Source organism: Ambystoma mexicanum, chromosome 9, assembly GCF_040938575.1.
Source record: "Ambystoma mexicanum isolate Mex_15411 chromosome 9, UKY_AmexF1_1, whole genome shotgun sequence".
In the NCBI taxonomy this organism is placed as follows: Eukaryota; Metazoa; Chordata; class Amphibia; order Caudata; family Ambystomatidae; genus Ambystoma; species Ambystoma mexicanum.
Window position 1 is genome coordinate 123,445,028 of NC_090931.1, and position 144,179 is coordinate 123,589,206.

Genomic DNA, 144,179 nt, shown 5'->3' on the forward strand with positions numbered 1-144,179 from the left:
CACCTGAATCGGTCGAAGGAGTGGGAGAGATGCCGGACTTTGATGCCCAGTCCAGTGAGTGTTGCTGTGTGTTTTTTGAGAACATGTGTGTTTTACTTGTGTGATGTGTTGTGCATGACTGCCACTACATGTCACGTGTACATGGTTCTAATGTGCAAGTAATGCAATGCTTCACTGATGCATGGCTGCTCTGCTGGATGGTGGACATGTGGAGCAGACGGGGACTGTCCGCATCACCACTATTGCACCCTACTCACATGCTGGTCACCAGGATGCCCTTCCAGTCCATGTTCCAGCTCACCGGTCCTTCTGCATGTAGCCTGGGGTGACCTTCCTCTCAGCCCAGGGACTATGTCATAGCATCACATGTGTCCTCTGAATGCATGCGGGTACTCCATGTAGGCATGCTCCCTTGCCCCTCCACCCCCCCTCTGCACCCCAATTCCACCTTTGCACTGGTCTGCTTCAATTTTGCCATTGAGTACTTGCCTGTTCATGCGTCCTGTGTACATGCTAACTTCCACCGGCCAATCTTCCAGACATATGCTGTGTGGTACATCGTTTGTAATTGATGCAAGGTGTCTCACTTGGACTGTGCAGAGGTCAGATGCCCCACAGGGACATCAGTGCCCATTCATGCTCCATGCGTATTCCACGCATGCCCCTATGTGTCCTTGACTGGATGATCATTGTAATACGAGTCTAGGGTGACCTACATTGCATGGCATTTCATCAGCCTTCCCATGGCCACTCTGGCTCAGTCCTGCGTCGCACACATGTTTACGGTGTGACAGTATGTGTGGGTCACAGGCCTCAGCCTGTTTAATGGCCAATGACTCTATCCAACTGGTGTAGAAACTAGAGATAAGTTTCTCCTTGACTTCCATTTGAGTAATTTGGTACTATGTGCATGATGAACAAGTTTGGTCTAATTGTGTATGTGTTAATGTGAGTAGTATAGTTTTGTGCATTCCCTACTTTCCCGTGTCAATCCTACTCCCCTCTCCTGCCCCTCATTCCGGTTATCCAGTATACCAATGCCTGTCCCGACTGCATATCCCTGACCCTCCTTCCCTACCAGGGTCTCAGAGGCCTGTGTGAGTTTGACCTTGCAGGCACCCAGACCACAGTGGGGGTGGTTGGTTCCTGCCACTCCTGTGCCTGTACACGTGAGCTGTGACAGTACACATCAGTTTGTGGTTCATCATTCTATGTTATGTATCACACATGGTACACATCCTGTTGTGACATTGTTTTACTGTGCTACCTTGGTTGTTACATCATTGTGGTAGTACTTGGGCTTTGTGATGTACTGCTACTTCAAGCCATCTACTGGAGGCTCTTCTGGTTTGTTTTGCTGCCTGCAGGCTTTTTGCTTGGTTTCTGTGTTGGCCTGCTTTGAGTTCTCTTCGATTTAGTGTTTTTGCAAGTCAAGGTGGCCTCTGAGGGTGCTAGACACTTTTCACACACAAGGTGGAAGATGGTGACGAAGGGGAAGGGTGATCCTTTGGCCAGGTGAACTTCAAGGATGAAGGCTACATAACCCAGGCGCAGTTGTTCAGTGGGTCATGGTGATTTGTGAGGGAGGGAAGTATTTTGTTGTTGACAGTTGCCTTGTCCTGGGTACCCTGACATTGTAATTGTGGTATACTATGTACATGATGTATTCTGCTGATCAATGCCTGTTCATGTGTTGTGTTTACCTTTCAGGTGTGAGGGGATAGTTGTGATTTGACATGCTGGGATGTACACATGGTCAATGTTCACATGTGATGTCTAGAGGACACTGATGGTCACTTTATTGCACATGCATGTATTGAGTGCATGTCCCTACTGACACACACCCTTGCACTATGATCCACAACATGTACAACCACCCTTCCATGTCCACATGTACTCTCAGTTTGCCATCTGGGGCCCACTGTGTCCCTGCAGCACATGATCTATGACCATTTGTGGATCCTGTACATGCGTAATTTGCTTTTTTATGTAGTTTGGCGTTTTGATGTGATGCTCAGGGTGTGCGTCACACACAATGGCTGGTCACTATGCTGTGTGCTGAGCAGTGTGTTGCAGGAGATGGACACAGCACACGGAATCTGCAGTGTTGATTTTACAATGCATAATGTGCATGTAAACAGGCATTCATTGTTATGTTACAACTACAGCTGTTGGAATGCATTTGGGTATGACTTATTTTGGGTGGGAGGTTGTTGGTCAGTCATTTCATCTGATTCCATGTCAGGCATCATTGTCAATGTGTACCTTATTGGTACTGTGTTGGTGTTTTGCTATTGCTTGCCATGTCATGTTGTGGTTTGGGAGGGTTTGGGTGACATACCAGTGATAGTCATGGCCTGTTTTGCAGGTCTGTGTGATTCACACCTTGCATGTGTGCCTTTTGGTAACACAGGATTGCTTATGTTTAAGTAGCTAGGGATGCACACAATGTGGCACTTCCATGGCAACATTCTCAGGGTGGTAAGGTTGTACCAGTTGACTGTCTCTTTGTCATCATTTATTGTCACCTGGTATGTGCCAGGCCTGTGTGCACTCTGCAGGGGTGGGAGTTTAGGTGAAAAATGCGGCCACAAGCTGTGTCCGGGCTGCCTTGCCACGTGCCCTATCCCCTTCCATGGGCCGAGCCTGTGATTAGGGATGTGGGGGCACCACCATGTCCACCGGTACGCCCTGCCGTGTTGCAACATTGTGCAGGACACATGCTTCCACAATGATCCTGCACACTACTGTGGGTGCATAGAGTAGCTGCCCGCCAGAGCGGTCAAGGGAGCGGAAGGGTGACTTGAGCACTCCGAATGTGCGCTCCACTATGGCCCTGGTTGCAATATGGGCCGAGGAGTATCTTACCTGGGGTGGTGTGGTGGGGTTCCGGATTGGCGTCATCATGTGGTTGCTCAGAGGGTAGGCACTGTCCCCTGGAGAGGTGATAATGGTTGTGATTATTGGGGTTTGTGTGTTTGTGTGTGTGTGACATGCATGCATGTGCACGGGCATTTGTACTCACCTAGGAGCCATGTGTAGCCATGCTGCCCAGCTTCCAGGACCCGGCTCAGGGCGGACATTCTGTATATGAAACTGTCATGGGTGAAGCCAAGGTAGTTTGCATAGACAGAGGTGATGATTCCCTTTGCATTGCATACCACCTCCACATTGATGGAATGCCAGTGCTTGTGGTTTCAGTAGATGTGCTCAGTGGCCCTAGGTGGACGTAGGGCCACATGGGTGAAATCTATGGCACTGAGCACTTTGGGAAAGTGTGCCACCCTGTAAAAGTCCTGGACAACGGCCTGCCTTTCTGCGGGTGTTCTGGGCATGTATATGTGCCTGCAGACTGAGGGGCGTGCTGTCATGATTGCCAAGACCTGGTGTAGGCAGCGTGACTGCGTGGCCTGTGAGACCCCCCCACTATGGCAGTAGTCTGCTGAAATGACCCAGTGGCCAAAAAATGCAGGACATTGAGCACCTTCTCCAAGGGGCTCAATGCTTGGGAGCAGAGGGTGGGTGATGTAAGGTCATCTTCATCTTCCCACTCCCTGACCAGGCCTAGGATGATACGAGGTGGAAACCTATTCCTGCCGTAGACCTGGTCGTCAGGCATCCCAAAAAGGCTTGTCCGGGTGAAAAAATGCTGGCCCAGGCTATTCTCCTCCAATGGGGCATTCATCGTAGCTGTATATACGTGTTTGTTGTTTGCGCTCACTTTTATACTGTGCGCAGCGACGCTTCCGCCTGCCTTCGTGTGGCAGACGCGTTGACGCCTATGCGCGTCTTTTGCCGTGCGCGGGATTCGAATACGGGTTGTTCACGTGCATGTGGGCGTTCCGTGTAGTTCCCTGCAGTACTTCCCCAGTCACGCCTTCTTTTTCACATGTTGTTCCCCATTCCACATGTTACGCCCCGTGTCCCGCCCCCTTTTTGGTATGTGTGCGGGCGTTGTGCGCTTTCCCTGTGTGCATCGCGCACAGCGTTCGGGATGTTGCAATGACGTTTGCGCCCGTGTGCGCCACGCACGTGTTTGGCGCACATTTCGGGAAAAACACGCGCAGGGACTTCCATGAATCGCACGTGTGCCCATGTGCTTCATTTTTCACGCCAGCGCCTGCTTGCGCCATCTTGCGCCACTTTCTTCGGCGCACGTTTGTTCCATGAATCGGCCCCCAAATTTCATCATACAGACAACCAAAATTCACATTCCACTTGGCCCTCTTTGCTTCTATACGCAAAATTGGTCCAGAGAATAAAATGGGACACATCAAAGATCAAATGAGCCAAAAACAGTGGAGAAGAGCCTCCCTAATTCAGCCGATAGATTTACTCCTTCTTCTCCAGGCCCTCAATAAGAACCAGCCTATGGCAAAAAATGCAGCAGAGTCCTTGGCTGATAAACATAAGAACAGGGCCACTGCGACTGCAGGCATGTCTCGAGCAATAAGGAGAGGTTTTAAAGATCTCAAGGTCTCCATAATATGGGCACAGGAAAAGAAAATCAGCCACATTTTCTAGTGCAGCCTTACACAATGGGAATATTGGAGTGACCTCATGGTTCCGTTTGTTCACCATCACCAACTTGTGGCCCATGCTGGGTTTAACTTTTGTGGACTTGATTGATTCACATTGTGTCACCCTTTCTCAACTCTCATGCTGGACTGCCGTTGCATCTGGTACTCATGATGGCCCTGAATCATGCTGTTCCCATCTTCATCTTGTATCCGGCTTGCAACATTATGTCTTACTACTGACTTCTGCAATTGTATTTACTCTCCCCTCTTGCTTCTCCCCTCTTTTTGACTGCTCACTCTCTGTTCTCTCCTCCTCTCCCTTTCTCCATTTTCTTATCTCCTCCCCTCCTCCCCTTACTTTCTTCTATGCACTTACTCTATCAGAATTGTCCCTGGACCTAGTATGATAGCAACCTCGTCTGCCTCCTCTCCCCTCCCCTTAATTGTGTTTTTTCCTCCCGCCTCCCCCTCGAGCACTATCTGAAATGTTGTCATGCCCAGTACGATAGTCGCTTGTTTTGTTCCTCTCCTCCCTTTCTACACCCCTCTCTCGACTTTTGCTTTTCTCTGGCTCTACCAGAAATGTCATCAGGCCTAGAACGTTAGTCACCTGTCTGTTTTCATTTCCTTCCCACATATCTATGTCTTAGCTCTTGCACTATCTGAAATGTCGTCAGGCCAAGTACTGTTCATGGCCTGTAAGAATGACATTGTATTTTGCCTTGTTCCCTCTCCTGACTTGATGTGCTTCGAAACACATTGTGTATAGGCGCTATATAAATAAACCTTGCATACCATATCATATCATCAAGGCAGCCAGGGGCAGAATGCCCATGTGGCCCTTCATGAACAATGTTTGCATCTGCTTTCGTTGCATCTGATCCAAATAGTCTTCGTTTCCAAAGGAGGCCTTCAATGACCAATATCTAGTAAACTGGACCGATACCACCAACCTGGCGCTAATTTAATCCTCCCTTGCTATTCTAAGGGCATTTTCAATAGGAGTTTTCAAAGGCACACCAGAAGTGTCTGCAAGTGTTGACTCTTGGACTGCGGATTGTTTGAACACTGCCGGCATTTGGTTGTGTTGCCGAAAATTATACACCTTTTTGGAACGCTGGATTTCATCAAGTGGAACTAGTAGGCAAGAGGAAGGACTGCATGCCTCTAAACAGGCGGGCTGCTGACTCACTTGGAGAAACCACTTCCCTGCACCGTCGATAGTTCCTCCCCTTATCTCGATTATTATTGGTTCCCAACTCAACATCTCCTCCGGTCACTCACACTAGAAGGGTCCACAAGTGTTGAATGTTGGACTGCGGACTGTTTGAACACTGCCGGCGTTTGGTCATGTTACCAGAAAATTATACATCTTTTTGGGACGCTGGATTTCATCAAGTGGAACTAGTAGGCAAGAGGAAGGACTACGTGCCTCTAAACACGCGGGCTCCTGACTCATTTGGAGAAAGTAATTGGTCTAAATCCACCAGTAGACGTTACTCGCGTGTACTCGCTGTACTTGCTTGTACTTGCCTCTCATTTGTATTTGCTGTTGAGTCAAACGTCTTTTCATGAAGGTAAACACACCCCATTTTTTTTTCTTTTCTCTCTTTCATCCTTTCTACAGCCACTCCCCTGCACCTTTGATAGTTCCTCCCCTTACCTCGATTCTGATTGGTTCCCAACTCAACATCTCCTCTGGTCACGCGCACCGCACGTGCACCGGAAGTGTCCGCAAGTGTTGACTATTCAACTGTTCGACTGTTCGACTGTTCGACTGTTCGACGGTGCGGCGGGCGGATTTCGAGACCTTATCGTCTGATTGTAAGTATGTCATTGTTCACTAATTAATAATCTATCTACACGTTGTTTTCTGCTGTACTTGTTCTTTTCAGTATTGTGAGCTCTAAGTGCGGGGACTTGGACTTTTATTTTACTTTCGTGCCTGAGTATGGTGGGGAGTTTGTGCAGTGGGAAAAGTATTTCCACTGCTAGATCGGAAACGGCACTAGATGGCTCAGCGCACAAACACACGATTCAAGCACGGTGGAAAAAAATCCAATGCTACTTGTATCTCTAATAAGAGAACGTGAAATGGACGGTAACACTGTCCCGTACAATCTCCAATCTCTAATAGTTGGACCTAATGATGATGCGGGCACCCATGTGGCGAAATATAGTCATGTTGATCCATCACATATGACTCCCTTTAACTCAAAAGAAATCTCATAATGAAATCTCAGATGTATCTATTATGGGACCAGCTCTAGGAAATGAGTGGGAAAAACGTTATCACATCTCCCTGGGGCCAGGATCACCTGCTGTAAGTCTTCCCTCTGAAATGGAAAGCATATGTTTACATAATTTTGATGATAGAACATATGGTGTTCCGATTTTAGGACACGACATTGTACCAGTTCCTTCACTTTTGAAATCCTCTACTAGCTCTCCCACAAACCAGCCAATGGGGGATCTATATGGGCCAGGGTCAGCCATGGATAAACACGATAATGCGATTGCTGAGGAAGAGGACAATCAATATCTTAGTAAAGATGGTACGAACAATAACCTTGAATCTGATGTAAGTATTGGTAATAATCCAATGGATGGAGGTGAAGGAAATGTGTCATTCCCAGTTATCACCTCCATCCTAAATTTATTGGATAAAGGTCACGATCTCACTGACACTTACCTGAATTCCATAAAGGACAACATGTCAGACCTGTCAGGGAAAATGTGTAAAATAGAGGGATTCATGTTGGCATATGTAACTTGTCAGTCTGAGATAATGAATTTATTAGACTCCCGTATTATAAAAATTACACAAGCGGAAGCAACGGTGAGGCTTGATTCAAGCACTCAAACTGAGGAAGTGTCATACGCAAAAGCATTAACTCTAGGAACAAAAATAGAGAATAAAGCGGTGGACGTATCTTCTCCTCCATTGTTAAGGGCTATTTAGGCACATTCACTAATAATCAATTATGTGCTTCGGCACTTAACGTCACAATATCATTCCATTAACAATGGCAACGAAAGTGGTTTTTGTGCAGTCGACTCCGGCACGACAATGCCTGGAGTAAAGGAAGAGCATCTTAATAATCCCTCGTATAACTGTTCGAGAATGCCGAATCCATTTCTGTTGAGCAGGAGAATGGGAGTCTGCCAACAGGACCAGTCGGGGCTATATGTAATGCTACATACAATGCCGAAATGGAGGGACATGATCACGATGATTCTGACACTGGTTTTTATTCTTGTAAAATGAAACAAGCACAGGCAAAGGCGCTAAAAAAGTTAACCAAAAAAAGAAAACAACAGCAACCAAAATACACATGAAACATCTAAAAGTTTAAAAAAAGGGACATCAAAGAACTGAAAATGAAGGCCAAAGGTTAAAGACAAGTGGTCAACAAATCGACTCAGCTAATGAGCTAGTCATAGGTCTGACTCAACTTAATGAGGAATCTAAAGCACTGCTTGATCTAGTGCTCCCTCTAGAACAAAAACTAAATTCCTCAAGAGGGAAGGCTATTCTAAAGCAGGGTGTTGATCAGATAATGGCGGCTCCTGAAGTATCAAACTATCAGAAACAAGGTCGATTGTCAACGTACTATCCAACAGTCAAAAACAAAACAAGCAGAAATGAAAGTATAAATGATGACAAAACCCACACCCATAACATAGATAAACCTATCAGCCCTTTGAATGCTAGGGTTAAAGATGAAAGTGTAGGATTTCCAGAGAAAAAACAAGTCACTCACCAGGGAAAGGGTCCTAGTGTTGATTGCAGGGGTTGGAATGATGACATTGCTATAGTAGAGGCAACTACAAACAACCAACTAGGAAAGAACAAAGATTCTGTGGCAATGCAAGACGAGACTGATAAAACACAGAAAAATATTAATACAAATCCCTTTCTTGACGAATGAGTCTCAAATACTCAAGTGCAAAAATCACGGAAAAAACTCTGAAACAGATATGGATGAAGTATCTTTCTCAAGGGGCTCTCGGTACATCTTGGGATGGCAAAGTGTCCCTAAAATGAATGGTCAGCAAAGACTGAACAGATCATTTTTATTTAATGTCCTTAAAGGTAGCCCCCAATTGAGGACATTACATTCGGATGATATAGAATGGATTAGACTAGCAAATCACAAAAACCTGCGTATGATCTGTGCTCCCCAATCCTTAATAGGAATGAGGCTGCTATGGGAACACAGGAAAGATTTTGAAATATGTGGGTTAGATCTTTGTCTATTCCAGTCTATAGAAGAGGCTGACGCCTTTCTGGACGAACCACTTGCCAATGAACAAACTCCTCCCAGTGACAAGAAAAACTCATCCAATTCAGAACAGGCAGCAGATGTATTACTCAGATTTCAACACTAGTAGAAGCGCTTCAAATCTGACCTGATTAGCACCATTGATGACTTCCATTATAGACATGACGGCAAAACAAAAGCAATCCTAGTGAAATTGAACTCATGTTCATCTCATGAAATTGTTGCGTGAGGAAAAACCTGGGCAACTGGCTAAACTCTCCTCAGAGCCCTACATCTCCCATGGTTTTACTCATAAAAGAAACCAAGTGTCTGAACTTGTTTGTGGTGGATGGTTACGCCACTTTCAATGCACTTGTATGTCAAGGATTGGCTGGCCGCCCGTCTGGTGGTGTAGCGATATTGATTAGTAATGACATTAATCACAAATCAAAAATCCTACATTCTGCAGATGCCATCTTTGGGCTTGAATTCAGTCTAATTGGATGTCCCAGATTTGTACCTATTATTATGTGTTTATTTTAATCCAGCAGCCTTCACTCTAGAAAAGTTCTTGGATGAACTTGACATGGTTTTTCAGATTGTATCAGAGCAAAACTTAAATTATATGATATTGATCGGAGGGGAATTCAACTCCATTTGTCGTAGTTTAGGCCAACATGAGGTAAATCTTAAAACATCCAAGCAAACAGATATCTTAGTGAATCGAGGGAAGCAATGGAATCAATATTTTGAAAATTGGGATATTGTGTGGGTGGATTTCGAATCAGGCTCACATGGGGGTACTTGGAGTAGAGGTGGAGTTGCTTCTTTTCTAGACTACTTTTACATCTCTGTGGGATTAATGGGGCGGGTAAACAGAGTAGCTATAATTGAAACCCCTCTTAGTGATCATGTGCCTATTCTTATGACTGTTAGACTCCAATCCATACCATTGGAAAAAAACTCTGTATGCAAATTAGTAAACATAAAACCTGCCCAAATTTCAATAGGGCGGCATCCCCATATTTGTAGACAATTGACTTACCTTGTACATAGAGACATATGGAAGGTCTCAGAGGGAGAAGACATGAAATATAACGCGTCTCTAAGAGAGGCATGGAATGCTCTGATAATCAAAAATCACCTACTTTCTGTATTGAAAAGCACTGGGTACAGAGTGCACGAATTAAGAAATGCATCACCAAACATTGGGCAATACTCACCAGTGATGAACGTATACGTCTTTATTCCAAACTAAACCAGTGTTTGCATACCAGCGCTCAAACAATTTACGTGATCTACTGGTCAACACAAGAGACACTGAAGGGAAGAAACTAAAATATAAACAACAAGGTACCTACCCATGTCTGAACTGCAACAATTGTAATAGTGTCATCAAGGGGAACATAGTATCACACCCCCACAAAGGAGAAAAAATCCAATTTAGAGATTTCGGGACATGTGACTCTGAGAATTGCATATACTGCATACGCTGTCCTTGTGGACTTTATTATGTAGGAGAAACTGGACGAAAGCTGAAAACCAGGATGAGTGAACATAAGTCCTGTATACGAAATAGGAATCCAAACTCAGCAGTGGCTAGACATTTTAACCAAAAAAAGCATACGGTAGCCCAGCTAAGATTCCAAATATTGGAAGTACTAAGCAAACAGCAACCAGGCATCGATCCGCGAAGAAGACGTCAACAAAGAGAGGCGTACTGGATAGATCGGCTGGACAGTTTATCACCCAGGGGAATGAACGAAGAATTGGATTTGAACTGTTTTCTATAAGTAGACACCATGGTATTAGTGATTGGCCAAGCAGGACCAGCACGTACTGCATGCAGAAGTGAGGTTGGGATCATTCCTTACGGACGATATTCCGACATCTGATCAGCACAAGCTGACTTACAAATTAGTTATATATGTTTTTCTGTAATGTTTTTTTATATAATGTGTTTTTTTACGTGTTTATATGACCATTTTATCATTTTGCAGCAATTTCATTATCATGTAAATTTTATTTGTTTCTTTCGTTATTTCTTGATTTTTAATATAATTAAGGGTACCAATATAGTACACATAATCATCATTTTTTACTTTTTGGCAGACATTATGTCTGCAGCATGTCACAATAGTCCGAGCGCATGCAGCATCCACTTGTTTACAGTTAGAATTAGCCCCAAGCAAGATGGCTTCTTTTACATAGACAGGACACCATCTTGGAGGAGGCATCACCATAGTAACCTGAGCCTCACTTTGAACACAGCTTAGTGTTTACTTAGGTAGTGATTTGACAGAGTATCATGACTCAGCGAGGCACGTCTCCCGCGCTGCTGCACTAAACACAAGGTAAGCGCTAAATGGTAGACTATCTTATCCACGTTGCAGAAAGGTTTAGAGTATAAATGCAAACGGGCTGACGGCACGCTCGATTTTATGCCATTTTTTGATACAGGCTGACTTGTGTACGTGATGTGAAGCGGCTGCGCAGCACATTGAACTAAAAGCTTTTTGAGTTTGGATAAGCCAACAAAGGTCAGCAATTTTGATTTGTTCACAATATAGGCACTTCTAGATCACGCATGCATTCTAAACACATTAGTTATGAGCATAAGCACTCCTTTTGAGCGGGTCAACGGGAATTTCTTAATCCGATTGGTTTAATCAATATTAGATACCACAGGACAGCCATTGCTTGTTAGTAGAACATTTAACACACAAGGTGTATCTGTATCTCTAACATTGAACGGACATTTGGGTACTGGCATAACAGAAAATTGCATGAAACATTGTAAAATGTGAAGATGCACAACATGATGTTTATGTGAAAATGTCTATGTACTATATTGCTGACTCTCTCTTCTGTTTTTCTGTTTTTCTTTATATGTTTCTGTGTATGTGGGACCCTGTTGATTTTTCATTTTTTTGTGTTATAACGTGGTTAATTTTGGACTATGCTGGTTTTTGTACGATTGATTTAACTAACACTTATGCCACATGTTTGGCCAAAAAATCTTGATTAGATAGGCCCTGATGAAGGACTGTTAAGTCCGAAATGCATTGGCCATTTTTGGGTAATGTTGCCCATCACAAAAATGATTGCTTACTGGCACTTTAAATAAACCACCAAACTCAAGAATCAACGACTCATTAATGTTGACTAACAGAGCACTGAACTCTTTTTGAAACCCAATTGGGATTTAAGGGTGTGCGGCCCACACCGCAGGCAAGTTTGCCTAGGTCTTTTTTCACACAACTTTCTAGATATGCCAAAATACTATCACCTCCAAGAGATTCACTCTTCCAAGATCTAAATGCAATATTAATGGATCGCTCAGTACTCTCATTGGAACTGTTTAAAAAGAATGGATTTTTTTTTAGAATCAATTGATGTATCCATTGAAGATTTAAAAATTGGGCTACTTAAAAACAAACATAAATTATACGATTCGGATTGGACTATGACCTTAGATACGTCTGCTCTGGAAATCCTAATGTATGGCACTGCTAGAGGACACGTGTCTGTCATAGTAAATCTGTTTTCGGAGACACCAGAGCTAAATTAATAAATTTGTTCAACAAAGATAATTCGGGGAAGTAAGAATACAGTATTCCTTATCTGCATCTTTGAGCAGACAAGCACTATCTTTTGGACGTTTCTCTCAAATTAGAATGTCTGATCCCATAACTGAAGTTAACAAGTGTTGGCAGGTCCAACCCTTTTGACTAAAGTAGAAGCATTGTATTCACATTGATTAATTGATTTTTTGATTGATATTGTATTTCTATTGCGCTCGTACACAAGTGTTTCAGAGCACGACAAGGCAAGGGTGGGGAACAGGGGAGAACAAAACAGCGATCTTACTAGGCCCAGTGACATTGAGAACGCGCAAGTGCATGGGAGAGGGGGAGTGGAAAAGTGCATGGAATGGGGGAGAGGTGGAAAGTGCGAAGCAGAGGAGAAACAGATAAATAACAATAAATAAATAATAAAGGCAACAAACAGTGGTAATGCAGCCAGCAATTTGCAAGTGCTAGGTTTAAGGCAGCAGACAGGGTAGGTCTGATAAGTGCAGGAAGAAAAAGGGGGGACTGTATGGGTACAGATACAGACCCCAGTGCAAGGGGTTGCCCGGAGGCAGTGCGGGAGGGTGGCAGGATGAGCAGGTACCTGGGCCCAAAAGACAGAGGGTGGCCAGGTGCACTGTGCCAGCAGAGAAAAGATCAGCAGGGGAGAGGGGGAGCGAAGGCAGAAGAAAAGAGGAAGGTCTTGAGGTGCTTGGAATCACATTTTCAGGTACTCCATTAACACCATTCACAAACTATTACCAGCGTAACAGGCTGTGCAGGGCCGTATTCCTTGCGATCCGTATGTCTGCTGTGCTGGGGGCAAGATGAATGTGTTGCTTGGTGCTGTGCATGTGTGGCGATGGGTACACTTTCTGTGCCATTACTGGGGCTATTTGTTTGCAGTGCAGGGATAATGGGTTTCCAAGACTAGGGCAATGCATGTGTACAGTGTGTGGGCAGTGCTGGGGAAGTGAGTGCAGGGCTATGGAGGGTGTATGTATGTGCAATGCAGTGCAGGTTGTGGTATTTGTGTTCAGTGCATAGCTGGTGCATATGTGTGCCAGTGTATGCAGTGCAGCGCATTGACTGACTGGTGTATTTGCATGCAGGGGTGGACTGCCTATAGGCAACTCTGGTGATTTCCTGCTAGGCCTCTGGACTATCACTATCAGGCTGGACTGGCCTATAGGGAACTCTGGAGATTTCCTGCTAGGCCTCTGGACTATCACTATCAGGCTGGACTGGCCTACAGGGAACTCTGGAGATTTCCTGCTAGGCCTCTGGACTATCACTATCAGGCTGGACTGGCCTACAGGGAACTGTGGAGATTTCCTGCTAGGCCTCTGGGCTATCACTATCAGGCTGGAATGGCCTATAGGGAACTCTGGAGATTTCCTGGTAGGCCTCTGCACCCTGGGTCTTTTTTGTGTGCTATTTCCAAATGTTCTCATAGGAAAAGGGTTGGGTTTGCTGAACATGTGTAATATGGTGCCACTTTGAAAATGATTTCCAGGGCCTCTTTTGGTTCCCATTCCACACCTGTTAATATGCAGTGCAGCTGTGGTCAATAACAAGGAAAAGGCTAGAGTCTTGATAGTGAACCAATCACCTTTATTTGGTATGATGGTCTCAATCCAGGAAACCATGGATAAGAATATCGTGCCTCCTGCTGCTGTCTCCCCCTCTCACGCATGCGTGCTTGTGCTGCTAGTGCTTTGCTTCTTCTCGCTGGAAAGGTGAAGTGAAGAGCCTCTCACGCATGCGTGTTTGGGCTGCTCGTGCTTGGCTTCTCCTCACGGGAAGGGTGAAGTGAAGCAAGATGTCCAAAAAACAAAGCAGGAAAGGAGTAGGAGGGAGCATGGTGGGCATGTCCAGGATGACGAAGAAATGAAGCAATGTTTTGAAGTAGTGCTACCAGTTGGGTGGATAAAAATGTAAATACTAATACCTCAATGAGGGGCAACAAGGCATCGTAGTTATACGTAGCAACAGAGGCAGATTTAAGGTAAAGGGCCCCGTGGGCAGCACCTGATACAGGGCCCTACGTGGGTGGGTCATGGAGGCGAAGCTTTGGGTGGGCGGAGTTAATTGTGGTCACTAGAGAAGGGTGATGAGAATCGAACAAGGGGTGAGGGAGACGGAGGGGCAAGGGAGAAGTGAGATGAAGGGATGAGAGTGAAGGAGAAAGAAATATAAGGAAAGACAGGGAGGCTGGGAGAGGGAGTGAGAAAGATGATATAAAGTGAGTAAAGAGAAAGAAAGAGGGAACATAGGATGGAAAAGGAAGTCGTGGGTAAAGGGGAAGGGCAATGGGGTGAAAGAAGAACCTAGGTGAGAGGATGGTAGAGAAACAGATGAAGAACTAGATAGGACGATGGAGAGGAAGGGAGAAGAAGGCGGGCAGGACGAGAAAGAAAAATAGAGAAACACACGCAGACAGAGAGACACAAAGGTAACGAGGTGGGCCCCTAATGGCGGCCCGTGTGCTGCCGGGGAGCCGGGCAGCTGCTATATGCACTGCTGCGGTCCATGAAATCCCCTCTGAGCTGGACCCTGAGCCTGTGAATCACCGGGCCTGGGACGTTCCCTGTCCTGGGGATGCCTCTGGGGCCGCCCCCACCTCCAGGGCACACGTCAGTGCAGGTGGCACTGCACGCGGCCACAGCCTGTGTTCACTCCATCCAGCCAAAGGCGGGAGTTTCCCTTCACCGGTGCAGCTCGTGATGGGGCAGTGGGATGCAGTGAGGTTTTCTCATTCATGACTGTCCCCAGCTCAGGGTGCTTTTCACAAGAAAAGCTCACCAAAAAAGAGAGTCTCTTTCACGGCTTCAGACTGTAGTGTAGCGCCTAGGGAATGAAACCGTGGCACTAGCGAATAAGAGAAGAAACTCAGCCCATACTTGGTGCCCTGCCTCCAACATGTAACTCATACCTGGTAGCCTGCCTCCCCATCCTTACAATAACAAACACACACCCTAAACAGTTCTGCACGTCTTTCACAATTTTAGGCTAAACATTTAACGCTGTGAAAGAAGGGCAGAACAAACGCACCCATGACTCAACTCGGACTGGAGTGACGTCACAACAGAAAGGGCGTTTGTCTGCCTGGCGACCGTTAGATCCGCCTCTGAGTAGCACCACGGTGGGGGGCGGGGGGGAATCGGGCAGCCTCCCAGCCAATCAGGAAGCTTGGAAGGTGTTTTTTTACCACATAGCTTCCTCAGCAGCCAGAGGAGAGGATGCCATCATCCCCACTGTGACAGAGGGTAAGTGCTCCCCCATGACCTCTTTACCCCACCCCCAAAGAATATGACATAATATTTTGGTGTTTTCCAAACACCATCTCTCTCTGTGCTGCGATACACCGTGTCTCAAATTCCCAGACTGCCCTAGATTCATGAATACATGCTAGACTGGGTATCATATCGTTCTCCTCTCATTGTATTTACACAAACAATATACAGTCTTGTGCAGTTTATGAAACAGCCAGAAGAGACAGTAACTGTTTTGTCTGAGAAATCAGAGGTTACATAGAAACTCCCACAAGAGCAATTAGAAGCTTTAACAGCGAACTGTTTTCCTTGATGCATGATGGAACATCTCGTTCTACATTTTCCAATTCAAATACGCCTTTTGTTGTGCATGATTTCAAGTTTTCGAAATAATGTGTGTCTAGCGTCATTTTTGGGCAATGTGGTTCACTTCTTGTCTGGGCTTCTGTGGAAACACTGCAGAAGATGCTCTGCCCACCACTTCATGACAACCCTAGGCCAACAGCCAACAGTCAAGTTATTCACGTTATTTCCAGTGAACCATTTCAAAAAGGGGACTGGGACTACACCAAGCAATGGACTTCCATCTCACCTTATTCAGTGCTCACAAGGTGAAGAAGGGTGTGGCACAGACCTGTTAGTGCCTCTTCCTCTTGAAAACCGCTCTCGTCCACTGCTCTTTGGCTCTTCCCCATTTTTTCTCTCTCTCTCTCTCTCTCTCTCTCTCTCTCTCTCTCTCTCTCTCTCTCTCTCTCTCTCTCTCTCTCTCTCTCTCTCTCTCTCACTGCCCCCCTCTCTCTTTACTGTCTGGGGTGACCACCTTGTGTAGTGTCCAATAAAGCCCTTATGAGCTACTGTGGTCCGGTACGATAGCTCAGCGGGTTGAGCGCTCGCTGCTGTGATCTGAGCATGATCTGCAGGGCGCAGGTTCGAATCCTGGCAAGGCCAACTCAGCCTTTCATCCTTCCAAGGTCGATAAATGAGTGCCAATTTAGGTTGGGTGATATTGTATGTAAATATGTTCTCTGTAAAGCGCTTTAGATTAAGGCGCTATATAAATAACACATCATTATCGTTATCATTATGTGAGGGTTTATTAGAATTCATTAGTCTATGGCAGGTGTATAATAGTAATGTTCCCTGTATAATAAAACATACGACAAGCTGTGTGCATAAGCAGGACTGGCATTATGCTTGAGCGGTTGCTTCAGTAGAAATTGCTGGGTATGCAGCTTGGGGATGTAGCATATGGAGGCTTTTCTGTATGGGGAGGGGCGCTGCCACTTTGCTAGAGTACTATTATTTTCAGGGGGAATCTGCTACCTGCCTCAGAGCAGGGGGGCACATCCTCTGCTGTTATTCAACGTGCTGATACGAGTAGAAGGGCAGGCCATCCAGCTCTCCGTGGTGGTGTGCAGACTACAGAGGGTGTTAGCAGGTAAGGGATGTCTGTTTCATGAGTGTGTAAGATATTTCTCTGTATGTGTGCTTGTTTGTCTGTTGTGTGTATGTATGTGTGCATGCAAAGAGTTGTCTGAATACTGAATGAATGTGCGGGTAAATGAGACAGTGTATGTTGTACAAATGCAAGTGAGAGAGAGTCTGTGTGAGACTGTAAGTGTAAAGTCTGAGCGGATCACTTCATTTAAGGTGGTAGGAGCTACTGGCGCCTGGCACATGGTCTGATTTACCCTTGATGCACAGTAAATAAGCCCATGTGGCATGTCATTCTTTACTGTGCATCATGGGTAAAGCAATCGTGATAAGTGTTATTTCGTAAGTAGACGAGCCTACTTTGGTAGCACCAGTTGCATATATTTTTCTTTTCCTGTGGCATGGCATTTGTTACTGAGCATTAATGGTAAACAATCATGATAAAGTATTAGTTACTATGTTGATAGAATCATCTACTTTGATGGCACCAGTTGTCTTATAGTTTCTTACTGTGGCGTGACATTTTTTTCTAACCGTGAAGGATAAAGCAAACGTGTTAGGTGTTATTACATGACTAGTCTGGTCTACATTGATACAGCCAGTCTGGATGTACCGTCTTATTATGGCAGGGCATGTTTTTCTGGCTGGCAAAGCCAATGGGAGTAAATTCTTATATGGCAGTATTGTCATATATCGGTGGAGTCTGCATGGACATGTATGGCAGAGCCTGCATGAACATGTTTTTATACTGGCATATATTGTGAGCAATGGTAACATGAACATGTGTTGGGAAATGCTCCTGTGCACTGTTGGGGACTTGATGTACTGGATTTTTGACATATTCTGATTGAAAACTGTGCAGGACTTTTTACCAAGTTTGTCACAGAAAGTGAGCTGTAAAATGCACAGTTGTAACACATAATTACATTTTCTTGGGGCGATAACCCCGAGAACTCACTGTGGTTAATTCTGGCTTCCTCGCTATTCTCAGTTGCTCCCACATATTTGGCACGACTATTTTTTTATTTACACCTCTCCAATTAAAACAATCATCACCCACAATGGAACTTTAGTGCATGTTTTGTGGATGCGCAGAATTGTGACTCCAGTTCATCGCACCTCCTGAGTGATGCCAGAGACTTGATTCTGACAGGTGTCAGCTCTTAGGGCCAGAAGGAGCGAATCAAAACTCGTCTTCTTTGCCAGCTCGTTCTAACTCTGATGCCCCCTCAGCTCACCTTGCATCCTGTTACTGAAACGTGGGTTGGATGGTTTCTGAAGTATATTAAGTGAAAGAGACAGAGCTTGTTTCCAGGAAGTCGGATGGCACACTGGCACCCGAAGCAGAGCCGAACAGAAGGGTGGGAGTCAGGGGCTGTACTGGGAAAAGTTTCCCTCCAACTGGCATGTGAGGGGTGATGCTGATGGCATCTGACGTGCCGCACTATGATTAGATCACGCCTCTGGAAGATGTGCTGGAAAGGTATTGCGTTGGCAGTCCTGCACCACCAAGAATTGGTCATATGTTGTTAGCTTGGGAACAGACTGTGGACTTTCGATACGAATTGCCTCATGGAATAATTGATGCTTTCAGGCGGGTGATTGGCTGAAAATTAGACAATTCTATGGCAAAGGACCAACCAAGGGCGGGATAGGGAAGATTTGTAGTGTAACATCGAGAATGAGTAGGGAGGGGAGGGGGCAGATGCGAGGGGGGGGCAGATGGGTGGGGCCGGCAGATGATTTGGAGCATTTGTTAGTTTTTCGCATAGGCGCTGATGTTTCTTCATTTTATTGACTAAATCTTTGAACGCTAAATATATATTTGATTGCTGCAAGACTCTGTGGACGCAAAGGCGTTTCACTGATGTCCAAACGTGAGTGTGACAGTATTGTAGGTTTGAGTGAAGCTCAAGCAAAAGACCCGGGACTATAGCCCCCTCAGCCCCCCTAACAAAGCCTCTGCCTCCTGCTAGGATGTACAGAAGCGGAACCCCCCTGATTTCTCCACCCTAAACACCTAGCATGTGGGTCTTAAGCCAAGTGACAGCTGTTCTGCTAAGTTGGAGAAAAGTCTCCTAACCGACTGGTTCAATATACCCAAACTTCACAATTGATTATATTGTATTTCATTTTAACATTTGTCAAGCGCCTAAACCCAGGGGCATTAAGGCGCTGTTGCAGACCAGTTACATGCAATGACTAGATACTTAGGATGTAGTGCTTTCCCTGGAGTGTTATTTTAGTTGAGAGCCAGGTTTTGAGGGCCTTGGCGGAATGGCCTGTATATGTTCTCAGCTCTTAAGGCAGGTGGAAGGTTGTTCCAGTGGTTCGCTGCCACTGCCGGGAAACTGGAGCCTCCTACTCTTGCTCTTTTAAATTTCAGAGGTACAAGGCGGTGAGCATGGAAGGACCTTACCGGTCTGGTCGAGTTGGACTTCAGGATTTTCTGCGATAGATATTCTGGGGAAGCAATAGATAGGCATTTGTGTGTAAGGGAGAGTGTCTTGAATATAATTCTTTCTCGAATTGGAAGCCAATGAACTTCCTTTCGGGCCGCTGAAATGTGCTCTCTTTTGGAAATGTTGAGCGCTGCTCTTAAGGCATTCTTTTGCATGACCGGCATCTTGTCAATGTTTTGGTTGGAGGTCCCTGTAAAGAGTGCGTTTCAGTAGTCTAGACTTGCTCCGGTGACTGCTCTCGCGATAGTGAGGCAGCTGGTACGTGAGAGGAACAGACAATCTAATTAGTCTGTTGGAAACCAAAACGTCTGATATTGAACTCCCTGAATTTCTCTGCTGCTTCAGTATTCTCCTTATTACTATTCTGAATTGATTCTAAAAGGTTCTGAAGCTTCCTTTTCCTCTTATTTAAAACTGCTCTTACTATTCATACTAATTGTATGATCTACTAAATACCTAATAAATCTTCTTCTAATCCTAATACAATTCTTGGTTCTTAACCCAGCACCCGGGAACCTAAATCAGGACCTTTTTGGTTTCTAGTTGGCAAGAGTGTTGCTTTCTTGTTTCTCCTACGCTCTCATGTTGCATGTGTCCTATTACGAACAGTTTGGCATTGTTTAATGTTCCAAAATAAACTTCCGTCCATGAATGCAGGCTTGTTTTGATATCCTAGTTCTCTTTAGATAACCTTGTCCTGGCTTTATTCCGAAATTCACTTTCTCTGGTTCCTGATCTGCAGTTTAATGTCGATGCATGTTCCCGTCATCGGCCTCTTATTGCATGGTGCATTCTTTTGGAAGTCCACACAAGAACAGTACTCAAAAACGAAATAGGGTCTCGGACAAACTCTGCCCTTCCCTGGAGCAAGGCAGCATGTTAACCACTCACCAGTTTCTTCCCCCTCGCCTCCTCATTGAGTCCAGAGCCCACCATGTGACCGCTTTGTCTGCCTCAGCACCAAGAAGCCCTGAGAAAATGCATTGAAGATGCATCTGACAAGATGGCCGCCGCGACAACCACTGAATCCCTTCACCAAGACCCTGCAAGCACACAGCACCCTGATTGGGCCAGCCTGCAGCAAATGGCCTCGACCCAACCAACCCGGAAGGCGGAGCAGGCCATTTCCCTAGGCCATTGCTCAAGGCCAGGGAAACTCTCTGCCGCCTCTGCCTCCCCATTGAGCTTCTCTGTCTGCCTCAGCACCAAGAAGCCCTGAGAAAATGCATTGAAGATGCATCTGACAAGATGGCCGCCGCGACAACCACTGAATCACTTCACCAAGACCCAACAAGCACACAGCACCCTTATACGGCCACCCTGCATCAAATGACATTGACCCAACCAAGCCCACAAGGCCAGGGATACTCTCTCCCACTCTCTGATGCATTATGCCGTTCAAGACCGTCTCATCTTCTTAAAGTAAGAAAGCACCTAAAATGCCTGCTATTGCCACTTCATCCCCATTTAATCTGCCTGTATGCTCACCCGATTGTGTGTCGTTATGCTCTGCCCTTTCATCATCCACTTCTGCTCCTTCCTTGTCTACCTCTTCCCCAGCTAATCACGTGCATGATATCTACTACAGCCCAATAGGGGAACCAGTCGATCCCTATCTTCCAACCACAACATGCCCAAGAGGGTGCATAGCACGTCGCACTAAAATAAAGGCAATGCAAGGTCCCCCGACCTCCCCGCTGCCTTCAAAATTCTCCCCAGTGCTCACACTCTCACTAGTTCAGCAACAGTAGCCCAGGAATACTCTGTGAGGTCCCCTGAACTCCCCCCCTGCATCCAAAACACTCCACAGTGCTCCTCGCTCACCAGTGCAGCAACGGTGGCCCAGGAAGACTCTGCGAGGTCCCTCAACCTCCCTAACACCCCACATATTTCACCCAACCACCCTACCAAGCTATGCGCTAAAATGAATCACAAGACAAATTGCACGACCCCATCAGAAATAAACGACAAAAAACATGCTTTCCACTGCCAAGGCAACAAGGATGCTCATCCTATGCCCACGGTGTACTTCAGCATTGGCCACAGAATAATAAAGCCCAATGTCCCCCCAGCCACAGAGACCAGAAACAACCATCTGTGCAGGAGAACCTACCCCACTTACTCTTCACACACCCACCTTGGCAATTTAGAAACTCAGGGTTAGCCACCCGCGCCTCCACAGAGATGCCTGCTGATCACAAACAGACTAGGCCTCCTTACTCACCTCTGACTAAAGAACTTACCACACTCATGGTAAGCTGCTTCCATGTTACCTACACAGTCTAAGTTAACACCTATGCTCCAGGAGGGTACCCAATCTTTTGCCGCCCATACCAAGGGTGCACTGATTATCACTAGGTCCATCCATCCCCACGCAACTGACATCCGTGACCTCATCACCTCACATGACCTAGACTTCCTAGCCATCACCGAATCATGGCTACACTCTGCTTCGGGCCCTGCCTCCTCCCTAGCCATCCCCCAAGGGTTCACCATCCTTAGGTCAGATAGACAGGACACCAGTGGGGGAGGCGTTGCCCTGATTTATAAAACCTCACTTAATATCAGACAATGCGCCTCAAAAATGGACAGAAACTGTGACCTGCTATCTGCTAAATTCACCACCTCCCACATCAGCTCGATCCTGCTCAATATCCTCTACAGACCCCCTGGACCAACAGGTACCTTTGAGGGTACATACCCTCAACACCAGTTTCAAGCACTCCTCAACAATAATCCTCATGGGTGACTTTGATTTGGAACTCAATGACCCGACTGATCATAATGCCACATCCATAGCCAATGGACACCGCCCTCAAAAACTTCACACTGTCCAGATGTAAAGAAGACACCAGCCCGGCCCAAACACGCAAGGTCTGCTCCGAAGTGCTCACTCTGTTTATCATCAGCTTCATTAATGGCTCCTTCTCTTCAGGCATAGTCCTGGCCTCCATGAAGAAAGCCTCGGTCTGCCCATTACTCAAAAAACCTACTCGACCCGGCTATCACCAGAAATTACCATCCCATCACCACAGTGCCTTTCCTGCTGAAAATCCTGTACAGGGCCACCTATTCCAAAATACAACACTACCTGGAAATCAACGATATCACAGGTCTGCAACAGTCTGGCTTCCGACCTGGAATGCAGAATCTGCATTGTTGGACCTAAAAAATCTACTTAACGTCATTGAGGATGAAGACAAGCCAGCCCTTCTCCTCTTCCTAAACCTATCTGCTTCCTTCAACCTGGTGGACCACAACATTCTCTGACACCATCTCGATTCGGCAGCCAACTTCTCACCCAAACCCACTTCGTTGATAGCTTCCTTTCTGGAAGACAGACCAATCAGAGTCTTTTCAGATATCGCCTGTGCCCCTCCCTATCCATGTGATTTGGTGTGCCCCAGGCTTCCTGTGTGTCATCCACACTTTACAACATTTTCCTCAAACCCCTCTGTGATCTCCTGTACTCCGTCGGCATATCTTACACAAACTACGCCGATGATACGCAAATTATTCAAGCCCTCTCCAGCAACTACACTGAAGACTCCCAAAAACTCACTGCAATCTACTTGGCAGGACAGGCTTGAATGGCTGCTAATGGTCTCTTTTTAAATGATGATAAGACGGAGATCCTGTTGGTTTGTCCTCCAGCTGTTATAAAAAAACGAGATCTCCAATATGCCAACATCAGCATTGACGGGTTTCAGATTCCTGTCTCTGCATCAGTAAAGACCCTAGGCAAACACCTTAACTCCACACTTTCGCTGACACGTCAGGTAAACGCAATCGCCACCTCAGCTGCATACACCATAAAGCTAATCAATGCCCCTAGACCATTCCTAGCTCCTAAAAACTGTTTGACCATTGCCAGGGCCATCATCGGAGCCAGGCTACACTATGGCAATGCCCTCTTCGCCGGTACCTCTAAGCATAACAACCACAAACTCCAAGTGATCCAGAACAATGCTATCCGTGGTGCACATAACTGAGGCGTGATGAAATATTCACTGGCTCTGGATCAAGGAAAGGATCATCTTTAAAACTTTATCCATCACTCACAAATGTCTGTCCAAGTCTGCACCGCCCTACCTCTCCCAAAGATACTCAAAGCCACAGTGCTCTAGACCTACTAGATGGGCTTACACACACAGACTTATCCAGCCCAAAATAAAACTGATAAAAAGTGGGGGTGCAAGCTTCCCATCGCTGACAGCTCACCTATGGAACTCTCTCCCCATTCCCCTAAGGGCAGAACAACCCTACTGGTCATTCAGGAAAACACTGAAAACCTGTCTCTTCACCTAAGCCACCTGACATTCCAATACCTAATCCACCTGACATTCACATACCTGTGTAACTGGCTCTTGAAACAGGCGCATCTATGCCCCTCTCTTGCTCATAATTGAGTGTAACTGGTTGTAACAGTGCTCCGAGCAGAGCCTAAAATGGGGTATGAGTGAGGAACAAGACATGATTGCACTTAGATAGGTGGAGCCCTGGAGACTTAAAACGAAAGGACTTGGAATTATAAATATGAAGCCGCACACTGTGATCGCCATGTCTTCATAATTGCTGTGCCTTTCGCTTCAAGTCTCGTGGGGGAGCTCAGGAGACTTAACATGAAAGTCCCGGCAATTATGAATGCTATGCCGTGATCGGCGGGAGGTGTTGCATTTATAATTGCAGTAACTCTTGCTTAAAGTTTCCTGCCCCCACCATGATGTCCCATCCTAGCCAATCAATGGGCCTCATTATGAGTTGGGCGCAAAGGGATTACAGGCACCGGTAAGGACACCAGTGCCAGTAATCCCTTTGCACCCTATTCGAAGTTCCCTTAGCGGGTCCCTTCCTTAACGCCTGGTCTGACCAGGCGTTAAGGACGGGACCCGTTAAGGGACTTTAGAGCTAATAATGGTACTGCAAATTGCAGTACCGTTGTTAGCTACTTCCCCATTCCCATTGAGCCCTAAGGGGGCTGAAATGGGAATGGGGAATGGTTTTTTCAATGGGGATTTACCAGTCCCTCCATGGTCGGAATGGACCACTAAGTCCCCATTGAACCAGGTCGGATTCGGTACCGGTATGGGAGGTAGTCATGGGGCAAATAGCACCATGATTACCTCCATGCTCGGAATGAGGCCCAATGAGTGGCTGGGGCGGGACAGGAAGTTAGTAGAGAATTTTCTCTAAGAAATTAGACTTATTGCCTATGTTTCAAACAGACTTCCCATAATATCTGAGCCTTAAATTACATAATGGCTGAAAAGATGTGCCACCCTGGTAGGAAACTCTAACTATGCTTCATAGATTATTCCTGTGCATTTGATAGGGTCTCCCGACCCTTGTTATAGGATAAACTCAGATCTTGGGGCGTAGACCTGAATCTTCTCTATTTCCTTAAGCTGTTATACACAGAGAACACAGTATCAGTCAGACTGGACTCCGAAGGCTCTTTTTTTGTACCTCCATTAAAAGGAATTTAGGGTTGAAACAAGAATGAGTTTTATCACCCTTGTTCTTCAACCTCTGTACCGCAGATTTAGACAGGGCCGTAAGAGCAGCCCGTAATTTTCTCCTTGTGTAGGCAATGCTTAGGTATCATGGATGGCATACGCAAACAATACTATTCTTCTGGACTAAACTCTGATAGGTCTTCAAAACTCGATCGATGCACTTGCCACCTATTCTGCCTCTAATATCATGAAGATTAACTCCACCAAAACCAAGGTTATGGTTTTTTGGTAAGAAAAATTGCTGTACAAAGCACAGATAGATGTTAGAAAATGTGAACCTTGAAGTAGTCAACAATTATATTTAACTTAGTATACCAATGTCATTTAAGCTTAATTCCTCTTGTATAGATAGCTATGTCTACCAGAGAGAACTGAAGAGATGTGGTGTAATTAAAAACTGTATCACACGAATGGGAGGCCAGAATGTAGAGGGTTTTGTGGAACTCTATAAAACCGGATTAGTGCCTTGTGTCCTCTATGCCCTGGGGACCTTCCTCTCGAGAATGATGACTTGGTTTGATAGACTTCAAGGTTGAGCGTCACGTTCTATCCTCTGAGTTCTCCAGTCGTTCGCGGTGGAGGCCCTCCAGTGCGAACTAGGTCTGGTATCCCTTTGTGCTTGCTGGTTGAGGCATAGAACTGAATTCTATGTTAATCTATGTAGAGTGGGAACCAACAACACTCCCATTCTGCACATTTTTTCTAGAAGCCATGCACATCAATCTATTGATTTGGCATTGCCCAACAAAAGCACTTACTCTTTATGCTCTAAAGAAATTAAAAAGAAAACGCTGATTTGGGACCGTGCCCAAAACCTAACTTAATTTGATACCAAAACAAATTTGGAAGCTACCCCGGTCTTATGAGTATGACTCTATGCCGCCGGCCTATTTCTATGCTGCTCCCCCTTCAAATCCAGATAATGTCATCAGTATGTCCAGTGCTCCTCTCTACACTTCCACCTTCAGCACTGCCAGTACGCAAGAGGGCTGTTTACGGCAGGTTTCTGGCACTACAGGGTCGGCCTCTACCACTCAGGCCATGAAAAATGTCCTGTCTAATCCATTGTTTTCCTCCAACGCCAACTATGAAATACCGACCAATATCCCCAGCTTCTATTAATGACTCCATCTGGTGCCAAGGAATCCATGAAGCTTTTGTTTCTAAAGTGGCCTCACATCAGCAGACTATTAGTGATCAAAGGGGACCTACACCTCTGTAGGGGATCCTCCAGGCAGGGATCTGCCTCCTAATCTCCCAGCTGTTCAAGACAGGCCCGTATTCCACTTCATCCAAAGTACCAAGATCGAAATCACACAGATCATAGCCCACATAAAACCTACCTCTTGTCGGGGTGACACTTACCCGTCTAGGCTCCTTATAGGTTGTCTGGATGTCCAAGGTCCGTGGGTGACGGAATTCATGAATCTTTCCTTTGCTGAAGGTCATGTCCTGCTTCCCCTTAAAGAGGTGTCGATTACTCCTTTGTTGAAGAAGAATAACCTTGATACCCTGCTTGCAAAACTCTACCACCCAATTATCAATGTGCCCTTTCTCCTTAGGATGGACCATATGGCCTACCTTCAGTTCCAAAAATGTATTGAAGGCAATAATGTCCTCGGTCCACGGCAATCTGGCTTTAGAGCCAGACAGGGCACTGAGACGGCATACTGGACTTAAAATCTAATCTCTCTAGCATTGTGGACCAAGGCCAGCCAGCCCTTCTGATGTTGTTGATCTGACCGCTGCCTTTGACCTGGTTGACCACTCATTGTTGGTGGCCAGGTTAGGGTCCCTGGTGGACTTTTCTGGGCTGGCAGCACAGTGGTGTCTTCGTTGGGTCCCCACAATGCCAGGGTAGCTACCAATGATGCCGGCTCTATGCAAGTGGCTATCTCGTGCTGGGTTCTACAGGGTTCTTCTATTTCACCCACCCTCTTCAACAATTATATCTTGCCACTCCTGATTCTCCTTGATGACCTGGATGTATTTTTTATTTATTTATTTATATTAATTTATTTGCATTTATAAAGCATACAGAGCTGCCCTGAGGCATTGTGGCGCTGTTACAGAAGGCTTGATTTTAACATAGGTAGGATGTAACATTTGGTAGCAGTAGTGCAATGATAGGTGGTAAGAACAGAGAGGATCTGAAAGGTTATACTTTGCTGTGGTTACAGTGCACGCATAACTGTGCATGTTGGTTTAGAAACATTAGCGGAACAGAAAGGTTTTTAGGTTTTTGCGATAGGTGGTGTAGGATTTTTCATTCCTTAGTGAGGTTGGCAGGGCATTCCAGTTTTTGGGTGCGAGGTGTTGGAAACTAGACCCTCCAGCTCTGGTTCTTTTGAACGTGGGGACATAAATCTGGTTGGCGCGGTGTGCTCTGGTAGGTCTGTTCGAGGGTGATTCTTTCAGAGAGATAGGGTGGGGCATCTGAAGTAAGGCACCTATGTGTGACGCCCATGGCTTTAAAGAGTATGCGTTCCTTTACCGGTAGCCAATGGCCATCTTTCCTTGCTTGAGAGATGTGTTCCTTTTTGGGAATGGTCAGCGCTGCCCGGAGCGCATTATTTTGCGTGATTTGGAGTTTTTTTATGTTGTTGACAGAGGTGCCTAGGAAAAGGCCATTACAGTAGTCCAATTTGGTACCTATTGTGGCTCTGGCGATGGATAGGCAGTTTTTAGTGGAGAGGAAAGTCTTGACTGCATTGATCACCTTGGTGGTGAGCGCTGAGGAGGAAGCTATGGCGTTGACCTGGCGGGACAAGGATAGTGAGGCATCTAGGTGAACACCTAGGGTTTTGACAGTCTTGGAGACTGTGATGATGGAGTTATCGATGTTAAAGAATTTATATTGTAGGGGGCGTTTTTTGAGAGTTTCGCTGGTCCCTACTATGAGGATCTCGGTATTATCCCCATTCAAGCAGAGGCCATTGGCAGCCATCCAGGTTTGTCATCCACGTAGTTGGTATACGCTATGTTGCGACAGTCGAGGTCATTGAAGAGTGGAAGGGTAAATATGTTGTAGAGTGTAGGGGCGGTGCAGGAGCCCTGAGGGACGCCGCAGTGGATGATAGTAGGGGTTTACCAAGGCAGTGTCTGAAAAGATCTTCATGAGTCTACCATTTAGAAACAAGGCCACCCAAGCGATAGCTTCTGGGGAGAAGTGTGCTTCATTTTTTAGGTGCATGCCTAGGATATCATTGTTGACAAGGTCAAAGGCAGCAGACAGATCCAGCAGAAGAAGGAGTGCCAGTTTGACTTTGTCCATGATGTCCCCAAGTTGTATTTTTAAGTGGAGTAGGGCTGACTCTGTCCCGTGACCTGGTCGGAATCCTGACTGTCTATTACCTAAGATATTATTGGTTTCAAGATATTCCTGGATTTGCGTGTAGGCAACTGTATCCAGCATCTTGAGCAGGAAAGGCACGGTGGTGATGGGCCTATAGTTATTAGCAACTTCTGGGTCAAGAGTAGTTTTTTTTAGAAGGGGGCGTACCCAGGCCACTTTTAGACTGTCTGGAACTGTGTTGGCATTGAAGGAGGCGTTAATGAATGATTTGAGAAAGGGGGCGAGTGTTTCGGTGCAGTCTTTGATGAGACTGGCAGGACAGGCGTCTCCTTTGCAGTTGGATGGTTTAATCTTGTTCTTTATCTCAATGACTTCCTGTTCTGTTACTTCCCTGAATTTGAAACGGGTTATGGGGGCTTTGGCGGGAGGGGGCACTGGGCTGGAGGTGGGAGGGTGGTCAGAAGTGGTGGTTGGAGTTAGGGATAATTCTCATTTATGGCTAGTTTCCCTCACCTAGTGAGTCCCCCAGCAGCTTCACTGGACTTCTGGAGTTTATTTCTTCCACCTGGTAAGAGTGAGAGCTTTTCCCTCACTCTTACCTGTGTTTTGCTATGTTTTCCCATCTGTTTTTGTGATTGTGGACTCTGAAGTACTCCACTTCAGTAGCCCTCTTCTTTGTGAGTGTCACACAGCACCTTCAGTGCCGTGGCACTGGGTTGTCTTTGAGACTTCCCTCAACTCCATTTCTGAGGCGACTACTGTCCCTGAGAAAAGGGTAAAGTTACCATTAACTTTACTTAGTCAATCTACCACAGATCCAGTACACCCCATCTTCCATGGAGTACTGGAAAGGGCTAACTTGTATCCCTTTTTATCGGTACCTCCTCGAGCATTGTTTCGCTCTTTTAACATTTAGACTTGGCTGGTGGCAGTGGTATATACCCTCTCTTTTCTACCGCGATTATATTAGATAAACGTGGTACTGTTCTTGGCCATTATATTAGCCTCGAACATAAACCCGCTTGACCAAATCGTCTTTCTTTTGGCTCTGGTTGGATTTATTCGCCATTTCTTTTTGTTAAAGTCCTTCTTGTGTTTTACTTTGAGCGGCAAACTAGGTTCGCCTTCTTTGTTCACTGTCTTTTGGTGGGCCTCTGCCCAGAAGCCCTCCTCAAGGCGCCTGGGTGTCTAGGTGGGCTGAATGTGAGGGAGGGGTGTAGTCACCCCCTGCACAGGGTATCCTAGGAAACCCAAGTCGCACTTTGTCATGATTAGCCAGCGTAGTTGTCCGGGCTGGACATCCCCCCTGCTGGGTGATTGACAGCCAGGCTGCGTGAATGGGTGTTTTTCGCATAAAAGGCAGGTCTCTTGGGCTAGAAGTCAGAGAGTCACCACTGGAACTACAAGGAACCGATGAGAAGCGGAGAGAATGCTGGCTGCTGCAACTACCCCATCCCGGTGAAGCCCTGCTGCAGTCCTGAGCCATCTGCCCTTCAACGACTCAGAGAAGATCCAGTCTGGAGTCTTCTTCCCTTGAGCTTGGTGGGGATAACCAGCTCATCTTCTACAGCCAGAGTATCCTCTTCCGTGGTCGAAATCGCTGCACACTGCTGTAGTGGTCCGGATAGCCACCTGAAGAGCCTCTCCTGTTTTTAAGGAGCACACCGTTTTATTCTGTGTCGCTGCTGCCGACTTCATCCCTGTGTGGTGCAGACCCCCTTCAGATGTCCTCCTTCACGATGAAGCTCCAGGAATCGTGGGCCTGCGGGGAAACCAACAGGAACAACTGCCAGGGCACCAGCTGCACCATTGGAACAAGGTACTGTGTTCTATTGAGGAAACTTGGTGAATCCCTTTTTCTTCATTTGCAAGGCTTGACCTTGTCTTCCCTCCTTCTTATAACTTTTGCTTCTGAACATTGACAAATCGAAGTACTTTTGGCTCCGTTGAATCGTGAACTGTTAGACCGTGTGATCTTCGGCAACTGGCCCCGGTGTCCTTCGACCCTGGCTCCGGCCCTTTGACTTTTGAACTCCTGTCTCTGAGCGTTTCTTGAATTTGCCTGCCTAACCAAAATATTGCCTGTGATTTTTGCCTCCAACTCCCTCTGGGTAGCTCAGGTGCTAAGTGTGTTTTTACCCCGGTAGCATTTCATGTCACGGATACGCGGTTGTTGAGTAGACCGAACTGTCAAAAAGTGATCGCAATCGTATTTGCGGTAGCGTACCCTGTGCCTAAAACTGGTTCATTCAAACACAGGGTACTTACCCTGAGACTTACTGTACAAAGTGAATTGGTTAATTGTTGTATAGTTAACGTGTGGTTTTTATTGAAGTTTAATAGAAGTGTTGTGTGCATAACGAATGGTTTAAAAATACATTTACTTATATTTTTCTACCTGAAACCTTGAGTCAGTGTTTGCTTGAGTCACAGTAATTGTGGTGCCTTTGTGTAATCTCTGCTACTGCTCATATACTCTTGAGATAAGCCTGGCTACTCCGCCACTGCTACCACTATAACATAGTAGTACATGCTTGTACCAAAGGTAAAACTTGTATCACCACCTGTAGTCTTAATTGTGTGTAGTGGTCCCTAAGGGCACAGCATTCTGACTAACACTGGTGTACAGCGGTGCGGATTTGGAAGTAGAGTGATTACACTTAGAGTACTGCTATTGCTTGGGTTCAACTAACCACAAGGCTAACACCACTAATTCTATTTAACTAAGAAATCATGTCAAATATGGAAAGCTACACTGAAGAGAGTCTTTTACTCTATACTTCTGAGATTCTGAGAACCATGTGTAGGGATAAGGATATCTCTGGTAAAGGAAAGAAATTTGAACTGGTTGCAAAATTAATGGGAAAAAGTCTAGAGAGTGGGTCAGAAGGACCTACCACTCCAGCAAATGTGGATTTTGATGTTTCTGATTCTGAGAGTGTTAATTGTGAAGAAGTAGATGAGTCCTTGCTAGGAAACCCTGGAACTCCCTTGCCTGCTCAGAATGCATAACCTCTGTCCACAGGGACCCCCACAAGTCCTACAGTTGCTCCTGAGTTTATTGCACTTGAGAAAATGAGGCTTGAATTAGAAGTGAAACGTATTGATGCACAAACTGCCATGAAACATCAAGAGTTAAGGCTCAGAGAAATGGAGCTGAACCATGAACTAGAAATGAAGAAACTGTCTCTAGAAAATGCTTCTCTCCCGAGTCCTCTACGTCTTCAAGCCCTAAGAGACCCGTATGCCAAAGGAAATGATTGGTATGTATGAGACTAAACTTGGTATTTTGGATTGGTTAGCAATGTTTGAGTACAATCATGGGATTCAAGGTATCTCAGGGAATCAGTTGATTCCTTGGCTTTTCTCTAGGCTCCCCCCTGTTGCAAGTGATGCTGTAATGGAGATGGGGGAGGAGGATAAGCAGGATTATAAGTGTGTGAAACTAGCATTAATAGCTAGGTTTGGGAAGACTCCTTTCCAGCATCTTAAGAGGTTTAGAACCCTCAAAAAGCATGATGGTACCCCTTGGGCTACCTGGGTGTGTGAATGTTTGAAAAACCTAGATGGTTGGGTTAAGGGTTACAAAGTGAACACTTATGAAGGTTTGAGGAATCTTGTAATGTTGGAGTCTATTTTTGATGTCTGCTCTCCTGAGCTAAGATAGCACTTGGCTAATTCAAAGGAGATATATCCTAAGAAACTAGCTTAGGCTGCTGACTTGTGGGTTGCCAACAGGGCTACTCACAAGGATTCTGGGGCTACTCAGAAGCAGGATGAGGGGAAGCAGCCAAAGAAAGACAACAAAGAGAATTCCAATAATTCCAATCCAAAAGAGGGCCCCAAACATAACCAGGGTAGGCCACAAGGTAAACCGAATCAGGCTAGTGTACCAACTGTTTCCACACCAGATGGAGGCCAGGGAAAACCCCCATTCCAGAGAGCATTTGATAAATGCTTTGTTTCTGGGTTGCCTGGCCATGTGAAAGGCGATCCCAAGTGTAAGGGTAAACCTTCAGGGATCAACACTGTCTCCTTAGCCTTCTCCCAGGTGGATGAAGTACCTATGACCAGTGGAAACTTTCAACTACTAGCTGATGAGCCCATGAGAGTCTCAGCTAGTGTTTCTTTAGTGTCCTTGGGTCTTTGGGAACAACAGAATTTAGATGTCTATAACTCAATCCCAGATAATACTAAAGAGTATTATAAAGATAGTGTTCTTGTGAATGGTCAGGAGACCCCTGCCATCAGAGACACTGGAGCCAGCATAACTGTGGTTGATGAATGTTTTTTCAAAGTGGAGGATGTTGCTAAGGCACCCAAACTCTTTACCAAGTTAGCTGGAGGCCCTGTGCAAATGGTTCCCCAGTTACTAGCTCTCGTCAAGTGTAATGACATGACTGTCAGAATACCTGTAAGTGTGCAAAATGACGTACCTGGGAGGGTCCTGTTGGGTAATGACCTTAAAACTCTTGGAGTTGTGTCCAGCACCCCCAGGTCCCCCAGCAGAAGGAAGCAGGAGCTCACAAGGTCTGCAAGGGAGAAAACCTTAAGAGGCTCTCCTGGGGACATGATAGAGGAAGCTATCACCCCAAGTCCACATGACTTACTTACTGCCAATGCAGGGCAAGAAAAGACAAAGGGGAACCCTAGGTCTGCCAGCAAGAAACCAGCAAGCACTCCTGTGCCCAGAAGGACATCTCAGAGACTGTCCAAAGTCACACCTGTGACACCCACACCAGCTGAGGCTGAGTGTGCGGTTCAACCCTATATGGGCATCAGATCTAGAAGAGTATCGTACCTTAGTTGGAGTTATTGACCCTGTTGACCATCCTGAGCTGCAGTCTTTACTGGCAGAAGGTGGACCCAACAGAGAAGATTTCAGTAAGGGACAAAGAGAATGTCCTACCTTGGAAGGTTTTCACCAACAGGCAGCTTTTCAGCTCAATGGGACTGAGCCTGGGAAGTATAGGTTGCACTGGGAAGATGGCCTCTTCTACAGTGAACCAACTGAGTCAACCCCTGGAGACTACAGAAAACTTGTAGTACCTTTAGTGAACCGACTCCAGTTTCTGCAGTTAGCCTATGAGGTACCTTTGGCTGGTCACTTAAGTTTTAAGAAGACCAAAGAAAGGCTATCTCTGCACTTCTACTGGCCTAAAATGGGTACAGAAGTAGACAAGTTCTGCAGGAGCTGGCACACTTGCCAAACCTCTGGCAAGAGTGGATCCAAGAAAGTGGCACCCTTAGTGCCTCTCCCAGTGGTGGGAATTCCTTTTGAGAGGGTTGGGATTGACATTGTTGGTCCTCTTGACCTTCCCACAACTTCAGGCAACAGGTTTATCCTGGTTGTAGTGGACCATGCCACTAGGTTTCCTGAAGCTATACCTATGATGACTGTTACAGCTCCGGCTGTAGCTAAGGCCCTACTTGGTATTTTTACCAGAGTAGGTTTTCCTAAGGAGGTAATATCTGACAGGGGATCACATTTTATGTCCCAAGTTCTCAACTGCCTACCACCCCAAACCAATGGACTGGTAGAGAGGTTTAACAGAACTATGAAGAGCATAATAGGTGTTTTAGAAGAACCCCTTAGAAGAAAGTGGGACCTTCTACTGCCATGCCTTCTCTTTGCATATAGAGAAGTCCCTCAGGAGGGAGTAGGATTTAGTCCCTTCGAACTTCTTTATGGCCATCCAGTCAGAGGTCCATTGGCCCTGATTAAGGAGGGGTTGGAGAGTGCTGGTCAAGCTCTGGTCAAACATTGGCATGACCAGAAGGCTAACATGGTTGAGTTTACTCAAGACCAGGTTGTTCTTGTTATGGTCCCCAAAAGGCAGAGGGCCTTGCAGGACAAATGGATAGGACCCTTCAGGGTTGTGGGTAAACTTGAAGAGGTGAATTATCTGGTGGATTTAGGCAATCCTAAGGAGGCTCCCAGAGTCTTTCACACCAACCGTTTAAAGGCTTATGTTTCCAGACCTGACATAGGAGCTTTGCTTCTAGCTTCAGCTCAGGAGGAGGAGAAGAGTGAACCTCTGCCTGACCTCCTCAGAGATTTACCTTTAGATGAGCAAGTGGAAGGAGTTAATCTCTCTTCCAGTCTCACATCTGACCAGCAGGATGAGTGCAAATTACTGTTAAATCAGTTTGACTCCCTGTTCTCACTTTCACTACGCTTGACCCCTTAGGGCCAGCATGACATACACACTGGTGACTGTTTGCCTGTCAAAAGCAGAGGGTACAGAATGTCAGACAATGTCAGATCCCACATAAGGAATGAGGTCAACAGGATGCTTGAACTCGGGGTAATAGAACCCTCTACTAGCCCATGGTCTAGCCCAGTTGTGCTTGTACCAAAGGCAGGATCCAAGGAGTTGAGATTCTGCGTGGACTATAGAGCTCTAAATGCAGTCACCACAACTGATGCCCATCCTTTGCCTAGGACAGATGAGCTGGTGGACAAACTTGGTGCAGCCAAGTACCTCAGCACATTTGACCTAACGTCAGGCTATTGGCAAATAGCCCTGACAGACCGTGCCAAGGAGAAAACTGCATTATCCACCCCAGCTGGCCTCTACCAATTCAAGGTAATGCCTTTTGGATTAAAGAATGCACCTGCTACATTTCAGAGGATGGTCAATCAAGTTCTGAATGGGGTGGAGGACTTCTGCATGGCATACTTGGATGACATTGCAGTGTTCAGCCCTACATGGAAAGAACATGCTGAACAACTAGGTGATGTATTGCAGGCTCTTGAACAGGCCCATCTGACCATAAAGGCAAGCAAATGTCAAATTGGTCAGAGTTCAGTGGTCTACCTCGGACATGAGGTAGGAGGAGGTGAAATAAGGCCACTGCCTAGCAAAGTACAAGCTGTACAAAACTGGGCCACCCCTACTACTCATACCCAAGTAAGAGCCTTCCTAGGTCTCACTGGGTATTATAGGAACTTCATAGAGAAGTATGGGATCATAGCTTCTCCCTTGAATGTCATCTCCTCTCCCACATTTCCTAAAAAGGTCAGATGGAATGAGGAGTGCAAACAAGCCCTTGAAGGCCTACAGAAAGTTCTTTGTCAAGCTCCAGTCCTAAGAGCTCCTGATTATCACCAACCCTTCATTGTACAAACTGATGCTTCTAATGTAGGTATAGGTGCAGTCCTTAGTCAACTGGATTGGAAAGGTAGGGAACACCCCATTTATTTCATCAGCGGGAAGTTAAAGAATCCTGGGACAAGGTGGGCAACAATAGAAAGAGAATGCTTTGCTATTGTGTGGGCACTGAAGAGGTTTAGACCATACTTGTATGGATCAACCTTCACTATTCAGATTGACCACCAACCCTTGAGATGGCTGATGCAAATGAAAGGGGAAAACCCAAAGTTACTCAGATGATCAATCTGCCTGCAAGGATTTGATTTTTCCATTGAGCACAGAGCAGGAAGTCACCACCAAAATGCTGATGGTCTCTCTAGGATATTTGTAACCGACTAGAGGTATGAGGTCCATCCAGGAGTGGATTAAATCCTCCTGTCCCTTAGTCGGGGGGGCGAGTGTTAGGGAGAATTCTAATTTATGGCTAGTTTCCCTCACCTAGTGAGTCCCCCAGCAGCTTTTCTGGACTTCTGGAGTTTATTTTTTCCACCTGGTAATAGTGAGAGCTTTTCCCCACTCGTACCTGTGTTTTGCTAAGTGTTTCCATCTGTTTTTGTGATTGTGGACTCTGAAATACTCCACTTCAGTAGCCCCCTTCTTTGTGAGTGTTACACAGCACCGTCAGTGCCGTGGCATCGGGTTGTCTTTGAGACTTCCCTCGACTCCATTTCTGAGGCGACTACTCTCCCCCAGAAAAGGGTAAAGTTACCATTAACTTTACTTAGTTAATCTACCACAGATCCTGTACACCCCATCTTCTATGGAGTACTGGAAAGGGTTAACTCGTATCTCTTTTTATCTGTACCTCCTACAGCATTGTTTCACTCTTTTAACATTTAGACTTGGTTGTTGGCAGTGGTATCTACCCTAACTATTCTACCGCGATTATATTAGATATACGTGTTACTGTTCTTGGCTATTATATTAGCCTCGAACATAAACCCGCTTGACCAAATCGTCTTTCTTTTGGCTCCGGTTGGGTTTATTCGCCATTTTTTTGTTAAAGTCCTTCTTGTGTTTTACTTTGCGCGGCAAACTAGGTTCGCCTTCTTTGTTCACTGTCTTTTGGTGGGCTTCTGACCAGAAGCCCTCCTCAAGGCGCCTGGGTGTGTAGGTGGGCTGAATGTGAGGGAGGGGTGTAGTCACCCCCTGCACAGGGTATCCTAGGAAACCCAAGTCGCACTTTGTCATGATTGGCCAGGGTAGTTGTCCGGGTTGGACAACCACTCTGCTACTGCTCATATACTCTTGAGATAAGCCTGGCTGCTCCACCATTGGTCGAGATGGTAAGTGTCAACTGTTGTACCCGGACAGCTGATTGTCCGACTAAGGCTTTCGTCAGGACACACAAAGGACACCTGTTGTTTGGATGTCGTATTTTCAAAAGAAGGATGCTTTATATTTGACAGTGTATCTAAACCAAAAACAGAAGAATACAAACTATTATCCATCGGCTAAAAAGCTGCTTATCAGTCTAGCATTACCTCATTATTCATGATATTTCCAACCTCAATAATGATTTTTAATGTGCAACCAAGTATAATGTTAATTCATAGTATGTATACCATTTACTCATGTTTCTCTGATATTTCTGCTTATATCATTCTTTTTGGACTCAATTATTGGTCTTTCAGTGCTGGTATAGCATACACATTCATGCATTCATGCATGCTTATATATCCTTAGTACAGATTGATTATTAGTAGAGAAAGTACACAAAAACCCCATATTGGTATTTTCTAATTGTGCCGGCTGGGGTATGTTACCCACTGTGTATATAACTACCTTGTCAGTATCTTTAGAAAAAGCCAAAACGAATTCAAGACATATGTATCATCAACAGATGTAACTCACTCACAGTGAGTCTGGGCATCGTGGTACTGCATTTTCATTTATGCATGAGTCACTCTACATAGGGATAAACCAGAAAGGTTAATCACCATTCGTTATCTATGTAAACCTCGGCACTCAAAAACAGGTTAGAAGGATGCATAATCATACCTTCAAAGTGCAGGGAGCTCCGCGCTACTGTGGTATCGCTGTGTGTAATTTACTACCGGCGAGGAGAGACTTGATATTATCGCGTGCCCAAGACGAAAAGATGCCGTTGTTTGGCGCTGATCGTTTACATGCACTCTATCAAAGATAAGAAACCTACCATTTGATTTAAGACCCACCCTAATGTGCCAAAATGCGCTTCCGAAAGGGTGTCCTGAGTAATAGCAATTTGTCAGGCACTTACTTGTGAGGAAGGAGTGCTCCAGCATATCGGCGTCTGTGTACGAATGTGGGCTGTTCCCGTTATGTCATATGACTACTTACAGGCGCCGACCCTGGGGCCCCATTATAATAATTTACCATTAGACTCCCTGTCTAAGAATATGGGTGTACATTTGCATCAGCGGCTGCCCAGCCATGTGATTACGTTTTTTACATTACACACGTGCCTCTTAAAATCGTATTATGTAATCTAACATCATATAGTCTTCTTTTATATGTGCCCCATTAATTTGTCCACTTCGGTGCGCTAATCGGGTTGCCCTAGATACACAGATATACACATCTATACGTCTAAAGAAGCGTCCTGACACTCCAAAATGGCTACCATGTAAACAGGATGAGTCCGTGTTGGACTCTAACTACGCGATGACACTGTTACGTCTTACGCCGGCCATATTAGCAACATCATACGACCTAACGGGAACAGCCCGCATTCGTACACAGAAGCCGATATGCCGGAGTACTCCTTCCTCACAAGTAAGTGCCTGACAAATTGCTATTACTCAGGACACCCTTTCGGAAGCGCATTTTGGCACATTAGGGTGGGTCTTAAATCTAATGGTAGGTTTCTTATCTTTGATAGAGTGCGTGTAAATGATCAGCGCCAAGCAACGGCATCTTTTCGTCTTGGGCACGCGATAATATCAAGTCTCTCCTCGCCGGTAGTAAATTACACACAGCGATACCACAGTAGCGCGGAGCTCCCTGAACTTTGAAGGTATGATTATACATCCTTCTAACCTTTTTTTGAGTGCCGAGGTTTACATAGATTACGAATGGTGATTAACCTTTCTGGTTTTTCCCTATGTAGAGTGACTCATGCATAAATGAAAATGCAGTACCACAATGCCCAGACTCACTGTGAGTGAGTTACATCTATTGATGATACATACGTCTTGAATTCGTTTTGGCTTTTTCTAAAGATACTGACAAGGTAGTTATATACACAGTGGGTAACATACCCCAGCCGGCACAATTAGAAAATACCAATATGGGGTTATTGTGTACTTGCTCTACTAATAATCAATCTGTACTAAGCATATATAAGCATGCATGAATGTGTATGCTATATCAGCACTGAAAGACCAATAATTGAGTCCAAAAAGAATGATATAAGCAGAAATATCAGAGAAACATGAGTAAATGGTATACATACTATGAATTAACATTATACTTGGTTGCACATTAAAAATCATTATCGAGGTTGGAAATATCATGAATAATGAGGTAATGCTACACTGATAAGCAGCTTTTTAGCCGATGGATAATAGTTTGTATTCTTCTGTTTTTGGTTTAGATACACTGTCAAATATAAAGCATCCTTCTTTTGAAAATACGACATCCAAACAACAGGTGTCCTTTGAGTGTCCTGACGAAAGCCTTAGTCGGACCAACAGCTGTCCGGGTACAACAGTTGACAATTATCATCTCGAGTGTTCAGACACCTAAGGCTGGAAACAGAGTCATCTCTGTCTCTCTTTTAAGCATCGGACCTAGATGTCCTTACTATTTTGTATCTGAATAATAAATTGAATATATTTTTCTAACACCGGCTTCTCACTCATAGCTTGTGATATATGTTCACACACAAGACTTGAATTTACAATTTCCTCATACTAGTTTGAATCTCCAACCCATATGATGACAACAATAGGTAGCTTGGTCTGGGAACCCCCCTTGTTTTGTCTATATACTTTAGGCCACATCCCACAAGCCCCTAACAAAAAAGTGGTCATATATTGCTCTTATAGTATAGCCTTGCTCCACCACTGCTACCACTATGACATAGTAGTACAGGCTTGTACCAGAGGTAAAACTTCTATCACCACCTGTGGTCTTAATTGTGTGTAGTGGTCCCTAAGGGCACTGCACAGGATTCTGTCTAACAGTTGGTTCGAGGGGCTGCGATAGGTTTTTGTGGTGCTCCTTGATTTTAGCTTGTAGGAGTTTGATTTTGTTCAATAGGGCAGATTGTATGGAGTTACACCAGGTTTGGTCTTTAACAATATCTTGTGATTTGGTAGCTGGTGTGGTGCGTTCTTTGGATTCTGAGCTTGCGTTAGCAATTATTTCATTGTAGGAAGCTGACTTGGCTATGATTATGGTTTTTTGTATTGAGAGGTGATTTTTTTGTAGGAGGATAGGGTGGCTGGGGAAGGTGATTTCTGCCAGGTGTTCAGTGCTTTTCTTTTCTGAGAGTGGAGTTCTTTAAGTTCAGAGGAGATCAAGGTGTTTGAGTTTTTCACTGTTTTGGCTTTTTTGTTCTGTAATGGGGCAATGGTGTCTATGGCAGTGCTTATGGTGCTCTTATAGATATCTGCTAACACTGACGGGTCAGAGGACTTAAGGTCAGTTGTGAGGGCGCTGAGGTGTGGTATGATCTTATCTTTGGTACGATTTTTGTTGCATCTTGCCAGGGCTGGGGGGATAGGGTTAAGCTTTTTGGTCTTAGTTGCGGCGGGGATGAGGAAGTGAATGATGTGGTGGTCTGACCAAGGAGTCGGGGTGATGGAGCTAATGTCGATGTGGCAGTTGTGTTCTACTATCCAGTCAAGGATGCAGCCTTTGTTATGTGTGGGTGAGGTTATCTTTTGGTCAAAGCCTCGTTCTTTTAGGGCTAATGAGAGAGATTTGGCTGGCTTATCCTTTTTGTCGTTGTAGCCTAGGTTAAGTTCACCTAAAAGGATGCTTTTGGAGGTGAGTTTTAGGTTTTCTGTTAGGCGATGTAGGAGATTCTCATGGAACTTCAATAGTGAGCCAGGTGGGTGATAGACAAGGTTGATGGTGATGGTGGAGTTGGGGGAGAGGGTGATTTTTATAGCAAGGGAATCTATGGTGTCACCCAAGATAGATGTAATTTGTCTGGCCTCTAGATGATCTATCAGGATGAGTGCTACCCCACCTCCTACTGAAGAGAGGCCGTCTTGCCTGATGATGGAGTAGACCTGTGGGATGGCAAGGGTGAGGGCTGGCCCGGCGGCGCTATGAAGCCAGGTCTCCGTGATGGCTAGGATGTCGAGGTCCAAGTTGATAAGAAGTTCGTGAATTTCAGTGGCATGAGCAGGGATGGATCAAGCATTGATAAGGGCACACTGTAGGGTCTGGGATGAGGAGGGGTGGTGTTGTGTGGTGCCGGTGAGCTGGTGTTGGGGTGCGCCAAGACTGTTGTGGGTAAGGATGGTTTGGCCGTGAGGGTGGACGTTTCTGTGGTTTTGGGTGAGTTGGGTGGTGCTTGGTGGGTGATGCTCAGGTGTCTGGAGCGGAGTCCCAGGAGTTGGTTCCTGATGTTAGTGGGTCTAGTGTATGATGTTATGGTGGGTGGAGGATATGTGGCTGTGATGTTGCTTTTAGTGAAGAAGGAGGGTAGAAAGTAAGTGGGGGGAATGTTGGAGGGGAAGGTGGGGGGCGGCTGGTGGGCTGGTTGCTTGCGGGTGACTCATGGTGAGCAGAGATAGAGGGCTGTGATTGGTTGGCAATGCAGCTGGATGTTGGGGGCTGCAGTCTGGAGGGGTGTAGCTAGGTGCAAAAATCAGCAATCGAAGGCAGTACAGGCAGTATAGTGCAACAAACAATGGCAGAATAGGCAGTCAAAGGGGGGTGCAGCTAGGTGCAATACTTAGAAATCAAAGGCCGTACAGGCAGGAGCAAAGTGCAACAAACACTGGCAATGGGGTGCTGGCAGGTGCAAAACTAGGTGCAAAACTCAGGAATCAAAGGCAGTGCAGGCAGGTTCGAAATGCAATTGTCACGAGGGGTTTGGGTGGCTACTGAAGGCATCGGGCCCATGCGCTATGGTGGTGCATATGGGTAGGCTAAAAATGCATGAAGCTAACAAAGCAATGAAAGTTCACCTACATTTGTGCATGAAGGCTAGTGGCAGAGTCAGCAATGCAGTCGTGATGGCCAGTGTCCACATATGTGCATTATCTGGAATGCAAGGGAGTTCATGCAGTGTAAACATCACCAAGATGAATGGCGAGGCTCAGAAAATGGGGTAAGTACAGTACCTTTGTTATATCTCAGTTGAAGGCTTGGTGGAATCGTGCAGGGGGTCTGGCAGTAGGCAGTTCAGGCAATAGACAGACATCGACAGGCCTTGTGAGGGCAGGCATTAGGAGTGGGAGGCTGGCTTCCGCCTGCCGGAGACTGTGGTTGGCTCTTCAGGGGCAGGCCAGCCAATCAGGCTTTGCGGCAACAGAGGCTCGAGCTGCTCAATGCAGTAATAAACATAGCGGCCATTTTGGAGGCGCTATTTTCAAATAAAGCAAACTGTGGGCAAAGGATTGCCGAACCTCGCCTGCACTTTCAGATTGTGCCGAGGCAATAGGGGTAAATGGATCCCTATTAATGCAGTATTCACACAATTAGGGCGGATGGTGTGCACATCGAGTGCACATATAGTTTAAACCAACTACCAAGATCGTCATGAAGCTTTCGTCATTCATTCACAGGACACTTTGGCTGTTAATATCATCTATTCACCACCCAAGCTAGGATGCCAGCCGACTCTCTTGTCCTGAACACTGACAAGATGGAGCATCTGATCATTGCCTCTGGGCCTAAGCTGAAAAAAACGTGCTCCCGACTATAAAAGCATTAACATTGCAGATAGCACCATCTCTGTGGCTGTGGGTATAAAGACTTTGGGCGTCATTCTGGACGCCAAGTTGACAATGAAGCAGCATGTTGCTCATATTCGGACCTCTTGCGGCATCATTAATAAATTACTAAACCACATTCGCCCATTTATCTCTCCCAGGATTAACTCTATTTTGGCCTCAGGCCTGGTGAATTCTCGACTGGATTATTGCATCACCCTGTTGATTGGTACTTCACAAACAAATATTTCAGCGCTGCAAGTAACCCAAAACGGGGCAGTGTGAGACACTTTTGGCCTCACTATGTGTGATCATATTACCACTGCCAGGAGGGAGCTGCACTGGCTGCCTGTGAAACACTGCATTACCCACAACATCTTGAGTTTGACACACAAGTGCTGGATCTGCGTGGCTCCAACATACCTCACTGACAAGCTAGAGGCTACCAGCCAACCCGCACTCTCAGGTCCCAGGATCAACACAGACTCCTCCAGCCCTGATTCAGGCTGGACGGATTTGGGGGTGCTAATTTCGATTTGTGTGTTCCTGCAACCTAAAACACTCTCCCACTCGACCTAAGAGAGATTAAAACCACAAATGACTTTAAAAAAAGGCTTAAGTCCTTTCTTTTCAAAGGCCCACTGGACTGAATTCCTCCCCCCTCATCTGCACTGACATCGTCCTGTCCAGTTCCATCCTTTTTCTGTTTGTCCGTTTCCTGTTTTTGTCTTGTGTGCGCCCTGAGGCCTACGTGCATGTGGTGCGTTATAAAAATGTAAATAAATAAATACATAAATAATACGCTACTCAGGGGTTCCAACCGGGAGTTCCTTGTTCATACCTATCTGAGCCCGGCACTAACGAGGAAAGGCGCTTTCTTAGCTATCTGCATCTTAATATACTCCCCACCCTAGATCACAGTGGAGGTTGGAAGGGCACAAAGAAAGATGAAAGACTCTGTCATTTGTGTGGATGTGCTATGGAAACCAGCAGAAATGCCCTCCCTCAGTGTAGTAGGCTGTTAGAGAGTTACAACTCGAGTTATGGTACATTTTTGTATAGTACCACGGAATTCCGCTTGGACCAGCTATGGAGCAGAATCTTTAGTTATCCGGATATCAGCCTTTTACATCTGAACGGAGTTTATAAAAAACATAGAGACCATTAAATGAGGGACAATAGATAAGTGCTGCTTGATAGGGCAACTTTGAAGGGTTCTACTGTCTGATGAATATCTACATGATATTCATTTTAGCAATTAATGCTGTATGCCAGTATACAATGCAGATATCAACATTTTAAACTTGGATAGAATGGATTATGATCAGGGATTGTTATTCATGAAATATGGTATTTGATAGATTATTTTAAAGGTATCTCCAAATGCATTTAAATCTATTTGTGGAAATGTAAGTATTTTAGGGACGTTCTTTTAATGTGTGCTCTTGCACATGATTAATATAGTGTTAAAGGTTGGAACATTCAAACCAATATAGCACTTTAACAAACAAAAAAACATTTTAAAAAAATGCAACTCAATAGAATTGCACAGTGCCAGAGAGATACCTGCAGTTTGGTGCGGGAAGAATTTAGCTAGGATTAAGATTTCCCACCACAAACAACGGATAATATTGGGGTACTTCAGAAATGCCTTATTCTCCTTGTACGAAACAAGGAGGTGTCCTGCCACTTATCATTTACAACATAACATAGTTCATGAATGTTGAAACTATTTGTAGAATTTAGTAGCTTGGAACAATCTGCTCTAGATACACAACCACAAGGCTGTTTTTAAGTTTGCAAGATTAGACTACAAACATATGCAAGTACCGTCTGTTTTGATCTAGACAGCTTCCTCTAATTGGCTGTTGTGTTACTTGTGTTCATACTCATTTCTTTTTCTCACATGCACAGTGCTTTAAATGCACAGAAATCGTATTGTTTCTTCATAAAATACATACATGCACAGACAATCAAAACAGATCCAAACACATCAACACAAAATGATCAGTGCAAAAAAGACAAAACCCTATAAAATGTGGAAACCGTCAGTTCAATCTGAAGACGGTAGATTTTGTGCACTATTATCACTTTGGAACATAGTGCAACAACCCTATTGTCTAAATGGCTAGGCATCTATTTGAAGCATGCTCTGAATCGTGATTCTGTGCCACGATGATTCTAGGACTACGTGTGTGTCCTTGTTTTAAACCTAACATAGCTTAAGTAACACACAAAAGTGACCAATCCTTGGGTCTGCGTCAGGGTGGTGAGCACTAGTTGTGTCGTGGCCTCTTCAGCAGCATAGGTGCTTAGTCGATTGACGTTTCGGCTCTTGGTGAGTGCGCCTTCTTCCTGCCCTCGGATTGTGTCGCTCTGAGGGAGGAACACATATATTTGTAGTGTTTAGAAATGGTTAAAAACATGTTCCTAGGTGGGGGATTCACTAGGTGATGGGTGCAACTTAAATGTAGACTCTAAAAAAGTCATCTCTTTTTCTCACGGGAGAGTAGCACTGACCTTGTGGGTCCTGAGAAACTTGTGGGTGCTTGGTCTCCTTGTACTGCACCAAAAATAACATATGTTATTTTTTTTCCAACTCATAGGTGTTTATTTTACCACCCCATGAGTGATGAAAGAGTGAGCCAGCCAGGACTCAAACCTGTGACCTGAAGGTTGTGCACAGCTTTCCGCAGTAGAGCTTTGTGAAATTGTTCAATTCCGTGAAATCTGAACGGTGTTGATCTGTTTCACTGCAATCCACCGTTCGGCCACCCCTGTGTATCGAAAAGAGTGCCACAAGGTTTCTTGTGCCACTGTGCGGTTCGAACCTAGCATGAATTGAAAAAAAGGATGTGCAAAGTTTCTTGTGCCACTGCGTGAAACTAGCATGAATAAAACAAAAAGCTGCACCAAGTTTCTTGTGCAGCTGCGCGTACCTAGCACGGTTCGAAAAATGCACGTTTCTCGTGCCATAATGCAAAACTAGTACGGATCTCAAATAAACCTGTGCAAAGTTTGCCTTGTCACACAACTAGCATGGATAATGAAAAACCACACAACGTTTCTTGTGCCGCTGCATGAAACTACCATGGATCACAAAAGACCAGAACAAAGTTTCTCGTGCCGCTGCACGTATCTAGTAAGCATTGAAATAAAAACGGCACAAAGTGCCTTGTGTAGTAAACCTAGTACGGATGGAATTAGCTGTGCCTGCCTATTGCGAATCGAAAAACCATGCACCGTGCAAAACTAGCACGGTTCGGAAAATCCTGCACAAAGTTTCTCGTGTCGCTGCACAAAAGTAGTATGGGTTAAAAAAAAAAGATCATTGCGAAGTTTCTTGCCGTGCTATACGAAACTACATGGGAACAAAACACCACACTCCATGCAAAAACGCACAAAACCGGGTGAAAGTTTAGTGGCGGCGGAACCATAATGCGGATTTCTCAGAACAGGCAGGAGACGATGTGAGTGCGGATTGCACACTTTTCGCTTTATGGATGAAGATTCTGCTCACCCCAACTCAGCAGCAAGTGCCTAGAATTCCGCTTTAGCTCCTTAGCACTTGCTTTAGCATTGATAATCAAATCTGAGTGGCACCAATGCTGAAGAGCAGCAATGATTTTTAAAAGCCAATAAATGTGAAAAGAAATGAAAACAGAACACTCACCCTTTATACAGGTCAAGATCATATTGAAATATGCCTTACATTGTTGACAGTGAAGGTGTCCAAGCAACGGCGAGAACATGTAAAATCTGATACGCTGTGAATAGGCCCATGTTCTTTTTTCCTGGGATTTGGTTGGTAGAGCAAGGCTGCATCTGTGCAGCCCAGCATCTCCTGTGTCACCCGGGTGCCACGGGTGGCATTTGTAAGGTGTTACCTGGAGGCGGAAGGCTCACATCACAATGGCACGCGCACCGTGCACATCCGCACTCCTGCTTGTGGTCGGTGCTCTGGTTACTCCGGCCTACTTTCTCCCGGATCCATGCGGCATGCCGGATATCAGCCCGGGCAACGGCTCCTTCTCGCTGAGGGCGGCGCGGCTAGGCTACGCCGCAAACACAACCTACAACGGTAAGGAGGTTCTGCTTCATTCCCAAAAATAAATTATCCCTAAAAAAGGCAAATCATTAGACTGCCTGCCTGCCTTATACAGGGGCAAGTGCAACTTAGCATCATTTTAACACCAGCGAAAGTTTGCCCATGTACCCATTTTTTTATATTGTGTTTTATCACTAGGACAAACAAACGTTGCCCTTGTGCAAAAATGCTTTCAAGGTATTTTTGCGGTAGCACCGTATTTGCTGTAGTGCTCATACATTTTTTTTAAATGCACCTACAGCCGTGGAAAGTTTCTGTAATGAGCCGTGTACAGTGCAGATATTTAAAGGCAGGTCCCTTACAGCTGACGTCACATCTAGCCAGTCATTGGCGTAGCCAGGCACTGGCTTGGAAGGACTTTCATTCTCCCGAATTGTGGAAGTTTCAGGTAGAAGGCCTCACTCGGGGAAAGGGGCGCAGGTACCTCACCTGTGATAACGTTTTGCCAATCGTTTGGCACATATGCAGCCTCCTGGTCTCAGGGGAAGGAGAGAAGATGGCAACACAATGGGTTAATGTACCTGCTGCAGCTATGTGGACGCAACCAATGTCCTGCTGAGATAGTGAAAGAGATCTGCTTGATATGCTGGGGACTGAAGTTACTGCACATCACCCCGAGAAGGTCCCCTGTTTGAGTCCCAGTCCCACTGACTTCGCCACACTCACCCCTAGTGCTTGCCCTTTTTTCTCGATATTTGGGAGCAGATGTACACAGCAGAAGAGTTACAGAGGCGAGAGTCCGGTAAACAAACTCGCACCTGATAATGCGAAGGGTTGTAAATAATGTGTGTGATCATTCCTGGCCTCACTCGTGAACCACCTTTTAAAAGTGTTCTGCAGCCACCCCCCAAAAAGAAAAAAGAAGCATGTTGAGGCTGAATCCAGGGTACAAAAGTGCCGAATAGTAAGCAGCCAAAATGACCAGTCACCTGGCACAGAAGGGCTCTGACGTTTCATTCTGAACAATAAACAGTGCTTTACAAAGAGTAAAGTACATTCCCGTTACTCTGTAGCATATGGGCAAACAATGAGGACATTACAGGTAACGTGCCATGAGCACTTGACTAAAAGCACAATTGGAAAGCGGCCTCGATGACTGGCCCTGACCACGTACCCTCGGCGTCTGCTGATGGAAACATGTCCATGCGTCCAATGCGTAGGTCCTTGCACTTAACATGTCTCTGGGATCTATTTGTTTGTTTGTTGATTTATTTATGTTTTTGCGAATGGAAGCAAGCACCGGCTTTCAAAGAGCTGTGAAATAGTTTCCAATTACGGTGTTCGAGAGTAACAATCGACCGTGGCAATTACAGTTAACACAAAGGCAGATTGTCACAGTTTACAGACTGATATATAAAGTGTAATAGTTTTCACCAGGACTAAAGCAGTTGGCCAGTGGGACAATGGGGATTTGGAGAAGGCGTAGATACTGGCTGCAAAGTGAACAGAAAGCAAGCTCTGAGGAGCCACAGTGGGCTGAGGGAATTGAGTATAAAGCGAGTAAGCCGTTCGACAGGGTGGAACCCTGGCTCGTCGTCTTCAAGAGTCGTTCTGTTGCGACTAAAGGAGGTTAGTGGAAAGGGGCTTCGTAGTAGAGTATAGGAGAGTTGATAATGGTCCTAGCCCAGGTTGCGAAGAGAGACCCATGCATAAGTAAGGGGGGGTTCTGGAAGTGTCTATCTACCAGCATATATCCCAGGTTAGAGTCTCAACCAGATTCATCAGCTCACCACCCCTTTCACAGAAGAGAAATGTCCACTACATATCAGTCTCTGTCCTGGCAGGCAATTCTCCTCTGAACAAGAGTACCAACAGCAACCCCAGACACGTTGTTCAGCCCGATTGGGCATCGTCAGTGAGGTGGAGCTGTGCTTCTCTAAGAACAGTGAGCAAGGGTTCCACGTCTGGATTACCCTAGTAACTCGGGTGAAAACCCAAAGCTACTTAATATGCATAAGTAAGGGGGGTTCTGGGAGTGTCTCTCTGCCAGCCTATATCCCGGGTTCAAGTCTCAACCAGATTCTTTAGCTCACCATCCCTTCACAGAAGAGAAATAACCACAACATATCAGTCTTTGTCCTGCCCAACGGCAGTCCAGCACCAAAATGCCAGGCAATTCTCTTCTGAACAAGAGTACCGACAGCAACCCCAGACACGTGTTTCAGCCTGGTTGTGCCTCGTCAGTGAGGTGCAGCTGTGCCTCTCTAAGAACAGTGAGCAAGGGTTCCACGTCTGGATTACACTAGTAACTCGGGTGAAAACCCAAAGCTACTTAATATGCATAAGTAAGGGGGGTTCTGGGAGTGTCTCTCTGCCAGCCTATATACCGGGTTCAAGTCTCAACCAGATTCTTTAGCTCACCATCCCTTCACAGAAGAGAAATAACCACAACATATCAGTCTTTGTCCTGCCCAACGGCAGTCCAGAACCAAAATGCCAGGCAATTCTCTTCTGAACAAGAGTACCAACAGCAACCCCAGACACGTGTTTCAGCCTGGTTGTGCCTCGTCAGTGAGGTGCAGCTGTGCCTTTCTAAGAACAGTGAGCAAGGAGTCCACGTCTGGATTACCCTAGTAACTTAGGGTGAAAACCCAAAGCTACTTAATATGCACAAGAAAGGGGGCTTCTGGGAGTGTCTCTCAACCGTCCTATATCCCGGGTTCAAGTTTCAACCAGATTTTTCACTCACCATCCCTTCACAGAAGAGAAATATCCACAACGTATCAGTCTTTTTTCTGCCCAAGGGCAGTCCAGCGCCGAAATGTCAGGCAATTCTCTTCTGAACAAGAGTACCAACAGCAACCCCAGACACGTGTTTCAGCATGGTTGGGCCTCGTCAGTGAGGTGCAGCTGTGTCTCTCTAAGAACAGTTATCAAGGGTTCCACATCTGAATTATTCTAGGAATTTACGGTGAAAACCCAAAGATAGTTAATATGTATAAGTAAGGGGGGTTCTGGGAGTGTCTCTCTGCTGGCCTATATCCTGGGTTCAAGTCTCAACCAGATTCTTCAGCTCACCATCCCTTCACAGAAGAAAAATATTCACACCATATCAGTCTTTGTCCTGCCCAAGGGCAGTCCAGCACTGAAATGCCAGGCAATTCTCTTCTGAACAGGAGCATTGCTAGGGAGGGCTAAGGGGGCTACAGCCCCTGATCTTTTTGTTGTAGCCCCGGATAGAATCCCAGGAGCTACAGCCAAAAGACTAGCTAGCCCCCAGTCCCAACAGTTCCGACATCAGCTTAGCCCCGGGTCGTTTCCAGACCTAGCAACTCCCCTACTTCTGAACAAGAGTGCCAGCAGCAACCCCAGACACGTGTTTCATCCTGGTTGGGCCCCGTCAATGAGGTGGAGCTGTGCCTCTCTCAGAACAGTGAGCAAGGGTTCCACGTCTGGAGTACCTTAGTAAAAGAGACCAACCAGGAAAGATATATCTTTGAGGAATGGTGATGAGAATGACTTGGAGTCACAATTCAGTGGAGCATTCAATTCTATGTAGTTTAACCAAAGTTCAAGTGCTCAACAATTTTGTTAAATATTTTTTTCCAAACTTTTTACCACAGAATTCATGTGGAGACCCTCGGCTATCACCCATGCCCACTCTTCACTCTCCACCCAAACAATATTGACTGACCCGCAACCCACCATCTACCTTTTTGGGTAAAAAGAAAAGACTCAAAAAATATTTGAGTAAAAGAAATGTGACCAGTTGGGGGGTCAAATGAAACACGTAAACCTGAGCATTCCATATCTAAGTGTTCATCCATTCAAATGCTGCCATCTTCCTGGAACATAGTGATAAAGTGGGTATGCACATGTGTGTCCAGCCATGCACAATGTGCTATTCCTCTAGAACACTGTGGCTAGGTGGGCATCAATCGACATGTGTATCTATGCACATATTGCCATTCTTCTAGGACACTATGGCTGAGTGGGCACTCATCTATGTGTTTATCCGTGCACGTGTTGCCATTCCACTAGAACAATGTGGCTAAGTGGGCATCAATCTGTGTGTTTATCCGTGCACGTGTTGCCATTCCTCTAGAACACTGTGGCTCAGTGGGCATCAATCGATATGTGTACCTATGCGCATATTGCCATTCTTCTAGGACACTATGGCTAAGTGGGCACGCATCTATGTGTTTATCCGTGCAGGTGTTGCCATTCCACTAGAACACTGTGGCTAAGTGGGCATCACTCAGTGTGTTTATCCATGCACGTGTTGCCATCAACACTGGGACACTGTGTCTATATGTGCATCACTCGACATGTTTATCTATGCGCATGTTGCCATTCTTCTAGGGCACTATGGCTTAGCGGGCACTCATCTATGTGTTTATCTATGCACATGTTTCCATTCCATTAGAACACTATGGCTAAGTGGACATCAATTAGTGTGTTTATCCATGCATGTGTTGCCATCACACTGGAACACTGTGGCTAAATGGGCATCACTTGTCGTGTTTATCTATGCGCATGTTGCCATTCCTCTAGGACACTATGGCTAAGTGGGCATCAATCAATGTGGTTATCCTTGTACGTGTTGCCATCAGACTGGAAAAGTGTGGGTAAATGGGCATCACTAGACATGTTTATCTATGAGCATGTTGCCATTCTTCTAGGATACTATGGCTAAGTGGACACTCTTCTATGTGTTTATCCATGCACATGTTGCCATTCCACTAGAACACTGTGGCTAAGTGGGCATCAACCTGTGTGTTTATCCATGCACGTGTTGCCATTCCTCTAGAACACTATGGCAAAGTGGGCATCAATCCGTGTGTTTATCCGTGCATGCGTTGGCATTCCTCTAGAACACTATGGCAAAGTGGGCATCAATATGTGTGTTAATACGTGCACGCGATGCCATTCCTCTAGAACACTATGGCAAAGTGGGCATCAATTGGTATGTTTATCCGTGCATGGGCTGCCATTCCTCTAGAAAACTATGGCAAAGTGGGCATCAATCGATGTGCTTATCCATGCACGCGCTGCCATTCCTCTAGACCACTATGGCAAAGTGGGAATCAATCGATGTGTTTATCCGTGCATGAGCAGCCATTCCTCTAGAACACTATGGCAAAGTGGGCATCAATCAATGTGTTTCCTGTGCACGCATTGCCATTCCTGTAGAACACTATGGCAAAGTGGGCATCAATCTGTGTGTTTATCCGTGCACGGGCTGCCATTCCTCTAGACCACTATGGCAAAATGGGCATCAATCGATGTGTTTATCCATGCACGTGCTGCCATTCCTCTAGACCACTATGGCAAAGTGGGCATCCGTCGGTGCACTGCCATTCCTCTAGAACACTATGGCAAACTGGGCATCAATCGATGTATTTATCCGTGCACGCATTGCCATTCCTCTAGAACACTATGGCCAAGAGGGTATCAATCAGTGTGGTTATCCATGCACGGGCAGCCATTCCTCTAGAACATTATGTCAAAATGGGTATCAATCGATGTGTTTATCCATGCACGCGCTGCCATTCCTCTAGACCACTATGGCAAAGTGGGCATCAATTGATGTGTTTATCCTTGCATGCGTTGCCATTCCTCTAGACCACTATGGCAAAGTGGGCATGAATCGATGTGTTTATCCATGCACACGCTGCCATTCCTCTAGAACACTTTGGCAAAGTGGGCATCAATTGATGTGTTTATCCGTGCATGTGCTGTCATTCCTCTAGAACACTATGGCAAAGTGGCCATAAATCGATGTGTTTATCCGTGCACGCGCTGCCATTCCTCTAGAACACTATGGCAAAGTGGGCATCAATCTGTGTGTTTATCCGTGCACGTGCTGCCATTCCTCTAGAACACTATGGCAAAATGGGCATCAATCGATGTGTTTACCCATGCTCGCGCTGCCATTCCTCTAGACCACTATGGCAAAGTGGGCATCAATCAGTGCACTGCCATTCGTCTAGAACACTATGCCAAAGTGGGCATCAATCGATGTGTTTTTCCATGCACGCATTGCCATTCCTCTAGAACACTATGGCAAAGTGGGCATCAATCCATGTGTTTGTCCGTCCACGGGCTGCCATTCCTCTAGAACACTATGGCAAAATGGGTATCAATCGATGTGTTTATCCATGCACGCGTTGCCATTCCTCCAGAACACTATGGCAAAGTGGGCATCAATCGATGTGTTTATATGTGCGCGCGTTGCCATTCCTCTAGAACACTATTGTAAAGTGGGCATCAATCGATGTGTTTATCCATGCACAGGTTGCCATTCCTCTAAGACACTATGGCAAAGTGGGAATCCAATGATGCGTTTATCAGTGCACATGTTGTGATTCTTCTAAAGCACCATGGTTAAGTGGGCACTCATCTATGTGTTTATCTCAGCACATCTTGCCATCACTCTAGAACACGATGGCAATGTGGGCATAAATCTAGGTGCATAGTAATGAGCATTTGGTTGTCCATCGGGCATAGAGGGGCTATGTGGGAATTCATGTGTCATTTCAATGTCAGGCTTCACATTTCAGAGGCACTGCAAAGCTAGAGCTATGCATTTCAAGGGGCATTTTTTCAGTAAATGTGGGCATGACTTGCAAGTTGGTTCGGGAGAATATTGGCAGGAGATGGGCAGGCTGGGGATTGCTGTGCAAGGGGTCGGGGTGATAGGCTGATGTGCGTCTCATGTATCTTCTATGTATTGGCCTTCAAGGACTGTGGGGTCCAGGCTTGGAGCTGGCTGCCCTCTATTGGATGTGCTGATTACGACCATAGCCTCAAGTCGTTGACCTGATGATAATGGCTCTTTGATAGAGTCCACTTCATAGATGGGCAACTGCAGCCATCCAGACTTTTCTTGGTCTATGACTCCAAGGATGCCTTATCATGGACCATACTGATTAGCATTGAATTCACACTCTGCCATGTCTTTCAAATACTACATCTCATTCATCTAAACATTCATCTTTTCCCTTCATTCTGTTCTTTCCATTTAAGTAACCAGATTTACTCAGATAATGGACCGAGGGCCTGATTCATGGAATATTTAGCGCTGTGCAAAGTGACTTTGCACTGCCAACCAACACCCTGACTCACAGACCGTGGCCCAGTGTATTGTTGCAGTACAAAATGAACGTTGCACTGACTTTGCACTGCAGAAATGCACTTTCCACAGTTCCATGAATCAGGGTTTGTGTCGGCAGTGCAAAGTCACTCCAGGGCAAAGTCACTTTGAATCGTGCAAACCATTCCATGACTCGGGGCCTTAACGTCTCACAAGAGTTGCATTCATGTATTTCTAAGCACTTCCCACAGAATACATGCAGGATAAACATGCGAATATGCGAGCTAATGTGAAAGTACAAATAACTTAAATTCACCAGAAGTATTTATGCAACCACTGCAAACTTAATAAATATGGTATTTGTTATTCACACACGGGGGGAGCTTGCCTAGCCAATCAGGTAGCCCAGAATGCAGGCGGAATCCAACACTTACTGCCCGTTTTCTCTTGGCCACCTGTGGACCTTCCCCAGGTGCCTGCATTTTATTTCCATGCCTCGCTGGAAACCTCTCAGCTTCCCCTCTCCCCCCTGCTCCCCACAGAATCTAGCACCCCCAGGTGGATCCTCTCCCCAGCTACCTGCCCGCGCCTGGGCCCTCATCTTGCTGGCCATGCCACCGTCCCTTTGCTAACTCCATGCCGGCCATCTTGCTTCCCCGTTTTTGATTTAGCGACATTGGGAACACGATACTCGATGAGTCTATTTGCATGAAAAAGAAAATAATACTTGCATGGGTTTCTGATCCCAGAGGAATATCGATCATGTGCAGGGCCGGTTACATTCGTGAGCCCTCGTCAAGGGCCTGGTAACCTTGGGCTCGGGCTGGCGAGCCATTACCTGTCCTCTATGACCCCCGAGGGTGGGGCTGATGGGTATAATGACGCACCTGCGCAATGCTTCTATTCACCCTGATCATTCGTGTTGTCGCATAACACGCATTAACAGGTACTGCTCCCTTGAGCAATCTTTATATTGGGGAATAGTTTATGGGGTTCTAATTTTCCCTCAAAGGGAGAGAGATGGGATTTCCGTCTTGCTATTAGTGCTATTTTCAGGAATTGCTTTCTTGGTTCCAGTCCCCACCCACCTCAGACATGTTGTCTGAGCATTGGCAGGTGAGTTAAATCTTGATAATTTGAAGGAACTGTAATTTGTCCGGCCTTGGGAACTCACTCGAGGGTGAACAGATCTGCATACATGTCCCCTCAAAAGTGAATGCTTCTTCCCTGCCGCTGACACACAGACACATGTCACACGATGGAGAACAGATATGCATACATGTCCCCTCAAAAGTGAATGCTTCTTCCCTGCCTCTGACACAAAGACACATGTCACACGAGGGAGAACAGATATGCATACATGCCCCCTCAAAGTGAATGCTTCTTCCCAGCCGCTGACACACAGACATATATGTCACACGAGGGAGAACAGATATGCATACATGTCCCCTCAAAGTGAATGCTTCTTCCGTGCCGCTGACACAGAGGGACATGTCACTCGAGGGTGAACAGATCTGCATACATGTCCCCTCAAAGTGAATGCTTCTTCCCAGCCGCTGACACACAGACATATGTCACACGAGGGAGAACAGATATGCATATATGTCCCCTCAAAGTGAATGCTTCTTCCCTGCCTCCTACACACAGACACATGTCACACGAGGGAGAACAGATATGCATACATGTCCCCTCAAAGTGAATGCTTCTTCCCTGCCGCTGACACAGAGGGACATGTCACTCGAGGGTGAACAGATCTGCATACATGTCCCCTCAAAGTGAATGCTTCTTCCCAGCCGCTGACACACAGACATATGTCACACGAGGGAGAACAAATATGCATATATGTCCCCTCAAAGTGAATGCTTCTTCCCTGCCTCCTACACACAGACACATGTCACACGAGGGAGAACAGATATGCATACATGTCCCCTTAAAGTGAATGCTTCTTCCCTGCCAGATCTGCATACATATCCCCTCAAAGTGAATGCTTCTTCCCTGCCTCTGACACACAGACACATGTCAGTGGGGAAGCTGGGGCCCCCGAGTCTCCAGAGTGTAGGGGTGCTAGGCCTGCATAGGTTCTTAGCATCGCTGATGTCTTCTCCAGCCCTACATGTGATCAGACCTTCACATGATTGGCAGGTGTGCGAGACCCCGCCTGCACCGCAGCCAGGCATAGACAAACTGTAGAGTTTCATCTGTTTTATATCATAGGAGGCGGATTGGTGAAAGACATGTTTCGTTTGATTGGCTGTGCGTTGCCATGGAATATCAAAAAGGCTGCATATTCAGGACAATGGTGGCATTGTAGGGGAACCCCGATATTTAGACAGGTCCAGTGCAGGCATTTACGTTGCCTTTGGTGCCCTCTTGTCCATGCAATATGGACAGAATCTATGTTTTAAGACTAAACATTGCATCCTCCGGAAGGCACCGATATTCTCTTCTGTGTAGCCAACCCTGTGTTTAGATAACAGAAACGCATAAGTCCCCGCTAGTGCGTGTCCTTCAACTGGAACGCTCTATGGGCGCGAGTCGTGGAATATTTGGTTGCAATTGAATTTGCGCTGACGAAAAGTGACGTTGCACAGCAAAAATACACTTTGCACGGTTCCATGAATCAGGGTTTGTGTCGGTAGTGCAAAGTCACTTTTCAGGAGTGCAAGTTCTATCGGGGGAGTCTGCTTGTCTATGCAGAATGAGCATAGTGCAGAGTTACCTAGTAAGTAAATGAAAAGCAACCTACTGGGAGGGAGAGGAGAAGAGTGTTAGTAGTGAGAAGAAGCCTGGTAGTAGTGGGAAGAAGAGTGGTAGTAGTGAGAGCAAGGGTGGTAGTAGTCAGAGGAAGGGTGGTAGTAGAGGGAAGAAGTCTTATAGTAGTGAGAGAAAGAGTGGTAGTAGTGGGAAGAACAGTGGTAGTAGTGAGAGGAAGGGTGGTAGTAGTGGGAAGAATGGTGGTGGTAGTGAGAGTAAGAGTGGTAATACTGGGAAGAACAGTGGTAGTAGTGAGAGGAAGAGTGGTAGTAGTGGGAGAAGAGTGGTCATAGTGAGAGGAAGGGTGGTAGTAGTGGGAAGTAGAGTGGTCGTAGTGAGAGGAAGGGTGGTAGTAGTGGGAAGAAGAATGGTAGTAGTGAGAGGAAGGGTGGTAGTAGTGGGAAGAAGAGTGGTAGTAGTGAGAGGAAGAGTGGTAGTAGTGGGAAGAAGAGTGGTAGTAGTGATAGGAAGGGTGGTAGTAGTGGAAAGAAGAGTTATAGTAGTGAGAGGAAGGGTGGTAGTGGGAAGAAGAGTGGTAGTAGTGAGAGGAAGGGTGGTAGTAGTGGGAAGAAGAGTGGTAGTAGTGAGAGGAAGGGTGGTAGAAGTGGGAAGAAGGGTGGTAATAGTGAGAGGAAGAGTGGTAGTAGTGGGAAGAAGAGTGGTTGTAGTGTTAGGAAGGGTGGTAGTAGTGGGAAGAAGAGTGGTAGTAGTGAGAGGAAGAGTGGTAGTAGTGGGAAGAAGAGTGGTAGTAGTGATAGGAAGGGTGGTAGTAGTGGAAAGAAGAGTTATAGTAGTGAGAGGAAGGGTGGTAGTGGAAAGAAGAGTGGTAGTAGTGAGAGGAAGGGTGGTAGTAGTAGGAAGAAGAGTGGTAGTAGTGAGAGGAAGGGTGGTAGTAGTGGGAAGAAGAGTGGTCTTAGTGAGAGGAAGGGTAGTAGTAGAGGGAAGAAGAGTGGTAGTAGTGAGAGGAAGAGTGGTAGTAGTGGGAATAAGAGTCATAGTAGTGAGGGTAAAGGTGGTAGTAGTGGGGAGAAGAGTGGTAGTAGTGAGAGGAAGGGTGGTAGTAGTGGGAAGAAGAGTGTTAGTAGTGAGATGAAGGTTAGTAGTGGGAAGAAGAGTGGTAGTAATGAGAGGAAGAGTGGTAATAATGGTAAGAAGAGTGGTAGTAGTGAGAGAAAGAGTGGTAGTATTGAGAGGAAGGGTGGTAGTAGTGGGAGGAAGGGTGGTAGTAGTCAGAGGAAGGGTGGTAGTAGAGGGAAGAAGTCTTATAGTAGTGAGAGAAAGAGTGGTAGTAGTGGGAAGAAGAGTGGTAGTAGTGAGAGGAAGAGTGGTAGTAGTGGGAAGAAGAGTGGTAGTAGTGAGAGTAAGAGTGGTAATAATGGGAAGAACAGTGGTAGTAGTGAAAGGAAGAGTGGTAGTAGTGGGAAGAAGAGTGGTCATAGTGAGAGGAAGGGTGGTAGTAGTGGGAAGTAGAGTGGTTGTAGTGAGAGGAAGGGTGGTAGTAGTGGGAAGAAGAGTGATAGTAATGAGAGGAAGAGTGGTAGTAGTGGGAAGAAGAGTGTTCATAGTGAGAGGAAGGGTGGTAGTAGTGGAAAGTAGAGAGCTCATAGTGAGAGGAAGGGTGGTAGTAGTGGGAAGAAGAGTGGTAGTAGTGAGAGGAAGGAGTGCCCGTCAACTGACCAAAGAAAGACTCCTACCCTTCTTACAGGGACCCGCCTTCACAGCCCCATTCTCCAACGACCCGGAAACTCTGGCAAAAAATTATGATACGGCCATCACAGCAGCAATCAATACCATCGCCCCACTTAAACTTCGGAAAACCAAACCCACTAGACACGCTAATGCGTGGTTCACCCAAGACCTTCTAAAACTACGCTCCGACAAACGGGCAGCATTAGCTCTTTGGCAAACATCACGGGATGAGAAAGACAAACTCAACTTCAAATCCCTTGCAATTAATTACAAGAAAGCCATCATTAAAGCCAAAGCTAAATCCTTCGAAGAGAGAATTGCTGAGGCCAAGTCGAACACCAAGGAAATGTTCGCCATTTTCAGGGAACTTGAGAACCCCACACCCACCCCCCAAAACTTCACTAAGGACAAAGAATGGTGTGACAACATCCAAACAGCCATGCGCAATAAAATCAGCTCTCTCCAAGCCAAAATCTTGAACACCAAACTAACACTCTCCACCCACACTACACCCTCCCCACCACCACTGCCCCCATCACCCACTGAGGCCCCACCCACCTTCTTGTTTAAAACCGTCCAAGAAAACGACATGATCAACATTATGAAAAACATAAAACCCTCCAATTGCAAAGGCGACCCCTGTCCTGCCTCCATCATCAAAGACTGCGCAGACACCTTGGCCCCTTTTCTAACAGCCTTCGTCAACGCCTCCTTCACCACGGGGAGAGTCCCCGCCTGCCTAAAGGAAGCATGGGTCCGACCCCTCATAAAGAAACCCACACTTGACCCCACCTCCCCTAATAACTACCGCCCCATCACCACTGTCCCTTTCCTCCTCAAGATTCTAGACAAAGCAGCCTACCTGCAGGTCCAGCACTTCCTCGAAGAACAGAACCTCCTTGGACTGAGACAATCCGGCTTTCGCCCTAGGCATGGGACAGAGACCGCCCTACTCGACCTAAAAAACCAAATGGACGACGCAAGGGACCAAGGCAAACCTGCCTTGCTCCTTCTCCTGGATCTGTCGGCAGCCTTTGATCTTGTAGACCACGACATCCTCTGCCACCACCTCTCCTCCACAGCCAACTTCTCTCAAGAAGCCATTACATGGATCGCCTCCTTCCTCCAAGGCAGGACCATGCAGGTCTTCTCCGACCTAGCCACTGCATCACCCTCTATCATGCTATGTGGGGTGCCCCAAGGCTCCTGCCTCTCCCCCACCCTCTACAACATCTTCACCCGCCCCCTCTTCCTCATCCTTGACGCCATGGGCATCTCTTACACCAACTACGCCGACGACACACAGATCCTTCTCACTCTGACAGGCAACTATGACACGGACTCTGCTACCCTCAACAACATCTACAACACAATTCAAATGTGGATGGCTATCAATGGCCTCTGCCTTAACTCCGACAAAACTGAGCTCCTACTCGTAGGCTCCCCTGACACCATCAAGAAACTTGATGCTCAGTTCAGCCATTTCACCATTGACTCAATCACGATCCCAGTACTTGACACGGTAAAAACACTAGGCGTCTACTTAGACTCCAATCTATCCATGACCAGACAAGTAAACGCCATTGCCTCCTCTGCCGCTTACCATGCAAAACTCCTTAACGCAATCAGACCTTATCTGTCAAAAGACACCTGCACTAACATAGCCAGGGCCATAACCGGCTCGCGACTTGATTACTGCAATATTCTTTTCCTTGGGACCTCCAACAAAAATCTTGAGAAGCTCCAAGTAATACAGAACAGTGCCCTACGCGCTGCACAAGGCATTGCCAAGAGAGAGCACATCACCGCTGCCAGAAAAGCTTCCCACTGGCTCCCCATAAAGGAGAGGATCCTATTCAAGGCTCTAAGCATCACCCACAAATGTGTCCATCTTGCCGCCCCAATGTACCTTTCGCAGAGGATCCACCTGGTCTCCTCCACAAGACCCACTATATCACCCTATGCCAGCATGCTCTCAGTACCCAGGGTAAAAAAGACCAGAGCAGGGGGCTCCAGTTTCCCGTACCTCGCTGCCGTACACTGGAACACCCTCCCTAGCTCCCTGCGCTCTGAACCCTCACTGACCGCCTTTCGGAAAACCCTGAAAACGACCCTGTTCATCTAACAATTACATGGCCTAGCCCTCATAATTGTATTGTATGATGTATTATGTGATATATCTGATCACAGGTCACTGCCTTACTGTAACCCAAGGCACAACCTGCTCACATTGTAACTAAGTCTTCCTGCAAGTAACAGTGCCACAATGCCCCTGGGCTGCCTGCGCGCTATATAAATTTAATAAATAAATAAATAAATAAGGGTTGTTGTAGTGGAAAGTAGAGAGCTCATAGTGAGAGGAAGGGTGGTAGTAGTGGGAAGTAGAGTGGTCGTAGTGAGAGGAAGGGTGGTAGTAGTGGGAAGAAGAGTGATAGTAATGAGAGGAAGAGTGGTAGTAGTGAGAAGAAGAGTGTTCATAGTGAGAGGAAGGGTGGTAGTAGTGGAAAATAGAGAGCTCATAGTGAGAGGAAGGGTGGTAGTAGTGGGCAGAAAAGTGGTAGTAGTGAGAGGAAAAGTGGAAGTAGTGGGAAGAAGAGTGGTAGTAGTAAGAGGAAGAGTGACAGTAGTGGGAAGGATAGTGGTAGTAGTGACAGGAAGAGTGGTGTTAGTGGGAAGAAGAGTTATAGTAGTGAGAGGGAGAGTGGTAGTAGTGGCAAGAATGGTAGTAGTGAGAGGAAGGGTGGTAGTAGTGGGAAGAAGAGTGGTAGTAGTGAGAGGAAGAGTGGTAGTAGTGGGAAGAAGAGTGGTAGTAGTGATAGGAAGGGTGGTAGTAGTGGAAAGAAGAGTTATAGTAGTGAGAGGAAGGGTGGTAGTGGGAAGAAGAGTGGTAGTAGTGAGAGGAAGGGTGGTAGTAGTGGGAAGAAGAGTGGTAGTAGTGAGAGGAAGGGTGGTAGTAGTGGGAAGAAGAGTGGTAGTAGTGAGAGGAAGAGTGGTAGTAGTGGGAAGAAGAGTGGTTGTAGTGTTAGGAAGGGTGGTAGTAGTGGGAGGAAGAGTGGTAGTAGTGAGAGGAAGAGTGGTAATAGTGGGAAGAAGAGTTATAGTAGTGAGAGGAAGGGCGGTAGTGGAAAGAAGAGTGGTAGTAGTGAGAGGAAGGGTGGTAGTAGTAGGAAGAAGAGTGGTAGTAGTGAGAGGAAGGGTGGTAGTAGTGGGAAGAAGAGTGGTCTTAGTGAGGGTAAGGGTGGTAGTAGTGGGGAGAAGAGTGGTAGTAGTGAGAGGAAGGGTGGTAGTAGTGGGAAGAAGAGTGTTAGTAGTGAGATGAAGGTTGGTAGTAGTGGGAAGAAGAGTGGTAGTAATGAGAGGAAGAGTGGTAATAATGGTAAGAAGAGTGGTAGTAGTGATAGAAAGAGTGGTAGTATTGAGAGGAAGGGTGGTAGTAGTGGGAGGAAGGGCGGTAGTAGTCAGCGGAAGGGTGGTAGTAGAGGGAAGAAGTCTTATAGTAGTGAGAGAATGAGTGGTAGTAGTGGGAAGAAGAGTGGTAGTAGTGAGAGAAAGTGACAGTAGTGGGGAGACGAGTTATAGTAGTGAGAGGAAGAGTGGTAGTAGTGGGAAGAAGAGTGATTGTAGGGAGAGGAAGGGTGGTAGTAGTGGGAAGAAGAGTGGAGGTAATGAGAGGAAGGGTGGTAGTAGTGGGAAGTAGAGTGGTCGTAGTGAGAGAAAGAGTGGTAGTAGTGGGAAGAAGAGTGGTAGTAGTGAGAGAAAGTGACAATAGTGGGGAGACGAGTTATAGTAGTGAGAAGAAGAGTGGTAGTAGTGGGAAGAAGAGTGGTAGTAGTGAGAGGAAGGGTGGTAGTAGTGGGAAGAAGAGTGGTAGTAGTGAGAGGAAGAGTGGTAGTAGACGGAAGAAGAGTGGTAGTAGTGAGAGAAAGGGTGGTAGTAGTGGGAGGAAGAGTGGTAATATTGAGAGGAAGGGTGGCAGTAGTCAGAGGAAGAGTGGTAGTAGAGGGAAGAAGAGTGGTAGTAGTGAGAGAAAGAGTGTTAATAGTGGGAAGAAGTGTTGTAGTAGTGAGAAGAAAAGTGGTAGTAGTGAGAGGAAGGGTGGTGGTAGTGGGAAGAAGAGTGGCAGTAGTGCGAGGGAGAGTGACAGTAGTGGGAAGATGCTTTACAGTAGTGAGAGGAAGAGTGGTAGTAGTGGGAAGAAGAGTGGTAGTAGTGAGAGGAAGGGTGGTAGTAGTGGGAAGAAGGGTGGTGGTAGTGAGAGGAAGAGTGGTAGTAGTGGGAAGAACGGTGGTGGTATGCGAGTAAGAGTGGTAATAATTGGAAGAACAGTGGTAGTAGTATGAGGAAGAGTGGTAGTAGTGGGAAGAAGAGTGGTCATTGTGAGAGGAAGGGTGGTAGTAGTGGGAAGTAGAGTGGTCATAGTGAGAGGAAGGGTGGTAGTAGTGGGAAGAAGAGTGGTAGTAATGAGAGGAAAAGTGGAAGTAGTAGGAAGAAGAGTGGTAGTACTAAGAGGAAGAGTGACAGTAGTGGGAAGGATAGTGGTAGTAGTGAGAAGAAGGGTGGTAGTAGTGGGAAGAAGGGTGGTGGTAGTGAGAGTAAGAGTGGTAATAATGGGAAGAACAGTGGGAGTAGTGAGAGGAAGAGTGGTAGTAGTGGGAACAAGAGTGGTCATAGTGAGAGGAAGGGTGGTAGTAGTGGGAAGTAGAGTGGTCGTAGTGAGAGGAAGGGTGGTAGTAGTGGGAAGAAGAGTGGTAGTAATGAGAGGAAAAGTGGAAGTAGTGGGAAGAAGAGTGGTAGTAGTAAGAGGAAGAGTGACAGTAGTGGGAAGAAGAATGGTCGTAGTGAGAGGAAGGGTGGTAGTAGTGGGAAGAAGAGTGGTAGTAGTGAGAGGAAGGGTGGTAGTAGTGGGAAGAAGAGTGTCTTAGTAAGAGGAAGATTGGTTGTAGTGGGAAGAAGAATGGTCGTAGTGAGAGGAAGGGTGGTAGAAGTGGGAAGAAGAGTGGTAGTAGTGAGAGGAAGAGTGGTAGTAGTGGGAAGAAGAGTGGTAGTAGTGATAGGAAGGGTGGTAGTAGTAGAAGGAAGAGTTATAGTAGTGATAGGAAGGGTGGTAGTAGTGGGAAGAAGAGTGGTCTTAGTGAGAGGAAGGGTAGTAGTGTTGGAATTGAAATAATATTATGCCTCCCATCGCAGTAATTGAATGTGTATTGGCCTACGCCAAGTTGTCTAAAATATCATGTAAATGGATTCCGCGGCAAGGTCTTGACCTTAACGAAAAGTAATGTAAGTCGCCATCTTGGATTTAGCCGCCATTTTGGGTTCTCTTGTAATGTGGAAGTCACCCTGAACATCAAAATGGAGGCTGAATGACATTCTGAGTGAGATTCTGGCCGATGTGACCTCCGCACACACGAATAATTAATATGCCTGCAGGCCACTTGTCGGGGTCGCGAACTGAGACCTTGTCCTATTACTGACCTATGTGTAAATGAACAACTGTATCAGCGAAACTGATCAAAACGCATAAATTATAGGATTGACCTGGCAAGGAACTCTAGGCCTGATCCCAAGAATGGTTAACCCGCGAGGGGGTTGGCTAAGGGCTGGATAAAGGACATAAAAGCCCAAGTATTCCAATGTACGGTCTCTCTACTAATGCATCGAACCCTCGTTGAAGTTCGTTACGTTACTCTGAGAGCCGAATAGCTATCCGTTTGTCAATTGACTTTGGTAACTGTTGTAGCTTTTAAATAAAGCACTTGTATGTCCTTTTTAACCTGTTTTGGTGTGTTTCTTTTGGGCTTCCCAGCCTCATATCAATTTTTATGTTTTCACAGTTGGTGCCCGAATAGGGACCCTCAAGATTGATGCCGGATCATTGAAGAATTGACGCAGACTATCGAACCGGGATCGGACGGTGTGATTCTGCGGGCCCGACCGAACGAGACGCGATACCTCGGCAGCGCTGCACGATCCGATCCTTGGACGATAGTCGTGTGGTCTGACACAGCATCTTGACGAGGGTCCATTTTTGAGGCGGGCAGATTTGTCGAAACCACCAAACACAAGGTAAAATTCGTTAGGTAAGTTCTTTGATAAACCGTACGGTCCTCCTTAGGTTTGGTCAGGTGTAGTCGAGACCCGGCTCTTAATTTAACCCTGACAATTTGAATTTGGCGTATTGTATCTGCAGACACAATTATTGACCAGGTAACACCAATTTTTTGTGAAATGCCTGGGAAATTGTCTAGCTGCTTTAGGGCTCTGTTCCGCAGCGATCGACAATCTTTGGAATTTAGCCGCCCGGCACCACACGAGGGGTCGCCGGCATGTACTATGTACTGTAAGTATGGCATTGGTAGTATAGTATTTAATGATATTTGGCACAGACAGACCAGACATGCCTCCGAATTTCAGTGGCCAATCAATGGCAGTTTTGAGATCTCCCGTATTGAATACCTAGAATCGGTTTTGCTAAAAAAGGATGGCTAGACCTGCAGCCTTTGATGTTTTACAGAATTGGAAAAAAGAAGCGTTACAGCAGCTTAAAAGTAGGGATAAACATGCATGCCGTCATAAAATAAATGCCAAAAAAGCGTTGTTATATGATAAAGAAAAACATTCAGAATCAGTTAAAAATATGGATAGGGCTTTTTCACTTGGAATCCAGAAAATTTACCCCTCTAAAGATTTTCATGTTTCCGAAGAATTTATTGAAAAATTGTTAAACGAACGCAGGCCTGGTGCCTCTGCGCCACCTCCGTATGATCCTTTCTTGGGCGCTCTGCCCATTCCTGCTGTTGTTCCTGCTGTTATTCCTGTTCCCCCTGTACAACCTATTGTTCCTATTCCTCTAGTTGTTGTTCCTCCACCTATCACACCGCCCCTTCCTTCTGCGCCGATAGTTGCACCTTTATTAAATTTACCTGCACCTCCGCTCCCGAGTGGTCCCGTATTGACTGAAGTTTATCAAGGTGCAGGATCAAAGATCTTCACTCGTAATACTGTTTCTGCAGATAAGAAACAGGAATTGTTTGCATGGGTTAAACACTGTATGGAGAAAGGTGATCAAGTTAACGTTTTTTCCACATTATCTAATTTGAACAGTTTTCCCGAGAAAAATGATTTTATCGAAGATTTGGGGACTCATTCATGAGTGATGTGGGGTAGAATACAAAATTCGGATCTTCAACAAGGGGTGAGAGATCTAAATGCTTTGGCACTTTCGAGGGACACAGAGCAGAAAGTATATGGTCATGTTGAAAAATTGTTTGAGTATAGGAAGGATTTTGAAAAGTCACGAGATGAGGATGACGAAGACGATAGTATGTATGTACAGAAACGGTTCCTTCCATGTCGTAGATCGGCACCTGAGGAAGTATGAATTTTTACCAAAGATGCGATTCGATGGATCTCGGATTCATCGATTCCACCAGATGAAGTATATGACACGTATAGTCAGTATACAGGAGAAATGCAAAGAAAGGTAATTCAGGTAATGGTACAGTACCTGCAAGAAGAATGTGTAAGAAAGAAGGTTAGTTGCCCCATAGAATTGTTGGGGATTTGTAAAAGGGCTTTTTCGCCCGACACTTCTTCGGCTGCCTTAGCGCTTGACCTGGCTCTGTTGCTTAGTAAGCGGCCGAAGGTACCTATATCTCAGTTGCCTATGAGAGAGGTTCCTCCGACCTTTGTCCCAAAGGTTGAGATTCCCGCCAACGCTGGGACTGGTGTCCCTCTTGTGGATATCCCTGCACATTATGTATCACAATTCGTTCACGTCCCGTTTTCACGACAGGAAGTGAACACTATTAGACAATCAGTTCCCGACGGGGTTTTACAAAGAGATAGAGTCCGTCTTGCAGTCCTCTGTGTTCACCTTAAGTGATATTGACTTGTTATTCCCTGTACTCCTACCCGTAGATGTATGGAAGCAGGTTCGGACAATAGACGATGTGCCAGGGTTGGGAGATACGTGGGTTAATATGATTAGGATTGTTGGGGAAAGACCAGCAGGTGAGAAACCACCAAAGGTAGTACTTACTTTGCCTGATAGAATTGTCGCAAAATTAAAAACTATAATTCCAGAGAAAAGAATTAGTTGGGACAAGTTTACGGCCTGTGTTCAAGGGAAAACTGAAGGCGCCACCGGATTCTTTAACAGATTCGAGCAGGTATTTTCTGACTTCAGTGGGCAGGATTTGGGTACAGAGTCTGGGAAAAGGTTGTTTGTGGACAAATTTGTACGTGGATTGTTGCCCGACATCCAGTCACAGATTATGTCCTCTGAGAGCGCTTGGCAGGCAAAATCTCAATCTGAGGTTTTGCACATGGCTCAGTATTATGAGAACCGTGTTAATAATGAGAAGGAGAAAATAGAAAAGAGGAAAGGAGATTTGAAAACCAAAGTATTACTACAACAAATTGTTAGAAACCCCAGAGGAGGCACGACACAGACCAGAGGTCAGTATGTCCCAAAAGGAAATGCTCCTTTGGGTCCTGTGAATATTAATCAATGTGCTTATTGCCGCCAGGAAGGTCATTGGCGAGCACAGTGCCCCGTCCTTTGACAAAGGTCAAACAGTGCGTTTGGGAGTATGGGTAGATGACCTAGGGGCCGCCCTGGAGCAGGGGGCCCTGATAGAGGTCAGTTTTTGCAAGATCCTCAGCAACCTTTTTCACGGGAAAATCAGACCTCGAGTGTGGACTCGAGGAACATATTTGATCACCCTTCTGCTGCCTACCTTTCTGAAGAGCTTCCTTCCGACGATACTCTATTTCATTAGGACTGCCCGAAGCAGGGTTTGGAACCTTCACCTATTCCCATTAATCAGAAAGGCCCCTACGTTGAATTATTAGTAGGGAATAGGAAACACCAGTTTTTGATAGACACTGGAGCACAGAAGTGCTCCATTGATCATTCTCGGGTTCCAAACATTCCACTGTCAGGGCAAACAAATGTTTCCGTAGGGTTTTCTGGTATACCAATTATCTGTCCGGTTTCTTCACCGGTGTCTGTTTCTTTGGGTCCCTTTACGGACCATTGCCCTTTTCTTCTCACTTCGAACTGTGGAGAGAATTTGCTGGGGTTGAATTTGTTAAAGAAATTGAATGCAGTAATTCATTGTTCCTCTGATGGAGTACGGCTGACGGTTTCACCACAGCAACTTCCTAATTCTCAGTTTTTGATTCGACTTTTACCTCCCGAGTTTAGCATTGTCCCGGAATGTTTATGGGCGGTTGACGACAATGATGTCGGGGTACTGCAGATTGAGCCTGTTAAGATAGTTTTGAAACATGGAGTTAAACTACCACGCATTCCGCAGTATAAAATATCAGTTGAGGGCGAGCGTGCTTTGAAATGCATTGTCTCCGATTTTGTGCATCGTGGGGTGATCGAGGAGATTACAGGTAGTTTGTGTAACAGTCCGATCTTGCCTGTATATAAGAAAGGCGACAATGCAATCCCATACCAGTCCATAATTGATCTTCGTGCTATTAACAGTGTTGTCGCCCCACAATTTCCAATCGTGCCTGATGTGACGACGATATTGACAATGATCCCTGCTACGGCTACGCACTTCAGCGTTGTGGATTTAAAAAATGCTTTCTTTAGCATTCCTATACATAAGGAAAGTAGATATTTGTTTGCGTTTACCTTGGGGGGACGCTCATTTACATTTACTAGGGCACCTCAAGAGTATACTGAAAGTCCAAGCATTTATAGTAGAGCTTTGAAAGAGCAGCTCGACACCCTTGAATTGCCACCTACTTGTACACTGCTTCAATATGTTGATGATTTGCTTTTGGCTGCATACTCTGAAAGTGCTTGTAAAGAAGGCACTATTCTGTTGCTTGTTCATCTAGCCAAAAATGGTCATAAAGCTTCGCTCAAAAAATTTCAATATTGTTGTCAGGAGGTCGCCTATTTAGGGTACCTCCTGTCAAAGGAGGGGAGAAGATTGACACCTGAAAGAATAAAACACATTTCTGGCATGTCTGTTCCAAATACACAGAAGGAAGTCAGAGCCTTAATAGGTATGGCTTCTTACTGTAGGTTGTGGATCCCGAACTTTTCGCTAGTGATAAAACCGATGTTGGCTTTGACGAAGAAGGGCATTTCTCTGCCACTGCCATGGAAATCGGAACATCAACGATCATTTGAGCTTCTCAAAACCGCGTTATGCTCTGCACCGGTTCTGGGTACTCCAAATTATGACAAGGCCTTTGTGTTGTTTGTGCATGAATGTGATGGATGTGCTTTGGCTGTGTTAACACAGGAACACGGAGGGAAGAATAGGCCGTGCGGCTACTACTCCTCCGCCCTTGATCCTGTCGCATGCGCTTTGCCAAGATGTTTGCGAGCTGTCGCTGCTGCTGCCGCGTCTGTAAAACAGAGTGAGGGAATGGTCCTAGGCCATGATTTGATTTTGATGGTACCTCACTCTGTAGATATCCTATTGAACAAAACCCAAACGCAACACCTCACCTCTGCACGGTTAACAAGGTATGAATTAATTCTGTTTGCCCCTCACATTCAAATTAAGAGGTGTTGTGTTCTTAATCCGGCTGAACTCTTACCTTTCCCGCAAAACACTGTTTGCGGTGACGAAGAATTACATGATTGCCTGTATACCACTGAACAAGAAACGAAGGGCAGGATAGATCTTATAGATACTCCTTTGGACAATGCAGAAGGGGAGCTGTTTTGTGATGGCTCCTGCTTCAAACTTTCAGATGGTACATCTACAGCTGCTTACGCAGTTACTACATTGAGTAAAGTTGTTGAAACTAAGAGAATTTCGCATAACTCCGCGCAGGCCGCAGAGATTATAGCATTGACCCGAGCTTGTGAACTCTCCGAAGGGCGTATAGTAAATATATATACTGATAGCCAGTACGCCTTTGGGGTGGCTCACAACTTTGGGAGGCTCTGGTCGGAAAGAGGGTTCCTGACCTCACATGGGACCAAGATTCAGCATGGCCCCTTGATAGTGCAATTACTCTCGGCACTCTCGCTCCCTAGGCAGTTAGCGATCATGAAATGTGCAGCACATCGTAAGGTCATAGATGATGTGGGAAAAGGGAACGCCTTTGTGGACCTGATAGCCAGGCAAACGGCCCCAGACCTTAGCACAGACATGTATGCGCTAAGGGAAACAAAAGATGCCTATGTAATGGATGAAGGTATTGGGTCTGTGCGTGATATTCAAACTGATGCTACAGTAGAAGAATCTAAAAGGTGGGCCGAAGGAATGGGGAGACTAGATGATGATGGGTGTTGGGTGGATACATCTGAAGGAAAATGGTTGCTCCCTGATTCATATGTACTGGCAATGGTTACGATGGCACACGGTCCTACACATGTGTGTGCTCAGCAGATCACGAAAATGTTGGAACAAGTTTGGGTGAATAACAAGATTCCGGAGACTGCAAAACATCATGTTCGGAATTGCATGATCTGCTTACAGCACAATGTGGGTAAGGGGACAGTAACTCCAAGGGGAAGCTTTGGGCCCCCTTCTGTTCCCTTCGAGGTCATTCACTTTGATTTTATTGAGATGGAACGGTGTAACAATCTGAAATATGTTCTTGTAATTATTTGTGCCTTCAGTAAATGGGTCGGGGCTTTCCCCGTTAAAGATGCTACCGCCATGACCACTGCAAAGATTATGATAAAAGAATTCTTTCCTCGATTTGGGCTCCCAAGGGTAATTTGGTCGGACAATGGTCCTCATTTTGTTGCAGCAGTAATTTTGCAGATATGCACAGCATTACACATTGAGAAATGATTTCACTCAGCTAGACATCCTCAAAGTGCTGGGTTGGTGGAAAGACATAATGGTATCTTAAAGAATAAGCTTGCAAAAACATGTGCCGATACCAAGCTGAAATGGCCAGATGCCTTACCTATTGTATTATTGGCTATGCGTACCACACCTCAAACTAAGACTGGGCTTTCTCCATTTGAGGTAGTGATGGGGAGACCTGCTAATATTTGGGGTCTCCCAAAACCTAAAGCCCTGAGAGAGGTGGAAAATGTATTGCTTGTAGACTACTGTAACCAGTTAACTAAAAACCTGTATTTCATTTATCACCAGGTGTTTTCAGCTTTACCTGTACGGTTCACGGGCCCAGGACACGATATACAGCCTGGAAGTTGGGTCCTAGTGAAGGCCTACGAAAGGTCTTCCTGTCTCGTTCCTCGTTGGAAGGGACCCTACTAGGTGCTGTTGGTCACCCGGACAGCAGTGCGGGTGGCTGGGAAGAAACACTGGATCCACGCGACGCATGTCAAGAAACTTCCTCACCCGACGCCACACGTTACAGAAGAAGCAGATCCCCTCGCTGATGCTACAGTCCCTGATCTTGGAGTAGCAAACATTGCTGTGAGTGCGTCGGAGAATTTCTCTGAGCCCATGGAGCTTGGGGAACAGTCCATTTCGTCTCTGCACTCTTTTGAAAAATCACTTCCGGAAAACATTGTTTCGAGTTCTGCGACTTCCGTCGCCTCCGATACGTCGCTTCCCTCAGGAAGTGACGACACCTTGTTTTCGGATCAAACAATCTTGGGTACCACCAGGTACAATCTTCGACGAAGAAAATAGAACTACGGCACAGGTCTTTCCGTGCATTTGGGAAAGATAAGTGATTGAAAGTTTTCTTTTGTATAAGAAAGTTTCTGTTGAACAACAGGAAGAAAAAGGGATTCTGCTGGCTAGGGTTGGGAAGGACTAAGAAATTGCGCGACCGTAGCATCGCCAGCAACCAACATTGGGGTCGTCGATTGAGGAACTACAATGCCTGCCACCTCCACTGCTGCTCCCCGCACTGGACTTGTGAATAAGGGGGTGACCAACTTGGACAATGAACAATGTGCCTGGGTCCCGAAAACGTATTGCTGTGTTTTGATAATGATAATTGTTATTTTTTCAGTTACTGCTGTAGGACTTTGGTACTTTGAAGAAATCTATCCTCTAAAACCTCTACTACCGACCGAAATTGTACCAACTGCTTTGACTCCCTCTGTACACCTTCACACTCTGTCCCCTAGAGACTCCCAACATAGACAAAAGTATCATAATAACACCTTAATGATAGTAATGAATGCAACGCATGCCATTTTTAATAAGAGTAATCGTTGGATTTGCACTCATTTACCGCAACATGGGAACAAGGGACTAGGATGGTATATTCACCCTTTACCTTTAACGACTGCTTGCTATGCCTCTCTTAGAGCACTATTCTTTGGCCGTTGGAATGATAGCATCTCAGGGAACTTTGATGGAACTAATTTGAATGATTTCGAGAAACGTGAATTAACTCCCCTGGGATGCTCGCTTTTTGCAAATAGAAGTAAACCTAATGTCGCTTCTATTAGGCCGTCTCTGCACTCTTTTGAAAAATCACTTCCGGAAAACATTGTTTCGAGTTCTGCGACTTCCGTCGCCTCCGATACGTCGCTTCCCTCAGGAAGTGACGACACCTTGTTTTCGGATCAAACAATCTTGGGTACCACCAGGTACAATCTTCGACGAAGAAAATAGAACTACGGCACAGGTCTTTCCGTGCATTTGGGAAAGATAAGTGATTGAAAGTTTTCTTTTGTATAAGAAAGTTTCTGTTGAACAACAGGAAGAAAAAGGGATTCTGCTGGCTAGGGTTGGGAAGGACTAAGAAATTGCGCGACCGTAGCATCGCCAGCAACCAACATTGGGGTCGTCGATTGAGGAACTACAATGCCTGCCACCTCCACTGCTGCTCCCCGCACTGGACTTGTGAATAAGGGGGTGACCAACTTGGACAATGAACAATGTGCCTGGGCCCCGAAAACGTATTGCTGTGTTTTGATAATGATAATTGTTATTTTTTCAGTTACTGCTGTAGGACTTTGGTACTTTGAAGAAATCTATCCTCTAAAACCTCTACTACCGACCGAAATTGTACCAACTGCTTTGACTCCCTCTGTACACCTTCACACTCTGTCCCCTAGAGACTCCCAACATAGACAAAAGTATCATAATAACACCTTAATGATAGTAATGAATGCAACGCATGCCATTTTTAATAAGAGTAATCGTTGGATTTGCACTCATTTACCGCAACATGGGAACAAGGGACTAGGATGGTATATTCACCCTTTACCTTTAACGACTGCTTGCTATGCCTCTCTTAGAGCACTATTCTTTGGCCGTTGGAATGATAGCATCTCAGGGAACTTTGATGGAACTAATTTGAATGATTTCGAGAAACGTGAATTAACTCCCCTGGGATGCTCGCTTTTTGCAAATAGAAGTAAACCTAATGTCGCTTCTATTAGGCCGTCTGATAAACTATCTCTTCCCTTTCAAACTTTAATTTCCTTTAAAATGGCTCCGATAGGCAATAAGGACGCCGTGCTTCCTTCTTACTCTATAAATCATAGCCCTGACTCGGTCCCCTTTTGTGTACAAAGAAATGGCACTCGGCCAATGGGAGATTTTGAAGGTTGTATGAACATTGTAAATTTGACTGGAGAAAACAGGCCTCTGTATTTAGGGGGGCCTGTTTATTTTGTTTGTGGTAGTTTAGCATTTCCCTGGTTGCCCAAGGATTGGCAGGGAACCTGTTATTTAGGAATCCTGTTACCCGGGTAATTTGTAGCTAATACATTGGAGGTTTCTAAGGCTCGCCCACGGCGGGACAAGAACAGAGATACCCCTGGGCAAGTATTGGGAGATATAGCAAAATCAGTTGTGCCCTTTTGGGGACAAATAACAAACTCTGAGAACATTAGGGGATTAGCAAGGGTACTGGAGAGAACGATCAACTGGCCCACGGACATACTCTACAATATGACACTAGAACAAAAAGCAATAAGATTGGTAGCACTCCAAAATCGGATGGCGTTAGATGTCATTCTGGCAGAGCGAGGTGGAGTATGCAAATTGGTGGGGTCCGCTTGCTGTGTTTTTGTACCAGATTCCTCACCGACAATTTTTAAAGCAATACAGAACTTGCATATCCTTAGTTCTGAAGTACATATCCCTGTAGGAGATTGGAATCTTAGCACCTGGTTCTGGGATTCTTTACGATCTTGGGGTTGGAAGGTGCTTTCTGTTATTCTGGTTATTTCGGGGATCCTGCTATTCCTTTGTTGCTGTTTTCAATGTCTTCCGAGTATATGTGGAATGCTAGGGGGATGTTGTGCCCAAGCAGTGAACACATAGGGCATAGAATGTATGCCCCAGATACAGCATCCAAAGAGTTTGTGTTACAAGAGGTTCTGATGAACGACCTAATGGCTATAGATATTACAGACAATGATTTGGGATGTATGGATGACAATACATGGAGTTATTTGCAAAGGTATTAGAAATGATATTAGCACTTGGCATAGGCCAAAAGGAGGGTCTGTTGGAATTGAAATAATATTATGCCTCCTATCGCAGTAATTGAATGTGTATTGGCCTACGCCAAGTTGTCTAAAATATCATGTAAATAGATTCCGCGGCATGGTCTTGACCTTAACGAAAAGTAATGCAAGTCGCCATCTTGGATTTAGCCACCATTTTGGGTTCTCTTGTAATGTGGAAGTCACCCTGAACATCAAAATGGAGGCTAAATGACATTCTGAGTGAGATTCTGGCCGATGTGACCTCCGCACACACGAATAATTAATATGCCTGCAGGCCACTTATCGGGGTCGCGAACTGAGACCTTGTCCTATTACTGACCTATGTGTAAATGAACAACTGTATCAGCGAAACTGATCAAAACGCATAAATTATAGGATTGACCTGGCAAGGAACTCTAGGCCTGATCCCAAGAATGGTTAACCCACGAGGGGGTTGGCCAAGGGCTGGATAAAGGATATAAAAGCCCAAGTATTCCAATGTACGGTCTCTCTACTAATGCATCGAACCCTTGTTGAAGTTTGTTACGTTACTCTGAGAGCCGAATAGCTATCCGTTTGTCAATTGACTTTGGTAACTGTTGTAGCTTTTAAATAAAGCACTTGTATGTCCTTTGTAACCTGTGTTGGTGTGTTTCTTTTGGGCTTCCCGGCCTCATATCAATTTTTATGTTTTCACAGTAGTAGTGGGAAGAAGAGTGTTAGTAGTGAGATGAAGGTTGGTAGTAGTGGGAAGAAGAGTGGTAGTAATGAGAGGAAGAGTGATAATAGTGGGAAGAAGAGTGCTCATAGTGAGAGGAAGGGTGGTAGTAGTGGGAAGTAGAGTGCTCATAGTGAGAGGAAGGGTGGTAGTAGTGGGGAAAAGAGTGGTAGTAGTAAGAGGAAGAGTGAAAATAGTGGGAAGGATAGTTGTAGTAGTGACAGGAATAGTGGTATTAGTGGGAAGAAGAGCTATAGTAGTGAAAGGAAGAGTGGTAGTAGTGGGAAGAGAGTAGTAGTATTGAGAGGAAGGGTGGTAGTAGTGGGGAGAAGAGTGGTCCTAGTTAGAGGAAGGGTAGTAGTAATGGGAAGAAGAGTGATAGTAGTGGGAAGAAGAGTGGTAGTAGTAAGAGGAAGGGTGGTAGTAGTGTGGAGAAGAGTGGTAGTAGTGCGAGGAAGGGTGGTATTAGTGGGAAGAAGAGTGTTAGTAGTGAGAGGAAGAGTGCAAGAGTGGGAGGACGAGGAAAGGCATTCTTGTGGGAGCAGGGAGAGTTATAGTGTGCAAGGAGTGTTCCTAGTGTGATGGTGCAGTAGGGGAGGAGGAGGAGGGGCTTAGGAGTAGTAGGAGGGATAAAGGACTAGTAGGTGGAAGTAGGAGGGGAGCAAGAGAAGCAGTGGTAAGTTCAAAGGGTGGGGCGAGGAGTAGGAGTGTGTGACATTGGAGGGAGAGAAGGCAGGGTGGGGACGAGTTAAGAAGAAGTAAGCAGAGTAGCGAGCGTGGGGTGAGCTTGGCCGTGGAAAAACTAAGCTGTATTCCACTAAGTAAGTGCAAGACAATATCCTACCTCTTCTCATATTAACTTCTGACAAGTGTAGGGAAGTTCACAGGTCCCAGAGGGAGACATATAGCGGGCCTTTAGGGAACCGAGCTTAGGCAAAGTCAGCTCTGAGCCAGTAGGGCTGACCTCTCGTTGGCACTTGCAGGGTTTCGGGCGCCTCGGATAGGGAAGGAGTTGCTATGGTGATGAGAGAGAGAGACAGCGTTGACCCCAGGGTTGCTTGTCAAGCCCCTATCTCAGGTCAAGGATCAGATGCCACAGTCTGTCTGCCGACACTGGTATTATGTATTTATTTATTTATTCACATTTGTTGCGCTTACAGCAGACCGAAGGCATCGTGGTGCTTGTTACATTTGTGCTTATACTTAGTTACATACAATTCAAGTCCGTATATGTTACATTGGAGGAGATGGCTTTTTTACATACATACATTGAAAGGTAGGTATCTGGTTACAGGACGGAATGCTTCCACGTTGCCCTGTCTAGGAATACAACCCCTGAACCTTCTGGTGACTCTGAATTTTCTTAAGACCATATTTGAGAAATGCAAAGCGACAATAGTGAATGCGTGTTTTACTTTCTACCTTACAGATTGGGATGTGAGCACCCGTGTGCGTGTGTGTAGTGTTTGAGTGATTGTGTGTGTGTGAGGAATTGTTTTGATGTGTCTTTTAAAGAGGTTAGCTACTCTCAACATGCACCAATACATTCAAAGACATCTTGCTGGTGTATGTGTATTGTAAGTCTGCGTGCGTGTTTTTCTGCATATATGGCAACATTTTAAAAGCATGCATATTAAATAAACGGTCACAATATGCAGTTTCCATGCATGTCAGTTAGTCACTTTGTGCAGAAAAGAGCTGGTTTGTGTGCTGCATGCTTCAAGTTGTCCAACGCCGCTAGGAGACCAAAGAACAACAGGACGTTATCCTGTGAAAGCTTGGCACAACAGAAGCAGAGAACAGTCTAGAAGTTCGGCCCCAACTAATTGAGTAGCATTTGTGTTTATTAGTTAGGTATGTTTTAGTCTAATATCATCTTTTACACATTACAATAAACACCTATACACATATGCACATCAAAAAGAAGAAATGGCATAAGCAATTCGATGTAGGAAGAGCGATTAGTAACTTTGATGACATCGTAAGCATAATGTGAGTCCAGTAAAGCATACGTGGGATGGCCAGTGCTTTCATATGTCCAGATAATGCTTGAAGCCAGACAGCATCTCTGCCAAGAGTGCGCAGGTCTCCAGCAAATTGGCCTAAATATTTCATGTAGGCTTTATGTAAAGAAAAACAATGTGTTAGCAAATGCCATGTGCTTCCCAATTGAATGGTGTCTTTCCATGATCTACAAGTCCAGTTTTAGCGTGGGATCTTAGATCTGGCATAGAGAGGGATGGTGTCTTTACATAATCTACAAGTCTGCTCCAAGTGTGGGACCTTAGATCTTGCACAGAGAGCCAAGGTGCCTTTGCATAATCTATAAATCCGATCTGAGTGTGGGATCTTACATCTGGCACAGAGAGCCATGGTGTCTTTACATAATCTACAAGTCCGGTCTGAGTGTGGGATTTTACATCTGGCACATAGAGCCATCAACGAGGGAAGGAGGTTGAATCACAAGCGCACAGAGAATCTATATAGATTGGGTGATGGGTATATCATATACATTTCTGTGGTTTGAGTAAAGGACGTTTTTCGTATTTGAGATGCTGATAAACCTGTAAATTAGAAACATATTCAATATTCAACCTCCAATTCGACATCTTAGCCTGCTTCGTGCTCTGTTGTATCAGAAGGAAAGTAGGTAAAGACCAGCCTGGCGTCCAGTCCATCTCTTTCTGAAAGCTCAAACAAGAGTGTGCACATTTTCTGACGACACTCTTGCTAGGATTTTTTTCAAGATCTAATCTCCAGCATGTCCTTGGGTGCTCTATGTATTTTTATATATAAGATATTGGCCTCATTATGTGGTCAGCGGTAACCCACCGGTGCTACCGGCAGGTAGCCGTCAACCTTGTTACACCTTCCTGCTACCCGATATCTGGTACCACCGGGATATTACAGGTAGCGGCGGGATGGTGTTTCAGGCGACAGAAACTCTTAGTCCCCATTCCTGTTGGGTCCCATAGAACTCCACTGAAATGGGCACACAGAAGAACCCGCACTGTTGCTAACGGTGCCAGTGCTTATGTGAAAATCATGCCTGCAGGGGCCGTTACACCCACCAGGTCAGACCTGCCGGGTGACCCAGCCTCTGCAGGCAATCTTGTAATCTAGCTGTCCGGACTGGCTGCCAGTATGTTGCTACCTGCACCCTTATTTCCAGCCCACCAGACTTGGAAGGAGGCCCATTGCGTATTAATTGAACCAAAGTCGATAATGACGCGAGCCCGAGTCCAAAATGTATATGCTCCACCCAGACACATTTTGACAAGTATTTGTATTTTGAATCAATGCTTTGACTTGGGCATTTTGTCAGGAAATTCTAGGTCCCACATGCAGCATGCTTGTTTTCCATTTGAAAAACTGTGGCTTTGAAAAACCTTGCTCCACAAGGGCGACTCCTTACAATCCCAAAGGTTATACGTACAAGATTAAAAGTTTCAAAATCCGGTCAATGAAGTCGCAGGTCAACTGTATAAGGACGGTAAAAAGCCTAACCGTCCCATACGCTGAAGACATTAATTAATGAAAATACAGGACTCTGCGCCAACAAATAAAGTTGAGTTTAAATCATAGATTATGATTTATTAATCATCAATGACCATTGAGCCCATAAATGATAACATGTTTCGGCTCCACTGAGCCTTTTTCAAATCCGGGCTACCCATAATTATAATATAGGACATACAATATATCATAGTCAAAGAACAATTTGTATGAACGGCATTATAAAGTATATCATAACTCCAGTTTCAAATGATATATTGTATGTCCTATATTATAATTATGGGTAGCCCGGATTTGAAAAAGGCTCAGTGGAGCCGAAACATGTTATCATTTATGGGCTCAATGGTCATTGATGATTAATAAATCATAATCTATGATTTAAACTCAACTTTATTTGTTGGCGCAGAGTCCTGTATTTTCATTAATTATTGTTTTCCATTTGATAGACTGAAGATTGTCTTCTTCCAATCAAGGGCTCTTCTACTCTTCTTTATGAAGTCTTCTGTTTTTCATTTGTTTGTTTAGTGCTGAGGGATGGAGTTGAGCGTGATGGTGATTGTATGGTTTCATCTATTGGATGCTGTCTACTTATCTGTCTACGGTGGAATCATCAGGGTTAAGAGCTAAGGAGTAGAGAAAGGTGGTGAGTGCATGGTGCATGGTGCATGGTGTGGAAAACCTGAGATATATGTGCCGGATTACTAGAGTTGCTAAAGTGCAAAAGTCTATATTTTGCATCATCGGTATGCTAATTGAAATCATGTTTTGTTTTGCAGTAACTGTACTGGGCACTGAAAACTTCACAGCTGTTCAGCTTGAGGCACTTGACCGTGCCAAGGGTTCCAGTGTTGGCCAATGGGCAACGTGGAGTGGCATTGTCACCTGCAGCAACGGTTCCATCTTCTGGAATGCTACTGCCCAGTCCATAAGCATTGTGTGGGTATCCCCCCAAAACAGCAGTTCTGTAAACATAAGGTGAGATCAAAGTTGAGGCAAGAGCCGTTTTGTGGTGGTGTCAAAAAATGAATGCATGTTGTCTGTAAAGAGATTTTTACAAATAACTTACCACAATCAGTTAGGGCATATGTTTGGTGAGGTGTGATAGTGAGAGATTGCCAGGAAGAAGTGTACTTTACGATGCAGTTTATGTCTTATTGACCAAGGGGGTGATTCATGGAAATGTGCACAAGAATCCTGCAAGGTCCACGCGCAGGGAAGGCCACTGCGCAAGCCTGTGTGCAGAATATAAAATGCATGGCCCGCATATTCATGGAATTTACTGTGTAAAGTAACCGCATTTGCAGGTTGCACCCGTAATGCCCCTGAGACGCCCACATGCAAAGCATAAACAGCCAGAACAGCTACCTTTGCGTGCTCCCCCGGGTGTGAATACACGCACCCTTCAAACAGTACGTGGGGCCTCCTGCCAGCAGGCCTGTATCTCGGGGTCCCTGCACAGGGTCCCCCATCACTGTCGCTGGCACCCTGACAACATGCATATGAAAAATTGTAACTCTAAACTCGGAAAATCTGTGAGTGAACCTTCGTAAACCGTTTCTGCACCCCACTACACTGTGTACACGTACCCCTGAGTTAGATTAGTACCCCGGTTGCGTAGACGCACCCCTTAATCTGACATTCAAACCCATCTCCCCGCTGAGAATCCTATGTGCAAGTGTCCTTACGCCTGCCATCAGGTGGCATAGTGATTGAGGGATTAGCGTTGCCATTTCTATGCCAAAAGGCTGTGTGGGTGTTTCCATGAATACGTGTCATTTGGAACAAATGTGGGCGTGTGAGGCACTGCCTGCAGGCCGTGCCTCGTAACGCCCACTTTTTCACATGTTCTTCCCAATTTCCTGTGTTCCGCCCCCTTACCAGCTCTCTGCGCAATCCACACCCACGCTCTGCATGATGTCTCGCGCAAGGTGCTTCACAGCTCGCACAGATTGTCTGGGCCTACGCGAACATCCATACAAGTCCCAAGAAAGTCCAGCACAGCCAGTTTCTTGAATCGACAAATGCAGATTTGCATGCAGTTTGGTGCGCAAGTCCCCGATTTCCCACGCACATAATTCCATGAATCAGGGCCCAAGTGTCCACCGATAATAGTTAGCTCAATAGAGTCTACTAAAAAATGTTTTCCTGTAAAATAATCACACATCAAAATAGTGCATAGGAAAACGTTTTACTGAGAAATAGCAAATGGCAATAACAACCTTCTTTCATATGTCATATACAAATAAAAACATCCTATTCTAGAAAGATTTTATACATTGTGGTGGTTGTGAGCGTTATATTGACTATGTGACTCCCTGTATGTACTTCAGGACTTGTACCCTATTTCTCAATAAGTACATTTTCAGTGAACTATGTTCAATATGCTGTTATAGTAAATATGGCACTGTTTAGTAGATTTTTAGGGTCCACTTGTTGGTAATATGTTTGGTAATTACAAAAGCTAATTTGGCTGAAATACGGAAATTACTTATTGAAAGTTCACATCGACATCATTACAAGTCAGTGGTGTCTTGTTGAGGGTGGTTATGATATCCGCCCAATCTTGGAGTGCTGTCATGCCATCAGTGCTACTTACAACCCTTTATTTTTATGACGAGCATACGCTGTCACAGCGCTTTGATTAGTCACTGTGCACTTCACTGTAGGGAATGTTAGGGGATTCAGTTTAGAGTCACTTTTTTCCTTCTTAGTACCTTTTTTGGAGGTCTGTTTTAGCAGCCTGACAGGATCCCTGTTGTTACGATAGGCCCAGATATCAATAATCAATGAAAACTCAACAATCAGATTAACTCCATGTGCACAAAGAAACCCAGCTTTATTCCAATACAGTTAGCGACTGGGAGAGCACACACATGTCGTTTATCAGGCCTTGGACACGGTGATGCTGCACCAAGTGACATAGTGGGGAAGGAGAAATGGGCGAACCGCCACAATCTTGTGAAAGTAATACTCCCAACTAGTTCCCATGCTTTAGGTCCATCTACCATCCTGTTAGTGGGCTTGGGCGTGTTGTCTTGGTCTCTGGACATGCTAGGGATATGGCATGTGGACTATCTAAATTGGGCCTTGGATGAATGACCCTGGTTTCGGTCACGTGGTGAGGGACCGCTGTGCTAAAATCATTTCGACCATTTATTGGGATTTTCCTACTGTTCTACGTGTGTGCACTTTCCGTCAGTTGTTATTTGGCTAACTGTACTTTTGTTTGTTCTGGGATCAATTGGCACAGTATCTACCTGCACCTGGTATTCAAGAATGTGTGTGTGTTTCTCACTGCTACCAATTAAAATTAATTAACTGTACATTGTATGCCATACTCTTGAATACATTATCTAGCGTGGTTTCGGCTCCACAAGCAAACCTCCCGTCATTGCACTGACCTTGGCACTGCTCTGCTGTCTGTGTACTGGAGGCCTGGAAAACTGTGTGCCCAGCAATGTATGTCTGGATGCAATATTTCAGAATTAAGACCTTGCTAAATTTGCCAGTTATGGCGGCACTTAGTTTTTTCTTCTTGCCATTTTATTGTTCTTTGTGTCTGGTGTATGTTCTTTTTGTCTGTTGCACATGAACCATATCTACGTGTTCTGGAACCTTCTACTTAAATGAGTGTTAACTACCTCGAGCTCTCCTTGTGTTGCACGGCACTTCTACTTTTACTTGTGGCTATTTGATTCTTAGTGTTTCACTGAAAGTTCACTGAACATTTCTTAGTTTGTATCGTCATTCTTAACTGGGAGCAGATTGGAGCAGGGCCTGGCCTGGTGCAACTCTCATCTCCATCACCACACTGGTGACTCACTCACTACCTTTTGGTGAATAGTTACGATAACAAAAAAGGTATTGGATGGAAAACCTAAGTCCGTGGTTTCTATCCACAGGGAATTCCTCATGCTGACATGCCATTGGTCATTTTTATCTCTCCTGTGCTATTACAAATGAGTATGAACAGTATTGGAATTGGCCTTGGCATGGGCACCAATAGAAAAGTAGCATTAATATTTACCACAAACAGTTTTTTTTATTACCTGGAAACCCATTTTGGAAAACGTAAGACAAATATTGAATTGTAATGCACATTGGGTCAATGCATGTTTTCAAAATACCAGCTGCACAGTGCATTAACTCATCAAACTGGCCCACATTGTCCCACAAAAGAGTTCCATTGCCCTGTAGGCTCATCTGACCCTATTCCTCACCCTACCCACTGCTCAGCCTGAACTGATAGGCCACCTTCCTACTGCATGGGAATAAGAGCAATGCAAGGACTGTTCCGGCCATCAACAGGATCATATTTACTGATTTGCTCCTTAATTTCCTAAACTGAGCAAGAAAGGGATACAAGGCTCCACATGACCTCTTCCGGAGGGGGTAGAAATGCCAGCAACCCACTTGTGTGGCATGCAGAATCCTGGTCTGAGGGTTCACTTGCAGGAAGCTCAGGTCTTTGTACAGAGGGAACTGAGGGGCATGACATTGTCTTGCAGCTGGGAGAGAATGTGTTGGTTTTAGCAGGGAAGGTTGTGCTTCAGAGGGGCATATTTCCAACCTGAAACTATCCTAGAATAGCAGGACCGTCATTTCAGCCAGTTGTCGATGTCATCAGCAATTGCATATGGAGCCCTACCACCTTAGCACATTTAGCGCTTGCAGCCGTATAGAGACCAGAAGGCTGGCCCAGACCAGTACCTGCAAGGCAAATCTGTGCTTTTGAGCATGGAACAATCAATAACTGAGTTCTAGAAAAGATAATGCAAGGCAATCAAACAGAGCTTAACAGACGCTGATTCCAGTGCCAAATCCTGGTTCCTGTTATAATGGAACAATGAAGTATATATATGGAGACACCTACGCTGAACACTCTCTTGGCTTTTTGCTTTTTACTTCACCCTTAAAATGCCAGATAAACCTAGTCTACCAGCTCGTCTCAGCTACCTTTGGGTTTACATGGCATTGCCCATTTCTATCACTTTTCTTATAGTGCTTTATGTGGGCTTTGTTAGGGCTCAGAGTCCCTAATCCATCTCCTTGTTCTTAGTATGTTCTCGTGTTAACCCTTACTACACCGTTAGTCGTATTTCCTGGTTGATACTAACTGGCTTTTGATGCTAGGGTGACATTTGAAATGGTTGGTTAATGTTTGCTTCTTTCATTTGTTTGTTTGTTTTCTCTGAGTATTCCAAGATCTAAGAATGTGTTCGATTTATGAGGGTACTTACAGATAATCACTGTATACCTTTCTGTTCCAAAAAGATATTTTATCATTTCTTATATTGAAGAGCTGTACGTCTTTAAGAGTGGGGACACTGAGATGACACTTCTGTGACTTGCGTGTGTGGTTGCGGTCCAGGGAGTAATCTCCCTGGGGGTGTGATCTGATAGTCCTTCTTCAGCTCGATACTTAAATCTATGATTGACATTGTTCCATGCGCAGTGATCATCATTTTTCACTCTGTATCTAGAGTACACGATTCTCTGTACATCTTCTGGGGATAACTATGGAGCAATTTTTTAAGTCTCGCCCTCTTTCTAATTAGCTCTAGCGCACTTCACATTGCCTCTGGCGTTAAGAGGGTATCATACTTGATTGTAACCCACCACCACACTTTTCTCATTCTCTGAGGTTTGTATTACCATAGTTCCAACAGATGATACTGTTGTGATTGCATCGCATAAAGACTTTAAAATTACATCATTGGCCATAGTTTTCTGGAATTGATTTGTATATGCAATTTCCTTCACAACACCCTTTTTTATTATGAGCAGGTACTAGGTACTGGGAAACATCTGTCTAACAAAGGACCATCTGTGCCAGTGAAATATGTCTCTTGAAATACAGGAACATCCACATGTTGCTTGCCTGGCCACTTGATCTCTTTGTTTCCCCTTTCCACTAAACCCTTCAGGCAGATGGAACTCTAAGAATGCGTCTTCACTGGTGAAATAACAAAATGACTTGATTCCATTCAGTAAGATGTATGTCTCTTTGAAGACCCTTCCCAGAAAATGTGTGCCGCTCTGCATCGTCTACATCACTTATCTTTCTTGCCTTATTACCCATGATCCTTTATTTACGTTTCTGCTCTCCATGTGATGAATCTCGCTCCATCACCCTCACATATCCCCTCACACCTTTCACAAGACAACACATGCCTGCTGAATATCACTTTTTGAGAAGTCTTTGACCCCGAACTTGCTACCCCTTGTTGCAAGCTACAGCTCTTTTCTTCCCATCTCTCAGCTTTTCCTGGTTTGCATAAGATATCCATACAGTATTCCTGACCAAAGAGTTAACAATTACTAGATGATATGTATGTATTGATGAATGGTTTTTACAATGTGCAGCATGCTATCCAGCTGTGGCATCACAGGCTTTAATGTGTTATTTTTGTTTATTCTATTGTTTAAAACGCAGACCTAGCTCAAGAGCAGTGGAGCTCTGTACAGAGTGTGGGTATCCAGCATTTGGGCCGGCATCTTTTAACAGTCGCGCAGCACTGTGAGGTCTGTGCATCGGTATGTGTGTCTATTGGAATTAGTCCTTGGTCATGTAATGAATCAGGAGTAAGACTCGGACATAGGATTTGTTCTGGTGAGTTCTATAGACTTTTATTAACGGAAAAGAAGGGTTGGATACATACCTATTTTGCCCTATTATTATGAGGAGTTTCCCCTGCTTCAATGAAACTAAAGTATGGCAGTGTTAAAATGTCCAAAAATAATAAACAGTTCTCTGTCCTGTGTCCAGAATCCTAACGTGAACCTTACAAGCTAAACCCATGTTTCCATGTCCCCTTAATTTTCGCACATTGAAAAGGATATTTACTTTCTTACTTTATTAACGATTTGCATCCGAGTCTCCCTTTTGCAAGCCCTTTGCCTACTATGTTCTCCTACCAGGACTTTTTTGCCTTTATCCTATGTTGCTTTGATTCAAGGGGTTTGGTCCCCTTTTCCCTTGGATTTCACTTAAGTTCCTCTCTGTTACACGTATCTTTCCCAGAAAATGGGATTTCTACATTCAGGCAGTATGGCTCTCTTCCACTGTATTTTACACACCCAAGGGTTCTTTTTTTGTCTTTCACAATATATTTTCTATCAAGTGTGGGTCTCAGACTCACAGTCATACTGCCAGGTGTACTCTCCTGCCAGGGCTTTTGCAATGTTCTCTTGGTAATTTGGGTGCAGTACTCAGACTTGCAGCATGTTGCCTGGTACACCCTCCTGTCAGGACTTTCACGCAATTCCCTTAATCTTTGGGGGCGGGTCTCCGACTTGCAGTCACACTGTCTGGTATACGCTCCTGGCAGGACTTTCGCATATAACTGCACTAACAAGAAGTATGGTTCTCCCCTTATACATTCACGCACATGTGCATGCCTTGTTTCAACTTGCAGCAGGGCAAAGGGGTCTCTTGATTTCCTGGGTTCTTTTTCAGCCTTAAAATCACTCTCCCGGTGTCCCAACCCTTGTACAATGGGCTCACTCGGTATGCAGCTTCTTCTCTGCCTTTCCCGCTCTTCTGCAGGGCATTCATTGGCTATTGCGTCTTGGCATTCTACTGGTGGTGCATCCAGCAGCACCTCAGTGTCGGCTTTCCTCTCTGGCTCTCCATGCTGGCATTGAATGTCTGTTCTGGCTCCCTTCATTGGCCTTTCACCACAGCCTCTGAGCTTTCTGGGCCACGTCACAGGCTTGTACATTGACTTCTCTCCACCTACTGCTCTAACCTATGTAGCGCAGTGCCCACACCGTTCGCCGAGCTCCCATCCTCAGCTAGGAGGAAGCAGTGTCCTCTTACCTCGTGGTGCTGGGATTTTAAATGTCCCGGCATTGTTCAGTCTGAACAACCACTAAAGAGCTCCTCTTGGTTAGAAGTTTCAGTGTTCTGCATTACTCCTTTGTTCTTATTCGTCCCAGCCCTTTGGTAAAAAGGATTGCTCAGAGTCCTATTGTCTATACAAGGTGGCTGCACTGGGTCTATTTTACAGTAGGTCATATGTTTTTGGGTATTCAATGAGTTATCATCCTCCCCTCTCACAGATATTGTCCCTCCCCATGTGCTCCTCCCTCCGGCAGCCAACCCCAGAGTCGAGGATCAGGTAGCGGCTGCCCTTCCCTGGTCACATGAGAAGATTCTTTTTTTAAAAGGGAGTGATGACATCACTAGATGCATCCCAGTCAGGTGTTGTTGAAAGAGCCATGTTTTGAGAGATTTGCGAAATTGAAGAATTGTGTGGGCATTCTGAGCCGACAGAGGGATCGAGTTCCTAGAGGGTGTGTGAATGACAAGAGAAGGATTGTTTGCCAGTCCTCGGTTTGTGTTTGAGTTGTGAATCAAGTCAGTTGGTTGATTTTCTACGTGAGGAGCATGTGCCACCAGATATGTGGAGCTTAGCCATCAGGTACCCTGGTGTGATACTCGTGACTGCCTTGCAGATTATACATGCAGTTTGAACAGTATCCAGGCTTGGAGTGTAAGCCAATGTAATTCACGTAGAATGGGGTAATTCGGTCACATTTCTGTGCTCCCGCAATAGGATGTGCTACAGCATGGTGGACTGTTTGTAGGAGAGCCAGGTGAGCAGCTGGGAGCTGTGTCAGGAGAGAATTTCCCATCGATATCCGAGACCACAAGGGCCTGCACTACAGTCCAAAATACCTGAAGCGAGATGAATTGTTTGATTTTTCAAAGGGTAGTGATTCTGAGCCATGCTATTTGGGCCTTCTTGGCTATGTGTTTCTTAAAGGACATATTGCTGTCAATCGAGAAGCCTATGGATTCAGTGAGTCGTAGAGTTGTGGATCAAATTCTTCTAGGTGCTTATCATTGACCCATTGTTGGACAAGTTATTTTTTAGCAGGTGTACCAATGACGACAAATTCAGTCTTGGATGGGTTTAGTTTGAGGTAGGCAGTCAATACCCAGGATTGGATAATAGCTAGGTAATTGAGGAGATTAATGATGTTCTGTGCACTCTTTACTCTCATGTACAACTGAGTATCGTCTGTTTATTTGTGTATGGGTATACTGGGATCTTTGAGGAGAGTGCCCATAGGCTCCATGTAAAAGTTAAACGGGATTGGTGAGAGGATGGAGCTTTGGGGCACTCTGCAGCAGACCTTGAGTTGGTTATTATAAAACAGGTTCATCTGGACAGCTTGGTCTCAGCCTGAGAGGTAAGATGTAAACCAAATCAGTACAGTGCCAGAGAATCCTATCCTGTCAATAAGAAGGGCGAGAATGATGCATTGGTCGACAGTGTTTAATGCAGCCTAGAGGTCAAGGAGAATGAGGAGGCATGAGTCGCCCTCTTATGCATGATTTGGAGAGCATCTTCCACCACCTGGATGGTGGCTGTCTTGATGCTGCACTTTGGTTGGATCCCTGACTGGTAGTCATTTGGGAGATGGCGTTGTTTGATTCTGCCAAGTCGTTGTGTAGCAACAATTTTTTTCCAAGATTTTGCCAATAAACAGGAGGTTCATAATGGGCCTGTACCTGGATAGGTTGTCTGAATATAAGGTTGTTTTTATTCAAAAGAGGTCATATGAGACCAGTCTTGAGGGTGTCCAGGAATGATCCTTCAGTGAGGGAGGCAAAGATGATGCTGAGGAGCGCATTGAGTGCTGGTCCCATCAGTTGTGTAATGATGGAGGCTGGAATTATATAATCATAGTAAGAAGAAGTTTTGAGGGAGGCAATCATTTTTTAGCAGGTCCGGGTGAAAGAGAGAATAGAATTTGGTCCAGAGGGGGAGTGTGCATGCCAGGGTTCAGGGGGTGCTAATGCTGTGAGAGGTTGATTTGATGGTCTCTCGGATTTTGTATATTTTTTCAATAACAAAATGTGTTGAATCTGTCACATTTTTCCTGAGTTGCTGGTACCTTGGGGCCCGGCAAGATTTTGGTACAATGCTTTACTACTTCAAAGAGGGCTTTGTTCCTGTTAGAGGCTGCCGCAATTGTGGTGTAGTAATAAGCAGCTTTGGCCTCTGTAATCCGAATCCTGCAGTTTGCGCACAAAGATTTGAGGTTGGTGAGGTCTCCTAAATTATGGTTTTTGTGCCACCATTTCACTAGGTCTCTGATTGAAAGTTTGTTGGAGGCATGCATGGGTGTGCACCATGGGGCGGATGGTTTGGTGTTACCCCGGCTGGATTTTAGGGGGGCATGAGTATCCACCAGTTTCATAGCACAGTTGCTAAATAACTCCAGGAGGCACGAGGCATTCCCCTGGTGGGGAAGTCTGCAAAGTTTGCTTCTAGCTCATTGACTGGGAAGGCTTTGAATGAGTGCCATTGAGTGAGGGGGTGTTTTGCTTGACCTTTGTGAGCCGTAGTCGAGTGGGTGAATGATAATGGGATGGTGGCATGGTCAGACCAGTCATGAAGATAGGATCTGCACAGGTGATGCAGGGGATGATGTGAAGACTAAGTCTAGTGTGTTGCCTTTGTTGCGCGTGGGGCAGAGCAGAATTTTTCTTAAGGTCCATGGAAGCAATCAGTGCAGAAGCATGCCTCAAGTGTGATTGTCAGCCTGTTACTCATTGACGTTAAACTCACAGAAAAAGACATCATTTGAATGTGCTAATTTGGCAGAGGAGAGTAAGTTGGAGTTATCTGCAATGAAAGAGTCACTCCAGTGAGGTGGTCTGTAGATGAGGGGGAAGATGATGGATTCCTTGTGAGATAGAGGGAACCGGCAGGCAAGTGATTCAAATGAGCTTGTTCTGAGAGAGGGGATGATAGAGCATGGCCAATCGCTCCTGTGGAGGATTGACACTCTGCCTCCTGCCCTTCCTGGCTGGTTGGCATGCTGGATGCAGTAGCCTTGGGGTAGGAGTATGATGAAAACATGTGGGGAGAATGGGTAAACCATGTTTCAGTGACTGATCTTTAATGACTGATCTCAGGCCCTATGGAGAGGCAAATACATGTAGTCCCCTTTATCTGGATCCCTTAGCTTGTGCTCACATTCTGCTGGCACTGTTACATATTTGATACAGAGTGGGGGTGCTGATATGTCCGTGAGTATTGATGGACATTTATCCTAAAGTGATTACTACTACTCTTAAGCAACCCTGATCCAAGATCAATAATTAACTTCCTCCCTCGTTTTTTGTTTTTTCTCTTCCTTTTCTGCCATGTGATCTTCGTATCACTTCTCTGAATGTTTCCATTGTGCCACTAATACATTCCGCATTACAAAAGCTTAACACTAGTAGATAATCGATCACTAGTAGGAACTTAATTTAATCCTGTCCCCAGATCCACATGGATCCACTTGTACAACAGTAGGCTTAGTCGAATTACTGGTAAGTAATGATTACAGACATCCGTAAAGCGGTGAACTCTTTGCCACAATATGTCTCCATCCCATTGCTGTTATACCTAAAGGCAAACTAATTGTGTATCTTCAATTTCTGCATAGTGTGGCTGTAAGAACAAACCACAATGGCCCATATGAAAATTGTCAGCTACACCCGCCATATCTTATTATGTATCCTGCCTTGTAGGCTCTCAAAGCCATCCCTAAAATGGATACCAGTGCATAAGGGTGTGTTTAAGCTTATATATGGTTGTACTTGCTTCATAACCACTACATTTGTGATAACAAGGATGGACTGTGTTAAAAAGGGGCACTCTTGAAAGCCTGTTTCTTTTCTTTTCTTTTCTTTTTTTTTTAAACTAAACTGTCCCGACATTTAACAGATTACAAATGGTCTGTAATTAAAGTGAAATAACAATAACATGAGCTGTAGTATAAGATAACGTTGTATATTTTAAAGAAGGAACAAAGATAGAAATACTATTACAAGTGACCTGAATCATTTACTATGTTATTTCTCTATGGTTCTTATTTATGCAAAGTCTGTAACTTGTTGATATCTGTATCAAACTCAATATTTAAACAATAAAAATCATTCAAATAAAAAAAAAGAAGGAACAAAGACCTGTACTCTAAAGACAAAGGGATAGGTCGTAGATTCGGGGTTCTAATGTCTGCACTGGGGCCTTACTTCTTTCCTCTCAACTGTTTCAAGGCAAAGTCTCCATGTGTCAAAGGAAGCCATATGACTCTGACTTTGCAAATCCATCACTCAACGGTATCAGGTAATAATGTCTCCATACATAATGTCCGCATATATAATGTCGCCGGGAAAAGCCATTGGTGACATTATCTATGGTGACATATATATGGGGACAGGTAGCAGGGATATCCCCTACTCCCTTTGTAAAAAGATAAAATGTGGGGGTTGTGGGAGTGTCCCCCGCATGTTCAATGTAATAACATCCCTGCAAAAAACTGCGACATTTTTGTCAGGAGACATTTTTGCGGGGACATTATTACATGGAACCCACTCAACGCGGATCAAGTACTGCTGTGGCAATGAGCCTCCTTCCTCAATCTTACTTTTCTCCTCACAGAATCCCATGTGGATGACAGAAGGACTAACACCAGCATTACTGCCAGTATATAAGGAACTATTTCTATGAATAGACAAGTTAAACATCACAATAATAATATGCATAAAATAATGCTGTAAAATAGTAGGTGCTCACTTGCTGAGGTGTACAAAACTGCATTTGACATTTTAACCAAATAAGGGAAACTACATTAAAAGCCTGTAGCATAGACTTTGCTTTAGGTTCCTGGAAATAGGAACTAAGACTGGGTGACCTACACATGTGCTGAACTGCCCTCCCGCTGCTGATACTGACGAGTGCTAGAAATGAATGCACTAGCTCGATCTCGTGACAACAAGATACAAAGGGCAAAGGTACGTGTGCAACTTTATTGCAGAAACGAGGGGACCGCCCCTCTGAGATCACTAATACCGGCTGGACTGTTGCCATTTAGTAATCTCCAATTCTTGCTACGTGCTAAATAGATTTAAAAAAAAAAGTAGGAACGACGTCCATGACAACGCATTTCAACTAACTTACTGCAGCTTCCCACGGGCTCAGATCTACATTTATTAAAAACGGCTCCTATCTCAACGTGACAAAAGCAAAAGTATCAATTTATCCCGAAGCGGAGAAAGCAGACAGGCATAGACTGAGGATTTACTCGACCTACTGCCCTCTAGCAGCAACAATTCAAATGTGTAAGCACACCAATAATGAATACGGCCACATAGTATGACAACACTTTAGGGTTCGCTGAGCGCCCGCCAGTCATCTTTGACTCACCACCTACCAAGCTGCTCTGAAGATAATGTTTAATTTGCACCAAACAAATCAATAAAGAGACTGCGGGCTCACCTGGCCTTGCCCCATTGCAGGTTAGGTACCAACAAACATACTAGTTCCGCCTCTATAAATAAAGAAATACGCCTGTACATCGGTGGAGACTGCGGGCCCCCTGGCCTTCGATCCACAGCACCCCTAATGGCGCACACTACTACATGTGGACAATTCCCAACCTAACCAGCCAAGAATTACACCTCCACATTGGTGGAGACTGCGGGCCCCCTGGCCTTTTATCCACCGCACTCCAAGTGGGACCTGCTACAACGTGCGTGCAAGCACTGACTTAGACTGCTAAGATCTACACCTGCATACTGATGGAGACTGCAGGCCTTCTTGGCCTTTGATCCACCATTTCCCCAGCAGCATCAACAAGTAACACGTGACCCAGTATCTGCTCATTTGACCACCAAGCACACAGGCTCCCTGGTGAAGATTGTGATCTTCATTGTCCCACGAATAAAATAAGGAGCATCCAATACAGCATCTCGACCAACGCCAAACTCGGAAATGACCTCACCACAAACAAGACTTCAGACAAAGAACACGGGTACTCCCAATATCAAGAACAAAGGCCCAAAGAAGCTGGGCATAAACAGCGCAGTAGAAAGCGATCATTTAATAACAGATAATGGCGAAACTCAAAAGGAAGGGGGAAGCATAGACATGAAACAAAGTGAACCACAAAAATCATGTGGCAAGGAGCTGGAAAAAGACCCATCAAAGGAATACGATGAGAACAGTGCACACTATATGGTAGAGAAAACCCTCCCTTTACCTGCATCTGCAGAAAAAAATGATAGCGTCCCAAATCATCGAAAAACTAAGGAAGAGGAACAGGATTTAATAAATACAGAGGAAAGAAGTGACAGAAAAGAGATGCGAGAGGAAATAGCGACAGAATGTAAGAAAATTGGGAATAACACTACCCCCCACAACAACTGACGAACAAAATAAGCCAATGAAAAAAAGCAATGTGGCCCAAGTGGACACAAAAAGCGATAGACAAGAAAGCGAAACAAATATCATAACAAATGAACTGAAGCATGAAAAAGAAATATGGAAATACCAGATAGCACACGAGGATGAAGAGAAGGAACTAACCCAGCATCAGAAAACCAAAAAGGCAGGAAGAAAATGGCAATCACTCTACGAGAGTACAAGACAATCTCAAGTGCCATCAAATAAAACTCAAACAACACCAGAGAAGTCTGGAACCTCCTTAACGACAACTCACAAAAACAGCACAAGCTAACGGCCAACGTATCAGAACAAACCTGGATTGCACACTTTTCATCAATCTATGCAACACGACCATCTCAACCCAAAGAAGAAACAAACAACAATTTATCCCGAAGCGGAGAAAGCAGACAGGCATAGACTGAGGATTTACTCGACCTACTGCCCTCTAGCAGCAACAATTCAAATGTGTAAGCACACCAATAATGAATACGGCCACATAGTATGACAACACTTTAGGGTTCGCTGAGCGCCCGCCAGTCATCTTTGACTCACCACCTACCAAGCTGCTCTGAAGATAATGTTTAATTTGCACCAAACAAATCAATAAAGAGACTGCGGGCTCACCTGGCCTTGCCCCATTGCAGGTTAGGTACCAACAAACATACTAGTTCCGCCTCTATAAATAAAGAAATACGCCTGTACATCGGTGGAGACTGCGGGCCCCCTGGCCTTCGATCCACAGCACCCCTAATGGCGCACACTACTACATGTGGACAATTCCCAACCTAACCAGCCAAGAATTACACCTCCACATTGGTGGAGACTGCGGGCCCCCTGGCCTTTTATCCACCGCACTCCAAGTGGGACCTGCTACAACGTGCGTGCAAGCACTGACTTAGACTGCTAAGATCTACACCTGCATACTGATGGAGACTGCAGGCCTTCTTGGCCTTTGATCCACCATTTCCCCAGCAGCATCAACAAGTAACACGTGACCCAGTATCTGCTCATTTGACCACCAAGCACACAGGCTCCCTGGTGAAGATTGTGATCTTCATTGTCCCACGAATAAAATAAGGAGCATCCAATACAGCATCTCGACCAACGCCAAACTCGGAAATGACCTCACCACAAACAAGACTTCAGACAAAGAACACGGGTACTCCCAATATCAAGAACAAAGGCCCAAAGAAGCTGGGCATAAACAGCGCAGTAGAAAGCGATCATTTAATAACAGATAATGGCGAAACTCAAAAGGAAGGGGGAAGCATAGACATGAAACAAAGTGAACCACAAAAATCATGTGGCAAGGAGCTGGAAAAAGACCCATCAAAGGAATACGATGAGAACAGTGCACACTATATGGTAGAGAAAACCCTCCCTTTACCTGCATCTGCAGAAAAAAATGATAGCGTCCCAAATCATCGAAAAACTAAGGAAGAGGAACAGGATTTAATAAATACAGAGGAAAGAAGTGACAGAAAAGAGATGCGAGAGGAAATAGCGACAGAATGTAAGAAAATTGGGAATAACACTACCCCCCACAACAACTGACGAACAAAATAAGCCAATGAAAAAAAGCAATGTGGCCCAAGTGGACACAAAAAGCGATAGACAAGAAAGCGAAACAAATATCATAACAAATGAACTGAAGCATGAAAAAGAAATATGGAAATACCAGATAGCACACGAGGATGAAGAGAAGGAACTAACCCAGCATCAGAAAACCAAAAAGGCAGGAAGAAAATGGCAATCACTCTACGAGAGTACAAGACAATCTCAAGTGCCATCAAATAAAACTCAAACAACACCAGAGAAGTCTGGAACCTCCTTAACGACAACTCACAAAAACAGCACAAGCTAACGGCCAACGTATCAGAACAAACCTGGATTGCACACTTTTCATCAATCTATGCAACACGACCATCTCAACCCAAAGAAGAAACAAACAACAACATACTGACATGGTCAGTAAGATTTGACTACAACGACCTGATTTGCCTGATTAAAACTCTAAATACATCAAGAGCACCTGGTCCTGAAGGACTTTCAAACGCTGTACTCAAGCAAGACCCTCCAGCATGGGCAAACTTCATGTGCCAGATAATATCCATCATAAACAGACTCAACCAAATCCCAAATTCTTGGAGATCAGCCACCATTGTTCCCATCCACAAACAAGGACCCCGTGATCAACCACAGAATTTTCGGCCAATCGCCCTTCTGGACCCACTCGGAAAACTCTTTGCGACAACATTACTAAGACAACTAAATACTTGGGCCACACAAAACGGCCGGATTTCAACACAACAAATGGGCTTTACTACTAACGTAGGAAGCAATATCAATCTGGTACTTCTACATCTCATTAAATATGAAGCTATCAACAACAAGACCACAGTACATGCTGCATTTATTGACCTGAAGATGGCCTTCGACGCTATATCATGGCACAAGTTATGGGCGAAACTTAAAACATGGAACTGCCCCTCAATCATTCTGGAACCAATTATCTTACTATATTCAGAAACCTCGATAAAAGTAAGACTTACTAAGCAAGGCACAACCACCAATCCGATCACCACATGGAATGGCCTAAAGCAAGGGTGCCCCAAAGCAGCAACCCTTTATAATCTGTTTACATTGGATATCGACCAGCACCTAATCAGTACTCAAACTAATCCGCCAAAACTAAATTCTACTCCTGTCCCTGTCATGGCATATGCTGACGACATTGTCTTGCTCGATAAAACTGCCTCTGGACTTCAAGTCGCCTTGACATCACTGAGTAATTACATGTCCAACAACGAACTAACAATCAACATCTCAAAAACAAAGACAATGACTTTAACCAAACCACAATCAAAAATGACACACCAGCCAGTATTCAACATCAGAGGAACCCGATTAGAAAACGTTACAACGTTTAAATACCTCGGCATAACAATCATTCAATCCAAGACTGAAGAACAATGGTTGGACAAATTAGACCAAAAGGCACAAACACTGGCACGCCAAGGTTGCATACTCCACAGGAAATATGGAAAATTTTCATTCAGACCCAACCACCAGTACAGACTGAAATACATCCCTACAATAACCTATGGAATAGAAGCAATGATAAACACTGAAAAAGTAAATTGAATGAAATTCGAGTCAACCTTTTGGCGAAAGATCCTCCATCTCACTCAGTCATTTCCAATGCCGAGGATACGACATGAACTGGCAATCCAATCCATTGGATCTATTGTACGATGGAAAAGATTGGACATTTATCGAAAAATCCTATCTGATGGAAAAACTCCTGCAATTCAAATTCTGAAATCACAACCGAACACCTTTAACAATACGGTGCTAGAAGCATGGAAAAAATCCATCACCAAAGAAATGGAAACCGAAGAAATAACTGAAGAACTCCTAATCATGCAACCACAACATGCCAAAACTAAACTTTTACAGAATGATTGGATCAACACCATCCAACTGAAAAATAGCTACAAACAGACGATTCAATGTAACATAGACAACAGAAAAATACATCAACCCCCACCGTATCTTCTATTATTCCCAGACCAAACCATCAGGTCAAGATTTTTAAGAATTCGTCTGAACATTTTACCAACAAAATCCTATCTCGCAACCACAAAGCAAATTGTCAGAACAGAAAACTACTGCCGATTTTGCAAAAATGAAACAATACCGGAAACCATATTCCACCTGGTTATGGAATGTAAGGTCCTCACACAGCAACGCAAACAATTCGGAACCTACTTCAATCTCTCATCTCAACAAATGAGTACAGAAGAAAGATGGGCCGCTATCCTCAGCGGTAAAAACAACAAATACATATACACAATTACTTTGCTTCTCACCAGCATCCTGGAACTGAATGGAAAAGATGCTTAAACACAATCAAACTTTTTTTTTTCACCCTCAAATCACTGAATTGAGCACAAAGAAAAAGAAATGGTGGAAAAGTTTGTAACCAAACTAAAACATCAAAAAAAAAAAAACGGATCAACAAGCAAACCCCAAGGCAGCGCGTCTATCGCTAGACATAGCTGAAATAGAAAATCTTATGAAAAGCCATGAAAAAAGGAAAGAGGTATTTGGCAACAAACAACCTCCTAATACAACAGACGCGAAGAACATCAATGCCCAAGAAACACAAGAAAGCAGAAAACTAATTGAGGGAGAATACAAAGAAAGACAGAAAAGGTCAATCAAAAGCAACCCTTTTGTAGATGAATCAGCTAAAAAAAACAACATATCATTTTATCCAGAAGAATCATCAACACCAAACATATGTGGATGCGAGAAGGGACATAGGCCCTCATTACGACCCTGGCGGAAATCGTGGTGCAAAATGCACCATGGAGCACGGCGGAAAGCTGCCGATAGCGCCATGGGGGTTGGCGGATTTACCGCCCCATTCCGACCTTGGCGGGGCGGTAAATCCCCATTCCCCATTTTACCCTTCCCCATTCCCATTTTTGCCCCATAGGGTATAATGGGAGTGGGGAAGGCGTTAATTACGCCACCGTAAAATACGGTGGCGTAATTAACAACAAGGTCCCGTAGCGCCATGGATTTCTCCGCCCGGAAAAACCAGGCGGAAAGCGCTCCATGGCGCTACGGGAACTCGTAGTAGGGCGGACGGGTCCGCCGCGAATACCGCTGGCGTAAACCCACTCCGCCAGGGTCGTAATGAGGGCCATAATCATGAAATGGCATCAATACCAACATCGATGCTGGATCTCCAAAACATGTTAATCACGACAACATCACAATCTCTCATTCCATATATGAAATTGCAAGAAGCCCTAACCGAAACAATAAATGATCAAGCCACCTTATTAGCACTAATACACTCAAAACAAACTTACCAAGATGCACATATGAAGAAATTGCAGGAACGTCTCGACATAGAAGCAAGCGCCAGCCATCGATGGCAATCAAGACTGATTGATATTGCAAGGAGCGAACGTGCTCTAACGCACGCGCTGATCACGATGATGATTGAAAGAAACTACCAGAGAAACCAGCCCAAGCTAGATATGACAAAGGGAAAAACAAACAATCGGTCGAGCAACACAGTGAAAAAAGGGACAGAGAACGATGCTGCTGAAGAGATGGAACAGGCTGCACAAAAACAATACACAACACCCCAGTGGACAATTTAATTGATCTAACTGAGCCTTGGAATCCACCGGTAATTCCGACAAAAAAAAACTTAGAAAACCCAGAAAATTATGACATCGTTAGCAAAGGAAATAAAATGAAGGCCGAAGAAGAGAAACAAAAAAATAGCACCAAAGGGAAAAACAAAAGAAAAACTGGTTCACGAGCATTTCTGAGAAATCTAAAAATTCCAGAAAAAGATAGCGCAGAAAAAACCAAAAATAAAGCGCAGAAGGCAAAAACGACCTCCATCTCCTCAAAGGGGGAAAATAAGGAGGAAATAGAAGCCCCAAGATGTGAAGGAGATTCAGAGGAAAGATTAATGGAAGAACTGATAGATAGTCAGTACATGAAGATCAAATTATTGATCTATCAGAATGGACACAAATTCAAATGAGCCAAGCCTCTATGATTACCTTAGATCATTACAAGGAAATCCATTTGCAGGATTCCACGGGATATGATTTTTAACTTGAAGACATATCAAATGAAGAAACACAAGTTACAACATACACTCAAGAAGATTCAGAAGAAGATTACAGAACAGATGAAAGGAACGAAAAGTCCTATAGAAATAGCAGATCCAAGGAACATGAAACCTTGACTGAGAAAAATAGAAAGAAAAAGGAACAGCGAGACTCAGGCTGAACTAGAAGCGAAAACAAAACCACAACTGCCGATATTCATTGACCCACTTGAAAAAATAAAAAGACCGCAATACAAGATAAAACTGCAAAGAACAATGAAGCAAAATGAAAACTTGATACTGAATCGCACAAATGTACTAAGACTGCTACATGCGATACCGGATATGAAAGAAATAACAACTAAAGATATCAACACCATAGAATTCTTGGACGAAGTAACAACAGATCAAGTCTGGATTGAATTTACCAACAAAAAAGTGCTAACAAGGATGACTGAAAACATGATGATTCTAAAACAACTGGGATTCATCCTAGTGTTTCCAGACCCGGAAGAAACAAGGAATAGAGAACAAAGATCGAAGTCCGACATTCAAGAAAAGACGCAACAGAAAAACAAAGATTGCAAAAATGGAAATGAAATCCACAATACACCCAAGGAGATGGCGCATACATCAAGAGAGACAGAGGACAGAAGACTAGAGAAAGAATCACAGCGACAGGAACTGACAGAGAAAGAAACACAGCGAAAGTGGCAGGAATCGCAGAGTAAACAAGGAATATGGCGACAACTCGAAGATTCAGACATAAGTGAACAGGACTACTACACCAACCAAAGATAACAACTAAAGAACGTGAAGACGACATCACTCTCAATATGCTCCTGGAATACCTGCGGCCACAGCCATCTTTTTAGAGAAACAGGTCAAATTCTACACTGTGGCGACATTGTTTGCATACAGGAATCCTGGCTAATAGATCAACTCATATGTGACGGATACATTGTACTGAGGAACCCAGCGATAAAAAGGAAAAAGGGCCGGCCATCGGCAGGACTCTTGACTATGATAAAGTGCATAGCAAACATAGAAATAATTGAGTCGGAAAACATCACTCCCTGGGTCCAAGCGACTACGATTAAATCAAGGAATACACAAACTGGGACCAATATGAAAGACCGCATATGGTGCATTTTCAACGTATATTGGAACTCTATCGCAATAAAAGAAGAAACTTTCATAGACATTGTGTTCACAACAATTGACCAAGCCAAAATCAAACACCCAGATTCAGAATGTATTATCTGTGGTGACTTAAACATGCATTTGTACAATAAAGAAGGTAACAAACTAACCGATCTTGAACTAGAAAATCATGCGAGAAAATGGAACAAAGAGATAGCAAATAGACAGCTGCTCAGATCAGACTGCAGAGATGCAGGGATAGCACAGGAATCCGAATGAATGAAACCTGGGCAAACGGTAACAAAACTGCAATAATAGACTATATTTACATGACCAAAAGACTACATGAAGAGACAAAGTTTGCTACCAACCTCAAAAACCCAAACAGCGACCACTACATATTGAAAAGAGTTCTGAATACCGTGTCCATGAAGAAAGCCACCTGCTCCCTACCTGGTATGGAGATAAACGAAAGAATGAACAGACTAAGGATCAGCCAGCATAAAGTGGGAAAGCTACCAAGCATAATGCCCAAATCAGATCTGGAGGACAAACAAAAACTGAACTATGTGTGGCTCCTACTTCCATACAGGAAAGAGACCAAAAGAACCCAAAAAACAATGCAGAGACATCAACATGCGTACAATCACAAAGTAGTACAAAAGAAGAAAGATCTGAGACACGGAATAAAGGCATTAAAGAAAGAACTCACGAGATTTGGTAAAAGAAGTAAAGTGGGCCAAGCAACAACACAGAAACTGGATGAAAAACAACAAAGCAATGATACTGCAAGACGATGCTGAGAGCATATTACATGCCACAAGAAACCAGAACACAAGGCAGCTATGGTCACTGCTGAATGCAAAGCCACAGACACAAGAGGCCATGACAGCAAATGTCCCGAGGCAAGCTGGACAAAATACTTCATGGATCTATATGGGGAAAAGACATGGCAGAAGGAGAACAAAAAGTGCACAAAGACTCCTTCATGGCACCTCGAGTGGGATTTAGATGATATTACTGATGCAATAAAGAGCTTGAATGCGTCAAGAGCACCAGAGCCTGATGGACTGACCAACATGATCATCAAACAAAACCCGGAGCCCTGGGGCCTAATATGCAACAGCATTTTTGACCTTATACAGAAAACGTAAAACATACCAGAAACGTGGCAGCAAGCCACAATAATCGTTATATACAAAAGTGGGAAAACTGAAGAACCAAGAAACTACCGCCCACTGGTCTTACTGGACCTGTTAGGGAAAGTTTTCGTGAAAATCCTATTAAAGAGCTTGAACAACTGGGCTACTAAGGAAAAAAAATATGCCAGGAGGCAGACGGGATTTATAAAAAACATAGGAACGAACATCAACCTTTTCATTCTGAACTTGCTAAAACATCAAGCGTTACAATCAAAGACACAAATCTACGCAGGATTCATAGACCTCAAACTAGCATTCGACTCAGTCAATAGAGACCTCCTTTGGAAGAAACTGAGAGATTGGGATTGTCCAAGTAACATCCTGGAACCGATCATGCTTTTGTACCAGAATATCACCATAAGGATAAGAATGTCCAAAGAAGGTACACTATCAGACAAGATAAAAACAACCAAAGGCCTGAAACAGGGATGCCCTTTAGCTGCCACACTATTTCACCTTTACACAGCTGATTTAGAAGAATGCATATATACACATCGGATCAATCCACCAAAATTGAATGGCACAATACTGACATGCATTATGTATGCAGAAGACATCGTCATACTCGCAAAAACACAGCGGGGATTGCAGATAGCTCTAGAAAACATACAGTCTTACATGGTTAAAAACCAACTCGAAATAAATGTAAAGAAAACTAAAATCATGACACTGAAGAAGCAAAGACGTAAGAAAGGGCCTGCCAACAACTTCCAGATTGGAAAAGAAAAAATAGAGGAAGTAGCTAGAGTCAAGTACCTTGAAATATGGCTAAATCAATCTGCAGTCGAGATAGACACGACTCTGCTCCTCAAAGATAAAGCACTGGCATTAGCACGGCAAGCAAAGGTGTTACACGCAAAATATGGAAAATGTTCCTTGATACCAGTCATAACTTTCTATAAGCAGAAAGTGACGGCAATATTCACATATGGCTCAGAGGCTCTGCTAAACATAGAAAACACCATATGGCAACAGATCGAATGACAGTTCTGGAGGAAAGTTTTAAACTTACCAACGTCATTTCCCATGCCACGTTTACGAGCAGAACTAGCGCTACAATCACTGCAATCACTTGTCACCTGGAAACAAATACATTTGTACAGAAAGATCACGAGTGAAAACTATGCTCCGTCGCTAGAAATTTTTCAAAAAATAACTAGCGAGATGAAAGCTCAACCACTTGAAATTTGGAAAAAATGTATCAAAGTAAAATGCGAAGCCGAAGGTATATCTAGAGACCAGCTCATAAACAGACCCCAGAGGGCAAAAAAGAGACTGATAGAAAATGACTGGATAAAGACAAATGAGATCAAGTCTGCATATGCATTGGACGTCCCGTGTACACTATACATCAGGCCAATCAACAAATTACCAGAATACCTTAAGTGCTTCCAGTCAGCGAAAATCAGTGACACTTTTATGCGAATGAGGTTGAACATCCTTCACAAACGAGAAATTATGGCTGCCAGGAAAACAATATCTGTCCAAGAAAAATTCTGCAGGTTCTGTGGAGACGGAGCGATAATAGAAACCTTGCAGCACATAATAATGATATGCCCCGCTCTAAGCGAGAAAAGAGACTTAGCTGTAGGATGGTTTATTCAAAACCACACATCGCTCTCGCAAGAAGACCGATGGGCATTAATTCTAGCTGGAAAAGAAACAAAATTGATATATGCAGTTGTCTCATACTGGAACAATATCATGGAGCATGCTCAAATGGGATAAGAAACAAGAAAGAAAGAAAAGAACCTATGAAGGGCAACAGTACTGGACTCAATGCCCAAACTTTAAAAAAAAACTAACGAAAGATTGAGAGTGAACAGTCAAAAAACAGACAAAATGAAAGGTTTGAAAGACAAACCAAAACATTTTAATTAAAAAAAAAGGAACTAAGAATTAATGAAAAAAACTCTTTCATAAAAGGAATCAGCAGAGTTATGTACCCATGTGTAGATGTCATTTTTTGCCGTTTGGTAGAAACATTAATAATGTGAGATCATTGGTAGGGAGGGCTGAACTCAATGTTCCTGAGGACACTCACTTCCAGGCAGGGGTTCTAATCTCCTGCCCACACACAAGCCGGTATGATGTGCGCTTTGGCACATATGAACTGTCCTGCGCTCATGTTAGGGTCATCACTTCCCCTACCCAACCTGAAATTGAAAGATGCCTGTGTGGCTGGCAAGAAGTGACTTTCACGCAGGTCGCTTGTCCAGTCTTGTGCCCACTCAAAAGACAAATGCCGGCGACGCAGTGTGGGGGATGGATGAGAAGCAGCAAGACATGCAAGGGGGCAGAGTTTTTCTACTAAACCAATCACAGGCGCGGCTCGACCCTTACGCTCAAGACATTATCAGCTGAAGCCAGTGCCAAAAAACGATTAAAGGCTGGCACAATTTGTGTGAAGATTTATCTTGGGAAAGTACATTGTGATTACAACCACATGAATAATTATCATTAATAATTAGCAGAGTAAAACAATCAAAATCATTAAGCACATTACAGGCAAGGAATTGTCCAAAACCTGTTCCAAATTCAAAAGTGTACACAAGTCAGAAAATCAAATCCACAAATACTTCAATGAAACTCCCAAAAAATAATGAATAGCTGAAACTACTAAATAAAAAATAAACCTTTATTGTGCTGGAATTTGACAGTTTGATCAAATCTGGTGTCGGATTTAGAGAATGTATTTGCCCATGATCATAATTACAGATCGGATTTGGTCCGATCAACCATTGGGGCATTTCAGGACAATCTGTTACGCAGATCACATCTGCATGGCGCATAAGCAACTCGAGCGATTGCCTTGAGATTGTTAAGCCTCTGCAGCTTTGTTCCTTGTGGCTCAGCGGTCAACAAACTCACGCCTGGGCATATCTTCTTTTGCTTAGGGAAGCAAAACTGAAATATGCATTTTCTGCAGAAAAAGAAGCAAACGCATGTGCATTGTCCCTAGGTCTGATCCACTATAGTGTGATGTCAATAACGAAACCAAATAGATCATTTTGTGACTGTTTTGCAATGTAACATTTGAACTTCGAAGTCTAATTCATTTCAAGCACAATGCGATTTTAACAACAATTTGCTCACTGAGTTAAGATAGTTTGAAAAAAAAAATGTGTGACTCCATTTCAATTAAATCATTCATCCTGTTGTGATCATTGGATTCATTTTCTAAGGCTTGTTTGATTATCTTTATTCTAGGGCATATGTCACCAAAGGAAACGCCACTTATCTTATCACACTGGAACTGAAACAAGGTAAAGGGATAACCTGTGTCTGTCTTATGTGTGTGTGTATGTGTGTGTTGTTGGTTTGTGTTGCATCAAGTGTTATAGTAAATGCTTTGAAGCATTTCTCGAACTGGTGGAAGAAATCCATTGGATTGGAAGGAACACAAAACACAACTGCTGTAGTTTGGCACTGGATTATAGTAAATAGGGGGTACTTCTCCTGAAATTCAGTAACGAAAACAATTTAAGCTTACAGTAAGTGTCAATTTAGGAAAATTGCCTTCCTGACTAAATGCTTTGAAGAGGGGGTTGGGGGTGGGGGGGTTATAGCCCCGAGAGACGCATCAACATGTGGAGCAGATAGAAGCAACACCATTGAAGCCGGTGAGGGCAAGGGAGTAGGCGAAGGGGAAGAAGTTGGTGGTGGGTGACTAGCAGGTGCTACATTAAAATACAATAAGGAAAGCATTATTTGGACATCATACTTGCCACCTCGTTCCCATTGCATGTCCAGTCCCTTTCAGAGACAGGAGTCATAGCACAACCATTGTAAAAGTCTTCTCTTGCAACCTGCCGGGTGGGCTATCCTGATTCTATTTTATGTGGATTCTGCCATGGAAACCACTTTGCCATCGCTGGTAACTTGCTAAATAAGTCCTAGTCCACTCATTGAATACTGCACACAGAGTACTGTGGGTCTGTTTGGACATCTAGTGACTTAATGGTTTGGTAATGTCATAGTTCTTTTAGCAAACGTGATCCAGAAAGGAGGTGAATGAAGTATAAAGCAGAATATGATGAAGAAATGTTCACACAAGGCCAGTGAATTCGAATCAAAGCCGAATGATAGAGTTTTGCATTTTGAGAGTACTAAAACATCTCAATGAAAAACCTAATACCCTGAGAAAGGAAAGCCAATGCATTGGGAAGTGGTAAAGCGGTATTTAGAAGAAGGCTGTTTTACCCACGGACATAACTTTGGTAACGCCCCCACGGGCAGATGCTTTGAGAAGGATAGGGGGGGATTCCAAACAGAACAGACCTCAGATGGGTGCCTCATGCGATCACATGGCTGAGCAAACCTGTGAAATTGGAGGAAGGAACAGACAAGGGAATTTTCAAACATGTGAAATTCCCTAACTTTTGTGTAATTGTCACCACTAGACATTCTTCAGAGGCAGAGGCAAATTCGGGTTGATATAAGGTCAGGTTAAACCTAAGAAACTGACTGCACATTTAAGCGACAGAGAAAAAAAAATATATTATTAATTTCAATTGTTTAAGAGAAATGAAGCTACGCTGTGTTATTGAATATTAGCATCCAGCATGGTGGGTCACAAGACCTCCCAGCCGATCAGGAAGGAATAGGGGCTGTAACTCATGGTAATCCCTACCTTCAAAAGGTCCAAAGCGGGAGGCTTTAGCTTTACCGTCCTAGCTCCAAAGAACTGGAATGCGCTACCACCTGTCCTTAGGGAAGAGATGTCCCTCGCAGCATTCCTTCCACAAGGCTCTGAAAACTCAACTCTTCCGCTAGCCTGACACCTATTCAATATGTTTCACTGCCGAAAAATGTACCTTACACTATGCTACCTGACTCTGTTTTCACTTGAATGTATATCGCCCTAGGAGATTGCCATACTTAAAATGCCTGTTTTCCTAAGCAAATGTACTGTAAACAGCGCCATACATTTAAATAAATAAAAAATTGCAGATGGTCCATACCTCCACATAAGTGAGAGGCTGCTGTCTTCCCTACCGGGCAGGTGAATCATGGTGAGCTTCATGCCCTGCTTCCCCTTCTTGTGCACCCTCCCCATTTCTTTACTTCCACCCACTCCTCTCCCCAACCCAAACCCTGGCTCCATGTACCTGCATCTGCCTTGTCCCCCGCCAGCATCACAAACTCTTGCTGTTCCGGGCCTTCCCCTCCGTGCCAATGGCCACCGCAGAATGGTCGAAGGGAATACCTGCAGATCCATTTTCCCTATAGTCATGGCCTCCATTTTGTTTTGTATATTTGTTTTTGTTTAAGAGGAAAAATGGAAACGGTGTCCTTTTTCCACTTAAAAAAAATACTATTAGCACCCGGAAAGCACATGGCAATACCGTGGGATGGCGTCTTTTAGTTAAATGACAGCTCAGTATCCATGTTAACTCTGGGCGGGTCATTAACTGATGGTAATGTTTGGGTGTATTGCTTAAAGTAAGCTAACAGACTTGCAATGCATGTTTGAGATGTCAAAAGCAAATTGAATGATGAAGAAATCGGAAAGCCAAGGTCAGGATAAGCAAGAGCAGATTCCAGGAAGCAGGAACTAGAGGTGAGGAAGAATAGGCTAGAGAAATCAAGGATTGATTTATGTCTTGTAAAAGGGATCTTTAAAGGCATGCAGTACCACATTGAAAGTCAGTGGTTGTGTCGCAAAGGGCCATTTTGTTGTATTGTTGATTTATAAGGTGGCAGTTGCGATACACAGATTGTTTCATGGTGAATCAAGTAGGAGGGAGGCGACAAAGCCACGGAGGGGACCGGAGGGGCAACACTCACTTTTGGCAGAAGATGCTTGCTGCCATGGGTGCGATGCTTAGAGGCGCAATACGAATCACCAATACAAAAAAAAGGAAAAACAATGAAGAGAGAACCGATGAAAGGGCATTCACAGTTCTTGGTACATTCAAACAATTATGAACTCAAGACGAAAAGGATAGGGGTCGAGGATGGTATAAGATGGGAAGATAATCAATAGGTAGGTGCAAGTTAAGACACAACAAGAACATGCAGACGTAAGTGATGATGAATAATGACAAAGCCAGAGAGGATGGAAGGAACAATCCACCTGGAAGGCCATCAAAATGCCAGCATCTAGAAATGACCAGGAACGGAGTCTGCTCAGGAGGAGAGGCAGCGCATCAAGCAGAGTATGGAGGTGGCAGCAGGAAGAGAGGCAGCGCCTCAAGCACAATATGGGGGGCAGGAAGTGCAGCAACACCTCAAGCATAATATGGAGGTGGCAGCAGGAAGAGAGGTGGCGCCTCCAGAACAGTATGGAGGTGGCAGCAGGAAGAGAGGCAGCGCCTCAAGCACAGTATGGAGGTGGCAGCAAGAAGAGAGGTGGCGCCTCAAGCACAGTATGGAGGTGGCAGCAGGAAGAGAGGCGGCGCCTCAAGCACAAAATGGGGGGCAGGAAGTGCGGCAACACCTCAAGCATAATATGGAGGTGGCAGCAAGAAGAGAGGCAGCGCCTCAAGCACAATATGGGGGGCAGGAAGTGCGGCAACACCTCAAGCAGGCAGCGCCTCAAGCACAATATGGGGGGCAGGAAGTGCGGAAACACCTCAAGCATAATATGGAGGTGGCAGCAAGAAGAGAGGCAGCGCCTGAAGCACAATATGGGGGGCAGGAAGTGCGGCAACACCTCAAGCACAGTATGGAGGTGGCAGCAGGAAGAGAGGCAGTGCCTCAAGCACAATATGGGGGGCAGGAAGTGTGGCAACACCTCAATCACAATATGGAGGTGGCAGCAAGAAGAGAGGCAGCGCCTCAAGCACAATATGGGGGGCAGGAAGTGCGGTAACCCCTCAAGCATAATATGGAGGTGGCAGCAGGAAGAGAGGCGGCGCCTCAAGCACAATATGGGGGGCAGGAAGTGCGGCAACACCTCAAGCATAATATGGAGGTGGCAGCAAGAAGAGAGGCAGTGCCTCAAGTACAATATGGGGGGTTGGGAGCAGGAAGAGAGGTGGCATCTCGAGCATGATATGGGGGTGGGAGCAGGAAGATAGCAGACGCCTGAAGAACAATGTGGGGGGAGGGGGGCTGGACGAGTGGTGACACTTCAAGCATAATATGGCCATGGGAGTAGGAAGAGAGGCAGCACCTCAAGCATAATATGGGAAACAGCACAGGAAGAGAGGCAACACCTCAAGCATGATATGAGGGTGGGAGCAGGAAGGTGGGGGTTGCCTTGAGCACAATATGGCTCAGAGTGCAGAAAAAGAGGCAACACCTCATACATGATATGGGGGTGTGAGCAGGAAGAGAGGCAGCGCGTCAAGCATAATATGGGGGAAGAGTGCAAGAGAGGCAAAGGCTCAAGCATGATATAGGGGTGGGAGCAGGAAGGCGGGGGTTGCCTCAAGCACAATATGGTGGCAACGCCTTAAGCACACTATGGATGAGAGTGCAGAAAAAGAGGCGACACCTCACGCATGATATGGGGGTGTGAGCAGGAAGAGCGGTGATGCCTCAAGCACAATATTGGGGTCAGGGAGAGAGGTGCCACCTCAAGCACAATACGGATGAGAGCACGCACATGAAGAGAGGCAACACCTCAAGCATGATATGGGGGAGAGTAGTAGGAAAGGTGACACCTCAAGCACAATATGGGACAGAGCAGGAAAAAAGGCAGCAAGCATATTAGGGGGGCGGCAGCCGATAGAGAGGCGGCAACTCAAGCAATATACTGGGGAGAGCCCAGGAAGAGAGGCAACACATCAAGCATAATATGGGGGTGGGAGCAGAAAGAGAGGCGACGCCTCAAGCACTATATGGGGGAAAGCAGAGGAAGAGAGGCATCACCTCAAGCATAATATGCGGGTGGGAGCAGAAAGAAAGGCGATGCCTCAAGCACTATATGGGGGAAAGCAGAGGAAGAGAGGCATCACCTCAAGCATAATATGAGGGTGCGAGCAGGAAGAGAGGTGAGGCCTGAAGCACAATATGGGAGGTTGAAGCAGAAAGAGAGGCGACACCTCAAGCATGATATAGGAATGGCAGCAAAAAGAGAGGCAACGCCTCCAACAAAACATTGGAGGGTGGCAAGCAATTAAGGTGGCACCTCAAGCACAATATGGTGGTTAGCGCACGAATAGAGGCAACACCTCAAGCATAATATGGGGGTGGGAGCAGGAAGAGAGGCGACGATTAAAGCACAGCAGGGGGGTGGCTGTCACTGTTATCCCACAATGCCACTGAGCCAAACAGCTTTACCTTTCAGGAGTTTAGGTGGTGGTTCTCAGTTCTGATAAACAAGAGTGGTTTGTTGTCGGGGGTAGCCTCCCCAGAGGTAGGCATTTCTATATTCGTGAAGATGAATGAGGCTAGTCTTCTCACCGTAGAGAAACTCAGTTCACGGGTTGGGAGGCATGTAGTGAGGTACGTAGTACGCAATGTGGAAGGCTATCAATAAGAGCTACAGAAATTCCTAAGAATGATAACACAAAAGAGAGGAAGTGAATACATGAGATGGAGCAACAAACCGGAAAAAGATTAAGATCATGTCAGCGACTGAGAATCATAGTAATGAGGGCCAACCAGTAGTGGCAGGTGTTCCCACACAAATATCAATGATCACATGGTAATATAACATACAAGACATATGGGGAGAGGATAAGCAGACAAAACATCATTGGCTGAAAAATAATAGCTGGCCATGACAGGAGTCAAAAAGACAGTAACCTAGATACCAGTTCTCATAACAGCCCATGCCATGTGAAGAGCAGATGGGAGAGAAGAGAAACACGCATTCATTGATGGCATCATGTACAGAATGGTGTGAGTATAGGGGTGGGGGATAGCAGTGCCTGGCAAATGCATAATAGCTTATACACAAGCCACAACTGTTGGCTTTGCAAAGATGTGTTTTTGCAGGCCTTCAGTGGACACGCTTAGTGCTTATAAATGTTTGTGGATGAAGGCAGACCTGTTAAGACACTTGTATTACACCAGTAAAAGACGAATTGTTGTAAACATTGTATGAGATGACGTATGCTGACATTAGAAGTGTGTAGGTTTATGCACGAGAATTACACGACTGGTGACAAGAATTCTGTGGTGGGAACACAGTGTTACAACTGTTAGGAGATTTTGGAATATGGTGTAACAAATTGTCAACAGTTGTACATGGAGATTGAGAGTAATGTGCTATGAAGACACATACGTATACAATGTGTATAAAGTTGAGAGGCTCGTTGTGTCTTTGTCCAAATAGGAGTGAGTAATCAGAATCACACACTAACCCCCAGACAGTAAATTGTTATGTATTGTGTACCATTTGTGTTGTTCAAAAGAGGAGATTGAGTCCTGGAGACTAGTGTTTGTATTGTTTTGATCATGTATGGTTCCTATTAAATTCTTTATTTTTCTAAATAGCTGAATCTGAGTGTACGCTGTGGCGACAATAAGCGGGGTGTTTTGAAGAAATGTTTTCTGCATAGGAGTGTCGAGCTTCATTGTTTCACGGTACACCCATTTAGGTCTTTAGTATCTTTTCTGACAGATGTCCCAGGAGTGGTGGGAGTACATCACTGTGTCCCACAGATATTGTGACCAGTAACATGTCTACAGATCCAATTAAGGCCTTAACTCTCAGAAGACTGCTTTGAAAAAAAACACTAGTTGGCATTTTAAGTGCAGCATTTGATGGTAAGTCTTGGGTAACGCAATCTCAAAGAGTTACCACGAGAAGGAGTTTTGTGCGAGAAGGGGCAGGAACCGGGTGGGAATGGCCCTTGGGATTAGCAAGACCCTGGGCAATCAATGCACATGACCAAAGAACTGCGACAAGTTAGGTGTCCCTGCTCATATGCCATGTTTCCCTATCTGTACTCTAATACAATCGAGCTTGTTTATAGGTGGTGCTAGTGCCACCTAACAGCTCAAACGACAAAGGAATCTCAGAAGAACACGTAGTAGAGGGAAAGTAGTAGAATTAATTATACTGATTTTGTTTTTTCAAAATGCATGCCTGAGAATAGATATAAAGTATAGAACTAATCTTTTTTATATAATGTTTTAGATCCAACCATATCGCCCAATTCTTCTACAAATTCACTGCCACCTACGAATGCAGTTACATATCCAATTATGGATTCAACTACTAATGCAGCTTCTACAAAAGCCACAGTTGTATCTACCTCTCCCGCAACATCTACCAACACAGTCAAACCTATGAATGCAACTGTGACTACAAATACAGTTTGGTCTTCTTCAAGCTTGGCTACAGAAAGAAAGAACGGTACAGAAACACATGGCAATACTTCGACAACAACAGCGGCATCTGCGACAAAAGCTGTACCTTCAAACTCAACCGCACATTTAGAGTTATCTACCTCTCCCGCAACATCTACCAACACAGTCAAACCTATGAATGCAACTGTGACTACAAATGCAGTTTGGTCTTCTTCAAGCATGGCTACAGAAAAACAGATTGGTGCAGAAAACCCTGGCAAAACATCTACAACAACAGCAACATCTGCCTCAGAAGCTGTACCTTCAAACACAGCCTCAAATTTAGATGAAAATGCATATGTATCAATAGCCGTCATAACGCCGATAAAATCAACCAAGGACCATGGGGGGCCACAGAAAAGCAGTTCAGAATCCAGAAAATATGCTTGCGTCATCCTCCTTGCAGCCACCCAATGCGCATACCTGTTATTTGTTAGCAACAGGCTGGCATGGTAGAATTTGCAATTTGACCGTCTAAGGAAAATACGACCCGCCTTCATTCTTTCATGTTGACGGGCCACAGCACTTGAACTGTGGTGGGTGAAATGTGATGCAGCATTAAATGCCTGTCGATACTAGTAAGAAGAAGGTAACTACATTACCATGCTTTAAATGTTGTATACTTTCTGAGATTGGCTAGTAGACTGTTAATGAATTTAACTGAAATGCATAAATAAATACATTTTGGAAATAGCTATCCTGCATTATCCTGTTCTGTGTGTTGAAACATGTTGATGCAAAATTGAAAATGCAATCTTTTTAAAAATAATTGTCAAAGGGATGTTATGGTTAAGTTGTACTGATAAAAAACCTCTGAAATGCACTGAAAAAACATAGTTAAATGGACCTTATGGTTAAGTTGCACTAATATAAACCCATCCAGTTTGGTGAAAAAAACTTTGCTAGCGCCGCCACCATGCACTGCTAAGACTAACACCCAGCACTTAAAAGCTGACATCACAAATTACATCATCAATTGCACGACTCATCTGGGATGGCCGTTCTTATTCAGTGACAGTATTCATTTTAAGCTGAGGACTTCATGTGGTCATACTACAATACTACATTGAAACCATGATACATACTGAAAGGTACTGTGCATGTACAGCTTGACCTTCTGTTGTATCCTGAAGTTCTTTTCCCTAGGGCTTGCACTGGGGTAATAATGCACATACATGAAACAAGAAGCAGGTCCAATACATATCTCAAGAATCTGATATGCTTCGACTTATCATTGTACGACCTAAACATACCATTTTAGGAATATTTTAGTTCTATGATCCATACTGCATTCATTGTTTTATGTATTATTTGATTGCTGTAGAAACAACAAAACCTCAGTACGAAGCTTTCTTTTCGATCAGCACCCTTTTATGTGGCATGGAGTAGTTTATTAGAGAGCTACTGATCCCCTTTTATATGTTTTAAATGGCGCTCTATGTGGTACCCTTTATACAGACCTTACATTTACATTGTTACACAGTAGTAATATCATCTGTGATATCATCAGTGATGTCGTCGATGATGTGATATGTGATGTCATCTTTGATGTCCTGGGTGTTTGTCTTAGCAGTGCACGGCAGTGGCACTAGTTATGGTTGCACAGCAAACCATAACTTCCGTATTTCTTGGGATTTTCGATTTTACTTTGTAACCATATCATCCCTTTAACAAAGGTGTTTCACTGAATTTCAATGGTTTCTATAAGTGGAAATGCTTCATGATGTTACAGCAATGTGTATGAGTTGTTAATAATTCTTCTTTCACCATATATGAAACGACTATAAACCTCCTTTAACAAACATATTTTTTGCAATGCATACTGATGTGTGTCATTTTCAGCAGTGCATGCTGGGGCTGCAAGTGATGGTTGAATTGGCTGGGGCATGTCGTTTGACCATGACTCTAGCCCCACCAAACCACCCCCGTTATTCACTGCACCTAGAATGCATCCTGGTCCAGTGTCCACTATACCCCCATAATCTGATCAATGGCAGTGTACATGGCTTGCAGCCATGGCCGGTCTGCACAATTCATGGGTTATTGGGTTTCAGCCTTGCCACAGGCCCCAATAAACAAATCAAAGTAGACAACCCTATTGCCATTCCCAGATTTTTTGTTCGCATTCAAGCCTATCCCAATTTTGAAAATGTTATCACATAGATGCTCCCTGGTGGCCATGCCCACTTTAACCCGATTGACGTTACCAGAATTTTCTTTCCCATTCAAGCCTATCCTGTTTAGAAAGTGTTATCACATTGCTGGTCCCTGGTGGCCATGCCCACTTTAACCCCATTGCCGTTCCAGTTTCTTTCCCCCATTCAAGCTATTCCGATTTTACACATTTTACCACATAGTCGATCCCTGGTGGCCCATTGCTGTCCCCACGTGGCCATGGGCATTGGCCAGATTGTCCGGCCACTAACATGGGCAGAGGATATGCCTCAGACTCCAAACTTATATTCAAACTTTGCACAAACATTCAAAGTTGGGTCTATCATCTATTTGCAGACTTTTGTTTGTGCAGATCTATCAAAGGCACCAAAGTTATGCCATCTTGACCACCCTCTAATGTTGCCCCCTATTGACAAAATACTATCAAACATTGCAAAAACATTAAAAGTTGAGTATGCAATCTTTCTGCAAACTTGGGTGGCGATTCATCAATTGGCACCAGATGTATAAGCCATCCCATCATTTTGTGATTGCCCTTTAATTTTGCCCCTCTTCGCGAAACGTCACCAAACTTTGCAAACACATTAATTGTTGGGTCTAAAATTATACCGCAAAAATGTCCTTCACTTTCATTGAATGGAGTTAAAGTAGTAAGCCATCCAAAGACTGCTCTTCACCGACCTTGTAATGCAGTAATATGCATGGATGTCCTCAAAGTTTTGTCAAGTTCGCGAACATCACAGGAATGTTCCTGAACATCAGACGTGGACTTCAGGGATGAAAAAACACCTGATTTTTTGCTTTTTATGGCCATGCACCATCCCATCCTCATCACCCCTCAGCTCCCCAGAGATTGTTTCATTTGTTTGACAAGTGTAAATTTGTGTTTTGTAATATGGTTTTACAGCGATATCCGTAGACTATGGGCGCAGTGTGCAAATCACACATGCTCCGTTTCACAGGTTTTGACTCATCTCATGTTTTAACTGACCTATCAGTGGGAGCGTTCGATGTCCACAAACGTTCCACGTCTCTCTGATCAGTTCACAGGTGTCCGCGGATGCCAAATCAGAAAGTGAGTGTGCGAATCGGACAGAGTTATCACACATTTCTTTGACTTACATTTTGGGCATTTTTTTGCTCCTCATGCAAGTTTGGTGCAAATACATTCCCTTTCATGCCTATCTGGATTTCAAATGTTTTGGGACGCCCCCTATAACATTAGCCCCCCTTCATAAACCGCACATAGCTTTGCAAAACAATTCACATGTGGCCATATACTTTTTTTGCAAGGTTTGTGCAAAGTCTTCGAACAGTGCCAAAGTTATAAACTGCCCATGAACTGCTATGGGTTGAGCAATTTAAGCATAACTACAGGGCTGCTACCACAGGCACTATATTATTGGAATGTTATATCAAAGTTTTGCACCATGTTTTCTCACCCCATTTTTCTAGGGCTGTTGTTTTTGTACCGCATTGGGGAAAATGCAGTACAGTGCCAGTTTCCACTATGGTTAGTAATCACTGTCATCTTTCTTACCCTTGACAGAGCAAACTGTGCACTATAAGGGCTGCCGTGTGGGCTTGAATGGAATATGTTACTTTAATATGTTATTTGTCTATCCTCCATTTTTGATTTTGTTAACCTTTTTATTTTTGATTTACACATAAAATTAAATATGAACTCTAGTCTAAACATGCTTATTCTTGAAATGACTCCATCTTGAAGTTCTTCCGCTGAGATATTTGTTATGTGTAGCCCTTATGGCTGTTCCCACCACATCACTGGAATGAGGAAAAAGACTCATTTCGATGGAATGTGATATCACCTAAGAATCTCTGTGTTCTTTTGATAAATGGTGAATTGCAAATACTGACTGAGGACTGAACATGCAATGCATTCTTGTGGTCTCTATAATGAGCAACTCCTTACAATAAAAGATGTCCAATCATGTTCTTGGCTATTGGGGTCATTCCTGTCCGTGCATGTTTGAGGGCTCACCAATTTGCCAATGCGTCACAAAAGAACCAGCTCACTGTGCTTCTCAATACCATCTCCTTAGCCTTCATGCAGATGACACACAACTCTTCTTCAAACTTCCCTCGGATCCTCTTCTCACTTCATCCATCATTCTTGACAGTTTATCTGCCATACAGTCCTGGTGTGCCTCCAATGATCTCTGCCTCGTCGCCAGCAAGACTGAGATCCTTCCTATTAGGACTCCTGCTCCCTCATTCTCTCCCTCACTACGGCCATCTTCTATGGGCTCTCCCCCTTCATCAGAAGCCAGAAACCTTGGAGTCTTCTTTGACTCCTCTCTCTCCACCATCCCTTGCATTCACTTCCTTACCAAGAAGTGTCACTTTCAACTCCACCTCCTCAACGGAATTCTTCCTTTCCTCACTTTCCCCCAGATGCTCAACGTCTCTAGAGCTCTAGTACTCTCTAGGTAAGACTACTGCAATAGCCTTTTCTCTAATCTACCCTCTTCCTCCCTACGAGCCCTCCAGTTAATCCAGAATAGGACTGCAAGATTTATCCTTGGCCTCAAGCCCAGAGAGGGACCACACCTCTCCAGTGGTAAAAACTCTCCACTTGCTACCGGGTTCCTGCAAGGATCAAATTCAAATCCCTCTGCATCATCCATAAGGCTGCCTGGTGCCGGGGACCACGCTATCTGCAACTTAATCTCCCTAGATACTCTCAATACAAATATTTACATTCCTCCGGCACACTCTCTGTGTGTAAAATTCTTTGCTAAACAGCGTGCTGGTGGCTGATCACTTTCCTCAGCAGACTCCCTCCTATGGAACAGCCTCCACCTTCCTCTTGAGCCAGATCTCCTCAAATTCTGGAATCTCCTCAAGACTTTCCTTTTCACCACCTCCTTCCATTCCTCCCTCCTCTGCTAAACCCCACAGCTGCTGAAATTGGTGAACAGGGCCCCTATGCGTCCTCCAGGGTCCTGTTCTCCCACACCCAATCGCCTACTGTCTCCGCCCCGCCCAGCACTTTGCCTTGGTACCCACTGGCCTGTGCCACCACACGCTTGCACTTATTTATTGGTGGTTGACCACTCCACCTAGGCACTTACAGCTGCCCACTCCCTAGCACGTATCCTCCTACTCCCCCACTCCTTCTCTTCTCTGCACCTGCATGTTCAGAATGCTCACAAGGCCTAGTAGGTCCGTCTCTATCTTACAGTGTTATATCTAATTCTACTCCCATGTTCTCTCCCTGTTTGCCCTGTGGGCACTTGGAAATAGAAAACAGAATGTACTTGTGATATAAGAGCCTTATGAATGCACAATAAATAAATAAAAAAATTCATACTTCACTGGAGAAAGAATATGCTTGCCCTGGGTGCCCTAATGTGTTTTTGTGTTATGTAATGATCATTACTGCTGCTGGTGAATAACTTTTGCCCCCATGGCACATAATGGTAACAGAATGAGATGTACAGTCATCGAAAATGAGGCTCGGGTGTTACTAGGATGCCCAATGGTGTAAGGCCTATCTGAAGGGAAGGCAGTTCACCTGAGAGCAGGTCAGGAACCCCTTGAAAGGCATGACAGTGCGGCATGGCAGGGCAGCACTAAGCATTGCTAGAATGAGCAAAGGAGTCAAGCACAGAAGGTGAAGCATTGGGTAGAGCCAGGAAACGCAGCCATAGTGCTGGCGAATCAGGAACAGCCAGGCCTGTGGCTCTGGGAACGGAGGCTGGCAGAGAATCAGCAAGATGGCAGAAGAAAGCAACATAGTGAATGGGTTCTGTGTGGAGGTGGTGACAGGCGAGAAACTCCAAGATTTGCCATGAGGTAAAGCTTGGAATTTAAACAATAATTAATTAAAACGTTAATGTCCTAGGTACCAATGTGGAATTCATTGCTTGGAGAGTTAACATGGCCGTTGGTACAGCGGAGAATTCAGTGGTGCTAGAAAAGAATTCCGAAACAGGAACAGGACTGTGTGAGCAGGGAATATCGGGGAAATGTATCAAGAGAAGACGATTATTATGCCAAAATGATTGAATGTGTGAGACTGAGATGGCTGCACCATGTGAGCACAGTCCCCAGAGTTCAAGGATTTTAAAAAGCTGAGGTGCTGAGGAGGACTAAGCTGAACACGAACATTTGCAACGGATGGATGAGGCAATGACACCCGTGCAAGTGGGAAGAAAGAGCACTGCTTGAGAGAGTAGAAAAGAAGAAGCTCCATCAAAGTTATATTTGCTTTAAACTTGCATGAAAACACACTTCTGCCGGAAATGTGAGAGAATGGGCAATTCCAGCTAATAACATGGCACAGCACCTCTCACAATCTACCTCTACTTAATAAAAATGAGTACCCAGTAGGTGGTGGAGGGGTGGCAGCCTCCCAGCCAATGAGGAGGCTTGGAACAGGGGGATTACCAGACGGTAATCCCACTGCCCTGCGCCTCCTCAGAGTTGGAGACCTCCACCTTTCCCCCACCGAGGAACGAGGTAAGTGCTCCCACCTCACACCCCATCCACAGATTTCCCTTCATGATGGGATCACTTCTGTCCCCAGCGCGTCTGCTCCCGATCTGCGACACGCCATGGAAAGGAAAATTGTACTACGTGTAGTCCGTTCTCTCCTTTCCATGGTGGACGTTTATTTAGTTTACGTTTTTCCTACTTTTTTAATGGTCTCCAAGGAAAGGGGGAAGGGACTACATATAGTCCTTTCTCTTTTTTCCATGGTGGCCATTTTGTTTGTTTACCTTTTTTTTACTCTTTACAATGGACGCCATGGAAAGGGAGAATGGACCTCGATTCCCCTTCTTTGGTGGCCATTTTATTGTCCTTTCAGTTGCAAAATGGCATAGTGTTTTGTAACTGAAAAGAAAAAATCCTGTTAGTATCTTTTAGTACCTCAGTCGTATTGACCGGGATACTAATTGCAATAAGCTCCTTGCAGGGGCATATTACCGCTTCAGATAATGCCCCAGATCCTGCATAACTAAAGGCCCTGGGGCATTATTGAAGCGGTAATGCCCCCCCAACCCCATGCTCTGGGCTTATTGCTTAACTAAGCAATGTATCATGGGTATGGAAATTAGCTGAAAAGCATTCTTTTTGCAACAGAAAATGGTCAATATTTTATAGAGCAGGTAGTAACTGTAAGGGGTGGATACACCCCGAAAGGGAGCCTGAGAGCTGTTGACAAGCTTGTAGCAGAATTAAAAAAACTTTGCTGACAAAATAGGCAATCAGATGTCTGTGTAAGCCAGAAATTGACCACAGCCTCTCAGCCACTACTGCAGCTATCCATTTCCCAACCACACGCACCATGAAAGAGCCCTGCTTCACTTTTCGGTATATGACATATATCGCTGTACTGATTGTGGGAGAACCTGAGAATTATAGTTGGTGGCTGCACCCTCTGCGAGAACTTCAGATCCTTTGTGGGTGGCTGCAACCTTGAGGAAGGGGTAGAGGATGTGTGACCGGAGAACCTTACTAGGTGAATGTGCAATGTGGGAGAACCCAAGAACCATCATGGTTGGCTACACCGTATGGGTGAACTTGTGCACCTCAGTGGGAGATTGCGCCCTGTTAGGAACCAGATAATCTTACTGGGTGGCTGCACCTTGGCGGGACCCAGATACCCTTAGTGTGGTGTGTAAATATGCCCTTTGGGTGAACTCACGTAAGGAGTGGATACACCTTGGGGGCAACTCACATACCTTAAACAGTGACTGCGGCCCATCCAAGAATCAAAGATCCTTAAAGTGTGGCTGCGCCATTTGCAGGTTCATGAGAATGTTGCAATAGTAGAATGATCATCATGAGACAATCCCAGGCTTCAAACACACTTGACAATGGAGGCAAAGATAGTCAATGCATTCATTTTGAAGTGGCTATTTGGCCCATGTGCTGCTGTCGTACCCATCAACTGTAGCCATAACGTTTTTGGTCAATTCCGGCTGACTCCCACCCTGACACTGCCCTCTCCATGCTCCACTATGCTATATCTGATACTCTTGATATCCTTGCCCCTGTCATGAGAATCCACCTGAAGCCCAAAGCCAAATGTAACTCCTGGTATGACTCGGAGCTCGTCACCCTTAAACGCAAGTGCAGGGTGGCAGAGAGGAAATGGCATGCTTCATGTTCATCCTCTGACAAACTGGCCTGCCGCCTGCTCCAAAGGCAATACCGTCTCTCCGTTCTCTCCAAGAAGAGAGCCCTTATCCAAGCCCGCATCTCTGCGGCATCTAACAACTCGGCCGAACTCTTTCAAATCTGCAAGGAGCTTGCCAACCCTGCTGCAGTCTCTACCTCTCCTGTCCCCTCCCAGGCCCTCTGCACTGCACTTGCCTCTCACTTCATCTCTAAAACTCAGGACATCCTGTCCTCTCTCTCCTCCTATCACCTCCCTCCCTCTCTTCCTGGCTCTTCCTCTGGCCCTTCTACAGCCACCCCTCCTCCCTCCTTCTCTGCCTTTCCCCTTTTTTCTGCTGACGAGGTTTCCAGACAAGTCCGATCTATGAAAGTCTTGTCTAAACAGGTTCACCCCTGTTCCTCCAAAACTATCAAGGACCACATCGACTCCCTGGCTCCTGCCCTGACTGACTTTTGCAACCACTCCTTCGCCTCTGGAGTCTTCCCATCCCCCCTTAAGCACTCCCTTGTGCACCCTCTTCTTAAGAAACCCTCTTCTGACCCCTCCTGCCCGGCTAACTATCGCCCAATCTCCATCACTCCCTTCCTAGGCAAGCTCCTGGAGAAACTGGCCATCTCCCAGCTTAACCTCCATGCTGAATCTGTTGGCAGTCTTCATGACCATCAATCTGGCTTCAGAGCTGCCAGAAGCACGGAAACTGCTCTCCTGAACATCCGTGAGGACCTGCTCTTGAACCTTGACTCCAACACTCCGTGTGTTCTCATTCTGCTCGATCTCTCTTCTGCCTTTGACACTGTCAACCATGCCATCCTGCTCAACCGTCTCCGTGATAACCTTGGTATCACTGGTCAGGCTCTGGCGTGGCTGACCTCTTTCCTCTCCAATCGACCCTCCCAGGTCCAACTGGGGTCCTTCCTCTCTGACATCTTTTTCTCCACCTGTGGTGTCCCCCAGGGATCTAATCTCTCTCCCTGGCTGTTCAACCAGTATCTGGCACTCCTTGCCCACCGCATTGCCGCTCTCTGCCCCAACTTTCAGTGCTATGCGGACGATACCCAGCTCATTTTCAGGCTACCCTCGGCCTCCTCCTCTCCTTCCCTCATCTCTGACTGTCTGTCTGCTATCCAGGAATGGTGTGCCGCCAATGACCTCTGCCTTAATGCCAGTAAGACTGAGATTCTACTCATCGGCACACCCACTCGCTCCTTCCCTGCAGCTCTCTGGCCGGCCACTCTTGGCCCTCTTCCTGCTCCTACCTGCACGGCAAAAAACCTCGGGGTTATCTTCGACTCCACACTCTCCTTCTCTCCTCATATATCTGACGTCTCTAAGAAGTCACACTACCAGCTGCACCTCCTCAGAGGTATTCTTCCCTTCCTCTCCTTCCCCCAGAAGCTCACTGTCTCACGAGCCCTGGTTCTCTCAAAGCTGGTCTACTGTAACAGCCTCTATCTTAATCTGCCTGCCTCCACTCTCCGCCCTCTGCAACTCATCCAGAACAGAACTGCAAGACTTGTCCTTGGCCTCAAGCCCGGGGACCGTATCTCTCCAGGACTGAATTCTCTACACTGGCTCCCAGTGGCTGCGAGGATAAAGTTCAAAACCCTCTGCATTGTCCACAAGGCCTTCTGGGGCCTGGGGCCTAAATACCTTCAACTCTCTCTTCCTAAATATCTTCCTTCCCGAGCCCTTCGCTCATCCGTCTCCAACTCCCTCAGGGTCAGCCGCTTCTCGAAGCAACGAGCTGGGGGTAGATCTCTCTCCGCGGCAGGGGCCTCCCTCTGGAACAGCCTTCCTGCCTCCCTGAAACTTGAGGAGAACCATCTACGGTTCCGGAAGCACCTCAAAACCTTCCTCTTTGCTTCTGCTTTCTCTCTCCCTCTCCCCTGCTAATTCTTTGCTGAATCTGCACCGAATCTGCAACTGGGCCACTCTCGCCGACCTCGGTCCTGTGCCCAGCCACTCTCCACTTGCACTGCCTCCCTGGCAACCCCTGCACTGTGGGACTGTCTCTGTATCCCTACAGCCCCCGTTCCCAGCACTTGTCTGCACTTACCTTGCACTTGCCACCTGCTGGCCCTATTTATTTTATTCTACTTACCTTGTACTGCACTTCCCCCCTCCCCTCCTCTTGCACTTTCTCCCTTCCCCCTACCCCTGCACTTGCACGATCTGAATGACACCTGGCCTAGTAGGATCGGTGTCTGTCTTCCCCTGTTCCCCCCTCCCTGCCTCGTCGCGCCTTGAAACACTTAAAACCCTTGTGTATAGGCGCGTTACAAATGCCATATCATATCATATCATATCAATTCCAGAACTGCCTTACGAGAGAAAATACCACAGTCAGGAAAATCCCAGTGGTGATCAGCTTTTCCCATGAGCTGCCGGAATCTAGAGTTTTCCATAAGAGAGTAGTGAAAGAGGTCTATTGCCAATATTATAGCCAGGTTAGCAATGTATTTATTGTATTTCGATATACTAAAAGTTTAGGTTGTCATTTCAACCGGAAATAGGAACGCGTGCAGGATACAGCTGCAGTACCGAGGTGGGGTGCCTTTACGATATGTGGAGGACATCAAACACTGAATAGTAGGTTGATGAGTAGGACATGCAGTGGCATAAAATAACATGTTATATGTAGGGTGTAAGAAACATAGCAAATGCACTTAATAAAGGCCTGGTGCCACAAGTTGTCATATATGAAATAATCAAATATATACAGCTGAATATAAGGAAGGATTCATGTGGCTGGGGTGGAATGGAGTCATTTAGAGAGTGAGGCGAGCCCCTTCATTGGACAAAAGGTAGAACTTGAAGCCTTTGAAAGATGTGATAGTTTTTATATTTGTAAACCACCATAACAATACTCAGAATCTGGAAGTCATTTTTGTCACTGCTAATTTGTTATGGTAATGGTTTTACTGCCATGTTTACTATACTGCCACTGTACATCTTCCACCTTAATACCAGAAATCAGCAGAATGACTGCTGATGATATTGCTGCATGTGGTAATTCCACCAAAATCCGCATGGAGTTCTGTGGACTTCAGGAATGGGGATTAACATCACTTTACACCCACTCAGAGTCTGACATTAATCTGACAGACCGAATTGAAGTAATGAGATTTGAGATTTGCGACCATTCTGAGGGAAAACTCTAGATTTACTGCCAAACTCTGAATGAGGCCTGCAGCTTCATCTTTCAGTATCAATAGGTTTCGGAATGAAATAGTGATGAAGTTGAAGATAATTAGGCTGACTACCCTGGTCCTATAATGATTGAAATGGGCAGGATGTTTTGACAGGTTGAAGCGTGCTTTCATTGTTTAGGCAACGTTGCATCATGCATAATTTCCTGCAAGATCATCATTCAAAATGAAACACTTGCGATGGTTACCTTGATAGCATACATTTCAATCTAGATTATTTTTTTTTATTTGGAAAGAATCGTTAGGTTATATTTCTTTTGCACAAGCACAGATTGTTCTCCCTTGAGAACAGTGAACAATGCAATGTCCCTTTTCTTAGTAAGAGGTGGCTTGATAAACATCAGTAGTCCTTTGGCATTACATTAATATCAATTCAGATGTTTCATGGAGATGGCGGGAATGGCATAGTAATTCACAAGTTTCAAGCCTTGCTTTCTGAAGTAAATCATAACTCTTTAAAGTTGGATAACATGAAATACTTTATTGATCAGAGTGTAACAAGGCTGCATCCTGCCTTCCCCTTGGGCCACTTCCAACACTCTTCTTTGAAACATAACATTCTTTGGGCTGCTTAACCATTCTGCAGCTCTACTGTGACATAGCAGCTAGTGGAAGTTTCTATGTAAGCAACAGGCAACTATGTACATTGTGAGTTTGTTAACTAAGTACAGTTCCAGTCTTCTCTTGGGTGTTCCACCTAGTGGAAGCTGATGACTAATAATTTGTAACCAAATTGGACTCACATACGACATTTGCGGTAGGCACATTTCATAGTATTCCAATTGGAAGAGCTTATTTAGAACACAATGGCAAGCTTTTGAATGCATCCAAAGAATGACTAATCTGGAGGTGACACAATTGGCATTTGAAATCTAATCAAACTTAATGATGATTTCAACCTTCCGTAAGCTGCTTTGCTGCTGTTATGGAAATGTGGAATGGTTCACTGTCCAAAGCTTCAGGTCTCCTCATAAAACATATTGATTCCCATGCAAAGTCATCTACGCAGTCATATTGTATGGTCTTGATTATTGCTATATTTCAGTTGTAATTTCCAAGTGTTTGCCCATGTAAGTGATTTGTGCTGCATGCTCTTAACCCAAAAACAATCTTTAATTGCCTTTTGCTCTTGGTTAAAATGTATGATAGTGCCATGTAAATTGTTGGGATTTAAATAAATGAAAAAACTTAAAAATTCAGAATCACCATTGAGTGTTAATCCCCATTTTTAGAGTCCATAGGACACTGAGGAGATATTGGCAGAGTTACCATAGGCGGTAATTCTGCTGATTGTGGCATTAATGTGGAGGATTTACCTCCTGTTGATTGCCGGAGGCAATGTCTCTAATTCAATTTCCAACTCCTAATCAGCTACATATGATACTCATTCCTTTACCACCACTGAAATTACTGCCATTGTATACTTCACCTGGAGATTAGGATTTACTCCTTATGAACCTTACAGAAAAGAGGGAAAATGATCAGTACAGGACAGGCATTTTTATGTAAATTTTAGCTTGATAATGGGTGTGTTTCATTTGGAATACATTCAACCAAAGCAACTTCTATTGATGACTTTAATTTATTCTGCTTCTTGCTTGCTTCACATTGATTTGGTGTTTCACTTTCTTATAAATGTAAGTATAGCCAATTAGTGTTTTTTTTTTTTGCATGTCTCCCGTGAAGCTTCCAGTAAGTTGGTTATCCTTTGAATTGATTGACTTTCTCTTGTCTGTTGTGAACTGTACTACTCTGACCAGCCTAAATAAGATTTAACTGGAGTCCTGGTTGGTGTTCATGGCATTTTAAGGTTGAACGTGAGATTTGAGATTTGCTCATTTCCCCGACTACCTGGAAATTATCAAATTTATGGATTTAAAAAATAAAAATTGTAGTCAACTTGCCTTGATGGGGATTACAACTCTAACTCACCACTCACCTTTGTACACGGCTCTTCCCTTGTCTTTCTTCTACTTTCCCCTTTCACCCTATATTTTACTTTTCCCCTTATTCTCTAACAAATCTTATTTTTCCCTACCATATATATATATATTCAATGAAAAAACTTTGTTAAAGGGACGTTATGGTTACAAGGCAAACCGAAAAAACCTCAGAAATTCACCAGTTATGGTAAGCTAAGCAGCTATAACTTGTGCCACAACCCTGCACTGCTAACACTAACACCAAGTACATCAAAGATAACATCACAAATGTCATTGATGACATCACTGATGATTTCAACTATCTGGCCCACTTGTTTTTGTTCACTGACATATCTAGGCCAGGTGGTTTTGTTCCCTGACAGTCAGAATATTAAAATTCAAAAGGTGCTGTATATCTAGATGTTAACCTTGTCATATGTTCTTAAAGTACTTTCCTTAGGGTTTGGTCTCAGCTCATGGTGCACGTACATGGGGCAATATGCAGGCCTCAAACACACACTTCATGTGTATACATGAAGATAAACTTTAATGCTATTAATATTTTCTTATGATGCTGTTTCTTTCTTCCTTACCTGTATGTAAGTGCCTACCTCTGGCACCCAGAGAGAATCATGGGTGTGGCCGTTCTTTACCACTGTTGGGAATGTACCAAAGGCTAAAGCCACAAAAGTGAAATGCACTGAATGCACGCAGTGCAACTTTGTACTCAGTCGCAGACTACCTGGACATCACTCCTATGGAACCACCTCCATGCGCCGCCACACCAAATCTAACCACTACAATGCTCTCAGAAGATTGTTCCTTTCTTAGCAAGTAGTAGGCTGTCTTCCTCGACATCATCTTCCTCAACCAATATTGTAACCACACAGCCTACTTCAATGGGACACAAAATCCCACCAGCTACCTTGCAAGAAATAAAAGAGGCAGGGGATCTATAACTTTCGAAGACAACAGTCCTCTGTATATACTGCAACACACTACTCTGCAGGGGGAAGCAATTTCAAAGTGCTTTTGAAGCTGTAATCAAGGAGCATGAGTAACACTGCCCACTACCTTTTAAGTAACACACGCGCAACATCTTCTCCTGTCCACTTAGCCCCTCCATATTAGTGCTTGGTGCCTCTTCCCTCATTTCCCACCCCACATTATGTTATAACCTCTCCTGCAAACATTGTTTTAAAAAAGAAACAACAAAAGAATGGTTCTTTTAGGAACCACCTTTCACAGTTAACAAATAGAACTAAAAAAATCCTATAGACTCCATCTACTTTACATTCTCAGTAAAGTACATAGACTCAATAAGATTTTGCAACATTTCCATTAGCATTTTGTGTTATGCTAATGGGAATAATGTGGCATTCATACCCTGTTCCATGGATTTTAACAGGGATAGCGTCCCGGCAGCCCAAGTTATTGGCCCAAGCGAAATGTGTCTGTGGGCCTGATGATGCCTGCGGGCTTCGGCGCATTATAAATCTGTATCATTATCCTCCATTCCAGGCCCTGCAATGGGTTATAAAGGCCAGTAGCACCTCTGTTCCCAAAGCGGGAACCCGGGGTACTAAAAATTAGATTTTTCTTCGTCCCGCTGTAGGAAGGAAAATCCTTTTCCAAGACAGCCACCATGGAAACAGAAGGTGGGGCTCTTTACAGAGCTCCTCTTCCCTTTCAATTGCAGCCTGCAGAAAGCAAAGACAGAACCCTATGACCATATTACCACAAGCACATTTGTTTTCCCTCTTCCCTTTCCATGGCAGCCTGCAGAAGGCGAAGACAGAACCCTATGACCATATTAGCACAGGCTCATTTTCTTTCCCTTTGAAACCTATCCCACTCTCGACTAACTTTACAACATTGGCGGTCCGAGGTGGACATGGCCACTTTAACCCAATTTGTCATCCCTTGCGGTCATGTCCAGCTTGTCCAAGTCATGACCTTATGCCATGACCCAGACAATCTTGCCACTGCCCATGGCTACAGGCTATACCTGAGCCACCAAAGGTATATCACTATTTTTTGTAACTACATTATGACACGTGTCAAAAATAAAAACGGGCACATTTGCAAAACCATGCTTTCAGATCTTTGCCAATGCTCCTTACATGAGTTTGCTTGAAATCCGCCCATGTGTTATTTTTTCAAAAGTGTCAAAATGTATATACATACATAACTTATCCCCCAACTTGACAAAATCCATTCAGACTTTACACAATCATTCAAGGTTGGGTTTATAATCTTTCTGAAAACTTCTAATTTAGCCCCCTCTTGAGAAAATCCCACCAAACTTTACAAAAACATGTATATCTAGTTTTACAATCGTTTTGCAAACTTTTGTGCATATTCGTCAAATGGCACCACATTTATAAGCCATTACAATATTTTGGTACCCCCCTTCAAGTTTGCCACCTCTTGACAGAATCCCTCCAAACTTTGCAACACCTTTCTAAATCAGGTCTAGAATAGAGTTTCATGCAGTTTCATTGAATGGCACCAAAGGTATAAGCCATCCAAGAACTGTGTTTCACTGCTTTGGTACAACATTACTGTCTGGTACACTGTTGTTGCATTGACATGAAATATTCATTCGGTGATTGGAAAAAGAAATCCATAGTGGATTAAAAGAAAAGTACTGTCATTAGATACAGTTTTTGGCATTTACATAGTTCTAAAGAATGTACATCTTAGAGAATACTTATGTGTGGTAGCATGGATATATTATGTAAGTCTTAGTGTTATAGAATATTTGTTTGAAGTGTGTTGTAATTAATGGAATGTTTAAAGTAGTTAGATACTGGTTGGTGTATTCTAACTATATTGGAGTTTACAAGATGTTTTGCAGTAACAAAATGTTGTGATGGCATATTTTAAGTGTATTACAACAAAAAGTATTTTTAAAGTAGTTAGATACCTATTGACATATTCTAACTGTATTGCATTATAAAATTACTTTTGTAGTATTATGGATGTAGTTAGATACTGTTGGCATATTGTTACTGTTTTGGGTTTTAAAATTGCTATTGTAATATTGTAGATGTAATTAGATACCCGTTTGCGTATTCTAACTATGTATTGTACTATACGTTAGAGAATAACTTTGGGTTGAAGGAATATTAAATAGGCATTTGTTAGATTTGCTGGTAACCTTTGTTTTGGAGTAACACATGTTTTGTTACATTCAAACCAACCGATTCTTTTTTTGACATATGCAGTATAGTGGCCTGAAGTGGTTGTGTCATCAGTGTTTTAGATTATGCCTACGGTTGTGAAGGTTTTCTTGCCAAGAGATGCTTGGCCGTGTGTGTAGCTAGTAAGCTAACAGTTACTTTTGGTACCATCTGCATAGTACCTTAGAAGTAGTACTATAACATATTGGCCATGTGCAGTTATTTGTATATTGCAACAAGTGTCCGAATTGAAAAGTGCCATAACATGCCGTGTTTTGCATTCTGGAGAAGCTGGTGAAATGGAATGGATTCACAATTTGGTATGGATATATACACAAATTGTTCATTAGGGATGTGCACTTGTGAAACATGGTTGCAGAGAGTGCATGTATGTTTCCAGGTGTATTAAATCTGGAAGATTTCATTTATAGGGAAGTTTTGGGTTTCTAGTGCTTGTGGTTAGTACATTAGGAATTTGTGTAGATGTTCCTGTGTGTTTATGGTTAATTTTACCATCCTGTAAAGTAGTCCAATTGTTGCCTTAAACCTGAGACACTGTAAGTGCTGTCAGGATTATTTGTGGCATTTCCATGAAGGATGGGTATTTGCAAACACAACTGGTCCGAGCCGTTTAAGTAAATTCTGTGAACAATTTGTGGCAATTGGAAGAGAAGATTGATTGCTACATTTGCACAGCAATTTACTCCAGTTGTGTTGCTGAATTTAAATGGACCAGAGAGTAGTGCATCTGTATACTTTGATGGGCCTGCAGTTGATTTTCAAGAAGAGACAATTGTCTCGTTTCCTTCTGATGGACGTGCAGTTGTTTTGGGCTAGAGAGTTTTGTGGTTGTGCTAGTTTATGCAGCAGCACTTGGTCTTTGTTTTTTAGTGGTATTTCTGAAAGATCTGCTGTATGTTCTATTTGTTAGCAATCTTTTTAAAGGGGTTTCTTTTTTGAGATACAGGGCACATATCTAGATGGGGGTGTACAGTGCACGTAGCCTTTTGTATTCTCGGATGAAAGGAATGTCAGCGTTGACTTTGTTTTCATCAAAGTTAACTAGGAATAAACCATTGAGTGTATGCAGAAGTAAAAGTGCTAAGTAACTCATACCTTCTTTGAAGACTGTGCTGTCAATGTCAACCAATGCACGATCTAGAATTAGGCCTTGCAATTTGTGAATAGTGACAGCATATGCAAAAGATAGAGAAAACCATTTTCTCCACATGTGCATGTCTTTGAAAAGAAGGAAGCATGCTATTGTGCAACCTATTGTTTTACTTCTGCAAGTCTGTCAATGTGGATGATGACAAACTGAATATTTTTGTCATGTGAATATGTTTGTAAGCAACAACTGTACCAATTGCTTCATTGACTAAATCTTGTTCTACATCAAGGTTACGTTTTAGAATTACTTTGCAGTTTAGACACAGAGTTAATACTTTTTCTAATCGAGCTATGTTGGAGATACATTTATCTAAGCTATTTAGTTGTGCTGTTACTTGTTGAAACATGGGAAGTGTCGTGCCGTGCACTTCTATTTTGCCTCTGGAGCTGATATCCAATATGGGTTGCATTTCTTTTTTTAACATTGTATCATTGAATTGACTACAGCTTTCAAGGGTTGGCATTAATGACATGCATTTTATATTTTATTGAGTTACCTGTTCCCTGACATCAGGGGCAGATATGTTTTGCCCATATAGCTCATGGATTAGTCTCGTTTTTTTTAAGATGGATTTTGCATCATTAGGAAGCAGACCAGTTCTAATGTTTTTTAAACTGTTAGCATAGGTGAGATCTGCAGACTGATGCATGTTTTGTGTTAGTTCTCTGTAGCAAAAATGTTGCAGGAAATTTGTATTTCCAGTGCTACCGAGAGTGTTATGGCATTGTTTGTGTCCTAATGTTTTGAACATATGTTAACCTTTTTTGGTGTTAACTGTAGGAGGTCTCTGAAAATAATAACGTGTTTTCTTCCAAACAGTTTTTCATAGTCGTTTTTTAGGACTTCTTACATTCTGAGATGATTTAAAGCGAAGTTAAGGTTGGAAACCATTCTTACTTCATCTATCAGGAGCACTTTTATTTGTTTCAGAATTCTGTCTACTTCTGTAGCAGCGTCTGCTGATAATTTGTAGTATTCTAATTTTGTTTTGCTGTTCTCCTGGGAGGAGCAGTCACTAGTGTAAAGTTACAGCTCCCACGTTGTAAGCAGCTAAACCTGTTGGGGGCTGTTCCAACAGCAGAAATGTTTTTGTTTGTTATTTTGATTATTCAATTGATGTAATTAAGAACATATTGCCAGAACCAGCTTCACCACTTACATACAGTAGCAGAGATTTATAATTTTTACAGCTACACCTTTTAGTTTCATGTTTAAAGCCATGTGCAATATCCTCAGTGACATCTAGATAAATGGTGAGTTGTTCATCATTTAGCTGTGATTTTAGCACTGACAAGTCTTGTTCAGATTGTTTAGATTGATACATGGTATTGTCTACCTCAGTCATGGCTATTTCTGCTTCATTTAGAATGATTGATTCTCCAAGTGGTTCTTGGCTTCCTGTAAGAGAGGGTTGACTGCCTTGAGGAGTGTCTTTAACTAGTAAAGCTTCAATGGCTTCCTCTTGTTGGCGTTCATTGTCCAACATTTGTTTGCATTGTTTAAAATTGTCATTTATTATGCTGCTTTCACTTGCATTGAATGCAGCTTCAAAAGAGTCACGGCCACCTAATAATAAATCTTTTCCCCAAGGCTTAAAAAGTTGCAGTAGGACCATGTAATAAAGTTCTCTATGTTGCAGAGAATTAAATGATAACTTTATATGATTAATTAGGCTGAGTTTGGTAAGTTTTACTAGGCTTCCTTCACAAGTTGAGACTGAATATTTGCCAGTTGTCTCATCTGGTGTGACATCATTTTTGAAGGAGTAGTTTTAGGCTATGTCGCCCAGGCACATGTTTTCCACAGCAGTACTTCTGTTTGGGTAGTATGTGTCAATTAAATTGTTGTTTAAAATGTCCTGGCTGCTGGGATCATTTGTGGCTATTGTTTCTATCTCTTGGTAGGATTTTAGTACCCTTTTTCATGATGAAGCTGGACCAGGTTTAAGTCAGACAATGGTTTCAGATTGTCCATATAAGGGTGTACCTTTTAAATGCTCTTCAGCTTCATAGCACCCACAGTCTCTATGGGAGAGCATTTGTATACCGAAACTGTACAATTTCTGTGACATTGTTTTGTCAGATAAAATGTCATCTCAGAGGTCTTTTAGCTCTGTTTTCTCAACTTTGGTGAGATAACCTGTGACATAACTCTCAACTGCCGTGGAATTTTCTGCAATGTATTGTATGTCTATATTTGCATTCTACACAAGACTAATGATTGCATTGCTCTCTTGTGGATAAACATTGTTGTATTTTGTTGCTTCATCCCTTGTAATGTTGTATGTGTTTCTAGGGAATTGCCATTTACATTGTGTCTAACAGAAGACAACAAGCTATGGAAGCCAAAGCAACATTTGGTATAGTATTTACCTTTTTTTTATATCGACATAAACACACATTATTTGCCACACTTATGTTTTTGGACATGTAAGATCTATGTATGTAGGTCACTATGTGTGATTTATGAAGGGATGTCACAGTTAATGTATTTTTTAATAAATTGTAAAACAGTGGCATCCCTCTCATTGCAAAATTTGGGGCAAATTTTATCCACAAAAGCATGTCGATTTGTGCTGTGCCTCTGCATTAATATTCTTTTCTCCAAAAGAAGTAGTGTTCGACTTCTCTGATTGGAGGGGTATTTTTATTGCAGATGAAGTGCGGCATGGCAATGAAGCGATGGTGAAAGGACCTTGATACGTTGATAGGGTCAAGAGACCAGAATTCTTCTCGTGTTGTTATATCTATAACCTCTTTATTTTGGTTTGCAGTGTGTAAGAAATCTCTGCAGGTTATTCCATGCATATTCTGCACAACTTAAAGTAACAAACCATGTGGTTGAGCCTACGCTCCTTAGCATACAACAAGCATCAGTGTAAAATCGGAACCAGTATTCTTTTGTACCACAAATGTTTGTCAGAGATGTGTTATACTTCACTGCACAACTTCATCTTTGTTTTTTATCTTTTGAAGTGGTTGGATAGCGTAAAAGATTAGAGCCAGTTTTTTATAAGTGTCCATAACATAGAGTTGCTAGTTCACTTTCAAATAGGAGGTGGAAAATATATTCTACATTGTGTCTGAATCTGGGGTCTTCAGAATACATTTGTAAAGAGCGATATTCTGAAGCAGTAATTTGTGCGGAGCTTTCCTCATATCTTCCTCCTTGTCATGTAGGAAAGAGTAGATGAAAAGAATGTACTTCTACACTTTTCTCCCATATGCTTATTGAGGACCCTTTGCCTTGGTGCTTTTGATATGTGTCTAATGAATTGTCATGCACTCACTATCCCAGAATGCACTTGCCATGCTCCTGATGTGCCAGAACATGCCCACCCACAGTTCTCATTCCCTCCCAGTGCAGCAGCATGGGCAAGTCATTTTGGCTCCTCTGCAAACCGGCTCATGCATCCCATCCAAAGGGCTCGAATGGATCTCCGTTCTTTCGGACGGCTGTGGGCGCTTCTACGCTGGCAGCTACCCTGGCGCTTGTCAACATGTCTGCCAGGGTGCCGCGTTGCCATGGCTCCACAGCCTATTGCACGTCACGTGAGAAGGAATTGGCGATCACGTGTCATGGCTACCATGGCAACCCTATAAACAGCAACGGTTCATGCCACTCTACGCTTCTCAGATGTTTTCTTTGCAGCGTTTGGCGTTTCGTTGTTGGTTCTTGTACTGTCTTTTGGATTCCTGACCTCGGACTACGTTTCATGGACTGCCTTTTTCCCTAGCCCTTTCTGCAACGTTGTTATTTGATCATCCGATTCCTCTGGCTACCTTAACCACGGCTCCTGCTCTTCGGACTTCTGCAGATCTTGTTTTGGTACAGTGCTCTGATCGAATCCCCAGCTACTGATCTTGTTTCACATACTTTGGACTCCTTTATCTATTTAGCTGACTTTCTGCTTTTTGGGCAAAGGATTGTCTACCTTTTTGTCTTTCATCTCAGGTGCTTCCAGTGAGCTTCTCCTCTGCGGTAGGACGCCGCTACGGACATCTCTCGCTGCTGCCTATCGCTCACTGAGGGTACAGGATACACCATTTGGGGGGAACCTGATAACATTTCTGCTTTCCTTGGTTTTCCCGGGTCCCCGGGCCCCGCACACTCGGGTAGGTGCAATTTTTTCATTATAACTGTTGTGTTCTGTTAACAAAGACTGTCGTGTGTGGTTACCTAATTGCCTGTTTCCTCTTCAGCTGCTCGAGGGCTTCCGGTGTTCTTGCCTGCCACCTGTGGCCTCAATAACTGAACAGGTTGTGTTTATTATCTCTCTGTTCGGTGCTTGGGGACGGAGGTTTCCTAATCCTCGCGACTCTCGATTCCTGACATGCATCTTCTATGGTGTCTTTGGCATGTAGTGGGTGAATTGTACACTGGTCTAAAATGTTGGCTGCAGTAACAGGATCTACATGTTCAAATTGGCAGTTTTTGGTGAATCTTTAAATATTTGGTTAGTTTCTCTGAAGCTTTCCTTTATATTTCTATCGTTGTAGTATTCATTGTTTTCTTTAAGATATTGTATGGCTTGTCTAAGTTTGTTTAATTCGACTAGTACACCATTAACTAGTACAATTATTGATTGACCCCTTGCTTACTATTCTTAGAGAAGCACAGCTCCACCCTTCTGATGAGGTCCAACCAGACCGAAACAAGTGTCTGGGATTGCTGTTGGTATTCTTATTTAAAGGAGAATTGCGTAGCATTTCAGTGCTGGACTGCCCCAGGGCAGGAAAACACTGATATGTTTATGATATTTCTCCTCTTTACAAGATAGTCAGCTAAAGAATATGGATAAGGCTTTCGTAACCGGGACTAATGTCCAGCAAAGGGACTTCCCAGCACCCCCCTTGTTCTCTTATAATGCTCTCATACAAGTTAAGTTGTTCAAGAGCTTTTGGAAGTGAGAATATTTCCAAGTTGTTAGTGATAGCACGTGATGGCATTTGGCTATTGTCAAGTTTTGTATTGCTGTATGTGCAAACTATTGAGGAGTCAGTTATGTTGTATTCATGTTCTGGTGTTAGATATAAAGCTAATTGGAACCATTGGGATTTCTCATTGTCCTTTTGTAAGCCATATCTACAATTTGTGTGGTCTTTTTATAAAAAAAGTTCTGCAACAACAGACACATACTTGGTCTGGAATTTCAGCAGATGTATTTTGAAACTTTGCTATTTCTTTTTTGTATGTGTTTGTAAGGAGGTTGGTGTTTGTGAGGTTTTCACTAATGTTTTCTAAAAGTTACTGAATTTTCAAAGTCAACTTCAGTTCCAAAAGATTTACTTTGGATGTGCTCTATTTTGCAAAGGAGTTCTTTGGCTGTTGCATGTAAGAGAATGTTATTTACATTTTTCAGTTCTAGAGCAGGAGTTTTTGCATAGTACAGTTTAAACACAAGCTTTCGTATAGTGGAATAGTGTGTTGCTAACAATACCGTTTTGCTAACATTTTGCTAACATTTTGATGTGTTGGAAGGTGTGTTTTTCAAGCAATTCCTGAAATGCAGGCTAATGAATGTCCGCACAGTCCATTGTGGATGTGCACTGGGCAGGAATCCATGGTTTGTAAAGTTTTTGTTCTACTTTTATCTTTTAGATGCACATAGGGATTGAGGAATTGTTGTAAAGATTTCAGGGATTGTTGGAGTACATTGCATGTTGAGCTGCATATCCATGTGTACACTGGATGGTTTGTTTGGGCAAAACTAACATTTGGTTGAAGGTTGAAGGTTTGTTGGGGAAGTTTGTTAAATAAGGGTTTCTTTTGCCATAATGGTGTCTCCTACCATTTCATACCCCCATCCACTATTGTCTATGGCAATTGTTATTTTTTTGTTCTTGTTTATAACCGTATTCATTCAAGTGTGGTTCTGTGCTGCTTGTGTGAATCCATTCACCTTCACAGAAGCTTGAAAAAGTATCTATATTGACATTGTGCATGTTTAGAAGTACTTTTTGTAATGTATTGATTAATTTAGTTAATGGTTTGATTTTGTTTAAAATGAATATAAAGAACTTTCTTTCTCTAGTAGAAATGCGCTGTCAATAAGAGCTTCGAGGATTCGTTTTCTGCAGTAGTTTTTATGGGTAGATCGTGACTTTTTAGCTGTTTGTATAAGATTGTTAAGCACTCTACGGTGGAAATATTTTTATAACATGATTTTTTGGGATTGTTTTACTGTGGCTACGTTAACATTGGTTGGTATAGTGTTAGATTCATTAGTAGGCCTGCTTGTGTTTGTATTTTGTTTTACTTTTAGTTTTTGCAAGAGGGGCCTTGCTTTTTTTTAGTGGTGGCATGTTTATTTTTGTTGAGTGAGGTTACTAGATGTTTTGTCTTAATGTGTTCAATGCATTGTTTTGTAGGTGTGTGACTATATGGCTTGTTTTTATTTGTATCTGCTCAATTGTTTGTTTGTTTTCTACAGAGTTGGTTTTTAGTAGGCATTATCCTCTGCCTGTTGAGAAAAAAAGAAAGTTTGTGTTTAAAATGTGTGGAATGTTTATGCATGTATTATGGATGGGTGTGTGGGTGTGATTGTACAGATGAATAGAATGTTGTGTGATTGTGCAGTTGGCTGATAGGTGTGGCTGGGAAGGTTGTAAGATTAAGAGGCTGTGCAGGTGTGATGATTTTGGGCTAGTGAGTAAGGGAGTGATGCTTCAATTGAATAATTACGGACATTTTGATGTTTTGAGGAAAAGAATGCTTGTTATAATGGTGTGATTTAGTGCATATGTGTTAGGCTTGTGAGGGTGTAATGGAAAAGGGGTGAAGAAGTATGTGTATGTGTGCTAATGTGTGTCAGTGATTTGGAATGCAATGAGTTTAAATGTTGTTGGGTTGGAATTAGGAGCTCATTGGATAGGGGTATGGAATAGTAAGGAAGTGAAATTGTGGTGTAGAAATTGATGAGAGATGGATGTTTTGCTAGGCAGTAAGGAATGTGAGGTGTATTCAGTAAAGAGCAATGTTTAGATGGGAATAGAAAGAGTGGGAATGTTGCAATATAATGAGTAAGAGTGAAATACAATGTTGTTGAGTAGAAATGAACACTCTAGGCTAATATATAGTGAAAGTACTTTGTTACAATTAGAGATGTATACATGCTATATTCATGTACTTACTTTGTAGGATGTAAAAAGAGTGTTCTTTCTTCGGTAGCTGTCGTCGCAATATTATTTTTTTCCCAGTAATTGTAAAAGAATGTTAGTGGGAATGTGTGGGAATGGTGAAGTACTGTTTGGAAAGGGGGTTGTTATTTATTAAGGTAGGAGAAGTTGTTGGGAAAAACAGTTAATACAGTTGTGTTGTGGGTGCTGTAGTAAAGTCTGCTAAGTATGTTGTTAGAAGAATTGAACTATGACTAGTGCTGTTTGGGACATTATGAGGAACAGGGCAAAAGGTGATGCATGAACAAGATGCATATCTAGGTTTGTTTTGTGCTTGTGATTTTATTAAGAGAGTGCTGTATTTGTGCTGCAATGTGTGTGTAATGTGTTGCAGTGCTTTTAATGAATAGTGTAAGGAACTCATGGTGGCAACAGTAAAAATCAGACACATGTTATCAAAGTTCAAGGGTGTTTAATAAACTATATGAATGGGTGACAAATATGCCTAATCTAAACCTATATCTAAGATGGGAGCAAGCTACAACTATCAAATAATAATAAGACAGCCCTAGTGGCGTCTTGTAAAAAAAAAAGGCCTATACTAAAAAAAATTATTGCCGATCCTTACAACTAAATTACAAAAAGAGTGTGGGATAATGTTCACCAGAAAAGAAAGAAATAATCACGAAATGATAACTCAGGATGGTATGGCTGAAGTCTCCCTTCCCCATGTTTTAAGCACGGGACAAGGCGGGACATCTGAGCACTGCACACTACTGAGCGTCTCCAGCACGAGGTACACAATTCTATTCAACGATGTTAGGATCTTTAGGGGCCAAGTCCCTTTCCTACAAAGTCTCTTGCCTTAGAAGGCCTGCTGGATCAAAACAACACACAAACAAACTAAAGTTCCTTCAGTGGTCTTGCACCTTGGGTGATTGCTCTTCGCCCCTAGGATCTCCCTCCGCCAGGCTTGGATCCTCCTTGCAATGTGGGTATCCCTCAGTCGGGTTCACTACGGCCTTCTTTAACACAGTTCATGAGATTCTAACACAGTTCATGCTTTATCTCATCAGAAAGCAAGGTTTCCCTTCCATTAGCTTTCTTTTGTCATCCCTCAGTCGGGTTCACACTTTCCTTAGCTCACAATACGTGGGCCTCCCTCCATCGGGTTCACTAAGGCCTTTTACTCTTAATCTTAACACAATGTTCTCGGGTGTATCATGCCTCACCCCGATTTGCAGACATCCCTCAACTGGCTTCACATTTGCCAATTAAACAGTCCACTTTGCTTTTATCTCAATGCAGGATTTACTTCTCTTAGCTTTTCCCTTGGCAGCCTCTGTCGGGCTCAAATAGCCATTTTAACACAATGTCCACTTTACATTTCTAAATGCAGTTCATGATTTGCTCATCTCATCAAAAGTGGGCTGACTTCCCCTAGCTTTCCTGAGGCAGTGGGTCAGAGATATTCAATTGTACAAGTGATTGAGTGTAAACCTTTTAGGATCACTCTGACACCTCAGGCCACACTCTCCTGGGACCTTCTGCTACTGGTTGTTCATACACAAAACAAAGGGGCCCAGCCAGAGTCGTCCTTCGAATGAGCGCTCCTGCAGCACCTGAACACTCTGCGGCTGGCCCTTCTCTGTTTTTTTTCAAAAGTTCAAACACACACAAGTTCTTTGTTCCCAAGTTCCTTGCGTTCATATAATGTTGCCACTTGCAACCTTGGGCTCAACACAGTTCGGTTTGCTATCAGCTTTCTCCAACTCACTGTGCTGAACCCATTGACTTGTCTTGTTCCTGGAGTCACGGGTGGTACCACAGTAGCCAGTGTGTCTCCCCGCTTGCCTTATCAATGTGGGATGCCCCCGTGTACCATTGACACATGTCACACCACACGCCAGCTGTACTTCCCATTCTTCTGATTCCCTTTTTGGAGGCTTTGCCGGTCTGAGTGGAAAAGGGCAAGGGCAAGTCCCTCCTCGTAATCCTTTCAGGTCTTGCCGCCCTTCTCCTTTGCTTTTACTGCTGTTCCAGAATAGCTGCTTCCTCATGCGTTTGACCTTGCTTGTAGTTTGCTCTTGTGCTCCGCCTTTTATCCCTTTGGGGATGGTAAAGGGCCATCAGGTGTGCATGTTTACTGTCAATTGCCTGACTTTTCCTGACCCTTGTGTTGGGACATGTTAGATAATCGGCTCTGGTGTTAGTCCATTGTTTGTCAAGGTGAAAGAAAGTGTCTGTGTCGGAAAGGGGGGGCAGTGCTTCTAAATATCCTACAGGGTAGGACGGGGAAAAGGTGTTACAAGGCAGGGGGGTACCATGTCTCAACCTTCGGTGTCCCACTTCCACTCCTCAAAGACCCCCTATCCAGGTGATCCTCCCCACTGGTCCACCCCCAGGAACTGAATCCAATAGTGATGCCTTTGTCCTGGCACCTGGATGACAGATGTCCAGGGGCTAGTAAGTGGGACACCTTCAGGTTTCTCACAATAGGGAAACTCTGCCCTAGTAGTAATGCAATGACAGATTGTAGTTATAGCAGTGTTTGGTGTGTTATAGTAGTGGTTGGAAAATAACAGTACTTTACTTTAAGGTTATTACAGGGTAGGTGCCAGAAAACCTGTATATATATATTTGTAAAAGTGTTAAAAAATACTTTAAAAAATATAAGCATACCTCTTCTATGTCTTGTTAGGTGCAGATTTAGTTGAATCTGCAAATAGAAATCTTGGAGAGTTTCACAGTAGCTTTTGATGCAGGTGGCTGTGAGTAACAAGAGACATGTACTCTGAGAGTTCAAGAGTACATCTGAAGAGTTGAACTTAGATGACAGGATTACATGTAGAGTTTTTGGATCTGATTGGAGGGTGGGTGTGTGACTGTTTGAAAACAACCAATAAGGGAGTGTTACAAAGAGAAAAGTAAAAAGTGTGGAAGTGCTGCCCTGTGCTACGGCGTCCGTGGACAGCGCGGTAGTCCACGGATATTAGACGGGCCATGTGGATCCTTAAAGGATGCCAGGCATAGAAAGGGGACTACAGTGACTGCAGAAGTCATATATGTCTGCAGACTTCAGGGGATTAGCCAATCGTGTTTCGTGTTTGTGGTGTGCAGGGAGACAGGGTAGCAAGTGTTTTCTTTGTTGTGTGTGGTGAACATGGCTATGGCATTGAGGAAGCAGAATGTGTGGATGGTGGAGATTCTTGGATCTATCCATTGAAGCTTTACACTTAATCTCGTGGCATCTCTGCTACTATTGGATTGGAAGAAGTAGAAGCTTCCTGGTATTCAGTTTGTCGGTTAAAGTGGGTGACCTTATTACCATTCTGTGAGAGTATGACTCACTTTAAATGTCCAGATGTTATTATTGTGCATTGTGGAGGCAACAGTTTGGGCACTGTGACTGCAGTATCTTTGCAGCTTGCCATAAGGATATGTTGAAGAGCCTAATGAAACTGCTTTCGGCTGTGAAGATATTTTTTTCTGAAATTAATCAAAGACAAATTTGGAGATGTCCAAACTTGTTTTGTCCACAAATGGAAGAAGCTAGGCAGCATGTCAATAAATGTGCTTTTCTTTATGGTTTTGGAATGGCATCTTTTGACAATGAAAATATCAAGTTGGATGGTGTTAATACTTTTGGGAGCGATGGAGTGCATTTGTCTGATGGTGGCAATTAGATTTTTCTTTTCAAAGTTCAAAATGTATTGACAAAATTTGTGTGAACAAATTAAAAGGAAAGAAGTGGAGTGAATAGTAAAGCATTTGTTAGTTGTATGATATAAAAATGAGATCAAAAGAAAAAAGAAAACAATTTGAAGTAATTTCTGTAGAAGTTATAAAATACACATGAATACAGTTTAGCACGTGTTACTATAATACAGAAAAGCGAAAAAGGAAATAAAATGGTACTTTAAAACAACCCTACCCCAAAAAAGGCTCTTTTAAGAGCCACCATTGCAGAATAAATGATTTATATTGAGTTTAAGTCTCCCCACTCCTTTAATTGGCCATTCTGACAAGGCGGTAGTCCACAGACATCACACATGCCATCCAGGAATAGAAAAGGGACTGCAGAGATTGCTGAGAGTCAAGAACATCCACTGATATCAAGGGATTAGCCAATCAGGTTTCGTGGATGTACAGGAAGACTGGGTAGCAAGAGTGGTCTTTGTTGTGTGCAGTGAAGACGGCCTTGGCTATGGCTTTGAGGAAGCAGAGTGTCTGGTTGGTGGTGAATTATTGGTCGATTGGCTAAAGGTGTACTGTGAGCAATGTGTGTATTACCTGTGAATCTTGGATTTCAAGAATTTGAAGTTTCTTGGTATGGAGTTTAAGGAATTGAAGTGGGCGGAATTGCTCCTGTTTTGTGAGAATATGGTTACTTTGAAGCATCCGGACATCATTGTAGTTCACTGTGGATGCAACAGTGTGGGCTATGTCATCGGAATTTCATTACAGTTTGCCATGAAGGACACATTTGCTAAGTTGATGGAACTGTTTCCACATTCAACGATTGTTTTATCTCGGATAACTCAAAGACAAATGTGGAAGCGTTATGATTTATTTTGTCCACAAATCAAGAAAGCAAGGCACAATGTAAACAAAGCTGTATGTGCTTTTTTGCAGGATGTTGGAATGACATCTTTTCACAATGAAAATATCACATTTTATATTGTCAACACTTTTTGAGGAGGTGGAGATGGATGGATTTTTGAATGATGTTGGCAATCAGATTGTTCTTGAAAATGTTACAAATGAATTGGAACAGTTTCTTTGAACATACAAAATATGTTTTAAAGTATTGTTTAGAAGTTGTAGTAACAAAATTTTAAAAACAGAAAGGAAAACTAGAAGCAGTTTTTGTGAAAGTTAGACAAAACAATGAAGTTCACTAGGACATGGTTAGTTCAGTATATAAACCCCACCCCCCCAAAAAAAGGTTCTCAGAGCCACTATTTTTTAATGAAAAGCAAGTTAATTGATTTTTAGTGCCCCACTCCATTTTCCAGGTCTCCCGTGGACTATTATACTGTTCACAGACTTTTCAGGATGCAAAGGGTCCTGTGTTTTTTTAGTTCTATTTTTAACTGGGAAAGGTGATCCAAAAGGAACCTTTCTTGTGTGTCTTTGTGGCTTTTTATATTTTTTGGGGATTTGTTTTTTTGTAGGAGAGGCAAGGAGGTAAGGTGGGGAGGGAAGAGAGGGGAGGGGCACCAACCAGAGATATGGAGGAGCACATGGACAGGGGAAAATATAGGGCATGCCTTAAATCTAGGGTAGGGGCAGATGTTCTCGTTCTCCTTGAAAAAAAAAACAAAAGCACTCAAACTGCTCCCCCTTTCAGAGTGGTCTGTTGCAGTACATACAGATTACATATACTTGAGGGCACCATTTACTCTTTTTTCAGAAAAGTGCACATATTTGAACATGCATGTCGGTACTCATGCATGCAGTTATGTCTCCACAACTGCTATTTAGAATGCTTTGTGTCTGCTTACTATGGTCCTTAGACTGCTCCAATGTGGTGGATTTCAACATGCCATGAATCTATTAATTCTAGCATACACTGAAGGGAAGTGTTATTAGCAGCACTTCCTGCATAAGTAATGCTGTTGGTTATCTTAACTACCAACTTGAAGGCGAAGATGGAAGAATAGGAGAGGCTGGATACGGAAGGTAAGCAGCCTTCCTCGCGCTTAGAATGGACCAGCGTTCTGTAACCATTCTGAGAAAGGGTGGAGAGGGTCCATTAATTCTACTGTTTTGTCTATCCTTCCCCTTTGATTTGTCTCCTTAGTATTTCGACATCCAGCATTTTGGAGATCCAGCCAGGCTATACAAAGTTATCTAGCCTGTGATTCCAACAAAATGTCCTAAGGGTGCACAAACAGCACAACTGTAGTTAAGATATTGGTAAGTGGCTCTTGTGTATGCTAATAATTGCTGAGTGCACTTAACTCTCTCAGCACTATGTTTTTGTTCTGGTTTTGTGGCTTACATATGATTTTAGTGTCTTATCTCTTATCTTCTACTATTTCTTTCTATGTCTGCTTTCAGAGCCTAATATACAAGTTGCATCTGAGTACCAGTGCATATCGAGATGCACTATCTTAGGAGTCTGTGAGTTAATCCTGGTGTGTATGCCTCCTGGGAGGCGCCATATTGTTATTTTGAATGGCAGTGATACCATCGCTTACGCCGAGAACATAGATAACTAGTATCTTGTTGACCTTTCTGGCCTATGTGTTTCTCTTGCCTTCAGTATCTCGACTTCATCCCAGACAGAGGGTAACCGGTTCAAGGTACCCTTACCCAGGGTGGCCCAGCTACACACCCATTAAGAATCAAGATCCCTCCCTTTAGAGAGGGTACGCTTCACTCTAGGGGAAAGCCTTCTAACATCCCAGTTGGGAGCTCCAATATAAGCCCTGCAACCAAATGTAGCTTTATTTCCCAACTTAGCTAATGTTTTTCTGATGGTGGAGGAGTTTTGAGTCACTTATGTCTCTTTTTATTGCATGTGGTCCATGGTTTTTATAAATGATCATGGTGGTGTAGTATTTGTTTTCTCATACGCCATTAAGTACTCTGGATTTTAAATTCTTATTTGGTCCTCAGGGGTCCACCTTCTATAAAACTTTGGTCCTGAGGAAGGCAGAGTTCAAACCATCTAGATGCCAAAACACACAGCCATCTGTTCAACATTGTTCAGATAGCGACAGCGTGGCGGCACAGTTCACACTCTGTGTGCTGTGCCCAACATAGACCCCTGCCATATGACTAAGGCTTTAGACACCCATTGAGCTCACCTGAGAGGTTTAGTTAAGATAGTCAGGGTCCAAGTGATAGATTTGAGAGGCTTTTGGAAGGGAACCGGCCAAAAAGACTGAGAATAATAGACCGAATGTGAGCTTTGGCTGAATTTCAGCTGTTTGAAAATACCAAAAAGGTCAAAGAGTTCGACCAAATCCCACATTAGGTGATGGGGGGTACAGGGGTGTGCCCCACACCCTTGCTCACTATTTTGTGAGTGAGGGTTGCAGGGGTGTCCCCCACAGCCGGTGCCAAAAAAAAAAGAAAGGACGCTGCGGCACCGGTCCCCGATCACTGAAGTGTAAGGGAACAGATGTAGCAGGGGCACAGTGAGTCTGCAGCAAGGTAAGTAGGAGGTGGGGTGTGGGTGGTGGAGGGTGTGGGGGTTGGGGTTGCGATGAGGGCATGGGCCAAGTTGGAAATGTTCAGTGGAGAAAAGACTGAAGGTTATTTTGGAAAAATGATATTTGGTCTTTCCTCCCTCAAACATTTTCGTCTCAGGCTTTCAAACCTGATCCTCTTAGAAGACCTATGCCCCTAGAAATAGATGTAGCATTTGCATCTTCTAGCCTCATGTCACCAGAAACCAGTCATGTGTTTATATTTCATTTTAAGTAATATTTCATTTTAAGTAATTGGTTTGTGTGTATTTTCTGCTCTACATGCTTCTAAAACATTGAGAGATATATATTTGTTTTCACACATAGTGAGTAATTACTATGTTGTTATGTAATAAAAGAAATGTACACTTGTAAAATAAAATACCAAGTTGACAACTGCTTGCATCAGACTGTATTGGAACCCTTCTACTGAGGATTGGATGAGGTGGTATGGAGAGCAACTATGTGTAGCATTTAGTTATCACTTCACCAAAGAAACTCTGAGAATGTATTTCTAAATAATGAATCTATTCCTATGTTCCAGAAATCCTTTTTTGTTTTTGGCATTACATACAGACAACTCTGACTCTTGAAAGGGAAGGATTGACAACCTCATGTATGGTCTGTGAGGCAGCCGGCAGGATCCTTTGATCCATGGGAGTAGCCTGTGTGGTGGTAAGAGCAGTTGAGGAAGATAGGGTAGAGGACGTTAACCTACTCATCCTTGAGAAAGGGACAGCCTTTCTCAGAGCACCCGGGCGGTTGGATCGAGTGTGCAGCACATGGAAGTGGTTCCAATGGAGTACTGCTCTTGTTGTCCATGACTGAATATGACCCCACACTCAATGCATTCATCACAGGCAGCCCAAGCCCTCTACAGTCTTAAAGAACTCCCACACCCATGACTACCTCCGGATGCTGGAGGTAGGAACTTCATCTACCTCATCTTCCTGGTGCTCGTCATCATCCTCTGCATTATTGTGCATGTTCCCCTGTCCAGGCCCTCCAGCTGGTGGTGGTGGTTGTTGGCAGGAAGGATGGCCATGACAAATACCATTGGAGCAGGTTGTTAGTGTTCTGCAAAGCAGGTGCTGTCAGATGCTCTCTCTTGGATAGCCAGATTGAGCATGACTTAAAGTAATGGGTGGGTCCCTTCAGAGGAAGCGTCCATGGAATGTGCAACTGTCCGTGGACTATCGAGTCAAAAATAGGCCTTGGAAAGTTGTAAAAAGTTGACAGATCAACTTAGAATGGCACTTTACACACATCCTAAATTGGCCCAAAATGCAGTTATTGTGTCTACGGTGCACAGACACCATCCGCAGACACGTTGTTATGCTGCACAAGTGCTGTCACATGATGATATCCGGGGACATCCGTGCTGGCGGGTGGCTGCGGACCCCGGCAAGCAGGAGAAGCCAGGCGCATGTGCCAAGATGTCTGCAAATGAGCCTGCTGTCTACAGACTAATTTAAAGTGTGTCATGAGAGACTGGGCATGTCCAGACACGGCACAATGTCTGCAGATGCCCGTTTTCTTAAAAGGACCCCCAAACAGTCATATGGTCTGCGGACTATTCATTGTTTTTTTTTAAAGAATTTGTCACAGAATAATATACAAGTTGTTCATAGTAGAAAAAATAAACCTATTTGTGAAAGGGATGGTATATCAGAATGGGAAACATAAATGACAGAATTTGGAATTTCTATAAAGTCATCATCAGAAAAGGGAGGGAACTTTCATCAAACCGTCTTTCATTTATATTTTGTGAATTTGGTTGGGGTGACTGCTGGGGAAAAGGGGGACAGGTACAAGTAGGACAGTGATAATCAACATTTCTCATAACATGATTTTTAACATAATTTAAAAGTCTTTAGTAATTACTAAGTTCATCCAATTTTGCAGACAAGGTCATGATTTCATTGTGTACAGCTGGGATTGTTTTTCTGATTATTGGGATTCTCCATAATTATTCTATGGTGTATTTTCTTCAAGTAACGT

At 44.2% G+C, this 144,179-nt stretch overlaps 1 protein-coding gene across 1 annotated transcript; it reads left to right on the top strand.

Annotated features, from left to right (window-relative positions):
• Positions 1-46,238: 46,238 nt before the first annotated feature.
• On the top strand, positions 46,239-114,174 carry LOC138487718 (uncharacterized). The gene is made up of 4 exons (XM_069614263.1): positions 46,239-46,455; positions 78,342-78,540; positions 103,005-103,060; positions 109,834-114,174. Exons 1-4 carry the CDS (start codon positions 46,287-46,289, stop codon positions 110,499-110,501), a joined length of 1,092 nt encoding a protein of 363 aa, XP_069470364.1. The 5' UTR covers positions 46,239-46,286; the 3' UTR covers positions 110,502-114,174.
• The last annotated feature ends 30,005 nt before the right edge of the window (positions 114,175-144,179 follow it).

Coding starts and splice junctions, on each gene's coding strand:
- LOC138487718 (XM_069614263.1), top strand. CDS start 46,287: ATGGCACGCGCACCGTGCACATCCGCACTCCTGCTTGTGGTCGGTGCT. Junction 46,456..78,341: donor CGCAAACACAACCTACAACG/GTAAGGAGGTTC, acceptor TTTGTTTTGCAG/TAACTGTACTGGGCACTGAA. Junction 78,541..103,004: donor AGCAGTTCTGTAAACATAAG/GTGAGATCAAAG, acceptor TCTTTATTCTAG/GGCATATGTCACCAAAGGAA.